This window comes from Neopsephotus bourkii, unplaced genomic scaffold (assembly GCF_033783945.1).
Source record: "Neopsephotus bourkii isolate Nb327-2 ecotype Australia unplaced genomic scaffold, CSIRO-AGI_Nbou_v1 NB_741, whole genome shotgun sequence".
NCBI classification, from domain to species: domain Eukaryota; kingdom Metazoa; phylum Chordata; class Aves; order Psittaciformes; family Psittacidae; genus Neopsephotus; species Neopsephotus bourkii.
The window spans coordinates 1,099,210-1,243,388 of record NW_026901239.1 but is presented as its reverse complement, the minus strand read 5'-3'; the positions used below and the strand labels follow the sequence as shown (position 1 = coordinate 1,243,388).

The window sequence follows — 144,179 nt, the reverse complement described above, 5'->3', positions numbered from 1 at the left end:
CAGACTGATGGCGCAAACAAGATAGCTAAAAAGTGCCTGCAGTTATCTTCAAATGAAGTTATATTAGAATTGTGTCCAATATTCTTTATTACAAGGTGAAGACACTCAGAGCAAATAGAAAGTGATGGGGTTTTTTTCATTCCTCATAGGTTTTGTTCAAGCTTTCCTTTATAATGTTATTTATACTTATTTTTTGTTTTATAAAAATTAACTTTTGAGAGTGACATTTTAATACTGCTTGCAACCTCTCATTTCCTAACAGAGTTAGTCCACATATTAAATATGCAGAGACTATGTGTGGTTCAGTTTTTCAGCTCTGAGTTCATGGCAGCAGCCAGCTGCATCATGACTACCACGATGTTTTTTGCTATCAGCAAATGACCTTGTGACCAGAGCCAGCCCTCACACTGCCTCCCCTTGTACATCGTCCACTCTGGTTTCCCGTGAATTTTTCCCTTGGATGATGATGTGGCTATTCTTGCTTCACAATGCAACAGTTTGAGAAGGTCAGGTCGGATTTACATTCACACACTTTCTCTAACAGTTGTTTGCAAGGAAGAATAATACCCAATAGGTCCCTACTTTTTTTCGTGGTCCCTATGGCAAGTCAAACTGTATTGCACATCATTCATGTCTTATAGGCTGTATCTATAATTAGGTGCTTGATTGTAATTTACAGGTTCCAAAGTTTCAGGTCAGCTGCTTATACTGTGTGCTCAGTTTCTTTTCCGTAAGGAACATGGGGCTTTTTATCTCTTAGGGTCTTTTTTATCTTGTTCTAAGGATATAATGACCAAGCCAAATAGTTGGTTTACAAAACAGAGATTAGTGAATTACTTTGACCACTGTTTATCTGGAATAACTATAATTTTAAACTTTATACTTTTAGAAACGTTATTGTATGTTTTTTATATATATTTTTTATGTAAGTATGTTATGTTTTTTCATATGTTTTTATGCGGTCCATGTAGGTGTCTTATTTTCCATACCGGATTTATTGGTTCTTTCAAAATATTTTACATTATCCCTTTCATTTTACTTTGTCATAAAAATTTGAAACACACTTGGAACCAGGTCTCATGGTTCGATTTCACACAACTGCTCCAATGAGTGAATCAGAAGCTTATCAAATATAAGCGTAAAATAAATTGAATATGAAATAGATTTAGAATGTCACCCTTTTCTACCTGAAAATAACAGAAAAGTTAATTAAAAGCAGGTTAGATGTATGTGTATCATACATACTGTGGTCTCTGTGCAAAATTATTTAAAAAAAAATGTGTAAATACATAGTATGTCTACATTAGGCAAAGGCAAAATAATTAGCTTTTCCTTGAAATTTTCAAGAACATGAGAGCATAGGAGCTCTCTCTGAAAGTTGATAATTCCTGTTAGGAAAAGAGTAATGATGACATGCCGCATAATGTGAAATAGGGATGGGCTTCCCCCTTTGGATGCTCAGATGAGAAATGCTGTCTTCAAGATGGCTGCACTTTTCGATCTTACTGGTAAAAGTGGCTTGGCATCATAAAGGACAAGGAAACAGAATAAAAGCTGTTTCAGTAGCTCCTGAACTATTTCTGTGAAAGTTAACCTGGCATCAGGGGCAGTGTTTCAATTTCTGGTAGCAATTACGTGACCAATCTGCAGTCTCAATGCTGCCTAGCATTCTGACTTCTGTGTATCTTGGCTTTTCGTTTCATAGTGTAATGTATGTTTGAGGAGGGTGAGAAAAAGAGGGCAAATGAGGAGGAAGTAATTGCTTGTATAAAGAAGCCTTGGTATATGAAAAAGAAAAATTAGTTATTTTCTATGTAATTCTATATGTTTCATCTGTTGAGGTATACAGCACTTAAATAGGTATAAGGTGAAATCATAACCTAAATACAGAAGTATAAACACATAATTTTATTGATTGATTCGCTGATTCCTATATTTTAAAGAAATAACAATGCTATCAGTAAAATCACGTCAGAAATATGCTAAAACCTCTGAATACCTTTAAGTACCAATGGAAGAAAGGAGGACAGAGGGAAACTCATGAAAGTGGAAAATATTTGTTATGAAGAAATAAATCTTATCCTTCAGGGGAAGGAAATGAAACCCGATATGATGTCCCTTCTTTTCCTTGTTACTACTTAGCTACAAAGTGTGCTGAAAATGAAATTAACTCTGACATACCCACCGCTTATCATCTAAATGTAGGTTGACATGAAATAGCCAATAGAATCAATTGAATCAATAGTCTTTGCATTTAAAATTCTATTTGGAAAAGCACTTGAAGAAAACTGAGAAACTGAATTATGAAAAGGAATATCAGCATTGGAGTATAAAGACTGTTTCTGACTGAAAGCTGAAAAGGCTTCATTATGTGTTTCATCTGGTTATTTTTCAGATGTTTATTCACAGTTATGTTTGCTATGAAGGAAAAATCCCATTTAATTACAATTAGTGTAGTACTTTCAAGACAGAGAAACTGTATTACAAGAAGTTGGAGGTCATGCTGAGATGCTGCCGTGATTGGCAGCAGCGTAATCCACAAATAGATGTAAGATGGCCATTCCTTCTCCTCTCCTAGCCTGTAATAGTCCTGTAAGCTATTTTGTCATCTCATCTTATTCTGCTGTTCACAAGGATGTTGTGTGAAGCAGCCATACCAAAATGAAAGGAGAAATGTAGGGTGTAAAATGTGTACATAACATTATGGTATTTTTCATATCTAGATCATCTGGCAGCAGAAAAACACCCTTGAACTGTCTAGAAAAAAAAAGGGATAGGTATAAAGAAGGATTAGATCAGAATTCAGTCACATTATAGCCAAAGTTACGTTTCACTACTTAAAAATACTTTCCTTTCTTTTTTCTTTTCCCCCCAAACAAAGATTTGAGAATGTCTTCACACTTTCGTGTATTGTGGTGGCTACATGCATTCTAAATTTTCATTGCTTCAAGTGTTCGAACATTCTATAAAGTTTCTGTTTAATCTTGATTCTTTTTCTTTGATCCATTTTTGCAAAGTTACTTTCTTTTAGATACGATCTTTCGCAATGTAGAGGAAAGTTACTGCTAAAGATTGATTGAAAATCATTATTCTTACTATGCTTATTATGTTTTTCTGTATTTTAGCAGTAAGTCTGTTCATGGCCTTTAAAAAAGCTTGATGTGTTTTAAAAAACTACATATTTTGGGAAAGGGGAAATGAACAGAAGCTCTTCATATTAATTCCTTTTTAAAGTCTGATCTTGTTAATTTTTGTGCATGGTCTCACTATGATGCTTTTTTGACTGTAAAACAAAGGATATTTGCATAGTTGTCTAAAGCATTTAATGATTCTTTCCTTCCCTGTGAAGTTAAGCTGAGCTGATTTTGGTTGAAGACAAGTTTGAGTATGTTGTTATTCTGAATGACAGTATTTGTCTTTTCATAGAGCCAGGCAAAGTGGTCAAAAGAGGAAGCAGGACCAGAGCCGCATGTGGCTGCTCTGAGCTTATGGGGTTTTTTGCTCGTTTATCCAGGCCACCTTGTTTCCTTTTAGAGTTTTTTGTACGTATTGTCAAAAACAAAGAAACAAACAAACAAAAAAAAAACCAACCCAAAACAACAAAAAAAAAAACCAAAACCAAAAGACGCATTTAAGGTTCAGGTAAATTAATAGGAAGCATTACCATTTTATTTTTGGGTTGAAAACAAGCAAAACACCCCAAACACCTAGTAATACTCATGGTTTGTTTTTTTCACATATGCTAAAGAATTGTTTAATTGTAACAGAAGATCCAAAGACAATGGCAACAAGCGCTTTTTTCCTGAACACTGTGACACAGATGACATCTGTTATTATTAAGATCTAGCCGTAACCTATCCATCTGTTCATCTTCTTGCATGTGCCATAGCAGGTTATTTGACACTAAAGGCTGAGTCAAAAAAAATGATTTTACGTCTTTATAATAATCTTCTATCAATACAGGATGGTCTGTTTATTATCTTTTCTTTTGAAAACAAGAGGTTTTGAACATTTATGTGACCTTTCATTTAGAGAAACAGTCTTGTACTTTCAATGGCTTGTTTCACTTACTGGTTCCTAGGAGAATTTAGTCAAAATGAAGCAGCATACTTAATGTTTGTAAGATGCATCCTTTAAAATTCATTTTTGTAACTTTAAATTAAATGCATCACAGGCATCTGAGGAGAGAAGAAAACAAGTCATGAGCAACAAGCCACAATCTTTCAACATATTTTGCATCCCATTCAGGCAGATGTCTGGCCTCAAGACATGTAAAGTGGATAGATCTGATTCTCTCTTGATCTCCTGAAACTTGAACAGGGGAGATGAGAGAAGCTCACAGGAAATTTGCTAAATAAAGTAACTAGATATGAAAAAGCAAAATGCTGGAGGATGTTGTGTTACATAAATCAAAGACTAAATATGTTTTTTTCCAATTGTATAAATTCTACTAAAACATGGGCATGCTAGTATGGTAGCAGCTTGTCTCTGAAAGGGTGTGATAACCCTATTAGGATATAATAATAATACTTCTACTGAAAGATGAGACTTTATTTGTTTATAAATCTAAGACTAGAGTCTAGTCTCAGACTGGTCTGAAGAACAAAAGTCCTTTCTTCCATGTTGTAGTGTACTGGATATGTTATTTGATTACAAAATGGTTTTTACTACTGTAATGAAGAGCAACTGTATTAAACATTCAGTTGAACCTGACAGCCAGTTTGCAGACCCAGGGCAAAATCTGGAGCATCTTAATTAATTCCCTCAACTGGACTGTTGCAATGCCTTAAGTCACACTATCTGCATTAGGCACCCACTGTGCCAGGACAGTGAAGATGGTCAAGTACCTCAGAACGATAATCCAAACGTCCTAGATGAGATGTGGAGCAAATCAGTTTGGAAGTAGCAGGCACAATTTTTGCCTGGCACAATTTTCACGCACATAATTTCTGACCCCTATGTAAATCTTAGATGTGCCCCGCAGCTGGTCGTTAACTATCTCAGCCATGTGAAAGCCAAAAACGAGGGCTGTGCACACCCTGTTCTCTCTGTAGCAGTGGCTAACCAAGCTTGGCTCCTCCTTACTAAAATACAGCCACAGGAAGAAAAACAAACTGTTAATTTTAAGTATAATCACAAAATGTTTAAATTATCTACTTGAAACACAGGAGATTTGAATTAATTTCTCACTGTTGGGGTAAGAACCAAAGTTTTTTTTTGTCTTTCTTCCAACTTTCAAATGATCAAATACAAAGGATCAAATAACAGTCTTTTTTCGGTCTTTCATATATATTTTAACAACTTTTTGTAACATAAAATTATCAACATATTTTTAATACAACTTTTGGGGTAAATTTTATTTAATAGCAGCAATAGAGAAACCTGGAAGACAAATTAAAAGCACTATACAAGGTGAGAAGGGAATTGCCTTTTTCTGGCACAACAGCCATGAATGGCACGCAGACCATGAAAGTTGCCAGCAGAGCCCATCTGTTAAGCAACAGAGTAAATCAGATGCAAGTTTCCAGTAATTTCAGCAACAGAAACACTGAGAAGAGATGAATACAGACAGGAAGGTAATTTCCACCTCAAAGGTCTAACAGGGCTTTTTCTCTCTATAATCTGTGCTTAGGTTGGTCCTTTCCTACACAGCGCTGTGGTTGGTCAGTCTGCTTCAAATGGACCTATCTTTTTGTCCCTGGCTACATCTGGTCAAGAGTACTGAAAGTCAAAGTGCAATATGGTCTAAGGTGCAAACGCACCACTCTTCACTGGCATGTGGTTCTTGAAAGATTTCAGTTCTGGGATCTTCTGAATGCTTCTCATTCACAAACACAGTGCTTCTCATTCACAAAGCACAAACACTACTTCGGGATTCTGAGGAGCTAAAAATGTCAGGTCTTTAGTTTGCTTATTTAGACAGAAATTGTAAGTCCTGAGGAAGTATTTCTTGCAGTGATTCTGTTTCTTTTATTAATCCAGGCTCTATCACTTTCACATGCTGCGCTTACAGTAAGTGTTTTATGTGAGTAATGGTTGAAGATTCAAACTCTTGTTGGGCTTTTCTGTCTTTGTTAGGTATGTTGTGTGTATTCAGTTGCTTTAGCAGGGAAAGACCTCTGTAAAATACTCATGTTCCATGGAACTAGGTCATTAGTTAAGGGATAATTAAAAACAGAGATTTAAACTGGTCTTGATAATTTCTCAGTAAGGCATTTGGCAAGGAGTCCTGTACATTTCCCCGATCTGACCACTGCTTGCTTTGGAAGATCTGACTGCAGCTTGGCCTCCAGGAGATTTTTCCACTCAGAGAGGAAACAGAGTGATATACGTGGATATTCTGTCACACCTTTTTTTTTTTTCTACAAATGTAACCAGTGCTTTATTTCAGGTTAGGACATATGCAGAAAGTGTTGAGTGGGAGATAGGCTACTGTATCCTACAGTGCTGCATTGCTTCTGGTACCTCTTTTTAACTTTGATATGACTCACACCATTTTGTACATTTTAAGACAATATCCCATGCTCTTTCTAATGTACAACTGCACACTGGAGTCTGTTATCAGGCCCACGATGGCAAGCCTTTTGGAGAATTTTATAGAAGCTTGTTTGTAACAGTGATAATTGCTACCTAGTTGTTTTATTCTGACACCACTTACCCAACACACACACATCCAGTGTCAAAAGAATGCAAGATTTTGCATTGTCAAGACTTTACTGTTGGACTTCATAAGCTTTTCCTGATATGCACTTTAGGCTATTAATTCTCATGAAGAACTGAAGACCAAAGTAGCTTTTTTATTAGGATTAAAAAAAAAAAAAATAAGAAAGAAACAAAAATCAGCCCTGCTTGCTTGAGGCACAGAAAAGAACCAAGCAGAAAATTTCAGTGCAAAAAAGAAAGTGAACTGAAACTAATTACACTAAATAAGTGTAATTCCCCCAGTGCAATGCATATCTGAGCTTCAAGAAATCTTAGAGTTAGAATTAGATTCCTTATCCTAATACCTACCAAATTTAAAAAGCTGCATTACTGTCTTTTGTATAAAAAAATATTAGCAAGGAAAAAATACGATGCATATGTCATCTCCCAAATGGAGAAAAAAGTAATAATACAGTAGAGCCCTTTTCTATTGAATTGTCTGACACTATAAATGTTCTAAATCCCTGGATACCTTTATTTAACTTCTTTTTCTGTCTTTCAACAGAAAAAAAGAAAAACCTATTGCATATTGTGAACAATAATGTTACAAAGCTTATTCTAAAGGACATACATTCTATGCACTCATAACCTTCTAATGCTCATTGCAGATGACCATAATTCACAACTGCATCAAGCAAAACATAGAAGTAAAAATGTGTGTCCTACATGTATATGTTATCTGTACAATAAAGCATGCATCTTCCATTTTCACTGCAAATGTGTACCATTTTTTTTTCTCCTATTACATGTCTTTCTCACTCCACCATGAACTATGCTGCCATGTACTTGTCCTGGACCAGGCTGTAAGAAAATGGTAACCAGAAAGAAGTGGTGCAGCTGGAATGTGGAAATGCTTATAAATTACTGTGGGTTTACTAATATAAAGCTGAGGAAAAAGAAAACATCACCAGCTTTTTACAGAAATAATGAAACTGTTGATTCATTCACTCAATTAAATTGAATTATTAGGATGAGTTATTTTCTGTGAATACTTTATGAAACCCAACTGTCTAGTTTCAGCCCTTCTGAAGGGACCACAGATGTGAAAGCTCAATTCAGCATCTCTCTGGCACATTTATTTTTATCTACGTTGAGAGCCCACAGCACAGACTACAATGTGGTTATCAAATGTCTGGCAGAATATTGACTGTCTTTACCTTGGTTTTGCTTTTTGGATAAAAATTAGAAGTTTTATTTAGCTCACAAAATGTGTATTGATCCCACACTGCTTGCGTACCTTGAGTATACTGGCATCAAATACTGAAGTAATATTAAGGGATGGTCATGATGCCACATGCACAATTTCTGCCTTAAGGACATGTTGGTTTGTGTGGCTTTTGTAATTCAGTAAATGTACAATATAAACATACAGTATCAACTGTCTTACAATTCAAAATTCGGTTTTGAAGAGAGAGTAGAAATTCAGTTACTAGCCACACTTGTCAAAGTTAGCCACTCTAGAAGTTTGCAGCTCACCTACCGTTTTTCTCTGTGCCTATGAAGTGTTACTTTCAGCTGTTTATCAGGAATGTGTACACAGTATACGTGTAGAAAATTGCTAATGGAGTGGGGTTCAAGCTCAAATAGTTTGACATTGAGCTTATAATTAAGGCGTTTGTAAGAAATTTAGAAATTGCCTTAGCCTAAAAGATCTGGAGCAGCTGCTTTTATGTGTCTGGTAGTAATGATAGTTAGAAATTGTGTAAGTTTATGAGGAAAAGTTTTGAGTAAATGAAAGGTGAAATTAAAAGAGAATTGTTTTGACTGTATCCACTATATTGAAGTGTGTAAGTCTGGATTAGCACTGTTTGTTACCAGTCTCTGTTCATATTATTTGACATTTTGCTAGAAAATGGGTTTTCAGTCTTAAATCACTTAAGTAATCATTTAATGGTGAGATACTGAAGGATATTGTATAAAAAAGATAAATATTTAAAATCTTTTCGGTAAGCAGATGGATTTATGAATTTTTCATAGAGCAGACAAAGTTTCTGTTAAACAATAAACTGATTTTAATTAAAATACACTGCAGTAAAACCAGAAAGGCTATATGCATATAACTTCATTAAAAATATGAATAAAAAATGTATGTCCTTTACAATGAACCTAGAAAAGGCAAATATTTACTCATATCATGTATATTTAGATTAATAAAAAATAACAACTCTGAAGTTTTAGGCTGCCTTCTTTTCATGGACAGCTGTTGGGCTTCAGCTGAACAATCAGTAAAAGCAGGAGGAAAAGTGAGCAGTGCAGCTGCACTGAAAGTATGGCTTTCATACCTTTTGTAGGTACATGCCTTTTGTTCCTCTGTAGCAATTTTCAACTTTTCTATGAGGTGCCAGTGGCTTGTATGGCAGAGACTTCTCCTGGAGCGAAAGGTATAGCTCTCATATCTCTACCTGGAAGATTCAAATAAAATTTCCTGATTAGCTGTCACTTTGCATCTCTCATTCACAAACACTGAGAATTCTTTGAGAAGATGGGACCACAGCATGTGTGGTTTTGAGGGAAACACTTTGTAATCTCTATGGTAGCAAACTGAGGTGGTTAAGTATAGCCATGCATAATGCTGTACTGTAAATAAACTTCTAATTGTCTGAAGTATCCAAGGCATGCATGTAGATCCTTGTACGGCAACAGGCATGACTCAGTGCTGTTACATATATTTACAAGTTCTTCCTCTTACTAAGGAATCTCACAGACAATCAGTTTGAATGCTGCTAGTTCTATGCCACGGTTTTTTATTAGAAATGGTTGGAAATTGGCTCTTGTGTGCATTCCCAGCCTCACCCCTCTGAACAGCACCTGTGTCACTACTGCTCTGTCCCATGAATTCAGACTGAACTGCAGAACTGGAGTGCCTAGCATGACATGCTCCCTACCTTGGCCTGGGTTCACACTTATGAACATGACACCAATAACAGCAGTCCTGTCAATGTGTCTACCCTTAGAAGCCCACACAAGTGAGAGTAAATAGTTTGCCGTTAAAACCAAAATTATGGGAGTTTAATAAAGGACCGACTGTGAGTAATTATAAAGGGACAAAAAAAACCCAAAACCAACAACAGACTGGGTGATAAAATGGCTGATGAAAATAATAGTATGTAATGCAAAGCAATAGAAGGAAAATATTTTACTTTATGTATGCAGTGATGAGTTCCGAGCTGACTATTATTATTTAGGGATGGGATTATGTGACTGCAGCAGATAAAGCTATCCACATCACAATAAATGTTTTCTGAGAAAGCAGCATTTCAATGAAAAGTGTTACAAAAAAGCAAACACTGTCAAAAAGGAGCAAGCAGAAATTAAACCACATTCTGCTCCTCTCTAAAAATGTGGTATCCCCTTCCTTTGAAAACCGCACAGTGCTCTGGTTCATCTTCTTAAAAGGGATAGAGAAGACCTGCATAGCAAGGTATGACAAGGATACAACAAGATTTAGGGCTTGATTGAGCATTTGGTCTTGCTAGTTGTGGCTTCTGAGAAACCTTCGAGGTCCTAGGGATTTGCATATTTTCATGGCTGATTCCCACATCTTGTTGGCCTGCAAAAAATTCCTTCCCTGAAGCAAGACTTATGTAGAGTGATGGCTTCACCATCTAGTAATTTTTGCATGTGTAACAATGAATCTTGAGGGAAAGCAGTGCATATGACTCAGAACCATAACACCTTTAAACATAAATATCCATGGAAAATAAAGCTAACAATTAAATCCCCATAGCACTTTCTCACTCTGAAATACACCTAGCAAATATATGTCCCTGTGGTTGATTAGCTGTCTGTGGCTTTTATTTCACTATTAAAATTAAAAGCAGGGTAGCTTTCAGTAGTAGTTAAGATTTTACAATACACTTAACTTTACATCAGCACACTTCTGCATTCTGAATAATCATCATGCTCCCTCAGTCCAAGCAGTTTTACTTGAGGGCATAAAGATGATCAGCTTGTGTCTTCCTAGTGCATAAGATTGATCAAAGTAAACCATTAATCAAATAGATATGCAAATTAGAAATAATAATATGAGGTGTTAGATAACACAATCTGCATGCAATAGCAGCTTGATCTCTCAGGAAATTAAAATAATTCAACAAAAAATGCCATATTTAACAGACTGCATGATGGAATTAAGAATGAAAATCTAGCCTATTAATCATGCAAGAAATTGCAATTAAATTGTATTTGTTAATTTCATAGTGAAGTTTTAAAATTAAATATTAACCATTTGCTTGAATCTTCTATGCAATCATAATTCAGATGTAACTAAAGTGTAGTTTTTAAGGGTTAAAAATGGTTTTCTATACAATTGAGTTAATTGCCTATAAAACAGGTTCTTTGAAAAAAAAAAAAAAAGAGCTACAGATCTCAAATTGTGTATCAGTTTGTCTCCCCAGTATTTGTCTCTTGGTTCCTTTGGTTCTTTGTATCTCATTTAGCCCAAGCAGCACAGTAGTTTTATCTTATTCAATATGCTTTTATTTCAAATACAGAAAAAATAAGCATTGTCCAGATTCTGACTCTTTTGCAGTTAAAGTATTTGAATAGTCTATGTGTATTTGGAAGCAAGTTTTTTAACATATGAATGAAAGACAGTGAAGAGTGCTGTATTTCTAAAGGCAAGTTGTCCTCTGTAGCTAGTCCCACGAGTTCCTCAGCATTTTTAAAGCATCAGTGTTTCTTTTGCACTCTACCACTACGGCCTGAACATGGCAAATGTAAACTGGAAAACTGCCCTAAATTACATCTCATCTTTGAATATAAAACTAAACAAAAATTGGAGAATAAGCATCTAATATCAATATTTCTGCTGAAATGTTCACTGTTATCACTATTGCTAACAAGTAAGTAGTCTTCAGACTTTAGGGAGAGCTGTGAAAGCCCATCCCTACTAACTGGAGATAAAAATTACACAGATGAGACCAGACAGATGTATATTTCTGATGAGGGATTAAGTTACTGTATGATCTCTAAAGAACCTTAAGATTAGCTCAGATTTTTTGACATCCACAAAAATCTGAAATCATTCTACAGCCTTTGGAAGGAATTAATGCAGAACCTCTATTTGTCCCCTTGTTTTCACAAAATATGTAGGAACTGATTATCTCTGAAACCTCAGTCTCACTAGTGTTTTGTTTGATTGACGTTGGATACTGCTTTTAAAAGTAATTTTGAGAGAGAAGGATGAAGAGACAGAAACTCAGTTGCGATTATATTTTCTCACTTAGGAAATAAAGCTTAAAATCCATATTCCAGGGACCACCAGTCCATTGTAAATTATACAGAATGTTCATATCTTTTGGTTGGTAGTAACTTAGGAGAAACATCTAGATATTCACAAAAGAAATAGAAGAGTCTGATGTTGTGCTGTAAAAAAATCACAATCACAACCACTCTCATCTGTGTGAGAAGTTTTTTCCCAGTAAAGTTGTGCAAATAGGGGCCCAGGAGACAACCACAGTTCGTGTCATCAGTATGTAATTCAGGCCAGAACAGACACCTGAGATGGGATGACAGATTGATTCATAAAACCTTTATCTACTTCGCAAAACAAAGGCTGCAGGGGGATGCATTTGTTTCATAAATACAGCCTTGTAATAAACATTTTCCCTCTCTGATCTCTTCCTATTCACAATAGGAAATTTTTATTTTCTAAACATACTTATTATATAGTGTACTTGTTATGAGTCAGTGTGAACTTAGTCTTTACTAACTTTAGCTGCTGTGAAATTGTGAGTCTGAATATCTGATTATATACTTTATCTGGATAATATCTTAAGAAACAGATTCTTCCCTACAGAGTGCTCTAACTTGTTACGTGTTTGGTTTTAGGGTGAAAGAGATTGTTTCTGAGGTGCTCATGTCTTACTTCTGTAAACAGAGAGCCTAGTAATTAAAAGAAGGTGCTTAAGGTTTTATTTAGAAGAAATTTCATGTGCTGTTTCTCTTAAGAAGCCTTTGAAAATGAAAAAAAAGAATTCTCAAGACCAGAATCTGACCCAACTTCCATATTAATTTATGGTTTACCTTGGATTGTCTCCAGTTTTGTCTGGATTAACTTCTGCCTTGGAAATACATGCATCTTCCACATAATAATGGAATCTGATGGGGGAAAAAAATCTCATTGAATTGCAATATTAAGATGATACTTCCCTAGAAAATGAATTTTAAAATAGTGTATGAAGTTTTATTCCTGTATAGTGAGTGTAACTTTGTGGCTGTTGTGAGGGTGTTCTTTGCCTTCCAAACCAGTTGCCAAATCTTCACAGTTCTTATCGGTCATAGTATTAGGAAGCCCAGTATTATTTCTGTAATAAAATATATTTGTTCCTTCCTATCAATCACGTCATTTTAAAACATGGTATTTTTTTTTTATTTGCTTGTTTCTAATGGCAAATGGTCTTATTGAAGAAATCTCAGAGCCCTGATTTCATGCTTAGAAAACAAAAGTAAGTTACAACAGGTATTTTTAAGGCAGACAGTTTCTAAAGATACACCTTACTTTCACAGAATCACAGAATCCCAAGGGTTGGAAGGAACCTCAAATATCATCTAGTCCAACCCCCCTGCAAGATCAGGGTAACCTAAAGTACATCACACAGGAACTTGTCCAGGCAGGCCTTGGATATCTCCAACGTAGGAGACCCCACAGCCCCCCTGGGCAACCTGTTCCAGTGCTCTGTCACTCTCACAGTAAAAGTTTTTCCTGATGTTCACATGGAACCTCCTATGCTCCAGTTTACACCCGTTGCCCCTTGTCCTATCACTGGACATCATTGAAAAAAACCTAGCTCCTTCATCCTGACACTCATCCTTTACATATTTGTAAACATTGATGAGGTCACCCCTCAGCCTCCTCTTCTCCAAGCTGAAGAGACCCTGCTCCCTCAGCCTCTCCTCATAAGGGAGGTGTTCCACTCCCTTAATCATCTTTGTGGCTCTGCGCTGGACTCTTTCAAGCAATTCCCTGTCCTTCTTGAACTGAGGGGCCCAGAACTGGACACAATATTCCAGATGTGGTCTCACCAAGGCAAAGTAGAGGGGGAGGAGAACCTCTCTTGACCTACTAACCACCCCCTTTCTAATACACCCTAGGATGCCATTGGCCTTCTTGGCCACAAGGGCACATTGCTGGCTCATGGTCACCCTCCTATCCACCAGGACCCCAGGTCCCTTTCCCCTTCGCTACTTTCCAGCAGGTCAGCCCCCAACCTGCACTGGTACATGGGGTTGTTCTTCCCCAGATGCAAAACTCTACACTTGCCCTTGTTGAATTTCATCAAGTTTCTCCCTGCCCAACTCTCCAGCCTGTCCAGGTCTCGCTGAATGGCAGCACAGCCTTCTGGGATGTCAGCCACTCCTCCCAGTTTAGTGTCATCAGCGAACTTGCTGAGGGTACACTCAGATCCCTCATCCAGGTCGTTGATGAAAATATTAAACAGCACTGGTCCCAGCACCAACCTCTGAGGCACTCCACTAGTCACAGACCTCCAGCTAGATTCTGCCCCATTGACCACAACTCTCTGCCTGAACTCCTTTCAACCAGCTCTTGATTCACCTCACTACTTGTTCATCAAGCCCACACTTCCTTAGCTTACCTATGAGGATGCTGTATTCTCCAATGAGTCTTGATTCAGATCAACTGTTTACAACTAAGTGATTTCTTGTTTTAGTACCGGAATGTGAAGATTAGGTTTCATAGCATTCTCAAATATCTTCTGTCTGGATTCTGTTTAAGGAGTATTATCAGTTTTCTCAGCACCAACATAATTTACACATTTTTGTCATGCTAATAAGATCGTAGCATTATGCATTGTGTCCTTTATCCCGGTGGATTTTGTTCCATCCATTTTGACTGTGTTTCTGATCTGATAACAGAATATATTAAAAACATCTGTCCTTGTGTTACAAGTATTTGTTATTTGTAGGAGATAGGAAATAGAAATATGAAATTAATTTTCATTATGAATTGTACTTGCCCTCAGAAGAAGTTGCTAGAGATTGCATATATTTCTGGTTTAGAGTAAGAAATGAGATTATATCATATTATGTTGATTAGAAATCCAGTGCTAATATGAAACCTGTACGTACTAGGAAAAAAAAAACCACACCCAACATTTGTTTTTCTGCATTGAAAGACTTTGGATTTCTGTCTCTCTGAAGGCAAGTACAGTCAGGATTTCAATCAATTTTAGCATATACAACAATTGAAGTGTGTCACGAGTTATATGAAACAGCTCAGACAGTAATTTGCTTTATTGGATTAAATTTATGCATCAATTATATTTGTATGTGTCTGGAATCTTTTAACATCAGAAGTTAAAGCAAGTTTAGGTAAGCCTGTATCAAAAGACTGGTTTTTTGTCTGTATGAAGAGGTCCTTCTTATTTGTGTTGTTTGCAAAGATTAATATCAGGTGAGTTTCTGTGACAAAATTTGGGAATTCAAGGCACAATCAAGCCTGGAAATACGTTTGCTAAAGGTTTTTATACTGGTCAAACTTTTCAGTTCTCCTCAACAAGCTGGTTGAAAGTGTTTCTGAGTTTGGGGGATTTTTAATTGTAAAGAAGTAACTAAAGATCAAAGACTCTTATGAGATTTGGAAGACTGTTTCAGTTTTCAAGTTTTCCTGTGGGTTTTGATTTTTCTTCTTTTTCAGTTCCTGAATTCTATAGCTTTTTTTGAGGAAAGAAACATTTCCACTATCCTGAGAAAGTTTGAGAAACCATCAGATCCTAATCGTAAACTGGCTGTACTTATCCTACGTGCTTTTTAGGCATTTGGGGTTTTATTGCTGTAGAAGGAAATATGTTAAGATCTATTAGCTCCAACATGGCATTCTTTAAATCATCACAGGCTTCCTGAAATGGCAGTTGTGGAGAGTGGGAAATAAATGAACATTTAACTCTTCTGTAGGAGAACATAAGATTCTTTTCCTAGCAAAAACAATTCCTTATTTCTCTCCCTCTGAAGACGCTTAATTTCCATATTGAATTTATATGTGGCAGCAGTGCCACATGAATAGTATTCTAATTCAAGAAGTCATGAAAGTCAAGCTGTTGATTTTTTGGTTGGTTTTTTTTTCCCCCAAGAATTCTGTTGTGCTCGAATAAATTGATATTCAAGATTTTTTCCATTGAAGGCTTCTTGTCTAAGAGTCAAAGTTTGTTAGTTTTATCTGACTGCAAAAGATAATTCAGAGTATACTAAATCCTAAAATACTGAAGTAGTAAAAATGGCAGCTATGCTGCCTGATCAATAGTGAAAATTCTAGCACAAAAATGTTTTTAAATGCTTTAAAATTCCAAATTACCCTAACCTCTATATCATTTGATTTAATAAAGTTTATTGCTTGGGATTTCACACTTAGGGATCACCCTTCATGCACACCATCATACAATAGGAATAATATCTTAGAAATCTTGTAATACAAATCTTTAATTCATATAAGTGATACTTGCAATGAGTTAGTGAGCTAGTGGGTGGGTAGGAACCAGGTTGAAGTTGAGAATATTTCTGAAGAGGAGGAGAATTTCATGCACAGAGAAGTATAGATGTCCAGACACATTTACCAAAAATATATGAGCTGGTGTTCTGAATGAAACTGCTGTAATTAAAAGCAAAATTTTATGGCTAAAAACATTTAATTGCATAATTAATTGGAAAAAAATCTGATTTAAAGTAATAGAAACTGTATAAGTAAATCTAAAGCACATTTCAAATATAAGATATTGCTTCCTTACTCTGGCATTTCCAGTTTACTGAATATTTCATAACAGCAATATTTTCATAATAAACTGTAGCCTGTTCTTATTGTCTCAGCTAAAGGTCAGATGTTTTACATGACTTGAGTATTTTAATAGTGTTGAAAGCATAAGAAAACATTCAATATATAAATAACAAAGTATCTTTATATAAACCCAAGTGAGTGCAGGAACAAAGGAAGATAAAGATACTGACAAGACTGCAAATGATGGATCTTAGCACATGGTAAAAAAATACATAGCTCAGTCCTGCGGTTTTAAGATAATAAAAATGTAGTTCTTTTAGAAATTGAAATATCAGAGAAAAATATTACAACAGTTGATCATTTATTAGCTGTTAACTGATGCAAATGGAAAATACCTAAGGGTTATTTTATTCTTCAAATATAAAATGAACTAATAATAAAAATACTCAACTTTCATTAAGAAATATGACAGTATATCAGCTTTTAGTTCAGTCTACATAATTTTTCTGGGGAATTACAAGTTTGAATGCTTATAATGATGTTAATTCCAATCCAGTGTGTGTACATTGTGAAGTATGCTTTGATCCATAACACAAGTGAGGGACCGAACAGCCAGCTCCCAGCTGTGGCTGATTGACCATTAATATTTGGGATATAAGGTTTCAGAAAAACACAGCTGCCAGGAAGACTGAGAGCTGCCCTGAGGGTGAGCATAAGCAGGAAACTGGCAGAAAGATGGCTGAGGCCAGAAACAGGACAGAAGAAAAGCTGCTTTCATAAGCTTTACACATCTCTCTAAAATGCATCTCATTTTAGATGCAACATCGGCTTGGGAGCCCTACTGAAGCTCTTCCCGTTAGGATGTTCCTTTTGTCCCAAAGACAGTTGGCTATGAGACACAGCCAAAAATATGCTACCAAAGAACAGCAGCAGGAATAACAGATGAAAACACTAATGCCGGATACCAAATCAGCCAAGTTAGGCAGACAGAAAATAGTGCAATGTGGACAAACCTTTTGTCCCATTACAAGAACAGTACTACAGAAAGTAGTGTGACGGCAATATAACCCCGAGCAATGAAATAGCTGTCAGTCTTGAAAGAAGAGTGTGACCTGTGGTCAGAAGGGCTGAGGACAGTTTGAAAACTTTGTTCTGAGGGATCTGTAGTATCCCAGCTGTAGCCCGTACTTTTCTTGGAGGCTTTCCTGGTTTTCCTTCATCACCAGTTCTATCCTTCATTATGGACTATTCATTTGATTGCAGAAGTGGAAACAAAGGTGTGAAAACACAGGCAGATGTTATTGATGTTTTCAAAGAAAAAAATGTAGGCTTACCAATAGTCTCAGGATAAAAAGAGGCATGTACAAATACTGTATATCCAAACTAATGAAATAACAACCTCTAATGGGTTCATTACTGTGCAGTTTCAAAAATTTTTAGACTCCAGTGCAGCTGTACTTAAATGTGGTCTTATTTAAGAACAGAAGTGATTCCTATTCTTTTAACAGAGCCCGAGGTTCCATATGAAAATTTAATCATGAATCAGTGGAGTTTGATTATGTCAAAGTGAGGTTGTTAATGTAGCTGTTTGCCCTTTTTTTCTTTTTCTTAAATCAACTCTATCTCTTAAAAAGTGTTGTTAAAAGCTACAAAAGTTCTTTTTGAGGGCTCTTTTGTTCCTATTAATAGAGTTCCATCCCTTTCCTTAGCTGAGTCTCAGGAGAAAAAGAGAGGGAGAAAAAAAATAGAGAAAAGCTAATGGATATCAAAATTATTATGGGTGACAGACACTTACAAAGCTGCTGTGAAATTCAGACTGCAGCATTCTTTTCCAGCATCTTGATTCTTCATCAAGATCATGTCAGCAATTCAAGGTAGAAGCAGAATACAGTAAAACAGCACAGCAACAGAATAAAGAATTTTGCCAATGAAAATAGTCTGATGATAAACAGCTTTCATGACTAGAGAAGTGGTCTTCTTCACTTTGCCCTGGAAATTTCCCTGCTTAAATTTAAGACAGAATTTCTTGTTAAACAGTTAAACCAACCTAGTTCCCAAACTTTGAAGGGTTTTTTTTGGAAGGAATTTGTGGCATTAGCTTATCAAACTTCTATGTCAGGTCATTTAAGGTTAGAAAACTTGCTTCCCTGTTTACTTTTTTCTAGCGTTTGGGAAAGTGATTAGTTTTTCTACTATCTTTGGGACATGCTGGGGAAGCTGTTGCTGGTATCTACAAGGATGTCTGTGATTTCTTTGTAAACAGGTGATAGAATAAAAGTCCTAATGGCTGCCTTCTTCCCACTTCCTATAATACAGAAAGCCCTATGCACAAGAGATCTGAAGTGTGAAAGTAGTGGGGTTTATTTTGACAGAATAAGGAACACCAGAGAATCAAAGATGTTTGCCTTATTCTGACACTGGAGAACATTACGATTTTATGGAAGATTCAGAGTTTTTAGTCTCTACCTTCTAATTCCCATAACAAGCTAACAGACTTAAATAAATTATTAACCTTTCCTAGTAGGTCTGACTGAGATGGTGTTAACTTTTTTCCAGAGCAGCCTGTATGGTTCTGTGATTTGTATTTGTGTCTAAAATAGTGTGATAAAACAGCAGTGTTTTGGGTATTAAACACAACTTGCACAGTGTCAACAAGGTGTTCTCTCCCTGCTCCCTGCACCCAGAGAATAGTCTGGGGGTGAGCAGAAGGTTGAGTGGGGACATAGCTGGGACAGCTGGTACAAATTGACTGAAGGGATATTCCATACCATATGATGATTTGCTCAGTAGTAAAATATCAAGGAAAGGAAGTGAAAGAGAGGATGTTTGTGGTTATGGTGTTTGTCTTCCCACGTAACCATTACATACACTGAGGTTGTGCTTTCCTGGATGTCGTAAACATCTGTCTGGCACTAGGAAGCATCAAATTAATTTCTCTGCTTTGCTTTGCTTGTATACACAGTATTTGTTTTCTGAATTAAATTGTCATTTTCTTGTTTTGTGGACTTTCTTGCCTGCCTTCTGTTTTCTCCCCCTCCCACAGGAGGTGCAAGTGAGAGAGAAGCTGGATGGGTGTTTGCTGTTGGCTGAGGTCACCAACCACACCTTTTGTTAGCATTGGAGGAGGAGGAAAGAGAAACCGAAACAAAGTTTCTGAAATGTAGAGCTTTAAGTGATATTTCCATTGTAATAGCAGTACTGGTTGCAGATGGTGTTCACTGTCATGCAGAGGTAAAAGTGGTGGAGCTGAAACAGCTAATGTGCTAGAGATGATGTTATTGCTGCTGTTGTTCAAGTCCAGTTTTTCTTTCTTGAAAATGTAACAAACCAAAGGGTTTGCATGTGGGTAGGAAGACTGATGGGTGACCTGGAGGATACACAGCTTCTGTGTCTGGACTCACGCTGATAGCCTGATACGATACTGAAACAGAAGCATAGGAGGTACTGTTACAAGACAGTCAAAGATCTGGCAAACTCACTGGAGCATCAAGGTGTTGCAGGTGTTGATTTTTAGCTTCAGTGACAGATTCACATCAGTAATGCAAAGAATCATTCTTTGCTGGCTAAACCTGATTGCCTTAAAAAAGAAGTCAGAGAAGGAGGAAGAAAATATAAAGAGTAAGTTTGGGTAATAGAAATGAGCAGAAATCCAATTCTGTCAGTATAGGCCCACAAACCTTGTGGAAATTTGGTAATCTTTCTCTCTGGACCAGTAAGATGAGGTTGCCCCTGAAGAATAGGAGGGCTGAGGTTCAATCACAGTGTATTGAAGAAAAATTAGTAATTCTTCATTTTTCTTACTGGTTTCCTAGGTTTGTCTTGAAATTAAGAATGCAAAATTGCATGCTGTTTTTTGACCAAGTAATTGTCATTTCAACTTCAGTGTTTCATTTCATTGCTTTTGTTTACAGTAGTCTTAAACTATCACTGAATGCTTCGTTACAGTTATGGCCTCAGTTTCAGTGTTTGGTCTGTTTGAATGCTTTCTTTTTCTGAATTTTACAGACAGTTGAAGGTAGCAGAGTGGATTTTGAACTGTTCTGCTTTGAACAACTTAAGGTGTACATTCCCTAACAGAAAGCTACACTGACAACTAATATTCCCTTGTTACCATCTATTTCTTGTCACCTTTGGCTACATTACAGGAATTAAAGTGGTAATCATTTTTCTGAGGCACAAGAGAGATGAAGAGTAGACCCTATTTGGATTTTATGTAAAACTGGGAGAACTGAGGAATTCTTTTGTTTCTTAGTCTGGGGAAAGCTTAATAAGATAAAGGCAGCCAATGAATGGAAAGTATCGCTTATTTAGGGATTACAAATGAAAACTTGTTAATGTGGGTAAACTACATGTTGCCAGATAATCTGGGGAGATGAGCTGAAATTGCCTGGAAACAGAGTCAGGCCAACAAGACTCTCAGTCTGCTATGTGTCTGGACACTGATCCACAAGCCAGAAGAATGTGCACTTGTTGCCTGTATGTGTACCTTAAAGCATAAATCTCAAACCGTTTTGGTGAGATAGGATGAAGGGCAAGTTATTTACTATTTCCTTACAGGGAAGTTTTGACATGTCTTTTCTGAAACATCTTGGGTTAGTAACTCTCAAAAAAATGGTCTTCAAGTAGAAGAATGAGGATGACAAATCCATTAATGTGTAATATATTATTGCATAAGTGGGATTCATCTCGTGTTATCACTTTAATATATTAATCATTATTAAAGATTTGAAATTATTTTCAGTCATTAAACAAAGGGGATGTCTTGTGAAAGTACAAAAAGTAACTATAAAAAAAAAGTCTTTCCTTCAGTTATGCTTTCATTTCACAGAGTGCCAGTTACTGCACAGTAGTTCTTTAATCAGCAGTGAAACCTAGTTACTGAATTTAAGCTTAATATGCCTAGGAAACAAGATAATTTTTTCTAGAATGAGTGACTGATCGTTATTTATCTATACGATCTTTAATCAGTCTGCAAAGAATTGTGAATGATGAAAGAGCTTAATATAATTTATATCAATGTTCCTTAATAGAATGAATCAAGTATTATACAATATAGAAGTTGTTTTCAAAATTCCTGTAAAGACACGGTAAGCACAAAACCATATTTATAAAACATAAATTGTAAAGGCAGTGTAGTAATATTATCAGGTTAATTTAGTCTGTGTGTAAATGTCCAAACATCAGTATTTAGCAATGGCTGCACATAGCCTTCTTACATGGAAATTGGATTCTTTCTAATATTGTTTATGTAGCTCCAGGGAATGCACAAATCTGAAATCATAGGCTACAATTTTACTCGATCTCCTAAACCAGAATAAGTTTAGAAGGTGCCTCACGTGGAAAACTCAATATTAATGCAATTGTGTGCTGTTGGTACAACCTTCTTGCTGGGTATAAACAATCAGTAGAAGTGATGTTTTTAATTTACTTCATGCATTTTGATATTCTTTAATGGAAGAACTTACTTCTGTGGTGCAGATTCCCTTCTTAGAAAAAATATTGTTCCATCAGGTTGAGAGAAGATGGTTCTTAATATCCAGGTAAAGTAGGATTGGAGTGCACAGTGTAGAAGCAGCTGGTAAAGAAAGATTATTAATAGGTAGTTCTGCTCTTCCTTGTTCATTCATCAGGAAAAGCCCTCACTTGGAGCCCTGACAAGTTTTTCATCTTCCTTTCTGCCATGCACTTTGGAGAATATTTGAAGTCTGGGGATCCGAATCTTTCTTGAAAACAGAAAAATTTCTTTCTGAGACAAATTTATCAGGGGCTGCCTTTTAGTATCTGAGAGATGGGATGTGTGATAAGGTAAGGTATAATGAGGCAACTTCACAAGATTTTAACTTAGCAAGTGGAGTCTGCAGTACAGATGTAATTCGCAAGTGATATCTAGTGCTGAAAAAAAATGACTCACAGGATAAACATTAAGTGGTAGTGCTGAGAAAGAACTACTAGATCATGTATGTCTTCAATGTGTGTATATATATCTATTTCCTTGCCTTCCATGTGGTTAGAGAATGAAGTAATCCAGCTTCAGAATAACTCCAGATCACTGTCTGAAGGAAACCCAATATCAGTATCATTAGTACACTGGAATAATCTATTCAACCCAAGAAATACTGAGGCCAGGGAAAGGATTTTAAAGTTGAATGTAATAAATTCTATCCCACATTAATGGATTACTGTATGATATTTTATTTTAATCTAAAGAACTCTGGCATTAAGGGCAAGACAATTTGTCTAGGGCTTAGACAAGGTGAGATGTAGTCTGATTTCAGGCAAGAATCTAAGACTGGAAAAGTCTTTTAATTGACTTAAAATAATTTAGAATAAATGAGTATATGACATGAGTCGACATGAGAAGTTTAGAGGTGAATGAGCACAGACTTGGAAATAACCTGAAAAACAATTAGGTTTCTTAATATGGCGAATAATAGCAATGTAATATCAGTGCACAAAACCTAAATGTAATAACAGTAGTCTTTAATGAGAAGATATGAGAAGGGATGATCTCAGGGCAATTTGTGTCCCTTGCATTTCTAAGTGCTCCTGTTACAAAGTGAATTTCGAAAGTGGGACTTTGGGTTGTGACCATTTCTTTTAGTGGAGCGTAGGACTTTATAATTCAATGTACTAAAAGAAAATCAGAGACAGTGGTGCTTTATGGCTTTCCTTCACAAGGAAGAAGCTGTGGAAGTGATCATGTTTAGGTCTTTAGATGTGTTTAATCTACTCATTACTGAAAAGAGAAAGGATATTATTTGCCTTTCATTGGATCTGAACATGTTGGCACTTTGCACGGGTAGTTTTGGTTTCTAAGTTCAGAAAAGTAATGTGATACAAGATATATGAAAATGAAGACCTTGGGCCCACTGTAGGAGAGGATCTGGTTCGAGACCATCTTAAAAACCTGAAACATGCACAAGTCCATGGGTCCTGATGAAATCCATCCGCAGATCCTGAAGGAGCTGGCGAATGAAGTTGCTAAGCCACTCTCCATCATATTTGAAAAATCATGGCAGTCAGGTGAAGTTCCCGACGATGGAAAAGGGGAAATATAACCCCCATTTTCAAGAAGGGGAAAATGGATGATGCAGGGAATTACAGACCAGTCAGTCTCATCTCTGTGCCTGGCAAAATCTTGGAGCAGATTCTCCTGGAAGGCATGCTAAGGCACATGAAAAACAACAAGGTGCTTGGTGACAGCCAGCATGACTTCACTAAGGGGTAATCCTGCCTGACCAATTTGGTGGCCGCCTATGGTGGGGCTACGGAACTGATGGCCAGGGGTAGAGCAGTTGTCATCTACCTGGACTTGTGCAAAGAGTTCGACACTGTCCCACACGACATTCTTGTCTCTAAATTGGAGAGACATCAATTTGATGGATGGACAACTTGGTGGATAAAGAACTGGCTGGATGGCCGCACGCAAAGAGTTGTGGTCAATGGCTCAATGTCCAGCTGGAGACCAGTAACAAGTGGTGTCCCTCAGGGATCAGTGTTGGGACCGGTCTTGTTTAACATCTGTGTCGGTGACATGGACAGTGGGATTGAGTGCGCCCTCAGCAAGTTTGCCAATGACACCAAGCTGTGTGGTTCGGTTGATTCACTGGAGGGAAAGAATGCCATCCGGAGGGACCTTGACACGCTTGTGAGGTGGGCTGATGCCAACCTTATGAAGTTTAACCATGAGAAGGGCAAGGTCCTACACCTGGGTTAGAGCAACCCCAGGCACAGCTACAGGTTGGGCAAAGAAGAGGTTCAGAGCAGCCCTGTGGAGAAGGACTTGGGGGTGCTGGTCGATGAGAAAATGAACATGAGCCGGCTTCAGTGTGCACCGGCAGCCCAGAAAGCCAACCATATCCTGGGCTGCATCAAAAGGAGTGTGACCAGCAGGTTGAAGGAGGTGATCCTGCCCCTCTACTATCCTCTTGTGAGACCTCACTTGGAGTACTGTGTATAGTTCTGGTGTCCTCAACATAAAAAGGACATGAAACTGTTGGAACAAGTCCAGAGGAGGGCCACGAGGATGATCAGGGGTCTGGAGCACCTCCCGTATGAAGATAGGCTGAGAAAGTTGGGACTGTTCAGCCTGGAGAAGAGAAGGCTGCGTGGAGACCTCATAGCAGCCTTCCAGTATCTGAAGGGGGCCTATAGGGATGCTGGGGAGGGACTCTTCATTAGGGACTGTAGTGATAGGACAAGGGGTAATGGGTTAAAACTTAAACAGGGGAAGTTTAGGTTAGATATAAGAAGGAAATTCTTTCCTGTAAGGGTGGTGAGGCACTGGAATAGGTTGTCCAGGGAGGTTGTCAATGCTCTATCCCTGACAGTGTTCAAGGCCGGTTTGGATGAAGGCTTGGGTGATATGGTTTAGTGTGAGGTGTCCTTGCCTATGGCAGGGGGGTTGGAACTAGATGATCTTAAGGTCCTTTCCAACCCTAACTATTCTATGATTCTATTTTTAAATCCATTATTGTAAATGTGTGCTTAACAGTTTTGATCACTAAATGGGGTCAGTTGTTTAGTCTTTTAGATTGATGTTTTTCATTTATTTTAATTGTTTTGGTATTCATATCGTGTGAGGTTTTTATTATTTTTGTGATCCGTTGGCCAGTTCATTTTGACTCTTTAAATGCAAATTCTGAATAAAAAGATAATTTCTCTGTATTCAATTTGATGTCTTAAGTCTTTACTGTGATTTTCATTTCATAGCAGTTTTGAGAAATGTTTTTTTTTGAGTGAGTGTTCATACTGGAAGATCATGAATCTGAACCTGGGGAAGTTATTGTTATTCATTTTGATAACTAATTACTTGTTATTCTGTTCTTGATAAATGATCTTAAAATAATTACTGAAAGATGAACTGTGGGTTTTTATCACTGTACTTCTATGCTAACTAGCATTTTTCATATGGAATGATGTTGAGTAACTAAGGATTAAAATTGCAGTTAAGAAGTCCATAAAAAGATTTTCCATCTGATTCATCTCTTTTCTTAGATTTCACTATATGAAGTGGCATGCAGATTTTTAAGCCTATGTTGCAAACATTTATATGAACAAAAGCCTTAATTTTTGTTATAGATTTTATTATGTGTTTTGCCTTTTGAGTTTTTTTGAAACCTTATTTTAACATAGTGATATAGCAGTGATTCAAATTTAAGAAGGATTTATTTGTAATGAGATATAACAAAACCATACTAAATTACTTATCATTTGTTGGTGCAGTCATTGGGAAGAAAAATATAGGAGGTGAAAAGGTGTTAATTGGAATTTTTGTACTGTACTTGATGCCATTGTAGTCCATCTTTGTGGAGAAAGAAAGGCTTGCATCTTTGCTGGACTAAAACCATGTTGTTGTGTCTGTCTTTATTACCCAAAAGTCATAGGGTGCATAACATACTTCTGCAAGAATTCATTACATAGGAAGTAAGGGTTGTAACCTTCATTTGCTCCCAATGAAACTGTGTTTAAGGACATAAGAATAAGACGCGAAGGAGTCCTTGTCCAGTGTGAATGTTCCCATTCTTATTTCAGTAGCTAACGTTTCACTGCCACTGCTAACATGTTAAATGTGATAGGAAACTGTATTTTTTCATTTTTGTAAAAAAAAAAATATAAAAAGGTCTCTTTGATTCTGACATACTTTACATGACATAGAGAGGGAGACAAGACGAATACTATATTTATGAAGACATCAAGCTCATTAAAATATGTTTTTCTTTACACACTGGCTAATGTAGAAATCTTCGCTTGTTTTCACGTGTGAAAACTGAGAAGGAGCAAAACAGTAAATCTGAATTCTCTTACAACCAAATACATACATAAATAAAATCCATCTCAGTTAAATGACACTGAGGTAACTCTATAGTATTTTAATTTCAAACACAAAGGAAACAAAAGCATTTGTTACAAGTGCATTTTGATAAGAAAACCATCTGGGCCCTGCTTTTTCTCTTGATAGCTAAAATCCTAATTATCTCTTAAGTATATCTAAATTATTAAGACCTGACCAGTAGGCAGTAGAAATAGCCTCATACCACTCAGATTTGTTTCAGATTCTAATTCCATATATGAGTTTTTAGGATTAATTTTATTGTAGCCTTGTACTATTGAACCATTTGCCTGTTTTTGTTTTCTGATGTGGATAGGTAGGATCGTAATTTGTGTGTGTGTGTGTTTAACCTGTAGGGCTTTCTCAGTTTCTCAAGAAAGAACAGAGTTAAAGAAGTCCAAGTGCAGTCTTCCATTAATCTCTGACTGGGAAAAGCACCAGCCCCTGCTTCCCTATTATTTTTCTAGGTTAAGATTTCTAAGCCTTCAATAAATCCCCAAGTGAAAGAACGAATATAAAATGTTTTATTGCACTCTCTGCCACTAGCCTTCCACACTTTTATCAATGTTTTAAGTCATATTGCTACCAATAAACATGCACTATTTTGTCACCCTTCTACTTACAAATTTGAAGAGGGGTTATTCAATAGAAATCTGTAATGCAGTATATTATTTGGAAATGTGATTTTGCTACTGTGGTCAACAGTATCATCTGAAAAGAAATGACATACTAAAAAGTGTTTTGGAGACAGTTAAAAAAAGCTTCATAATTTTCTTTTACACTCCTTGATTTTATAAACAACCTAGCTCAATGCTTGCAGGAATTAAGCAAATATTACTGAAGGCATTTTCCTTTTTTTTTTTTTTTAACTATGAGAACATGTTGCAGGAGAAGACATGATACTTCCCACTCATTTTAGAAGTGAAATGAATGGGAAGTATCAGGTGGTAATTTAGCAGTGTGGTATGGTGGTGTGCAGACACAGGCAACCCACTTCAACCTGATGGCGCATGAGACCTTCCCCTTCAGACTGGGGTAAGGCTTTATGTTTTATCTATAGCAGAGCATATACAACAGAAAACCTGGGAAATTGAGGCAATGAGAACAGTCATTCTGCTTTGTTATATTTCTATATGCTTCTATTAGCATAGGATAGACAGTTACAGCAAAGTAAACTGAAGATGATAAAACATTAACTGGCTCACTGTTCTTAAAGGCACATTGATGTAGGTACTGCTAGCTTGAACCAGACAATCCTCTTGAAGTTGTGGTTTCCTTTTTGTTTTATCCTTTGTACTTCAAGCATTTTGCTAATTAATTGCTAGACAGACTCCTACCTGCAAAATCTTATCAAGAGAACAAATGGCTCTACATTGTGTTGTTTACATTTTGTAATTAGTTAAAGATGTTATAACCTTCACTATTGGATTATAGGGCAATCTGTGACAGAGTGGTTATATCAAAAGTGAAGCTTTTTCTATTTTTATCTTGCCTCGTTTACCTGCTGTCTAATGTTAAATCAAGTGAAACTGGTACTACCCTTGTGATAAAGAAGGCATGGGTAGCATGCTTAAACACCTTATTTTGAAGAGATATATGTTATGTTATGGGGAGCAGCTTGTTCTCCAGCTGCGCAGAGAACAGATGACATGTTGGAAGGATACTATTTTCACTATTGTTTCTTCCCTCCTACACCACTTTACTTTCTACATAGTTAAAAAGAACCTTACACCATGTGAATAAGTATAGCTTATGCATTTATTCTTTCTGAGTATGTGATAATGAACACACATTATTTACTTTTTCAGTATTCCTTAACTGAGTTATGAGTGGAGTAAAAAATAATAATTTTGGCCCAATTACAAAATAATATAGATTGTTATAGAAAACCTTTATGTGTTACCCTGTGTCTGATAATAAAATGTTGGTTTTTTTTAACTGTTGAGTAGTCCAACAATGTAGGCCATCACATCCATGCAAAGATGCTTTGGGATGTTTTCTTGAAAGCTTTGTTGAAATGAAGGTAGCAGTAGATATCTACTCATACACAGATCTAGTCATTTTGTTATAAAAGGCAGGTTAGACAGAATGTTCAGAGACATTTTCTCTGAAGGAGTGATGGTGGTACCAAAGTTCAAGAACAGGATCGTTCTGAAACACTTCAGTTCTTAGTGTTAAAATCTCCCAGCCAAGTAAAATAATTTCTAGAAAATTGGAAGAGCTTCAACTCTTCATATGTAGTATAGAATGTTAATAAGACATTCTTATGGAAGATGAAAAATGCTACTTTGAAAAATGAAACATCTATCTTTTGTCTGATAAGTGCTGTGTGTAGTGGACTGTAATATTTAAGCAACCTTCCTCTGTTAAGTGTATATCCTTGTGAATCACCAAAGCAGATATTTCCAGTTGATTTTTAAGTCTAAAAAAAGATGGAATCCAAGTTTTCAAAATTCCCCTACTGATTGCCTTTCAAGTTTCCTTGGAAGTTCTCAAGTTCTCATGTTATGCAGGTTTCTATCTGTTTGCTTGACAAGTTGTGATCCAGGTATGACCCATTCTCCAGTTGCTGGGATTCTGATTTCCTCTCTGGGTGCTGGATGCTGGAAATATATATGTTGCAATAGCCAGCATTTTATGTCTAAGTCATATTTTGGAAAGAGGCCTATATTCCTGATATATGTAATAGCTGAAATGATTTTTTCAACATTCCTACCAGCCTTTCTGTATAGCTCAGATAAAAACCTGAAGGCATTTAAAAAAGAATAATCAGTTCTAAGTTTTTCATGACAACCTTGTGAAGCTATTAGTACCATGATTTGTTAAGCTTCGAGCTTACACACATATATAACTTGGAAAATGCAATCTGCGACTAGAGTTCGATAAATGATGTTTTATAGTGAATACAAAACCTGTATAAATCTTCAGTGGATTTGCTTGTACAGGCTTAAAAATTGCAAAGATACTTATTCAGACCTTCAGTGGTGTGATGCTTGTGATAGCGTAAAATATAAGAACCTCTTGATGATGCTACAGAGAGTAGCTGAATGTCAACTGCATGCATCTGCATGTGTGACAGCAACCCTGGGGTGAAATACGGTGGCATTTATTAAGCATTAGATACAATACTCAATATATTTGAGTATATATTTGGGCAGAGAAGAGATTCAGAGCAGCCCTGTGGAGAAGGACTTGGGGGTGCTGGTCGATGAGAAAATGAACATGAGCCGGCTTCAGTGTGTGCTTGCAGCCCAGAAAGCCAACTGTATCCTGGGTTGCATCAAAAGGAGCGTGACCAGCAGGTCCAAGGAGGTGGTCCTACCCCTTTACTCTGCTCATGTGAGACCTCACCTGGGAGTATTGTGTACATAAAAACATAACATAACTCAACATAAAAAGGAATGGAACTGCTGGAACCAGTCCAGGGGAAGGCCAAGAGGACAGTCAGGGGACTGGAGCACCTCCCGTATAAAGATAGGCTGAGAAAGTTGGGACTGTTCAGCCTGGAGAAGAGAAGGCTGCATGGAGACCTCATAGCAGCCTTCCAGTATCTGAAGGGGCCCTATAGGGATGCTGGGGAGGGACTCTTCATTAGGGACTGTAGTGATAGGACAAGGGGTAATGGGTTAAAACTTAAACAGGGGAGGTTTGGATATAAGGAGGAAATTCTTTCCTGTTAGGGTGGTGAGGCACTGGAATAGGTTGCGCAGGGAGGTTGTGAATGATCCATCCCTGGCAGCGTTCAAGGCCGGTTTGAACGAACCCTTGGGTGATATGGTTTAGAGCGAGGTGTCCCTGCCCATTGCAGGGGGGTTGGAACTTGATGATCTTAAGGTCCTTTCCAACCCTAACTATTCTATGATTCTATGATTTATATATTAAACATAGATTTTCAGCTAGTGCTTTGAAAATCACTGACAAAATTATAGTAGGCTCTTGTTCCATTCTTAAAGAATTTTTACAGTTTTTCTCAAGTAGGCTCTCAACATTCTGATTAAACACATGGAATGTCATATATGTGGAAGCAATGATGTTTTAACTTAAATATCTTAATTGCTTTTATATTCGTACAGAAGGACACAAATACTTGATAATGTTAAGAAAATGAAAGGGCATGAAGAAGACAGTTCGTTTGAGCTCTTGGGAATTAAAATGTGCAGATAACCAACACTGACCAATTTTTTAGGGGAGGAATTACAAGTAGACTGAGGTCTGTATGGTAAATCTCATCCTGAAAACCTCAGATGGATGAGTCATAAGCCTCTGAAAATGAGATTTCTAATGGAAACACCAAATCAACTTATACTATACTGTCAGGAATATGACATTATTATAAAGTACACTGATACATCTGTTTTTGCCTTTTGCAAATATAATGAAACTGACTTCAGCCTAGAAGCTGGCAGGGTATTCCATCCACATCTGCTATTTTACAGTATAATATAACAATATTCAGACATATAATGCTAGGTGTCATGTATTTGCACTAGTATGGAAGATGATCAATGGAATTTTTTTAATCATGACTCGAATAACAACTCTGCAAGTTGCTCTCTGGAATATGGCATCTAGTCTTGTCCACATGGTGACAAGTGGAAGTCATCAGGACTTTTCACAGCAAATATTAATGACCACATCAGAAGTACATATTGGGGCAGTGTTTGGCTCGTCTCCTGTCTGACCTAGCACAGGCACAGCATGAATTTATTCACCCACCATGCTGCTTTGTTGCTGGCATTTACTTTTGAATGTCTGTCACTGCTCTTGGCAGGACTTGGGATTTTTGTTGTCCCGTGTTCCCAGCTAGAGAGTGCAGTTTCAGGAACCTGAGTCCAGGATCTGGGTGAATTCATATGAACAGCCATGTTGGTCCCACTAATCTGGAACATGGGCAGAGGACAGGAACTAAAAAGCCATATTTGCCCAGTGCAGTCTTCTCATCTTCCATTGACCTGTGCCTCAAGAACTTCCAGTGACATCTTTCTGTTTGATAGCTTTTGATATTTTTTTTCTTCTGTCTAACCGTATTTTATTTGCTGATGGAAGGTTTTGGAGCTGTGCCCAGAAGGCATGGTGAGAGCCAGTGCCCCGTGAAGGGAGGGCACCAGAGAGGGTGTGTGGCTCCAGACTGGCTCCTTGGACTGCTCAGGGCCCTTCAAAACTCTCTGTAAGAAGAGCAGCCTCACTCCCGCTGCCCCACAGTGGGAGTCCCTTCATCAACACAGCCAGCAACGATCACGCAAAAGAAAAGGCACCACACAGGAATCAGCTGTTATGGTGGGAAGTACAGGAGTTGCTCTGCAGATGCCTTTTCCAGGCAAAGTGGGATGAATTTGTCAGGAGGGGCCTTCACTGCAAATTTGTCTCCTTGGGGCCAGTCCACTGGTGCACCCTCAGGAGATAGTTGAGTCTGTCCAAATTTGTTAGAAAAAGATGTTGGGATATTGGTTACTTTTGTTTTATTTATGAGTCAGTTCCTTAAACAGAATCCAATTACAGATTAGTAGACTAAGTCACTTCTTGCTGCTACCATCCCCATACTTCGGCTGTTCCTCCCTTTGAAATGTAACAAATTATAGGTTTAAATTGCATTCTCAATTTTCATTTTCTGTGATGAATTTTGGGTTTGCTTTGTGAGAAATGGGGGATTCCTATTACATGTCTGAAATGGTACTTTAGTACATAAAATCAACAAAAAATGGACTAAACAATAGCTAAAAACATCTGCAATTATGGATATCTGAAAAATTTGGAAATTAATTAATCTTGTAAAATAAGAAATAAGTAAAAACTTGACTAATTTTTTAACAAAGAGAATAATATACATACATTAATACACTGAAAATAAGTTTAGGCCAGGTGATGGTTTGCAACAGAAGGTGCTAGTCCATTACAATCCCAGTAAGAAAGGCACTTGAGCTCTGTGACGTATCATTGAAAATGCTGTTTATCAGAGCTAGTGTGCAAGTTTGGTAAAAGTCTGGTTTCCATTCATAACTCCATCTGTATAGTGGTTATAAGGGGCTTAATCCATTGCCTATTGATTGTATGGTTGTTGGATTGTGTCTTGAAGTGCTTGCACTTTTTTTGGTGTTTTTTTGCAATTAGCCTAATCTTTACACAGAAGTGATACAGATAAAAAAATCCTATTGGTTAAAATAAAGAAATCTTTTGAAAAGGGTTAAATATGTTAAAGATCCTTATCTGTGATGTTCCCTCCTATAAACAGAGAATTCTAAGAGCTGCCTCCTCATCTCCTTTTTGTTAATGTGTACTGAAAGAGTTTGCTTTTCAAAGAATTTATTTATATATGCATAAGCATAAAAATGCTACCAGAGAACAAAATGTCAAAAGAAATATTTTCCCTATGCACACAAACATGCAGAGCCATTTCTTGAATTCAGATCCACTTGAGATTCAATAAAAGGTATCTGGAAGGCAGCGAATGCAATTACTTCTTAACACCCCCTCCTCTGGCTCCAAATGTCAAAGATACATAGAGACAAATGTTTAAATTAACTGAGAAATATTTTCGCTTGTTCTGAAATATTAACTTTTAGACCTTTACTCATTCTCTTCTTATATTATTATTTTATTTGTTTGGAAGCTCTAGAAAAGACAATTTTATGATCAAAAGTTTCAGATGTTAAGTAATATACTCTAAGCAAGAGCTGTCACAATGTATTAGCCTGAGTAAGACAATGTTATTCAATTTGTGATCTGAAACATGATGTTATTCAACTTCTTTCCTATTAGTAAATTTAATTGTGCCCAAAATCATGAGGCATTTAGGTAATTCAGGCACTTTGATAATGCTGTAGAATAATTTGTATTTTATTCTAATTTTATGGCTTCACTTTGGATGTAATTGCCTTATACAGTTGTTCAAAGCATGGAATTTCTATTTTGCAGGAACTTTTTGATATTAAAACCAGAAATCCCTTTTACAAATATAAAAATAACATTTTTTTCCTTGAAGAAGCAAAACTGAGGAATTACTTAGGTATAAATTTAATAAAACAGCACATGTGCTGTTCTTCCATACTAAGATTTCATTTCCCATATGCAGCACTCATGCATCAATTCTGTTCCTCTGTAGTAGCTAGTTCCATGGATCAGTAGCAGTAGCTGTTTCCAGCGCACTGGGGGTAATTTACCATATATCTGCCACAGCTCTGGGGAGAAAGAATGCTTAGATGCAGAGGCAGCCTGTTGACTTACAATCCTCAGCTGCACATCAGTACATGTGGAAAAGTGGTAGAGGTGAAAGTGCAAAAATTAGCAATAAATTAGTTGCTTAGCTGTTTGAGCAGCCAGACATTAAGCTTTTGGTCACCTTCTGGATATGCTTTGGCATCATTAAAGAACTGTAAAAACCAGGTAACCTTCTCCATGACAGTAACCCCTGGCTCAAGGAATCATGTTATAGGGTTCTCTGTGATGCTTCTGCATGTGCTTCTTCACAGGTTCAACTGGAGTCTGTATTTGGGTGGAGGGACTTCTGGGGCCACCATCCTTTTAGCCTACAAACTGGATGGAAAGATGCAACGCTGCACATAGCTTTTATTTCCACAACCTGCAGAGCTCCTGAGGAGGGTAAGTTATAAGTATAGGCTGTTCTTATGAATAAACCAAGCTAAAGAAGTTATGCTTGTATAATTCTGCTGCCTCTGGATTGCTATCTTTTAAAGTTTTGAAACAGAGTTTGCAGAGTTTCAATTGTTCCTTCACAATTTAGGCTTAAGAAGAGTCTCAATAACTGTAGTTTTCATTTTATTACTGTGCCACATAATAATGAGGTTTATAATAACTTTTGTGCCCTGTGAATATAACTTACAAACATAAATTCCTTACTTCTATTCCATCCTCATGCCTTGATAAATTTGACATGCCTGTTCTTGCTAAAATAATGGAATTTCTACTTTTACTAGTAGAATGAACTTTAGAAAGTGTTTAATCATAGATGTTGTGCTCTGGAGGACCTTCAGAACTCAACTAATTTGGAAAGTTGATATTCTGAAGACAAAATAGCGTCTTAGTTATTAAAGGAAAGTATCTGAACAGGAGGAAAAAAGCTTTAAGTCTTTTTCTTCCAAATCTCAAGTGGTTAATGCATGACTCTGCATAAATCAGAAGGATTCATTTGATTCCCATGCTGACCTCTTCCAGAAAATTTAATTTCTCCATCTCAAACATATAATTTTTCTCTAATACAAAAGAGCATTAACCTGAACCATACTGTGCCCTTTTGCAATTAGTTACCCTTTTGTTGCCTTAATCTATTAGAGTAAATGGAAGGATTAGTGTTTGAACACAATACAAAGCAAAGTTTGAATACAAAATAATTGTGGACACTTTTTATTTTAGTTTGTATTATAGTGGGCTACTGATAAGTTTTTAACTTCATTTAATCTCTGATTTTGGTTTTGATCCCAAGGGTCAAGAATTAAAACAAGAATTCTGTTAATAGACTTAGTAGAGATCAGGGGTATATTGTAATTACTTCTGAGAATAGGAGATAAGCTTTTATCCTTAATAAGGCTGATTACTGAAAGGATGCATGGGGCTAATTCACTAATGATAATTCTGAAATACAAGTGTCAGCTTAAAGTGAAGATTGGGATACCTTCAGCTTTGGTTCCTTCCAGAAAGGTCCAAAGTAGCAGTTTACTTATATAAATCAGTCCAGAGGCAAACCGGTATAGTTGGTGTCAGAATCTGCTTCATTTGGCTCTTTAAAAAATTGATCTAAAGTGGAAATTTAGAAATTAAGATAGAAATATTTTAAAAACTGTAAATGCCCAGTCATGTCTCTGTACACCTTTGTGAAACAAATTCCAAACAACAACCTTTGTTAATTATGGATTTCTCTTTCGGGTATAACAAAGCGTCTGAAAATAATCTGTGTGATTTCAAAGTGTTTTACGATTTCAAACTGGGAAAGTGAGTACATATTTCACCAATTCCATTTCCACGAATTTAATAGATGTTAGCTGATGACATCTTAGAGGAAGCATAAAGAAACTATTAGAATTTTGAAAATCTGCTTTTTATACATTACAATTTATTTACAAGGTTTCAGTTTTCTGTATATAATACAACGGAGTACCTGCAAGAAACTGAGTGAAATTCAGCTGAAATTTCCATGAATATGGTGAGCAGATCTTTCAAGAATTTTAGCAGATCTTCAGTCTGATGAAGAGATGCTACAAAAATTTTAGTTTGTTTAAATTCAGCCTCAGACATTCCTGTAATATTTGAAAGCAAATTTACCTCATAAGGTTAATTAGGGTTGAATTTTGTCTGTTAAAGAGGTACCTTTCTGTTCCCTAGAGTGCTGGAGAAAACTTCTCCATTCAAACTAGTATCAGTAACACAGTTTATATTAGAATATCCATTTATAATAAAAGCTATAAATGTTAACTTATATGGGGACGCAATGAGCTGCTGAATCATGATCAAAGTAAAACTTTGGATTGTAAAAAAATAAAAAAAAGATCAGGAGAAATCAATACGATGAAATTTCTTTACTCAGATTAGTAGAATGATTGAGAATTGTGAACTAAAAGCTGTGTACCATTTATAGAAAATTAAGAAACTAAAAGAGTGTTCATCAAGCAAATCATTTGGCAAATCTGTTTCCAAAGAATGTGTATTGTTAGAAGAAATGAATGAATCCATGAATACAGTGCAGACATACAGAAATTATAAATAGTGACATGGGTTTATCATCTTAATGAACTGTATAGAATATATTTCTATAAGTTACACTGACTTAGCAGTAATAATACAGCAGAATATGGTTGTTATTGATACATGCAACTGAAAGACAGGGAAAAGATACCAAAACCAGTAGTCTTCACTGAAGTGTAGAAAGTACAGCTCCTGCCAGTCCAATTGGTGATAATGTCTGCCTGTTGAATAAATACATTATTTTTGTATTGGAGAACAACTTAATAGATCAAAGTTAGAGGCAAATTTTCAGAACTATTTTTAGGTAATAAGGGGCATTGAGTGTTGCAGTTAGTTGTGAACCTGCTAAGGTAAAGTTAAAAAACTAAAAGTACTGTGAATTCCAGTGTCACATTTATCACTATTAAGAATTAGCAAAGACCTTTTTCATTCATTTAGTCAGTTGAAATCTGGAGCAGATACTAAGAATGTTAATATCTATTTTATCTAGTTGTTTATCACTTTTATCAAATTGAACCTCACTTTGTGGAGCCTAGTCTCTCAAACCTGTTAAAAGGACTATGTAAATTTAAAAGAAATCTATGAATGTCTGAGTCACACAAATGTGCTTGAATTCATACCTGATTCTCTAGGCAATATTATTACTGGAAAGGCCACTCATATGAATGACGCAATTTTCTGTATTAATATATACTAAACTCTCTACAAGATAAGATGGTGTATGAAACGGTCAGTTCTCTGTTCCAAACCCAGCACTATCTGTAATAAATTATTATTTCTAAATAACTGTCCCTGAGTTCAGCTGTGGAGGAATAAACAATTCAAAGAAACACTAACTTGTTTCCAGGAACAGAGGGAATCGCTCTGTTACATTTAACTTGTCTAAATAAACAACCACTTCAGACATGTTCAAAGCAATTGGCTATCATGACTATAATCTCCCAAGAATGAGGGTGAGATCTGTGATCACTGCACACTCTTATTCACCTAGTCTACTCTGTCTCCTTTGGGTAATCATTATACTAGTTTCATCTCAGCTGGCCAGATCATTGCAAAAACTCCAGAAGGCAGTGCTAGGATAGCTGTTCTGTTGCCTTCCAAACTTGAGAGAAGTTTTAAAAATAAATAAATAAATAAATAAATGTAGTCAAAGTTTTCAGGAGAATCGATATATTTTTGATTCTGAAGGGAAAATTTAGGGTGGATTCCAGCTGTTCGGTGTAATAATCCTTAACACCGAAGGCCTGCAAGGAGAGTTGAGATGGTAGATTCATTTCTGGAGATGAGGAGTTTCAGGTTTGGAAGTGTTAATCTCTGTGTTGGGGCTCAAAGTCTCCTGGTAAAACTCTCAAAGAACCACTGCAAATATATATTTAATTTTGCTAAGGCTTTTCACAGTGGGCAAAAGAAAGGCCAGAAGCACTGACCTTCCTGATGAGATATTGCTTCTTCTTTTCATCACCCCCCAATCTCTGCTAGTGTTACACAATATGTAGAATTAGCAAGGCACACCAACCTCCCATCCCAGATTACCTGTTTGCATGTAAACCACTATCAAAAGGAATACCTTCTAATAGCAGATGCTCCCTCACTACTGCCAGAGGTGATCTGATAGTGAAGCATTTTCTTCTACAGCTGTCCAAAGAGTATTGTGTGGCAAAACCGGACAAGTTACAATTCAGACATGAGGAATTTGGCCTTAGTTTTCACTAAGGAAAAAGAAAACCCAAACAATTGAAGGAGATTTGATTCTGTAGCAGAAAGCATGTTCCCATTTCTCTTTGACTTATGAGTACCATATTCTGAACTTTCCCCAGTATGAGTTCTCTCTCCAAGTAAGAACTTTTCTGAGGACTGCTATTCCTGGGTCCTTCTATGAAAGGCAATATGTTAACTTTATAGCTCTACATTTCAGTAACTCACAGGAATGCCCCAAGAAAGTCTAAGATCTACTGAAACAAGCTGCTCTGATTATATTTGTCCCTTCACTTTACCATTACTAAGGATGTTTTATCATCATGATAACTTATAGAATAGAATGGTCAGTTGATAAAAATCCACTTTACATGAAATACTAAATAATTTGCATATAAATAGGGTTTTATATTTAAATGCCCTGTGGGTGAATGTGGTCCAATATCCCTCAGAAATCAAAATCCCAAACTGTCTCATTTAAAGTTTGCCTGCTAAAAATAAGGTGAAGTTGGGTAGCTTTTGATTAGCATGTCATTCCTTTCTGGAGAGTGCTTACAAGACCAACAAATCACAATTCAATTAAACTGTGCCCTGTATAGCACTTTTAATGTATTCTTTGTGGTTTCTTTTTCCGGTGTTCACACTTTCCCTATTTTTTTTCTTGATTCATTTGGCAAGACCTTGCATGTAAAGTCCCATAAGAGAGACAAATGAGAAACATTCTAAAAACCTGATTGAAGATCTTGCTGCTTAAGACACAGGCATTGCCCATATCTGCCATTGTGTCAGCTGGCTCTTTAACAACGAAATAAAGAAGTAACAATTAGGCTGTATTTACAATTCTCTAGTGATGTTGTTTGCTCCCCTATAATTAAAGAATCTGCCAGCTTTTCAATTATGAACTCCTATTTTTAGGGCGGTAAATCTTAACACACAAATCCACACCAGGGCTTTTCAGGCAGTGAAACCCATCCCACTTTATGCAGATGATAAACACCACTGCCCCATTCTTGCTGCAGCTTCAGGCTGTTCGTGGCTCAGACCCCCACTATGACATATCATGTAGGGTGTATCATTCTCAGTCTTCAGTACCTTATGCCTTCTTAACTTCAACTGTCCCTCATGTAGCTTCTACCTTTCCACATTAAACTGCAAACTCTTCAGTTTATTCTGTATAGGCATATGTGCACTCACCTGGGCACCCTGAACTATATATGATGTAATGCAGTCTCCTTAAAGAGGGACATTTGCAGCAGCTGCCCAATCCCCATCCAGAAGCACTGTAGACACGCCTCAGGAAGCCCCAGCATGCTGAGCTGCTGCATGTTCTCTGGGACCTTCTATTAAACATCTGAAGATAATTTGAGGAAAAATTACAATGAGAAAATTGGCTACTCTAGAGAAAGTAGTTTAGCATGGCATAGCAATTGCATTTAAATTTTATCACTAAACAAAGCTTTAGCAATTGGGTTAATACCCTGAACATTTTACAGTATCACAAAGTAAATCTAAATGGAAAACCAGCATCCAAGGAATGATCCTAGGATATTTCCACAGAGATGCTTTCTGAGAGGAACCATACTCAGTGTTTTGGTTGATTGCCTTGAGAATGCATACTTTTCCAGTGAGCAGGTGAGAAATGTATTTCTAATATGACTGTCCGTACATGGAGTGCAGGCAGCTGGGTCTCCCTGAAGCTCTGGTTTTGAGAGCTCTTCTCACTAGCTCCAGGGCACACTGATGTCCAGAAACAGTGTTAGTGCTCCCCACAGGGAAATAAACTGGGCAAGACTCAGCAGAAGGAAGCACCTTTTCTTCTGCTGACTAAATTGTCAAATATATTGGAAATTACCTTAGAGCAGATAAAGTGGAAAAAGACACAGGTGCAAGAACTGAGGGCTTGCTGCCATCTCTGTCAGTAGCCTAGCAAAAGTCAGCAGGACCAGGGGCAAGCATCTCCCCCAGTATGTGTTTGTCTCTGGGAGGAGTGCTTGCAGAAAGAAGGCAGTAATGTATATTCATTTGGAAATTAATGAGTTACATATAATCATTTTTTGTTCAACTCCATTATGCTGTTAGGTGCTAGGGTTTTGGGTGCAGCTTGCATGGACTCCTTTAAATGGATGCAAAGCGTGACATACATCTTTAATCTCTGAGTCTATATTAATGCTTTCTTTCATTAGGTATGTGCTGTGTATACTGGGAGCACTCAAGCTTTGATTAAACTAAATTCAATCCCCAAGTCTTTCTAATGAACTGTAAAATCTCACTCTAATTTACATTCAAACATCACTATGCTCTCCATACTGTAATTATATTAGCAATGATCTATCTGAAGGCTTCTTAAGTTTTATAAGACTTTTACTTGCAATTATAAAAGTACGGAAAAGAGATAAGGGAGGCAAAATAAGGGAATAAGAAAGGAAGGAAAGAAAAAGAAGAAAGCTAGGAGGGAAGAACAGGATTGAATCTGGAGGGACAGCAAGAGCAGAAGAAACTGGAATAGCGAGGCAGTGTAATTGTATAGCCATGTCAGAATCACTTTCTTGCATAAATAAATCAAAACATCAGAAGAAAAGCATGCTATTGTTTTATGAAAGTAGTAGCCTTTCCATTTAAAGTTCAGGTCATCAGAGAATAAATATATTTAGTGTTTTTTCTTCCTCTTTTGTGAGCAGTATGAAAGCTACTATTTGGGCTCTATAAAGAGTTAAATTCTAGCTGGCTATGAAATTACCTCAATCATAAGTCAAGCTCCTGGGACAGGTTTAAAATGCTAATCCTTTTTTTTTTTTTCTTATCCTTTCTCCTTATGAACAGTTTCTCAGGCTCATTTCAATGAGAAATAGTGTCAAAGTGTTCAAAAAACAAGCATTTCAATTATAAGCCTATCCCTGGAGATAGCACTGATATAAAAGTAATTTTTTATCCAGTTAGAATTTAAATTGTAACTCTTTGTGGTTTTTAAATCAAAAGTTGAAAACACATGGTGATAGTTATTGTGGTATCCTGGCAGACTAATGTAGTGTGTCATACCATATTTGTGTCCTGTGGTATGATATACAATACACACTGAATTTCATTGTTATTTAAAAATGTTCTGGTGCTGTGTGATGTGCATTACATTGAAGGAATGGGAGTTAACATTAATAGAATTCAAGAATATGACTTTTCTGACTCGTGGTAAAGCAATACAATAAAAATTCAAAACATAGTATTATTTTCTGACTTTTGGGTTGGTTGTTTTGTTGTTTTATTTTTTCTCAGTAGAATGTTCTCTTTCTTAATGTTTATTTAAACACACACAAAGATAGATTAGGCTTTAGTCTGAAATGGATTTCCTTCTTCTGCACATCCCTCCTTCTCTTTCTCAAGTAGGTGTTTGAAAATTCTGAGTTAAAATTCGGGGTTTGTTTGCCTGAAAGTACTTTGCAAGCATGACATGAATAGTGCCATGCCAAGGAGAAAAAATGGTGAAAGAAAGAAAATTATCTTGGTTTGATAACATTTCTTCTTTCTAAGGGATTATGCAAAGCTTTCATTATCATTGATATTATTGTGCTTCCAGTGATTTGCCCTGCCGTTTTAATTCCTGTTACCAGTTACTAAGAGACAAAGCAGCTCTTGAGGATCAACACAGCATACTTTCTGAAATTATTAGTCATATTTTCTTCTTTATTGCATTTTTGTTCTCCTAAACCTTGCAGTGAAAAGGGTTATTATTGTTGTGACAATAAGATGGGATAAGAAAAAAATATTCCAAGTAGCAGCAAGGATTTAAGGACAGGTTGTCACAATCAAAGGCACTGACAAGGGAAATTACATAGAGTGGTGGATGGATGGAAAGGTGAATGTAAGAAATGAGAAGACTACATAAATAATTACAATAATAACTTATGTAAATAATGTGTGACTGAAACATAAGACAGGTCTCTACCCTCAGGCACTTACAAGCTTTTACACATAGGACAGCAAATAATGGTAAATAACTTGCTGTTCAGGGAGAATTATTGTCACCATGTGATAACTAACAAGAGGCTGGCATGTTGAAAATATCCTGTATTGGTTTTAGCTGCATTTAAGAAATAAAAACTGAATAAAATGTGAATAAATGTGAAAAGATAGGAGGCAGATGGCAATGTTATAAGGCCAGCCATAAGTGTGTGCAGGAAAGAGAGTATCAGTGATAGCCAAAGAAGGTAGTTCCAGCTGAGGCTGCCCAAGAACTTTGTTCAGTTTAGGATTATTTTTTTCTTATTATGGAAAGAAGAAGTAGAATGTAAGAAAACTGCATGCATAGAAGAAAATTAGTTGGTGGTGTGTGTAGAAAAAAAAAAACAACAACAAAGCAAGAGCTCACTGAAGGGTTGATTTATCAAAAAGACTGTAAAAGTGTGTGTTGTAGCAAAGAAATGGTTAAGCTTCAGTTGAACAAGAATTGTTATGTGAACTAAGAGATGGCCAAGAATGGACAAGAGCAGCATTAGTATTTAGAAAGGGGGAATTTGAAAAGCAGTGGACCTTTTTCAGGTCTCTGTGCAAGTCCAGGATATCTTCAGTGTTACCGGGGAGGAAACTGAGATCAAATAAGCATTGCACATAGATAAGGGAATCTGATTCAAAATATTTGTACAGTGCTGCTTCTATGAATAATTAAGTGAAAAAAGAGAGAAAGAATAGTCATTCTGTTATGAGTATACATTTCTGTTTCATGGATAGTTTAAAAGTATATTGAAGTTATATTTAAATATAAAATATTATGATTAAAAAATCTAGTATTTTTTCAATGTTAGTTTAACTTATTGTTGGGATTTTACCTGTTAAATTGAGGTACATACAAGACTAAAGCAGTAGAGGCTTTAACTCTGCTGAATTTACAGCTGTCTCTGCAATTGGCTTCATTTCTTTAAGATGACAGAGTGTCCTTTTTATAACTGTTATCATACATCATTATGTAAATTTGCAATGCCATATAGAAAGCTAAATCACAGCATGCAGTTTCGTTTAAGCCAAATCAAATACTAGTTATTGGCAAATGCATTTTGTTCATTGCTGATCTCACCTCTGTGGGAATAAAGAAGAGAATACTTGTCTAAACAGTTAATAAATAATTTAAAAGCAGAGTAGCAAGAACATTATCCTAAAAGCCACATATAAATAGAAATCAAAATCATCTACAAATACAAATTAACTTCTGAGACACCCATATTTCATGAACAAATACCAGTATTTGTTTATACTGCCATGTAGTGATTTGTAGCTTGAATTATATGAGCAGAAAAATAATCTGCATTGTCAGTAACAAGTTCTGCCTTTAGCTTGGGTGGATTTAGTAAACCTCAATGTCAAGTTATGATTGTCTTCAGATCTTAGAGGCATTGCGTAAGACTCCCAAGAGCAGACATCAAGACTTAACACACTACTTGGTGGGCCAAGAATAGTTCAATGGAAAACAAAACCACACATTAAGTTGTTACGTTTTGTGGGGAGCAAAGCTGACATATGGCTCAGGAGAATGTGGTCCAGCACAGGCTGGATAACCTCAAATCTGGTCTTGACAGCAGCTTTCAGGGTGCTTGTTCTTGTCTGTGTGGGATTATGCACATAGAACAATGCCTGCTCAAGCAGTTCTTAAGTACTTCTGTGACAGTTACTTCTTTAGAAATGTATAATTTTCAGTAGTGCTGCAATTTCAAAACAGTGCTCTATGCATAACTGGCATGACTATGAGTTAAATAAAGACACTTAAGTCACTGCTGAGATCATAGCAATCACAATAAACAGTAATCTAATTTTTCATTTTCAAATCTAAGCATTTTTCTACTGTTTCCTTCTGTTTAATGGTGGCTGCCTGTGTATTTAAAACTGATGTTTTTCATGTTCAGTACTGGGAAATCTCAGGGAGACTGCTTCCCTTTATTCGGAAACTGAGCTAACAAAAATCTTCTTTTCAGTCCTTAGGCAGGTATCTTTCTGCCAAAATCTGAGAGTGGCCACACAGTGAAGCCAGAAAGACTTATTCCCCAGTAAGATACAATACTGCCACTGTGTTGTAACGGCATCTCAGAATTGCTGGTGGGACAAATGGATGATACTGTGGGTTTTATGCTTTCTTTTGTCGGTTTATGGATTTTTTTCTGCAGCAAAGCTACCCATACTATAAGTCAAATTATCAGTCTAACAGAGACCACCAAATAGCTCTGAAAGACAAGGTTTGAATAAGATTCTCATATAATCTAGATGTTGTAGTCTAGTTGCAACATATATTGCAAGGATCCTGCCTTTGAGGTTTGATTTTGTAGATTAAAGCTAAAGCAAATTCTGTGTAATAAAGTTGATTTGTAATAAATAGCATAATATTTGTGTACTTTTCACATCTTCAGCTTCAGATATTATGTGAATGCTTTGCCTTAGCTTAAATCTAATTACAAAACCCTGCAGAAGTGGTAGCAGGAATAGTTTAAAATCAAAAAGACATTCTATCTGTATCTGTGCAGCAGTGACTGAATAACAACACAGAAAGTATAAAATCAGAAAGACATTACATCTTTGCAGGTTAAATGTTACTAACATCTCTCTGTGACTAATTTGATGTGACTCAGACTCCTCATAAAAAGATTTGTCATTCTGTCAATTGCATTTCAGCTGCATTAAGTGACAAAGCTAGTAAGCTGTCTGTTAATGGTTGGAAAGAACGTTGTGATTGCATGATTGAATTCTGGAAATACTGACTAAACATTTTCTTGTATCTTCATAGCTGGTTAAATGGAGTGACAAATGTCTGTAATTTCCAAACTGCAGTTTCAGGAAGATTAACAACATAGCAATACTTCATCAGTTATTAATTATAGCATAAGCTGTATGCAGGATGACTTTGTGACCTGAAGCCTGGAAAACTGAATGCAGAATAATTTTAGGTACTATCTTCTTCAAATCAGAAGGCATGCAAAAGACAAGCAATTAGATGACAGCTACTTTAGTTGAGACTAATTTCAGATAATTTATTTTAAACCAAATTTCCACTGAAATAGTTCACGATGGAAATGATCTTTAAAATCAAAGCTTCGGTTTTATGCATCTTTTTCAATTCAAGTTAAAAACATTATAATGATACTACTGTTTTCTACAGTGATTGGTAGTTCCATAATGTTTAGCTGGAATCACTGAATAACTGAATTTTAATGTATGAAAAAAAAAGTTTTACAGTATGGGATAGGCGGGAGAAATCTAACCTAAGATGCAGAAAGACTGTGGCTTTGTAATGCATGAGTTAAATACTTCTTTAGAACCGTAATAATTATACAATACCAATAAAAATTATTCAAGCTAAAGATACCATAATACTGAAAATGAGGGTGTGATCAGGCAAAAATGAGGAAATGACTGAGTTCTCACAACTAATGTACCTGGTGTCTAAATCACCCGCCCTAACCCTGGGGGAATTAATTCTATGATTTCCTTCCATACTGTGAGTTAGACACTACTTTGGTCGTATGGCCTAATCAAGGCCAGTCCAGTGATTAAAATGATGCTTACGCATGAAGGGTTCATGATGACTTGTTCAGGAGGTAAGTCACTGTCTTTAGGAGCCATGGTAGAAGTCAATGTAATTTGAATTATAGCACAGCAAATTAAGCCTATGCCTTCATGTAAGCAGTTGGGAAATTCAGTAGGGAAAAGGAAAATGCAATACAAAATCAAGGCTTGGATGGGAAGGGGAACAGAGTTCTGAGATCTGGGGGGGCTACTTAGAGGATTAAAGAGTGATTTAAACCTCTGGGTTTGAGAAAAATACACTGTAGAGGAATAGTCTCCCCATTCATTTCCACAAATATGAGGAAGACCTATTTTTAGATATGATTCTGAGTTCAAACAGGATCCTGTGCTTTAAACATTCATTTATATATACCTAACAAGGATTTTGTCTTAGCTGCCAAATTCTGGTTCTTTGGAATAGATAGAAGAGAAAAAAGGACTAAGTCCTTAATGGTAAAAGCAACTAACTACCAGCGTAGCTTTACTTTCTTTAAAAGTAACTGTGAATTTTAAAAGCATGTGCGTTATTTTAGAATACATGATATGCAAAAATGCTTATTAACATTGAAAACAACGGAATTATTTAGTAAAAGAAATAAGAGTATTTTGTGCAATAAGGAGAAAGAACATTTTTCCTCTTGTTCATCTGAAATATATCTGTAGCAATTTTACCATGAGTAGCCATGCTTATGGTGGGATAGGACCTTGAGTCTAAATCTATACTGCTTTGCTCTAACATGACAAGAAAGTCTCTGCATTGTTAAATGGAAGATTTTCGTGGCTTTTGTCCATTAATGGGCTTTTTTGCCATCACTTCTTTATCTAGCAATGTTAAATATATTCCCTAATTTTATAGGGTTTTTTTATGTCTGTGAGTTGAGCTGTTATTCAAGACTTCTGCTTGTGCTCACTCACTAATTGCAGTACCCATAAAAAGCTCTTACTAACTGTAAATTACCTATCATTGTACTCAGTTGTTTGAAATTACTGAAACATTTATCAATTTATGAGATCTGCAAGGATATAAACTCTAATACTTTAAAGAAGTTATAACCAATCCAATAACATTCATCATAACTTGCTCATCAGTTGGCTTATTGCACCAGATGTTATATTTATTATATTTTAATGAATCTACATAAATAATTATCATGTCTTTATACTGTAGCAGGTACCATTTCAGAGCAGCTCATTTCTCTTGGAAAACCTAATAGTATCAGGCTTTAACATTTATGCTCTTCCAAGAGCATAAGTGCTATAGATCTGAATTTATGATTTGTAACTTCAGTCCTTTCAAACTCTGGCAGTGATGGCATTATGGTTCAGTTAAAAGTCACCTATCAAAACAAAATCTGGCATATTACATATTACAAAAGCTTGTCCTGACAACAGGAACTGCATGGCAAAATGATGAATTGCTGCTCTGTGAAGAGTTAGAGCCTAGAGTTCACTGTCCACAGTTTAATTAGGCAGACAGATATCCATCAGATTCACATTAAGCTGAAGGCAACTTATCTCAGGTCACTGGTAGGTGTGAGGGCTTGGTGGAGAGGGGAGGGTTGGTTTGTTCCCCTTCCCTGGGCAAAGGATTAATTCAGAAAGTTTGGAAGGGTTTATTACAGTGCACAGGAGAGAAATGGATAAAAAGGGTTGGGAGAAATTGTCCTTTACTGTCTTAATGACTGCATAAGAAAGATGAGATCTTCCCTGCTGTAAGACTTTGCATTAGGGAGACTAAAGTATTTGAATTTGTAAGAAACATGAAAACCAGTAAGTCAACAAATATATCAGAGACATGGAAACTGGACCTCTGAATTGTTACATGGTTAGTTTTAATGACAAGGGGATGATATATCATAAGGTGGGGTTAGCACAGGCTTGAAACTGCTGCTAATGACAGGCTTAAGGGGTTTCCAGTATAAAAATGCTTGAGTTTAAACAAGGCTTTGGACCTCTACCTTTAAGATATTTCAAAGTTCTTTCCAGAGTAATGGCTGAAGGAGGTGACAATCTGGATCTTAACAACATTGAACTCTGTTTCATCTAAAGGCCCTTTGCCTTTAATGCCACTGTAATGTGCAGTGTGGACAGAGAAAGAAAATACCACCAAAAGTTGTGAAAACTAAACGAGGATACTTCTTGCAGGGTGTATTTTAAGTAAGAATTGTAAAAGAATGCATTATTGTCCATTTGCTGAGATCTGAAAGCATGTTTACAGTTGTTGGTGATTATGTCTGCTGGTTGGTAGTGATCCATGTGGAAAGTTCCTCTACACTTGTCAGCTGAGCCAACTGAGCTGGGGAAGGCTTTTTAGTGGTGCTGAATCTTCGTTGCAAGTACAGAGATGTTTCTCCCTGCCAGCCCCTCTGGTTTGCTGCTGTTCATCTTAAGGCTCTTCCAAGTGTCTTATTTTTTGGTAACAAAGGAGGGGAGTGGGACACTGAAATGACAGGTGATGAGTGGAACACAGACAGTGGATGGGAAGCCTGGCTTGGCTGCAGTACTGCTGGCTGCTTGATGTAGCACACTACGGTGATGTGATTTGATAGCAATTCCTGTTAAATAGTTAGAAGATTTTCTCGCTTGTCGTTTTCAGTAGAGCTGGTGAGAATTTTTCTGATGGAGTACTTCTCAGTTAGAAAATACTGATTCATTTAAAGTGAAATCTTTCACAGAAACGTGACAACCTGAAGAGAATTTCGTTAAAAAATGGGAATAATTCATTTTCACTTTTCAGAAAGGAGCAGTAGAATTTTCCATAAAAAAAAAAACCCTGACTTTTTGCATTTTTTCTAAACTTTATAGGTATGTGTAAGGTTCTGTTGTTTGCAAATATAAAAACTGAAGCAGTATGAAATACGCTGTTGACCAAAATGAACTATTTTGAATAATCAGAATATTGCGAGCATTTTATTGAATTGAAAAAAAAAAAATCTGCTTTTTGGCATTTTGCTTTTTAAAACTGGTTTTGGTAGAATTGTATTAAAATCTAAGTCTCAGAATTACTCTTAGAACAGCAAATAAACTCACCATTCTTTTATTAAGCCTTGCATTTGATCCTTGAAAATATTACTTTTTGCTATTTATTACATGTTTCTTAGTGTGTACAACAAAACAGATGATTTTGCTCAAGAGATGCTTTCATGACTAATTTTGTATTTTTTTGCCTTTAATGGTTATCTGAAAAATGGTTTGTGGTTATTTTTATAATATCCAGGGGCAACCTCTTAAATGAAATGAGCTCATAGTAGTTTCACACCAGAAGTTACTTTTCAGTTTATTTTCATTTCCATGAATTTCTCCTCACAGGAGTTCTGTTGAAGCTCTAGCATGTCTCACCCTGGGTCTTACTGTATTTAGCAATATGCTTTTAGAGGTTAGAATCTCAATTAGACTTAGTGTGACTGCATGCTAAAAGTATTTTCTCCAGAAACAGCAAAATTAGGGGTGTATTTAGTGAAAACAGAAGGGAATGTTCAGCTTATTGAGCACACACTATGGTCTCAACTAAAAAGCTATAGCAAAGTCATTGCAAAGTCAGTGTTTGCTGGTTGTTACTGCATACCAGGCAGCTGCAGTAGCTGACTTTACGGTGAACAATGAATATAAACTAAATCATAGTCTTTCCTTGGTATAAAGATCTGAAAGGACAACATGAATATTCTTTCTTTCATGAGAAAAAAAGTTGCAGTTTAAGGTATTGATACTTCTCACTTCCCTCCCTTACAGTAGCATATTGCTCCAAGGACACTAGAGAGATGGGCTCTGTGAGCCATGATACCAAATGCCAGGCATGCTGTGGAGGAGTTGGGTGCATCATTTGCTTTCTTCTGGCACCTATTTGGATGCCTGTTGAGGAGCTGTGCTGTTTCCAGTTTTCTCAGGGGAACTGTAGATTTGTTACTCTCTGATCAGTACAGTGAAACACTGACTTTAACATATGAAAACTCTTTCTAAAAAATCAAAAATAATTAAAAGACTCTCATAATTGGAGATTATGCTAATCTCAAATACAGCTATTTCGCTTAATCCAAGAATTTTAAAAGGGAATTCTGGTTTTAGATATACATAAAAATTCTTGTCATCTCTTTTAACTTTGAGCAAAGTATAGATGAAACCAAGAAATATCCTTATTTAAATACCAGTGTTCAAGAAGGATTGGTGGACTTTTCAACATTTTCATTCGTGAGATAAATTTGACTGACAGTATTTCAGAATAGCATATCTAGCTTTTTCCACAAGAATCTATATAATCTACACTCTTACTTCCCACGGTATTTTGCTGAATGCAATAATAACTAGAACAGAACAGACATATTTAGCTAAAGTTTGCTTTTCAAATATAAGTTCTTAGTTTCTTTTCTTTACTTTCCCCTTTGCATATCCTACCTTCTCCTGATTTTTTTTAACAACTCTATGATACCATTGCTGTTCATTCTTCTCAAAAAACAATATCTTGATGGACTTTGCATTGGCAGGGTACTAAAAGGGAATACTTTAATTTTATCTTTAAATTTAGGGAGATACTTATTTCTTCTTATGTCTACGTAAAGAGTCAAACAAGTTAGTTGAAGGAATGGCTAAGCTAATGTAGCCATATTGACATAATGCTAAAGGCTGGAAATGTTCAATCAGAATGTGCAAAATACTTTTCGCAAATTTAGACTATGAGAATATGGTCTGTGGTTGTGTTTGTAAGTGGAAAAACTGAGCTTCTAGGTTCTTGGTGGCATTTTGATTTCTACTAAGAATTATAAGAACGCTTAATTCTATTTCTCTTACTACATTTCTGGAATATTTGTAAAATGTCATTTTGTGTTTGCTCCTGTTTAATACGGCTGGGGTTCATGAGGCTGGACCATGCAACGTAAGCATTTGCTTAGAATTGGAATATCATAGATGGGAGAGTGCGGGTTTTCTGTGGAGGTTTGAACCAAAGAAATTACATTTCCCTGCATCAAAGGATTAAATTGATTGCAAAGATAGTATCTTCTAAAGTGTCATTTATGATCTTATCCTTTTATTGCTTTAAAACATATTTGTGCCACTACCTTTTGTTGTATAGTTATAATCCATGCAATGGAACTGAATTAGGAATTTTATAAGGCCATTCCCCTTCAATTTGATCCGCAGTGGATCAAATTTATAATGAATTGTGTTTCGCAAGGTAGTGGTGTTTTAAAGTCTGCAGAAAATCAACTTAGCTGATGCTGCTCAATTCAAGATATGGGAGTTATAGGATACAATTTTTAATATCTTTATTTAATGAACTATTTCAGAGACCCTGGAAGACAATACATGAAATACATTTATTTAAATGTATTTGCTTATATATATATTCTGCATTGCTTAAATATGAATTAATAACTTTTCATGCTATACTACAGGGTTTGTTCTTTTAGATGAAGTGAAAGAAATTAGTTCCTTGAACTGGATGCAGAGCTTAAGTACAATTCAAATATACATGGATAAAGGTAAATCCCTTATTATAAGAAATACTAGAAATGCTGCCTTCAAAATAACTTTTACAGTGATATGAAGGAATAATGAAGTATATGAAATAAAATTAACAGTAAAATAATACATAAAATTTGTAAATATCAGAAAATATTTTTTAAGACTAACAAAGCTTGTAAATTGCTTTGTTTTCTTTGCATCAAGATATTTCTCATTTATTTGGGAGTCCATTTTATATCAATCGTGTTTGCTAGTAAAATTGAATATATACAATACTTATGTTCTTTAGCATGGCTACGAAATCCTTTCTTTAGTGGGAACTTACAGAATAAACTTAACATTACCCTTGGAATAAGTGAGTGTAAATCTGAGCAGCCCTGCCTTTCCTCTATATTTTTGTTTTGTTTTTCTGGAGGTAGACCAAAAAAGTAGTAAAAAAAACATGGAATCAGTCACAGGCAAGTGGAAGATACTAACCTGTCTGGAACACAGGCAAATCTGGGCAAGGTTTGTTTGTTAGTCCTTCTCTGGACATCTTCCTACCAATAGAAAAAAAATATTCCAGTAGTTTCTTCTGTATTAATGTCTGTTGTTTGATCACAATATGGGTGAGGAAGTGCTTTTTGCTCTGATACAGAAAGGTTAGAAATGGCATTACCTATATAACCTTACCAAATTCTGCAAGCACTTAGTCATGTGAAGACTATTGATAGTCTTCAGTTCATTGTAACGAAGCAATTGCATGCTTAAATTGTGTGTATTAACTTAGTGGATCCAAGTCTGCAAGCTTCAGGACAATTATCAGTTCCCTTGTTTATATTTTCTAAATCCTTATTGTAAAGCACAAAGAAAATACTTTAGTTACACTGAAAGTAGGAACTGAGTGGGGGTAGAGGTTGAGTATGGAGTACCTTCCCCAAAATTCACATTCAGCACTCCTCAACCTAGGCTCTGGGTAAAAATTATGCAAGGAAAGTGCTTTGCTTGATAAAAATAGATTAATTAATTAATTAAAAATTAAAAACTGTGCCAGTTCTCCCTTTCTTAAGTCTTTACTTGAGGAGATATTAAAGTTTTAATACTATTAAGGTTTTAATACTGCTAGTGTAAATGATATTGTGTAAACAATATGCTGTAGTCATTATTACAGTTGTTTGATAGGCATTTGTGTATCATTTATTGCTGTTATTTTTTTATTTTTTGCTTTATTCTCTGTGATGCTTTTGATTCTGATTCTACATAGATTCTGAATATTTTTTTCTCCAGTGTGTATTTTATGCAGCCTAGTTTATGAAGGCCCAAATATTACTGTCATAGCACATCTGGGTGATTAAAGCTGGGTATGTGCTTTAGTACCTTGTGAATCAGGATCCATGTAGATAAAATTTGACATAGAGCATGGCAGAAAAAATTGGACAGCTGAACTCTATGAACCTGGTGTGATTTAATCACAGTTCAGTTGCGAGAAAATTGTTCTTAGCAGATTACTGTGCTCATCAGTGGATCTGAATTTGTCTGTAAACTGGTACAGATGCTCTTGTTTTGGAAATCCAGATAGCAGTAAGCAGTTGTTCAGGCCCTACTGCAATTAACACCAAAACACACAGGACTTTATTGTTCTTTCAAGACTTCTCAGCTGGATGAATTTGTGCCATAAATTAATAACTGCAGGCATCCATGCTTGTACCGCAGTCACTGTGAATAATTGATAGTGCTTACAAGTTTTGATGATTTAGTATCTGGGCAGGCAAAATATGCAGAATGTCATATGGTTTTAGGCAAAGATTTATTTAAGGACTGAAATTTATCTGGATCTTCAAAATGATAAAATCAGTACCAAAATATTTTTACAAATCTTTGTCGATTGTCCTTCTCTGTATCAAGTGTAGTATCATATTCTAAAAACCCAGTCATTCCACTAGCAGAAAGCACTTTAAAGACTATAAAAATAATATCATCTGTAAGAGGATGTCTTGTGTATTAGCTCTAGGGTTCAATTTGGTATACTGGGGTTTAAGTTCCAAGCAGTTTGTGTTGCTTTCTAGTTGGCTTTCCACAAACCATATGCCATTTGATGTGCATTACTTCTACTTATTGGTTATCTTATCTGAAGAAATACATACTCAGGTAAAAATGCCATGCAGTTATTCTCGTAGGAAGGATAATTCCTTCAACGATTCAATAATCATAAACTCTTTGGAGCACACCCAGATGGCTGCTACTAATCTTAAGGGCTTTTATTCACAGTTTAAACATAAACTTGACCCATTGGTCAGAGATATCTGTTTAGTATTGGCCAATAACAGTGAGGTCAGTTTGGGGAATGATAGTATCTGTTAATAGTGTTAGGATTCACCTAAGCTGCATCTCCCACAATTTCCTCATGTGTCTTCTGTGCCAGGCTCCAGTGAAGTGGCTGCTTTTACCTACAAGAATGGTCTCTTTAAAAAGAACATTATTTATGTGCCTTGCACATAAATGTCTCTGGTGATGAATGGGGGTGGTTTTCTGCGTGTAGTTTTTGATGGTATGCAGAAAATACTTGGAGAGGTTACTTGGTCTGCTTCCTCCTATCTGAGCTAAATCCAGTTCAACCCATAAGTTTCCTGAGACAGAGTGAGTATTTGTTTTCCACTCTCAGCTTTTTATTCCCAGTCTTAGCCGTGATTCTACTAGCAGTAGTCTAAGACATTGAAAGCACCACATCACAAAAAACACACTGGGTAAAGTCCAAAGGTTAGTTGTACATTTATGCTTCAGTACTTTTTCTGATAAAAAAAAGCTAATGAAACATTAACTTTAAAATAGAACGTTTCCTGGTTAGACAAATGATAATATAGTTTTGGAGGGAAGAAAATACTTTTCTCTGTCAGCATTTCTACTTGGAAAAGGTTATAGCAATCAGTGTTTCTTGTATCCACCAGCCATCATGGTTCTGAGAATGTGAATATTCTGCAGCTAAGATGATTCCATGTAATGTTTACTTTGGTTTCCAGATACAATACAAAAGGCAGCTTGAAAAATGTCTTCCTTTTGAAGTTTGTTTTAATTTCTTTTGTTTATGTTTTATTAATAATACTAAATTTACAGTTCCTGGTTTTGTTGTTTTTTTTTTTTATTTTTTATTTTTTTAATGCTACTGCTTTCCAAAAAGAAAAATCTTGTGGTGGGGATGTGCTTTCAGCTCCGGTTTCTTAGAGAGCTGGAGAAAGAAAATGGCCTGTTTTGGTAATCAGAATGGTGCTTGCTTTGATGAAACAACAGAAACTACTTATGCAAAATGATTCAAACAGTTTTTAAAAGCAAACAAACAAAAGGAAAGCTGAAAAAAACAAAAAAATGTTCTTGTCATTCGGTACCCTGAGTTCAATTTGTTAAAATCCCTTCCAGCACAAGGAAAATGCAGAGAAACTGAGTTGATGCTCTAATTAAAGTCTTGTCAGCTGGGAAAAAGTATCTTTTACTTAAAAGGTAATTTCATGACCAGAAGCTACATCCAGGTTAAAAGCCATCTCGATTAATAGAACAGACACTTTGCTTCTACTTACAGGCTTGGTGCTGTTTGAGCAATTGATGAGATCAACGTTAATAAGCAATTCTTTTCACTGGAAACTGTACAGCAAGTTATTGAGGGCAAGTCGAGATCTGGTTTCTATGAAAGCATTGAAGAATAAGAATAATTTTTAAATGGTAGAAAAAAAAAAAAAGCCACCAAAATTTAACCCAAGTAATATGAGCGTCCTCCTGTGTCCTGGTTCTCATGAGTTGTTCTAATAATGTTTTTAGGAATCAATAGGTATCTCTGCCTACAGACAGCCAGAATTGAAAGGGAAAAGAGTATTTGCTTTTACTGCTATTTGGCCAGGACTTTGCTGTAGCACTTCAGGGCTGCATGTCTTCCTGTAACAGCCATCATTCGAGTGTGGGTGTATTGCAGAATCACATAGTGGTTTAGGTTGGAAAGAGCTTTAAAGATCAGCTAGTCCAACCGTGTGCCATGTGCAGGGACATCTCACCAGATAAGGTTGCTGAAAGCCCCATCTAACCTTACCTTTAACACTTGCAATGACTGGGGCATTCACAACTTCTCTGGGCAACCTGTTCCACCTGTATCTCACCATGCTCATAGAAAATAAATGTTTTCCTTATATCCAATCTAAATCTACCCTATGTCAAACAGTTGCTCCTTTACCTGTCACCTTGGTAAAAAATCTCTTGACCTGTCTTTACCAGAGAAGTGTTCCAGCCCTCTGTCCATTTTTGTGACCTGCCTCTAGAACTGCTCTAACGAGTCCATGCCTGTCTTACAGTGGGGGACCTAGAGCTGTACACAGCACTCCAGGGTGTAGTCTCAGGAGAGCAGAGCGGAGAGGGAGAATCACATATTTAGAGAAGTGTTAGAAGTAGAACTGAGATAGGATGTTAGTTGTAGCTTTATATATGTCACAGTTGAATACAGAGAGAAACAGATAGAAACAGAACAGAGAAATTGAGTAGGATTGGGGATTATCTGCAATAATGAAGAAATCTGGCTGTCTTGTCACACAGCTGTTACTCTCAGATATTCCTCAGAAACCTTAGAGAGCCAGTATGTTTGGAAGTGGTGGTACCAGACAACTCATTCTCCTGATCACCCACCTTTCCTCATCCTCTCAATGGTTATATTAGAGGCTTGATTAAAAAAGAAAAAAAAAAAGATGTACTGAAGAATGTTATAGTGAATATAAAGTAAATATGCTAATGCAGAGCTGTAATAGTACAAGACTTAAAACGGAAATAAAGGGTTTGGAGAAATGGTTTAAAAGAGCAACTTACACTGCGGCTACTTGGGCTGTGTCTCCACAGCTGAAAGTCAGCAAAAGCAGTGGAACAGTGTCTGGAGAAGGCAGTACATTTTTTAAATAAATCTACTTTGTGGATATCACAAAGTAAAGAGCTTGCTTATGTTTATAGACTGAAGAAAGGATCTCAGTTTGAACTGATCAAGAGCTAATCAGATCAATGAGCCAGTCCAGGAATAGTGTACTGAATTGAACTGGCTGCTCAAGCAAGCAGCTGTGTGCATTGTAGTACAAGAGCTACATGCTTCAGTAAAAGCCTTTCCAACATCATATAAAGATAGCTGAGTACCTGATTTCAAGAGAAGAGTCTGTATCTGCAATCCAGAGAGAGAAAAAAGTTAGCTCTGTTGCTTGCAGTGAATAGACTGCAACACTTAACATGGGCACCTGGCACAGACAGTGAATCATATTTTCTTATCAAAAGTGGGAAATAACCTTTTTCTGGACACAAACTGATATCCCAGTGTTCAGATACTCGTGTTTCATTGTTTGTTAAAGTACATAAAGCTCTCTGACTCAGTCAAACTAAGAGCCTTTATTAATCATCTATATACTCTTCTATTAATGTAAGAAAACACAATAAAATTACTGACAGTTTTGTACAGATGATTAAGTAAGTATGTGTCATCTGTAATAAAGTGTTGCAGAGGGTTATTCTCATGAGGTAATTTTTGCTATCTTTATTTCACTGGTTACTGAAAAGATTATACGATATGTTCTTTGGGTCAAGGTCTACAAACTGCAAGATTTCAAGGTACACGGGGCAACTCTCCAATACTTGTGAAATTCAAGGTAAAAACCCCTTACTTCTGGTGTTTACCTACTTAAACTTTCAGATGAAGGTGAAGGGTTATGGATGATAGATAATTCTTGATACATGAAGGTGTCATATTAGTGTTACTGGAAAAAAAGAAAAGTGTGTGGTTTGTGTGTATCTATGTGTGTAAAGATGCACATGCCTGTTGTGTGGATGTTTTGAAGAAATAATAGTTGCTGAAAGTAGAAGTCTGGTATGTGTCTAGTATATATTCCTAAAGAAAAGCAGACAGAAGCCAGATACCTGCATTGCATGTATATTAATATGATTTAGTTTGCAGTGACGCTCTGAAATTAACCTGGACTTCTTCCTTAGCAGGATGATATTCCTTAATATGATGAATATTGTGTTATCTGAATCTGTCATTTTTTTCCAGCAGGTGCAGCAGTGAATGGTTTATTCAGTGGGAATCCTAAGAAGGTGTTTATGAGGCAAACAGTATAGCTACAACCTTCTGCATTCCTCCCTGGTTAGGATATGATGCTCAAAGAAGTCTGGTATCCCAGTACCTCTCTCACTTTGGAAATAATCCACCAGACAGGTGAGGGAAATGAGCTATCTATTATTCTGGTGGAATACATGCCATGAGATGTAAAGCAGTGGATCCTGAGAAACGAAATGTAAAGCAGTGGATTTTGAAGCTGTGAAGATAACTGCTGCTGTCGCCTGAATTACCAGTTACAATCAAAGCTTTCAATATACTTAACCCAGTACCCTAAAAAAATCTTTCCTGCAAATGGGTGTCTGTGTCAAATAACACTTAAGATGCTGGGGTAACTCTGAGATTACCCCAAAATGATTTTCTTTCCTGCTTCACAGAGACTTAAGGAGTGACATCACTAATCATAGTAATAGTTTTCACAAACAGCCACATTTGGTAGCTCTATCTAGGAAATCTCTGCAACATGCAACTCTGTTCAGGTTGGTCATTCAACATTTTAAGACATCATCCATGTGCAAGGTTCATTTCAGCATTTTTTGTCACCTCATTCTCTGCTCCTGTCTGGACCCCTCCATGGCTGATTTCCCAGTGGTCTTGATACTTTTGGTGTCAGTATACAGTAAAGCTGTGTCCATAATCATCATCAAAGGAAATCCAAGAGATTGACCATTTAATTTAAAATATATTAATGTTCTATTGAATACATTTTTATTCATTGTTTCTTTTCTTAATTACTGTCTGAAAAAGGAAGAAAAAGGGTATCAAATGAATTATGACTAGAGATGCGTGTGTATGCTCCAGTTAAGATCTGTCAGGTCTGTTAAGATTCTGCTTTTTATTATCCAGTATGTGGATAATGAACATGTATTTGCACCAATGAAATAGTGCTGAAAGATTTAATCCTCTATTTAATATTTATTTCAAGATCTTTGCACATAGTCATATCCTACAGAATAGAAGAGTTTGATCTCTAACTCTGGTTTGCAATGTGGCATTAACGAAAGCTGGGTGGGGAACAGAAATTAAATGTTAGGAACTTCAATACAGGAATAGATCTTTTAAAAATTCTGAAATTCTACGCAAAAGCTACCTTGGAAGGGGGGAGTCCACGCAGTTCTCCATACAGTCTGCAAGAGAGAGGGTAGGCTGATTAAAAGTAAGTCAGGATGCATTGGGATCAGAGACATACCTGCTTTCCAAAAAATTTGCGGAGTCCAAATTGAATTTAACATCTGAAAGGGGCATCTCTTTAGAATGTATCTCTGCCAATGCTCTGGTTCAGTTTAGCTGTGCATTCTTACAGTGTATCTCAGTCACACCTGCTTAAGCATGCTTTGGTAAGTATCTAGGAGTGGCCTTTGAAAGCACAGCCTGTATTCTTGGCATATGGCAGAAAAGTAAAAGATGTGCTCCACAAGTGCACCTTGTAACTGTCAGCCCCTACCAGGCAGCCATTCTGCATAACCAGGCTGTCCAGAAGTAAAATCTGTTAAAAAGCTTGAAGCAAGGCCTTGCACAATGACTTTTTTGCTCTAGAGATCTACTTCTGTATGTGAACTGTGCAGATAGCCTCTTCCTTCACTGGACACTACTATGAGCCTGTGCCAGAGCAGACAGTGTCCTGCTAGTGAGGCTGCGTGATGCGGTACGACTGGAGTGTTTGCCACTGTTCCATTTACTCTGCCGTGGATGGAGCCACTAAACAAAGCAACCAGGGACACATTTGGCTCCATATACGGTTTTTACAGGCAAAGTCCACCACAATATTGAAATAAGTTCAAATAAATTCCTGTTCAGATTCCACTAATCAGACTGAAAAAAACTGACATATACCAATATAGCATACCAGGAAGAAGGATACTATTTATGTTTCATCTTCTTTAATGTCATGATATTGGAAAAAATAAGAGTACTTACTTTATTTAGGATATATCAAAAAATACATATCAAGAAGAAATTAATTTTTAAATGTGTTTGAGGTTTTTGATTAATTTTAATTAATTTTATAATGTTGGTTCAAGCTTGCTTTTTTTCCAGTTACCTTCTCATAACGCTCAGCAAGCTTGATCAAGCACACACATACAAATCTAGCTAGTTTTGTTAGAAATTTTCCTATGCAAGTAAACATTCTAAAAACCCTTTAAGAAAAAGTAGTTATGAAACTTCTGTGGTATACAAAGTGAAACTGTTTCATTCTTAATTAATGTATTGTAGTATGAATGAATAGAAAATCAGTTCAATTTTTAGAAATGGACAAAAACTCTGTAAAACTTCTGTTCTTAAGTGTAGTTTGCAAGTCTACATTTATAAAATTTTCTAATGAATTATCAGATTAGAATCATTTTGGGAAATACAGGTTTTCAAATGTTAAAACCCAGCAGAAGACATTTTTGACTAAGTCAATCTAAGTTGCAGTGCTGAAAAGAATAGGGGTAGTTAATATATTTCCACAAAGATATAGTACTTAGAAAGAATAATTACCTGAAGGAGAGGTCTCTAGGACAGTGTGTGTGAACCCTTCAAGATAAGCACTTCCTCCTTCAGGTACTTCAAATAAAATAATTAAATTAAAAATCCAGTTACAGAGAGAAGCTCTCTTCCTCTCAGAAAGCTCTTTAAAAGACCTACCAACTTTTCTCTCCTATCTGGATAGCTTTAAATCTTTTCCTTTGACTGAACAAAATCCCACCAAAAAACTCCAGCCTGTTCACGAGTGTTTAAAAGAGCCTTTGCTAAGCCAGAATATCTTACATGAGTCTTTTTTTATCGGCTCTGAATATTATTTAGATAGCCTCTCTTTTGGCTGCATTTTTCTCTAATGAAAGTTCACATTATGTTGGGTTAACTTGGATAGTTCATACTTGACAATGTTCACCCTGCCAATACTGCTGAGCTGGGAAGTTTTGGTTACTATGTGAAAGCAGCATTCTAGAATGAAATTATTATACTATTATGCCTTTTTTTGTAAAATAGTAAAATACCGGCAAAAATATCAGGGGCTTTGCAGAAAAAAGTAATGCTTGCACAAGTGTTAATGGAGACAATACTTTAATGGACAATTAAAAAAAAATAACCAAGAAAGCAATATAGCTGCACCGTTTGGGAAATATACTAGTACTTAGTTACAAAACCCTATCCTAAGGAAGAAATAAATCATTCTATTTGGGATAAAAAAATCTAGTAGTTTTCACATGCTTGGTTCAACTCAGGTTAATCTTTTTAGCAAGATGTGTTATTTTTCAGACACCAAGAGTATTGTAGCTATGTCATAAGCCATGTTACCTTAGCAATTATGTTACAGAATGGTAGGATGTACTTCCCTGAGGTTTTGAAGAAAACCTTCTCAGCAAGGCATCCACAATGGGGAAAAAATACTCAATACCGGAGTCACAGGTAGTGACACTCCAGTGTGAACTGTGGCTCATCTGTTTGCCTCAGCCTTTAAAGTAAGTACCCATCTTCAGAGCTAAATCAATTCCCTATGAAATGCATAAACACCTACTTCTGAAGTCCTGAATGCAAAGGCACAATATTTATGGCTCTGGTTTTGAGATCTCAAACCTACCATGGAGGCTGCAGGCAGCAGCACAGCAGGTCTCTGAGACATTTTCAGTGACAAGGCACTGCTCTGTGGCTCCGGCTCCCATTAGCTTTGTGAAAGGGAAGGAAAAGGCACTTGTTGCATTTACACCAATTTATATCAATACAAAGATGGCTTTTTAAGTGATCTCGGATACTGTATTGTGTCCCCTGAGGTACTGAAAACACAGCAATAGCTCTGACTGAAAGTGTGGATTTCTGAAGAAAAGTGTTTAGAGAAAGGAAGTAAAATTACTTCAAAACCAGCTTGATATTTGGGGTTTCTCATCTTTGTTTGCTCTGCTTTTGCATGTTCTGGAGCCCATACTCGAAGTTAATGCTTGTGTTAACAGTTTGAATCCCTTTACAGAAAAACTGAGTTTCCATCAATGTTCACTTCCTTCCAGTCTCACTGTTACATGGTCAAGGTCAGCCCTTGTCCTCGTCCCCATTTAGGTTTGTATTATCCAGTGAGTGTCATTTCATATTTTTCACTGTGCAGTGCAGTATCACATATCCTTACTGTCAACTTTTCTCTCTCATCATTGTTGGGCTTGGCTCCCACAGGTTATGTTTCTGAAATGAAGCCTTCAGCATTTCCCTGACTTTAAGCTGGGACTACTCAGAGGAGCTTTCTAAGGAGCTCTGAAGCTAATATTATGTCTGGGTAACTGTATGTATGCTTTCTGATCTGAATGTCCTCTAAATTTGGTTTGCCACTGCTTGATTCTGTCCCTCTGTAATTTCTAGTTAATTTTTAGTCCTAGTGCATGCACCAGCCATGAGGTGCACAAGGTTCTATAAGACCCAGAGGAGGGATGCTGGCTTTTGTTGCATACAGAAACTCTGATCTGGGTTTTTCCTGTTTGGCTTTGCAAAAACTGTCGTGGAAAACTTCATGATAGGAAACTAGGTCTGAATTACAGGCGTATACTCAAGTGAGCCTGATTCACTTTATTTTCACTATTTTAGGGTCATCCCCCCCATCTGCGTTTTGTGTTGAGGATAAGCAGTCTTCACTTTAAAGGCATGAAATAATGATTACTGAGCTGCTTAACAGAGGATGCCTTTCTGTAGGGTTTTTAGATCAAATATGAACAATTGCCAAAATGACACAACATTTCTAATAAATAATATTTAAGTTCCAAGTGCTGTGACTATTATTTTTGTTTTAATAATGGACTTTTAATCTGTTAGCAAATAAATCACAGATTCACTCTAGAATTCCTCTTTCACTCATTTTAACTGCAGGTTGCAGACATGTAAAAACAATTGGCAGTAAATTATAGGTAAAAGATGACTCACAACCAGTTTACATGTGCAAGGTAGAGTCAAACTCAGATTTTGTGTCAGAACATGGCAGATGTTATCCTAAGAAATCCTTTGCCAATCTTGGCATGCTTAGTATGCGTGTATATACTATGAGTCTATACTTATATACTCATACATAAGTATACAACCATATGGAAGGGTATATATGTGACTTGCACACCGGTAACAGAAATAGGCACATGTGCAGCTCCTTAGTAGTGTCAGGTAAGCTGGCAGCATAGTGTTCCCCATGAAAATACTGGTCAAGGTGAAAACACTGCCCAGAGACTGGCATGCTTGGGAGGTACCTTCTCATACTAGGGGATTTTGTTTATTGTATACGTGGGAATCAATAAGCATTTCAGAAGGCAAGGAGAATTGTTTTTTTCAAAGGACTGTGTTTTCTAAACAAAATAAACAAATGCAGGATCACTGCAGCTTGTTGACATGCAGTTGGACCTTGCAATGCACAGGTGTGCAAATGCATCTGCACGATTCCACCGATTCTCCAAGCCAGCTATGAGACAGCACCACTTCAGAAGCTGTGCAACTCTGGCAACATATACTTGATCTAGATGTACTCTGCATTTACTGTCAAGAGGAAAGGGAAACCTACTGATCATTTTTAAAGAGAATATACCCTGGTTTTTCTTTTCAAGGAAAACGTTGTATGAAAAAAAAAGCCACTGATTATTTTTGTTAGTCACATTGTAAGAGCAGCTCCTAACAGTGGATCTCTTGCTGCTGTCATTAAGGGAAGACAAATGTAAGTATGAACACTGTTATGCTATGACTCAGCAGCACCATTCAGGAAAAACTCACAAGACCTATGTAAATGTTCTAGTGTCATTTAGTTCATTTCATCAAATAGTGGAAATTCAGATACGTAACAGTACTCACAGCGAACATATTTGGTAAAACACAGCTACAGCCTGTTCAAAATGTTTTAAGAAGTTAAACACACAAAGGGTATATAAAAGGGCATATACTTAAATGGGTACATAATTTAGATCTAAGAACATGCAGCTGTACAGATTTTGGAATGCTTGTTAAACTGCTTCTTTCTCTGTTAATTAAAAGTTTATATTGCCAGTTGTGTCCCCATTTCATTAAAGTGCTTTAGCGATTGGAGCCTCTCCATGAACATGAACAAATAAATATAATGTTTATTGTTTGCATATAAAAATCTGTGCCTATATATATTGCACATATATATCTATTAAAAATATATTTTGGTAAGATAATTCTTTGCTTAGTAATCTGCCACCAAATACTAATCTATTGAAATACAGTTGTTTCTGGCATGTTTCTGCTCATAAACTGCTTTCTTATACAATCTCCATAGTATAGGTGGAGGATTATCTATACAGATATAAGGCTTCACAGGTATTTTAGAACTGAAATGTGTTCAAAACATTTTTGAAGTGTACATAATTTGTATATCACGATTATAAGTAATTTTCTTGTTTTCCTACAGAATATTGAAGAAAAAAGGTAGACTTACAATAACAAACCCCTGTGTTATACAAAAACTCTGTAGGCTTCAGGACGCATCTTTCCAGCTACGCTGCTAAAAGTATGATAGCTATGAGTCTGGTTTATGTTTAGCAAAACACACTAAGAGATCTAGACTTTTCTGCAGTGTGTGTGATTTGTGTTTCATATTCAAAAAAGTTGCTGAGCAGAGGTTTATGGTGCATTGTGCTTCACAGGTGATGAAAAAAGGTGATCAAAAGATGATATTTATTGTAACGTGATGTTGTTTATGAATACTAGACCTCTCATCTCATTTTGTGTGTGTGTGGTTTGTTGGTTTGTTTGTTTTTTTTCCCCCAGCTGTCTCAAATAGAAGATAAAGAGATGGGCTTGTGCTGGGAGTTAGTGGAGAAATCAGAACAGTGATACCATGGATATGTACTGAGGTATTAGATAAAAACATGCTGTATACTTAGGTCTGTCCTTGTAGTTAAGTTTCTCCAATGGTGCTAGACCAGCCTATGTAAACACTCTGACCCTGATGCCATGTTATCTGCTTTACAATTAGTATTTTTTTGAATGCTTTTAGAATTTATTAAAAAAAAAAAAAAAGGTATAATAACATCTTCCTGCACTTACAGAATTCATTACCAATGTGAGGGATTGTAGTTTCAGTGGTTACAACACTGTTTACAATTCAAAAGCTGAATTAAGGAGGTCTCTGTCAAAATATGTGGAATATGATCTGAACAGCACAGTGGCACCTCCTCAGACTTAATAGAAGACACTTTACATGGTTACCTTAAATACAATGACATAGAGGTTATCGAGGAAATTTTGTTTCTCTGGTGAAATTCACCTTCTGCATTTAAAACTTTAAACTGAGGATTTTGCCATTTCCAGGGAGTTCTTTGACCAAGTAAGTAATTTATTGCTTGGGTCTTCCAAAAACTGAAATCACCAGGATTTTTCATTAGTGGAATCCATAGAATCATAGAATAGTTAGGGTTGGAAAGGACCTTAAGATCATCAAGTTCCAACTCCCCCCGCCACGGGCAGGGACACCTCACAATAAACCATATCACCCAAGGCTTTGTCCAAATTACCATCTGATTTTCTTTCTCTCAAAATTTCTTCATAAAACCAACAGACTAATTTAAGGCAAAAGATCAATCTCAGTTTCACTTCAAGAAAAATGTTGCAATTTTGCTAGCTGAGTATAACAAAGTCTGGTTCTGTCCTAATATATTCAGACATGCATATAGAATTGTGATTCTGGGAGTTGGACATACGTAATCAAGACCAGAGCTTGCTTCCATATATTTTGAGATAGTTTCCAAAAGTAAGTCAGGGATTTTCCATCTGCTTGCTATTACTGAACACAGAATCCTGTCCCTCTAGGCTTTGGTCTATCAGCTGTGTTTGCATTTTATTTAATTGCATCCTGAAAGGCTCAGTTACCTTAACGTTGACTGAGGTGTGTCTGTATAGGTAAGTGGGAGATAAAAGACGTCCTTTGTTTTGCTGTTTTAGCCCTAATGTGCTCAGAACATTGTTGAACATGCTAAGTCAGATATTGTGGCATGGACAAAAGTAAAATTGCCTGAAAAATTCAGAAATCTTTAAACAGTAAAACATACATTTCCCCATATAAGAATTTGAGAAAATACTTCAAAATTGACAAAAAACATATCCATTTGTTGGAAAAGTTACAACCCACTCCTTTTAATTTCACGTTGTATTAAAAACAATTTTCCTCCCTTTTCCAGTGTCCATCAACAGTCTCCTATTGCATCCCAAGCCCTGTTCTCACACTTCAAGTAGAATCTTGCCCTATTCCCAACCACGAAGGTGGCACCTGGGCTGCAGGTATGTGGTAATAAGAGTGTCAGAAGACTGAAATAAAGGGCTTCCTGAAGGAACTAAAATACAGGTTTCGAAGTAGCTGTGGGAGTAATTTTAACAGGATGAGGAAATCGGTGGGAGAAAACCAAGAAATTTTCTATTGTGGAGGCATTTTTGCTCTCACACTGCTTTCTCAAATTTCCTCAAATCATACCTTTCATAAGAAAGAGTGGGGAGGTGTATTTTTACAAGGATTAGGTATTTAGAAAACTGAGTCCACTTAAAAATGTGATTAGGCAGTTCCAGTAGCATAGCTGTTTCAGATGGCTCTACAAATAATTCCTTTTCTTCGCATATGTTCCCCATGTTCTGTTTTCCTTTTTCACTGACTTTGATGTAAAAAGTTTTGATCAGCTCCACAGTTCTCATTACAATTAAACTTCCCATGATTTTTTTGTACAAAAAAAAAAAAAAACCAAACAAAAAATCAGAGATCATCACAAATTCAACGTAGAAATCATAAAAAAACCTCCACAAGCTAGCCCAAGTTTCCACAAGGGTTTTGGCTGAAGAAAGCACCGAAAAAAAAAAAGCTTTGTTTATGAGAAACTTATAATCTTCTGGGACCCGAGATTCCTTTTACATGTACTGTACCTTGGTTTACGCATTTCTTCACAATTAATGTTGAGAAATGTTTATGTAAAGTATTAACATAATTACTGTCTTCTTATAAAAATGGCGCTTTTTAATTATATAGTTTGTGAGACAGACTTTTAATAATAACTGGAAAGGCCTTGGAAAAGACTTTAATGACAATCTGGGCTGTCAGGAAGTATTGTCTATCTCTGACTGACTTGTGTCACATCTGTTTAGTTACACACTCTTTGAAGGGCTCCTTCAGGATGTCTAAGTCATGTTAAGATTTTGGGTTTAGTTTATCCTCCCAGAAAATAAGATTCACTAAATATTTTTAGTATTAAAATCTATTCTAAAAATGCAATTCCGTTGAAAATAGCTGTATGGTAAACTACATAGAGAAAATACCAGCTATGGTGTTTTATATGGTGGTCTACCATAAATAGTCTTCCTCTGCCAATAGAGGTATTTTAGTTTGCAGGTAAACCAGCTCCAATGAAACATTTATTTGCCAGCACATCTGCAGAAGAATTTTGGGGAAAAACAAATTCATTCACAAATTTTGAAGGGGAAAAAAATGCATCTAGCACTCATGGAAACGAGCCACAAAAATGACTTAGAAGTTTATTTCCAGGATCTTTCTGACCTCGCATTTTTCTTTGAAATTATACAACATTGTCCAAGACTTTAATTAGGCTCTTCCATAATTTTGTGTGGCTCCTATCATCTTTAGTGCAGTCTGTGTCCATGAAGACAATGGCATGATTTCATTTGAATTTAATCGGTATTTTTTAATATTTTATCTTTTCTCTGTAAATATGCCAGAGATAACCTCCTAGTAAATGGAATTTTTTAAATTAATTTCTGTTTGTCTCAGATTCATTGCTTGAATTCAGTTGCATGAGAAGTCATTGGCTAACACTGGTGAAGTATTAGTATATGAACTTGCAGCTACTGTAGGGTATACCTTAGGACCTCTGTGTGTATATTTAATAGCAGAAGGGTAGGCAATTTAACTGGTTCTAAGACAGAAAAGAGAACATTCCTAGAACAGAGGAAGACTGAACAGAAGTGGTATCCATTATCATTAATTTAATGTCAGACTTAAGTGACAGATTTTAATGACAAGATTTTAATGAATTTAATGACAAAGTAACTTCAGTAGATTGTGATGTCTCCTTCCAAATACTCCGGTCTCACTTATTTATTTTCAAAAAACTCACAGATCCACAACAGACTAATTCTTGAGATGAAGATAACTGGCTGGGTTCCCATACCTGCTTTTTGTTCACATCTGCTGTTCACTGTGTGGGTTTACGATTTTAGTTCCTTTGGGGTTCTAATTTGGGAAAACAGAACAGGGCCATGAACAAGGGTTACAGTCCTCCAGTACAGAGGAAAATAAGCTTTTTTTTTCTTTAAAACATATATGCAGTAGGTTTGTTCCAAACTTCCAGAGGCATTTATTTTTGAAGTCTAATAAACATGTACCCACAGGACACTGGGACTAAACTGGCTAAACACCTGAGCTTTTCTTATGCTTTGTAAGTGTCAAAAGCCCCTTTAATGTTCTTCTCCCTTCATTTAACTCCTGATTTGTTTCTGCCTTCGACCACTTTTACATCTGTTTCTCCATCTGCCATTGCTCTTTACAGCAGCAAAAGCTGTTGGATAACTTTAAATGCCGTGCAGAAATCTGACGAACTGAAAGCGGATCAAAACTTGGGTGCTAGCTGCTGTAGCATCTCAGCAAATATGATTGTTTCTGATTTCAGTAAAGGCCACATGCTGTGTATTAGCTCACCAGCGCTGGCCTCAGAACTTGCCTGGACTAGTCTTGGCCGAAGTTCATTTCAGCTTGTTTCCAGCTGCGATAGCAATTGTCTGTCTGTCAGAAGGCTGTTACCTACCTTGTTTAAGCTTATCTCTGTGCATACCTAATGTGGTTAAGGTCTAGCAAACCTGCACAGTCCCTGCATAACAAGCAAAACAACTTTTGTGATAACTGGGGCTGTGGGAGGTTGTGGTGTGTCTTTAGCAGCTAAGGGATGAGGATTGTGAAGCTGTAGCTGGGATCCAGTGGAGAAAAAAGTACAAATGAGCAGACTGCCTTAAGAAAACATGAAATAAAAGCCCTGGCCAGATCCAAGACTGAAGACAAAGAAAACCCCACCATGAATGCCACACTCCTCGAAGTGAAGCCCTCAGGATGGTACTAACAAGCTGACATACTACCTTCCCTTCCAAGTTGGTTGATGGGCACTGTGGACCCAGAGGGACACCCCCAAAGATAAGCGTACCACTGAATAAAAGGGGTAGATACTAGAAAGCAAATGCATTCCTACAGAATTTTAAAGATATTATTAATGAGGTATTCATTTGGCCTGTGAATGTTAGAAGCACTGTAGCTGAGTTAATAGAAAATGCTCATTGCTTTTTGACTTAATTGTCAAGACCTTAGGGTTGTGGTAAGTACTAGGCTCCACATAAAATTCATGTTCCCTTTCATCCATAATAAGATTTTTTAAGTGTAAAACAGACTTTGGAGGCATGATTGAATTGCCTGATCATAAGATGTCTAGTGCCATTTGAGATCACTTGCTGAATCTGAGACATCCACTGTAGAACACTGACATGATCCTCAAAGTGGATTCATGCACCACCAGAACTTGATGGGGAAGCCAGATGGGATACCCAATGGCATTAGGCACCTCTGTCTCAGGAGCTGCACTGCACTCTACGACATATTATGAAAAGGCACAATCAGGAAAGTAAAGAAGGGGCCTGGGTCTTGCAAAGAAAGATTTTACACAGATGTTTAACTTCCCATAGCCCTTGATGCAGTGCACATTTCGCTGGGGAGGTTTACAAAGTATGGCACCAGCCACCAGTTTTCTGGATCCAGCTCTCCAGAGCTGGCCGAAGATCAAGGGATTGTGCAAGGGAAAGTGGACTGGAGGAAAAAAACGCAGACCTGAGTTTCTCTCTCGTCAGGTCACTGAAATGCTTTCAGGGAAATACAAGAAACCCTTTTTTCTTTCTTTTCTTACTTTTCCTTTCCCTTTCCTTTACCCTTTCCTTTTCTCTTTCTTTTTTTCCTTTTCCTTTTGCTTTCCCTTTCCTTTTCCCTTTCCCTTTTCCTCTCCTTTTCCTTTTCCCTTTCCCATTCCCTCTCCCTTTCCCTATTCCTTCTTTGAATGATGAGAAATTATGGAATTTATGGGGCTGGGGGTGTGAACTGGTGCATCTGAGGCCAGTACAAATACCAGTAGTTGTAAATTTAAGAAAATTCATATTATCTGTCCTACAGTTGCAGTGGGGTGGCAAGGAAATCTTTAACAATGGTATCTCAGATTTAATGTGAATTATGCACCTCTGCTATGTTTTCTTTAGTTCCTATCATTATGGCTATTAAAGCATTCTGGAACTATTATATTCCAAATTAACTATGCACAACTCTATTTTAATATTAAGCAATATCTATGTTTAGCTGGGGAAATGTATTCCTAGATCATGCACAATCCCAGTGTTCACATTGCTGGTGTGTGTCTGTTTCAATACATGCTCCTCTGTCAGATGTTTTCCTTCCTTGCCCAGGATCCAGCCAGCACTGGTGTCAGCCAGTGCACTCAGCCTGCACAGCCAGCAGAGCGATGTACAAGGTACGTGCACAGGGGAGATGTCCCTCCTCAGCTCCTGCTCCTGCCAGCTTCCTTGCAGCAGATCAGCCGAAGGGCATAACTGTGTCTCCCTGCTTTGTTCCTGTCTGCACACAGGTAACAGGCTCTGGATCACAGGACTTTTAACAACTGTGGGTCAATAAATTTTATACAGTACATGCCATGACAGTTAGAGAGATACCGAGTGTGTCTATCTTCTCTAAGGGCTGCCTATACAATGCCCCTTGGTGATTAACAACCACTGTAATGTCCCCTGTCAGGGGTTTTACCGCTTTGACTTCGAGCACTTTGACCTTCAAACAATTCTGTACAAAAGGTTCAGAACAGAGTTAGCTCTTTCAAAGGGTGAATCATTGTCTGTTTTGTTTTGTTCTGGAGAAGAATTAGAGTGTCTTTTTCCCTCCTTAATGCCTTTCATTCCTGAAAGAAGATTGTGCAGCCATTTAAGCACTAGTTTATCAGTGCACAGATGGAACAAGGAGTTATATGCTCCTCAGAGGAAGCTTCAACATAAGGAAAACAACTTCAGTTGCTGGACACGTTTTTTTTCTGCATAGCAGCTGTATTTTTGTTTCTCTTCACATATTATTTATTTATTTATTCATTCATTCATTTATTAGAAACAGGGCTAATTCAAGGAGTCCTGGCAAAACTTTAAAGTAGCTCAGAAATGGGGAAAAAGAAAACAAAAAATCAAAGTTAGGAAAGAGATGAAAAAATTTCTGTTATTTTCCTATAGCCAGAATAAAATAACCAGAAAACCCTTTGGGCAATTCATCAAGAGAGGAAAGACAAAAAGCTTTGTCTTTTGAGAAGTATATTCATGACTCAACAATAAAAGTCATGCTGGGCTACAATATTGTATGAAGACACTAGGAAATCTCATCTTGGTCTTCTGCTGCCCTAGTCAGTCATATTATACTGCTGAGTGAAGGATATTTGTGATTTGCACCTTCAGGTTATATTTTCTTCCAGCATAAACATTGTTTTCCCTGAGAACTTTGAAATGCCTTTTTAAAACACTATATTCAGTTTAATCTCTCCCATCTATATAGCTGGAGATATATATATATTTTTCCATATCCATATCCATATCCATATATATAATCTCCCTGGAAGTATATATCTCTGAAATTTATACTCAAGCATTCTGTGAATTTTAATGTAGCAATTTAGAAAGCAGATTTCTGTAACTGAAAAAAAATATAAATCATATTCTTCCTAAAGTGGTTGAAAAGTCCATGAATAAAAAGTTTCTGTGGACAACTTGACACAGTTTGCAACCTACGGTTCAAAGAAAGTTAGTCCTTTGCTTCCACTATTTTACTTGAAGAACAATAAGTAGCTTAGGTAGATGGGAATATGGACAGTAGTTCACATACTTGCAAAAACAAAATTGAAGGTCAACAATTTTCCAGTCTCAAGTTGGGAGTGGTTCACTAGTAAGGGGCAGATGACAGAAGAGAAGCAACAGGCTTCTATTAATCCTTTCCCAATTTCATAGTTGCTACCAGACACTCTTCTTCATATATAAAATTAAGAAATTATAGTATTTCATGCTGATCATTTGCTTTTAACAAAACAAAGGCTGACATGTGTTGGCTGTTGTTAGCATCATATTATGCCCATGACAAGGGAAGGGAGTGACTTTGCATGTCAGAGTTAGCAATGCACTCAACTTAGATATACACTGTAAGTTGTCAGAGCACTAGTAGAACAGTAATGGCAATTTTCCAGTACAAAATGCAGTTGTTTTCAAGCATTTAATCTGCTCAAACAGTTTTGCATATATTCACAGAGAAAACTCTGCTTCTGTTTTATAATCTACCTGAAGTGATTTACCAAAAATGTATGCCAATATATTGTCATCCTATAAACAGCTCATACTGTGGTGAGGGTTTTGTAACATACACGAACCTGCTGATTTTTTAACACCTGTGTACAATAAATAATGAATGAAACATCTTACACTGAAATATAATGCAGAGAAGTCATTGAGTATAAAAATTAAATGTTAACCAGATGTTTTTAGGTTTTAAAGGGCTGCCAGACAACACCACTATAGTACAAAGACACTGTCAGGGCATCTGTTCTACACACAGGGTCCCAGCTGCACATGTGATATACCTTTCTGTAAGCAATTCAGAATTGCCATAAATTCTATGCTAATAAGTTTCTCTAAGGCTTCAGAAGGACTTCGGCAATGATTAGATTTCTGAAAAAAAACCAAGATTTACTTACTGACAAGGTCTAATATACAACATATGCAAGAAGTTAAATTTATAGTGAATGGTCACTCTTAAAAACATTTCATATTTCATTGCCTTGGTCACCAGGCTGTCACATTACTTGTACATAATTTATTTTTAGTAGAATAAGTACTGTAATAATTGTGTCTGCTGATGGAAGATGAGGCTAGACAGTAACCCCTTTGGTACAGAACATAGAGCAGGAAAATAATAAAAAAACAAAAATTGTTTAGCTTTTGAAACAGGATTTCTGTAACAGTGGACAAGTTGTCTGTGTGTCTTATTTTAAGCACCTCTGGCACTGCTTAAATATTATACTTGGTGGGACATAAAGTCTTAAAGTTGATAGATTGAAGCCAATACAAAATAATATAAAGCTGCTCATATTCCTCCTCCTATTTTTTGGGGTTTGTTTGGGGGTTCTTGTTTGGTTGGTTTTGATTTTTTTTTTTTTTTTTTTGTGTAAAAACTCTACTCCTGTTTGTTCTTTTAGCTTAAAGATTTATCTGTGGAATCTTCTGTGTTCTTCTAAATTATTCTGTTTAGGGACCTTTCAGGCATCAACCACTACAAAGAGAACCATCAGCAGGCAAGAAACATCAGTCCTTCATCTGAAACAAAAGATTCTGAATCTCTTGAAGAACAAGTTTTAAACTTACATTGTTTCATCAGGAAAACCATAACAAAAATAGATTGATTTTAAGAGTGTACCAAAGGGAATTTTAATTCAGAAAGTACACAGACCAATAGCAAATAAGGTTCTTTTTTTCCCCACAGGGCACTGCTTCATCTGCTGCATTGTTACGCTAGATAGCTTATTGCTCATGTGAACTGGAAAGGAAAAGAGCAGAAATAGTGCAACAGGGGACAATATGAATTAAGGATGAAGAACAAGACGGATTATTGTTGAAGCATGCTGGTCATCATGAGGGGTATCCTGGCTTAGGGCATTTCCAGAGCACATAGTTGAGGGTTTGTGTGAGTCATCAACCTTGTAACAAGCTGCTGAAGAAACTTCTTATTTAGGGGCCAGTATTTGTTGTGTATGCTTCCTTTGGATTATGTAGATTTTCTCTCTTCATTTTTCTACATCCTGCCAGCCCTTCAGCAGCAGCATTTAACTCATGGCAAAGAAAATGAGGTCCCCAGGAGGACTTTGGTAATTGTTAAGTGCCCGCGTGGCCTACATTTTGCACATAGACCTAATTCCCTAAGTCCCACCCACATTTCCCAGTTCCTAAACTTTTCATAGGAGTTGTCCTTACTGTTAAAGTTGTATAGCTCATCTTTCAGGAAAGAGGTTTTATTTCATTTGACCAAGTAGTAGAACATAGTGTCCCTTTGTGTAATGCCATAAAGTATAATAAAAAACTGTTTCTAACCAAACAAGAAAACCAACTATGCTTATTAGTAAACTTTGTTACTAGTTATAAAAAAAAGACAAAATAAATCTGATACCTTTACAGGGAAGGGGAATTTGTGAAAGCTAAAGCAAAAAGATTTGGTAACGACCTTTTAATGAGCAGCAGCCAATATCCTCAAATTGAAAAGGAAGCAAAAAGATAAAAAAGGGAAAGATGATACAGCCTAGTCACAGCCTACTGCTGGAATGACAATATCACTTTTTGAAATACTGTTAAAGGCAGAAAGAAAGACAACAAAGAGCAGTAATTAAATATTTACCATCTGAACCTTGTAAAGGGCTCGGCCAGACAACAGCTGTGACTGCCCTCATGTCTTGCTTCAGGAAGAGCCAGGTTCCTTGGAAGCACATCGTAATTCTGCTTTGTAAGGCTGCAGTGTTTAAGGGTCAAAAGAATAGGAGAGGCACAGAACTGCATTTATTGGTATTGTTGAAAGGTTAATGGGAAAAAGAAAGCCAGTCAGATATGCCATAGGGCCAAAAAAAAAGCATGGGCTGAACCCCCACCCCCCCCCAACCGTACATAACACCAAGACAGACCAAAACACTTAGAAGAAAATTTTAACAGTTAAACTCGTTATGAGCCTGATTACAGAGACACTTGTCCAGCGCTAATACGGAGGATCAGCCAACCATAACTATTCAGTAACCACCATCTTGTTGCAAACATTATTTTAATTAGGATTGCCAAGTGCTTTTAAAAAATCTTGTAAGTAGCGACCTTCTATGAATTTTTTTACATTAGCAGATTTCATGTACAGTGTGGAGCTCCATTCCACAAGATGCTAAGCATCTTTTATTTGTATGAAGCCCAAAAGACTAGAAATATTCACAAGTGGATGCTTAGATCTGTGAAAACCTAGTTGGTTTATTAGCTAGATAGGTAGATAGACAGACATATAATGCATGTAAGTATGTAAGATGGGCATAGACATCTTGATACAAAATTAATAACTGAAAATCCCATGTCTTTCTTGCCAGACCTATCAAGACATCCACTGTTTGTTGACACCCAGATACTTAAGAGTAATGTGTTGTAAGTATCTCAAGGTCTGTTTGCAGATATGCCAAAAATGCAAAAGCTTTTTAAAATGTTTACCAGCTTTGTGTCAGTTCTTAGGTCCAATACTTGGATATTCTCCATTTATATCTGCCATACTCATATATCAGTTATGTGAACTGTTACAGTTAATGCAGATTTCCACTCAGTTACTTCTGGGAACAACTGTAAACTGTTGGCATTTTGTTGGATTTTTCTTTAGGCTGTATCAACAAAGTGATGAGGTCTGCACCATGAAGACAATGTTCATTGTCACTCCAGCTGTGCCTGTTCTCCTCTGTATGGAGTAGGGACGTGCTCTTTGGATACAAACATCAATAAGGCCAAGCAGGACTGAGGTGGTAAGATTGTTCAGGTGAATCTTTGGTAAAGAACAAAGTTACAGTTTTCAGGTCTTTGAAAAACTCATTAATATAAACTACCAAAAAACGCTAACACATCCTGCTTTACCATAACACGTGCAAAGTGATGGACTAATGTTCAGAAGAAATTTTGAGTTTAAAATTCTGGCTGGAGGGGCATTACTCTTGCAGTACATTTGTCAAAACACGAACTTTCATGCCAGGTTTCTGGTATATTTCCTGCAAATAAAATCCCAAATTAATTATAACATCATTATGTTGATGGCAGAAATATATATGCTATTTCAAGAACTGGCTATAAAATTGATACTTAAAGACATATTAAGAAAAATAAAGGGGCCAATTGTTATTAATTCATAATGCTATGAACATATGAAATGTATGATGAAACAAACTTTGTCTCAGTTTTCATGTAATCCTATTATTTAAAACTAGATTATCAAGCTGAGACTAAGCACAAGCTGGCACGCAGCCTAACTGATTTCTTAGGGTCATTAAGGAGTATTCTTCTTAAGAAAAGGCTTGTTATTATTTGAAGATAATAATCAATTTGTGTGCATAAATGAGGCCAAAATATTGTTGAAATGTACTGAGAAGTTTTATCATATACTGAATCAGTAACTTTTCCTGTTTTTTTCAAGAGTCACTGGGATATTGTAGTAAATATGAAAGTATGAAGTGCAGACTATACATTGTGAAGATTTTTTGTTTATAAAGCAACACAACAATCTTCGTTAATGTAGTGAAAAACCAATTCCAGAAGTTCTCAAAGCAGTTTGTACCACTGCCATATGGAATTGCATGATTGGATGAAAACCAGATAAAAGCAGAGATCTAATTTTCCTTACCAGGGTTTTCAGGTTTGTCATGGGTTTGGGGGATCTTTGCAGGTGAATTTTTGTCTGTTCTTCTGCAGTATCTCAGCCTTTACACTCACAAGTAGGGAGTAACAGAAGAAATGTTATGGTTGTATATGAGTACCAGTATATTAAAATTCTGGATGAACACTGGGTAGTGTGCCAGGAGTCAACAAACACTGTTTTTTCCTATCTTTTATATTGATGTATTACATGATGCTTATAGAAAAAAAAACCTAACAAACAGAACAACAAGTGCTATATAAACATGGCACAAATAAGACTGAATGGGGAGGAAGGGGAAGGAAAAAGAAAGGGGAATTAAAGGGGAAAGGGAAAAGAAAGGGGCTTGGTTCCCAGTAGAACATTTCCATCTGGGAATATCGAGGTCAGGACAGGAACATAGCTGTAATTATTCCGTCCTACATGCAAATGCCATAGCTGCTGTAAAGTTCTCAGCTGTTTATAATTAGTTGATTACAGTTCCTTACCAAACATGCCACAGATATGCACCAAAACTTAGGATTTCTCTGCATCCTGAATGTATTGCAGTATTCTGTACACCACACTGGACAATAATCTGACAAAAGGTCACTTTGCTCTAATTTAGACCACCTCCTGAAATGCTGTCAAATGAAATTGTGAGAAGGATGATAAGTAACTGACACAAAAACATTTTACTTACAGTTATGAGATCTGGAAATAGAAACAAAAATTAATCCAATTTGTGACAAAGCTAAGATTTTAATCTTACGGAAGGACCTCCTTAGGGCCACATATAAATGCTATTACAATACTTTTGAAAGGAGCAGATGGCATTTTTTTTCTAGAGGGTGATCTGCATGTGGATGAAGTGCAGTGTTATTAATGGTCCTAAAACCATTTGCAAATAATTTAAACACAGGTATTAGCATATCTCAAACTTGGCAAATGCCCTCCTTTGCAGGAAATTGAATTCTGGAAATATGCTTTCCTTTGTACTAGGCATAATGCTGTAATTAATGAATTGCTTGGTCAGTTCAACTGAATGTTCAGGTAATGTCAAACTGCTGAAAAGTCAGCTAATGCAGAAAACTCATGATTTTAAGGGTATTGCACATTTCTACATTGCTCATTTTTGAGAGTTTCGTTTATTACATAAATAATGGATGCTAAATTACAAAGCTGATAATGAAAAACCGTAAAAATATAGCACTATGACCCTAACTTTGATATTTTTCATCCCTTTTTTATATAACTTTTATGTAACTTTGACACACTAATTGGGATGAAAATATCAATAACTGATATTTTTCATCCCAATTAGTATAAAGTTATTATCCAATAATTTTATACTGGATATTAATTGTAATGTTGGTACTATTTAAGGTGTCAGACAGTGATCAGCAATTAAAGTATAATTGACATTAAGAACTGGACATACTTACAACAAGTATTTGTTTTCCTTGCATTGAGAGTAGCTGTACACTATCATTGTTCCATTCCTGATGTTCCAGGTGAGCAGTAGAGGAGCAGAGTCAGTCCCTGAAATGTCATTCACAGAACTGTTAAAGGAGAAATACATACTTGAATTAAGCTTTTCATTTTCAAAAGGTATCTATTTATTTATTTTCTTAAAAGACTGACGCCACCTTACCATTGTTTGGGGGGGGGTTGTCCATGTGCAGGTCAAAACTGTCTAGATGAAGTTGCTTATAGGTATCTTTTTTCTTCTCCCCTGACTTTAATACTTAATCTCTAAACCTCCTGGAGGACTGGTAGAAATCAATTAAGTGGGTAACACTGGAACTTTACTCCTCCTTTTCCACCTAATTAACCGTTGTTTTTTTTCCTAACTCTTAGGAACTTTAACTGTCACAGTATGTCAGTTACTGATCTTCCTCTCTGGTATTTTTTGCCTCTCCCCATTTTATTTTTTAATATATAACTTATTTCTAGCAAAAAAAAATCTAATATTTTTATCTTCCTGTTACAGGCTATCACAGGAATCTATCAGTGAGAAATCTGATTGATCAGAACAGGAGGAGGAAAATCCCTGTAATTGTCTCGTGGTACAGTTTAGCCATTTGATGGGCTAGAAGCTTTTCGTCCATTGGCTGACCAAGTGGTTAGGCTCCCAAGGCTGACAACAGGCACTCCCAAAACCGTCTGTGTTAAGAGAGAACAGTACCTCTGAAGAGCTCGCCAAAACCAGAATTGGGATACTGAGACTTCTGGTCTTGGTTTTGTTTTTATTGCTAAGCTTTTTAACCATGGTCTGCTGGGTAACACAGTGACCTTTTGCCAGTGACATATAAAAGCTGCTAAATAAACAAGTATGGTGGGATGAGAAGCTGTAGTAACTTCAACAGTGCTAGCATTGCTAAATGTTAAGCATTTGCTTTGGGGCATTGAATGAGGATTTCACTGTGCCTGGTCCCTAAAAGAGAAAATATATACATATATATATATAGAAATAGCTGTGCACTAATGACGATATGGTGTAGTGAATTTATCTTTTGTTCTGCTCTGAAGAGAAACACAGCATCACAATGCTACCTACAGAAGCTGGCAGTGATTTCAAACTGGCTTCATGCTATTCATCATGAACTGTATGGGCATTTTTTATCTTTCACAGGTGCAGTTGGTACTAAAACCTAAGAAATGACATAGCCCTGGTCACAGTTGTGATGCTGCAGGACACAAGTAAGCATTTGTATGTACCAGATCCTTTGGTGTGGTAAACGTACAAAAGCCAAGATTAATTTTTCTGTTAAGAGACTAATTTACACAGAAATAGCATCAAGTTGTAAGATTAACACAGTGGGCTTACCCAGGAATGTATTTGTACCCATGGTCTTTTCTCTTTCTATGATTACCTGTAATCAAATTGCACATCACTTCTTTACTCTGACCTGGCTTCAGTTGCCACTCCAAAGTCATTGAACCCTCCAATACCACTGTCCGACTTGCACCCCTGGTAACCACTTTCAGCACATTGAATGACATCTGTGTTAATGACAAGTTTTACATCATGGAAGAGATAATTATTCATTGTACTTTAGTAATCCACAATTTTGTGGAAAAATAATCTGAAAATAAACTACTTTTTCTTTTACATACTTTTTATTCAAATGCATTGTAAGTAGACTTTTATCCTTTCCCGAATCAGGAACACTCGCCTGATATTTACCAAAACTGTCCCTGCCCATTTATGTGACATTTCTCAGGAAAAAAAAAAAAAGGACTACTAATTAGTAAAATAATTTTCCTGACTTTAACTCATAAACACTTGAAATCTAATTCAAATGCATTCAGCAAAATTCAGTTTATAATATTTGCGGAAATAAAATTCATTCATGAAAATTAAAATAAAGCAGCAGGAAGCAAGGTTGAGGTCAGAGTGCCAATGCTAAAGGTGGAAGCTTGTATTTAAGTACAAGAAAAAATACCAAGAGGCTTGAACAATTACAATTTTGAACAGTCATAAAAGCCTCTAAGTCTAAAGATTCATATGCCTTTGTGATGTGGCCAGTAACACTGCAGATGTTTGCATATAATTACAGCTGAATAATTCTCCCTCCCTTTTAGTTGCCATCAGCTTCACAAGCTGGCTTTATGGTGTTGGTGCAGATGTCTGAAAAACAGGGAAACACAGGATAGGAATCTATGCAAACTTTACAGAGTCTTACTGATGAAACATAGCAAATGAAGCATTTCCTGAAGAGGCAGCTATTAGCATTTCACTTATTAATGTTATTTAACCCTGACAGTTCTGGCTGACTTCATGTCATGGTATAACCAATGCCAGACAGCTTGTTCACCCACTTCCCCCCCTCTTCTTGCCCTCCCCCTACTCTTGGAGGGACGGAGAGGAGAATCAAAAAGAATGTAACTCCCACGGGTTGAGATAAGAACAGTTTAGTGTAACTAAGGTATAACACAAATCACTACTGCTACCACCAATAATAGTAATGATAAAGGAAATAACAAGGGAAGAGAATACAACACCCCATCACCAGGTGACCGATAACTTACCCCCCAGCCCGATCAAGCACCCACCGATACCTCCTCCAACCCTGCAGTCCACCTCTAGCCCTTCCGGGCAGTTCTCCCAGTTCCCTCCTGGGCATGATGTGCTGTGGTATGGAATACCTCTTTGGTCAGTTTGGGTCAGGTGTCCTGTCTCTGCTTCCTCCCGGCTTCCCCTCCTCCCTGGCAGAGCATGAGGCTCACAAAGTCCTTGGCCAAACCAAAACATCATTTTTATCATCTTTGTTCCCAGCCCGAAAGTCAAAACACAGCACTGCACCAGCTACCAAGAAGGAGAAAAAATGACTGCTACTGCTAAACCCAGGACACTTCAGTAGCTTCATATGGCTTATTAATAAGATTTTAAGTCATACTGTTATACTAAATGGTGATGCCATGGAATCAACATTAATTTCTACCTCTCTCATTAGCTGGCCATATGATGTCATCACATGAGGTTCCTGCCTAGACAGCCAAAGGCAGCCTGAGATGGCAGCAAATCCCTCCTGTGATATTTGGGCTCCCCTAGCAGAATCTTCTGACTGATTTCTCTATCATCATCAAGGACAGATGCTGCTGTGAGAACAGATTGATGAAGTGATAGAAAACTTCAGGAAGCTGCTTTTTGACTCTGTACAAAAAATTAGGATGCACAGTTTTGTTGTTTTTTTTTTTTTTCAGTCCTGATGCCTGTATCTGAACTTGAACTCGTTGCCATGCTGTGTCTATGTGAAGCAAATTTGGATTAAAGTATGGGCTTGGGTATCTCATAGATACTGCTGAGAATAACTCATTTAATATTCTAACATGGATATTATGGGGCATCTAAGGCAATTCTGGGCTAATTTGTATGTGGAGGCAACTGCATGGATAAAGATGATCATGCAGTTGATTTCACTTCCTCATCCATCTTTCTGAACCAGCCAATCAGGATACTTACCGAAACAGGAAATCTGGATTTGATTTACTATGGTAATATTTCCAAATAAACTATATTTTTAGGTATGCTTGTATATCAGCAAGTAGCTCAGTAGTAATTATGAGAAGAGAATAAAGCAGCACTGTTCTACTCTAATTGTTCCAACTCTTTATTCCACAGTTCATTCTAGTAATCATTTTATTCTGTACATATAAGTCTTGTTTCATAGACAATACGTAAACTGTCTCAACTCTAAAAGCAAAAGCCTGATGTATTTAAAAAATAATCAGTACTTTTCCTTTAAGACACAGTTTCAACAGCAGATTATTGTAAGGCAAATAACTGCCCATTTTCCCTCTCCTCTTTCTGAGCGAATAGCTACATTGTTTCATCACTGTTTCACCTAGCTTTCAATTTTCACTTATATCCCATAACTTAGTAAAAACTGTTTCACCAAAGAAATAAAATGAAAATAAAAAACAAATGAAAAATAAAATTCCCCCAGTGCCAACTTCATTGCCAATCCTTTATATGAGTTTCATCTAACTGCTTTCTACTGAGAATAAAACAAAACTTCAAGTGATGAGGTCAGTAATCTTATTTTGCCTGGAACAATCAGGTAAACACAACGCCAAAAGCAAGGTGAATATTCTGCAAAGATAATAGGGAGAAGATGGAATTCAGAAATTCAGGGCTGGAACTAGCTCAACCAGAGGCTTATTCAACTAGCTTTCAAATCCTTTACAGACTCTCCAGCTCTTGAAATATCAAAGTTTATACTAAATGCAACTATATAATTTTCTCCCATCCTTAATTTTTCAACCCAGTCTGGAATAATCATTGTAATGACATTTTCTGTGGAAAAAAAAAAAAAAATCAGAACTATCTCTCCAAAGACAATGAGGATTGATTAAACATCAGGAATCAGAATGAAACATCTGCATGTAACATATTCTCTTTAGCAGTGAACTTCAAAGGACTATAGATGAAAGATGTGCCTACTAATATGTCTGTGAATGAGTAAAATATGTCTGTGTTTAAATCTATGAGAAGAGTTAGGTGAAAGTTGTTTTCTATTTTTAGCATTGCTCTTCATGTATTCCTTTTTTTCTTATAACTTTGTCCAAATCAAGTAAATCCAAAGAGGGGATAGTGAGAATATTTCATTAGCTTAAGAGAATGTTAGGTAAAGAAAATAGCAAAAAGAATATTACTAATTCCTTATCGTTTGGTGATGAGTAGTTGTCATTTCAAGCAAAGAATATACATTCATAAATGCAATAGATAGAAGCCTAGATCCCATTTTTCAGACTTATAAACACATCACATACCTCCATCAGTGTCATCTACCTGACCTGTTTCAGGATCCAGGGCCAGACAGCCATTCAGCTAATTTTTCTTTAGAGTCAATGAGGATGGAAGCTTCCAGCACCTCATACACCACATTCATTGCCTCATTGTGGATATTGAGATCCCTTTGAACATGAAGCATCCCAGACAACCATTTTATGCCAGGCACACAATTTTTAAAGGAGTCCTGAGCCTGTCACATTCAGACTGATACCACTGGGTAGCTACACACCTATAAAAACAGCTTCATAGGCTACTAAATACTCAACAAAAATAGAAATGAGTTTCTCAGTTATTTGACTCATAATTCATCCTGGGTTTAGTGCACCAGTCATGATTTTGTATTCCCTTGTTATCAAAACTATACTAAAAACTCCAAAAGTTGATCCCTTACCTGTGGTTTATCATGACTAGTAGGATTTCTTTGCTTACACTAGAGTTTTTTAATAGCTACTGAAATGCTTATTTCTAGTAACTGAAGATCCTACTGGTGTGCTATGAATGCCTATGCTAAATGGATTTGGAAGGGTGATGCTCAGATAGCTAGTTATCAAGGCCGTACCATTTGTCATTTCTCACTTTGGTCCTGTGATGAGAATGTGGAAATCAGCCCTTCTCCAGATAACTGCCACTCTGGAATTCTAAAACACTAAATGAATAAAGCTACAGATAGTTTGAATTTATCACTGTGGTTTTCATATTGTTTCAGCTTATGTGAAGTGTTCCTTACAATTAATATCATTATAGGTTTAGGCTATGATACAGTTCACTAATTAGGCACTGATACCTCCTACTTATTGGAAGACACTTATGAAACACAATTTATGCCCTGTACTTTTTTTTTTCCTCTAGAAGGTACCTGAAGCAATTCTAAACAATTAAGAGAAAATTAAGCCAAGTCTCAGATTGCTGGATTTATCAGACTGAATTTATCATTCTACTACTGATTTATCAGTTACAACTCCTCTCCGTCCCCCTCCCCCCCCAAAAAAAAAAGTAAATCAAAACCAAACCAACCAACCAACCAAACCCACAGTCACACCACTGCAAACAGCAGTTTGTCCTCTGAAAGAAGGATCAGTAGCAGGAGCCCGTTAGGTCATTGCCAATCTGTTTGCAGAGAGGTTTAGTGCTGGGAACTAACCTGAGCTGACACGACAACAGCTGTGGGTCGTACCAAGTGAATGGCATGCACGGACTGTCTCAAGCATGGACAAATCCACAGGCTTTATGTATTCCTAATCAGATAGTGTGTGTAATTATGGTGTATATGTAAGATTAAAGAAAACAGTAGCAGTGCACGTGCTTGGCCTAGGTACAGAATGAAAGCATTATTAAAAGAGGGTAAAGCAGGAAATTAAGCCTGTCTGTCATTATGTTTAAAATCTAAACATAATGCTTCAAACCCGAAAAACAGTTATTTGAGCAGCATGCATTGTCGTCTGGTCACTGATTTACCAGTCCTTTATGAAATAACTCAATAATATTATCAGCTGAATGTTATTTTAATCTTTTATCTCCACCTTTTTGTCAGAATTAAACTTGTCTGATACTTGTATTTGTGCTTTATATCATGAATGATCATTGTGCATGTTGCTGATCTTGCCTCTGCCTCCTGTGCTGCTGAAACAGTAAATAAGTCACAAGAGGCAAAGGCAAGTAGTGAGAGGAGTCAGACAGGCATTGTTGCCACAGAAACTACGACTTGCATTCCACAGGTTCAGTGAGTTTCATTTCATTTCTTACTGACTGAAAAAGTTGGAATTCCTCTCCTGAAAAATGAAAACCCCTGAGCAATTGGAAAGTAACAAAGAAGGAAACAACCTAGACACCTGCCCTGCCTTTTCATTAGACACAGGACTGTCTAATTCCACGGGTGCTGAGACTGATGGTGTGGGATGTTTCCATTTTCACTGTGTGAATAAACCTCCTTTTTTTTTTTCTATCTGTTTCTTTTTTTTGTTAAGTATGTCATTAGGTAGCCTTTTTGCAGCTATAGTTTCAAAGCTGAACTCTTTTTCTAGTCCCAGTGATGTTGGAAAACAATCCTGATACCAAATCATTGCATCCACAAATCTTTCTAGAATCCACCACACAGCCATCATGCCATGTAGTAACTTTGGAAACCTAACTGTTTCATAATAATTCATTTAGTAAGAGCTTAAAGTAGCTCAAAGGAAAATGTCAGGCAAAAGAGCACTTACTGCACTGGAGGAAGACATGACAAACCGAAGCCATTGAAATAAAGAGGGCACTTGATTCTGGGGGCATAAGCAAAAGCAGAATTCAAAGTGTATATTGTGCTCTCTTTTGCAAAACAAGAATATCCAACTTCATACAGACTTGCACTGATACTTAGGGAAGCAGACCTGTTATACAGAAGAGAAAAAAATGAAGTGAATACAGAAGAAAAAGATTAAATAAGGAGAGAAAGATTTATTTTTCACTGTGTCTCATATTCTAAATGAAACTCATTTCATCTTTGTACTCTGCAAGGCTTTGCAGAATTTCTGTGCTATAAAATCTCCTGTGCAATCATAAAACATTCGAGTTAAACACATACCAGAGAAAATAGCAAAGCTAGTTATTAAATGATGCAAAGGCCTAAACTCATTTTTCTTCTTATGGCACAACTGTGCTTTCCACCTGTTGTTTCTTATGATGATGAATTTTACCGCTATCATTATGGACATTCTTTCAAGGGAGATGATTATTTTTAATGAAGAGGGTAAAAAAAACCTTTTTTTGCTATTTAAAATGCTAAAAAAAAGTCATGTAGCTTTAATAAGTGTCAAGTAACTTACAATGCACTTATCTTAATCTTCCTGCAATAACTAATGCTTATGGGACATACACACAATCCTTGTATGGATCTAAGTTGAAGTGTTGGTTCTTAAACCATATTTTTAAGCAAAGATGACATTGTTCTGTGCTTTGTGATTTATTGTTTTGCCAATAAAGATGCTAGAGAAGATCACATAAAAACTGAGTGGTTTCGTTAGTCTTCATGCTGGCGAAAACATAGGTTAAAAAATTTAGGTTTTGTGAGTGTGTGAGAAACCCAAACAAAACCATGAGTAGTCTTCACTGAGCTCCTAAAATGACAGCCTACCATTAACATTAGTAACAGGCAAGAAGCACTGATGATTTTTGGCATTCCCATTTTTCTGAACTGCCCTTGAGTGACAGGGAGATTAGGCTCTGTATTGGAGGACTGAAACACAGCTCTGAGGGTGCTACACTGTTGCATCTTAACTCCAAAGTGAGGCAAGATCTGTGCTTAAACCTGCTCTTACACCTGGCATGGAAGGAACTGTGCTGGCTGGGCCTGTCTGGATGGGTCTTCAGCTGGATGATTGGGAGATCAGGTACCATAGGGTACATGACAGAGTACATTTCCTTCTCAGTTTAGCCAACTGGCTACAGGAGCCAAGAAAATAATCAATTTGAGTGTTTCTATGTGTAATAACTGCAAGCGTCTTTTCCTTTCCCTTACTCCTTACTGTGGACTTTAAAAAGGAAGAAAGATTTGAGCTTTGTCACTTGGGGAAAATAACAATATACTACATTCTTTGTACAGTTTTTAAAACAGTATTTTGATTAATTTTACATTTCTCAGTCTACACAACCTTTAGGCATCCAATTAGATGACATTTTGTACAACTTGAAAAATAAGTGGTTCCTTTTGATTAGAGCATGTAAGAAACTCAGGGCTCCTATTGTAGCTTGCCTACTGTTCATTGCTGTTGATATTACCAGGTTATTAACTTTTAAAGTAAGGCTTCTCCAAAGCAGTAAGTTCAGAACTGGATTCATTAGACCTCCATCCACTGCTGGATTCAATGTACTTTCTAATGGATTTATAGTAACTTCACAACAAATACCAAAACCAGTAGTGGGAATAACTGTTAACAAAGCATGAAACAATATAAATACCCACTTTAGCTCTTCCCCGCTGTTCCTGAAATGTCAGACATACATTAGAGAGGGATATTAGGAAATGATAAATAAAAATCATAAACAAATTACAATAACATTATTAACCTCTTTTACTCCATTCCCTGAGCCATTTGTCTAGGCTAGGCCAATTTGTATACATGAAAAAAAAAAGTGGGCATGATCAAGTGGTGAAGGATTAACACTTAAAGAAACCAGTAACAGGTGGACGTGTTGAATTGTCTCCTGAAGGTTCCTATATCTTTTTACTGCCAATACAGGGTCCTAACTTATGTTTCTGACTTAGGCATAATTTTTATAGTTATATTAATTTAAAGTTAGAGGACCTTAAGCCTGCTTGACGGGCTTGGAGTTAATATTGGAAAACTGTAAAGAAAGAAATTTGAGGGAATTTCATTTGCAAAATGCATTCTTTTAAGCAGAAATCAAGCCATACCTATTCTATTCCTGCTGTCCTAAGCAAGTATTTAAAATCTGGCAATTACCCTAAACAGCATATTTCATTCAGCCATTGATTTAATAAATCATGAAAATAATTGACTTTCAAGGTCAAAATACATTCTTTAAGAATGGTAGATTTGCTAAGCTAACAAGGACTGGGTAGCTCCTATAAAATAAGACATATCCTTGATAACTTAAATTATATAATGAAAGACAAACTTTGGCATGGGCAGTATCCAAAACCTCCTTGAGATGTTGCATTAACTTAATTAAACTCTCTGCATCATCACATAGTTCAGTTAGAGAAAAAGAAGAAAAATAATGATCAATTATTTTTTTAGGTCTAGCTTCTGCCACTCATCCCTTCATTTTGCATCTCAGCAGGCACTTTCAAGTGTGTGTTGCTATTTGTTATCTATCTATCTATGTATCTATCTATCTATCTATCTGTCTGTCTGTCTATCTCACATGGCTATACACGAGGATTAATACACCATCCGTTAAGAAATACATAAAGCCTGTGTTTTTGTCCATGCCGACACAGTCTGTGCATGCCATCCATTTGTTAGGACCCACAGCTGTTGTGTCAGCTCCGGTTAGTTCCCAGCACTGAACCTCTCTGCAAACAGATTGGCGATGACCTAACCGGCTCCTGCTACTGATCCTTCTTTCACAGGACAAATCACAGACTTCACAGCACTGATTATCTAGCAAGAAGAAAAACACATTATTCAAATTCATTTGATTTTAGTAAGATAGGAACCTGAGCTGACCTGTTTCTGACTTAATTTCCTCATTTATTTACTATATCCACAGAAAGCTATCTTTTGTCTTCAGGAAATACAAAAAGTAGAACATCTCATACTTTCATTTATAGTTCTAGTAAATCTAGAATTTTTATTCTGAATAAACATGTAATCTCTAGCGCTTGATATTGTGATCCTGTATCTGCCCTAACACGTACCACTATGTTGTACGCATTTTCACCCTTTGCACACCTGTTTATTTGCCAAACTAACTTTTTAAAGTGTCGTTCTAATACAAATATATTTAACATCTCCTATATGAATCTATATTGATTCTTTTTTCTTATTACCATACTAATTAAGTGACACAATGAGGTAGAAATAAATTAAGCCCCGTTGTTTTCATATTGGCATCAATAGTAATAATTTTGCATTTGAAAGTCTAAGGGTATCAGATCAGATCAGTATTCTTTCATACATATCAAAGTGCTTGGAAAAGCCTATAGCTGTTCTCCCCTCACAAATAAGGAAACTGAGGTATACACAGGGTAGTATACACAGGGTATTGTTATGCATCTTGTGGGGGTGACACGCACACTGCAAAGTGCTACTTTGAATAGCTGGGTAGGCTTAATGTGTTCAGCCCAAAAGGGAAGGGCTGGAAGAAAAGGCTTTCATGACCACTGATGGAAAATAATACTAGGTTGGATGAACCAGCCCTTGTGCAGGAATCAACACTGGCTTTGTAGTGTTTGTGCCTGATAGTTAACCAAATGGTAATATTTTACAGATAAGAAAATAATTACATTGCAGGACAATGGAATTTCAAGTTCTAAGTAACTTTTTACCTGCAACTAAAATTAAATTCTATGTGTGTTGACAAATCACAAACCATGTGTACCAAATAAACTTATTCAAAGAAGCGTCACAAATTAATAAAACCAAATTCTCAAGATCATGCATTTTAAATACTGAATTATTGTTTAAATTGATTGCTGAGGTTTAATAAAAATACTGTAGATAAGAACAGCTGCTTGGTAATTATTCAAAAATGCATACACTATAAATTAATCATTCTTATTAGTTTATTAAACACGTAAGGTCTGTTCAAGCATTTAATTGGCTTTAAAGGAGACAGCTAAGAGGAAATTCATTATGTATTAGTTAATTACCAAACAAAGTAATTGACACTTAAACTACTTTGATTGATATCTTTGTTGGCCTAGTTCTAATCCACTATTCCATCAGTGTGTTTTCTATATAGGATTACAGCTGGATTTTAGAATACAGCTGTCTTCTAAGAAAGTTCAGTGATGTGTTATCACTGACCAGGAACAACAAAGGCATGAGGAGGTTTAACATATGTACAGAAGTGATGCTGTGAACGGGGATATATACGTCTCCAAATGGGAATATAACTGAAGCCACTGATGCTGGGGCTGCAGCCCAGCAACTGGGGCACTCGGATGGAGGCAGAGCTGATTGATTGATTATAAACCAAACATGGTGCAACCTTTGGCAGTCAGTCTGTAGCACAGGTATTACTTGCTAGGGAGTGCTCCTGCTCTGGGACTTAAAGGAAATCACTTACTCCTCTTAAAAAAAAAACACAAAACAACAACATAGCTTTCAGCTCTAGGAGCTGAGCGTAACACCTGAACTTATCTCACAGGAGGGAAGGTCAGCATCAGGAGGGATGGCAGATATTCCTGGATTTCCTGAGCCTAAAGGAAAGATTGATCCTTCATGACACTGCCTTGTCATACTGGTACATTTCTGGGCATGCACAGGGTCATGAAGTATCTATAGAATTAAGGACTAACACATTTTGTGAGGGATATTGAAGTTTAAACTTTAGGTCAGGTTACAGCCATCTCCATTCTGCCAAGACTCTGCCTTATGTTTCCTTTTCTAGAATTAGGTCTGTGTAACACATGAACATATCCTTCTTCTCAGAATAATTACAAAATTGCAAAGAACATAACCCCATATCAAAATTGACATACATTTTGCAAAGTCACTTCAAAGTACTTCTAAAAAACAAAAGCAGTGGCAAGTAAAGCAAGCGAGTAGCGTGTAACCACTTGGTGCATAAGCATCATATTCAAAACCAAAAAAAAGAATTGTATAGAAATTGTACCAGATTCATAATAACATTGCACCTTTCTATCTGCCGAAAGAGCTCTTCCAAATCTTGTCTGAATTTACTTTTGCCTGTAAAGAAACAAAATCATCTGCTTTTTAGACAATCTGTTCTGTTCAATAGCACACAGTGAAAAAAGATACAAACTACAGTGTTATCTATTAATACCACTATAAATCAGTGAAAAGCTTGCAGCTCAGAAAACATTTGAACCTTTATTGGCTGTTTGACATCAATGTCATTAGCATGACCATAACCCCAGCAAGTTTGAACAGAACCATTTCTCTTCCTTATTTTTATGTATCATATAGCATTTCAAAATGGCAACATGGCACTCAGACTGAAACATTGCAGAGAGGTTTTTGGAGTTCTTGTGTTATGATAGTAATTTGGCTTAGTGCTAGCTAACACCACCTGAGGTGTAGTATAATTGCCCAAAACTGCAATGCCTGTCATGTTTTATTTGTTAAGGCTCTATCAACATTATCACTATAAATCCTAATTAACAATGACAGAAAAGTGATACTCATATTAAAATGTATGAATATGTATAGATATATACATTTGCATAAAGGTGTGTATAATGTATATAGTATCTGTGGAGCTTATTTCTGTATGTAAAATGTATAGCACTCAAAATGCCACACATAAAACTATGTGTAAAATATATTGTAAAATACATATAGGTACAAAAAGATTTTTCATACATATATATACCTTTTCTTAATATCAAAAATATGTGAATATACATTATATTTATGTCTGTGTATAAACTGCAGCCTGTTTGATCTCTGACATAGGCATGTGCTAGCTGAGCTAGAGCAATAAGAATAGCAGTGTCTTAAGACTGGTCACTTTAAAAAAGTCTCTCTGAGCGCCATACAGGCCCACAAGTATCACTCTTGCTAGCCAGAGGATGCATAGTCCAGATGACGGTGAGTAACCTCAATTACTGTGAATAATCTGGCCCACTTGGATGGATGCAGTGCTAAGCTTTGCAAAACAGAAGGTGGTGTGGATCATGCAGTGGGAGGGTTTAAAAAATGTGCAATTGGTGAAGCAGTGTCCTGGAAAGTATGACAGGCACATTTGGATTGATGAATTTGGATTGGTGATACATCTTAAAAAGGATTCTTCTTTTTCCCTGTGTCTCTTTCAGGAAGAAGATTTTCAGGAAAACAATGATTTGAATAGGAAGCTGAGCCTTAATGATGTAAGAAAAAAACCTACATGAATGCATGTTACTATTTATCATGAAAATGTATTTTATTTTTACTAAGTAGAAGTACAGAAAACAAACTTTTCATCTGTTGCTTCAATGCTTTTTACACTTTACCTATCAGGTTATTTGTGCTGCCTCAGGAATGTCAAGCTGAAACATGACAGAAGGCTGTTCTATTTATTTGAATGTACCCTGTAAAGTCTGGAACCATGTTAAAGATTCTTGACAGCAGCAGTGCTGAGTATATCTGTGCTGTTTACAGCCTGAACTGTAATAGTTCAGTGTTAACAGGTATTAGCATGGGAAAAAAGGGAAGAGCTTGAATCAAAGATTTAGATGTTGGTTGATGAAAGAGCTGCAGGTAATAAAAAGACATATACAGAAAAATACACTGTTTTCAGGAAGCGCTATTACTCACATTTACAAACATTATTCATACCAGCTACGTGTATGGCTGTCTTCTGGGAGCCTCTGAAATTGTCTGACAGTATGCACTTGGTTAAAAAATTTTGAAACACACAGGCTGTGAAGTGTGTAATAGATTGTTTAATGTTTGAACCCTTTACTTTGGAAGAAGAAAAACCTCAAAACTGTGAAACCACACTTCACACTCCCCTTCTTCTACAGCCAAACTAAACCCCAAACCCTTTTCAGCTTCTAAGCAAGCAATTAACAAAAGACTTCATGTGACTGTGAAAATGCTGGTACCCAAGTCCATGAAGAATGAGTGTATGATACACTAGCATATGAGGTTCTCAAATTTTTTTTACGTTGTCAGAGCACAGATTAAGCCATCTTGATTTACACTAGCTAGGGGTATGGCAACATATTTACTTATTTATTTATTTTGACATATATATGCACTTACTCCCCCTTCTGCTCCATGGAGTTTTCTGTACCTCTGTAGAGGTGAGGGCCACCCCAGGAGCATTCACTGCCTTTTCCCCTGAAACACCTGCTGTGTTTCCACTGGAGAGGACTCTTGACAGCTGGTGTTTGATTTTTAAGAGGTTTTAAAAGGCATTTAAAATTACCATGTACAAAATGATGTTATATTTTGGTACGACTATCCTTCTAATGGTGGCTACTCAATACGGTACAATATTCTTACATGACAGCAAAAAGTATGTGATCAACAAGGTGGCCCCTAACTTACTGAGATTTATGGGTTCGGTACTAAGCTGTCTGGTTTAGAAAGTTCAACAAGGCAGCTGCCTCCTCCAGTAAATGATAAAGTTGCTCTAGCACTTTCTTCTAATTCACATTGACCACAGACAGTCACTGGGAGCCACTGGAGCAGATGCTGGGACATCACTCCTGGGAGAGATTTTCTTCTGTCAGTACCTATCGGTGCCCCGTGAAAGGAAAGAATTTTAGGCATGGTGAGTACATCCTTTACCTGGATGAGAAAACAAAGCAGGGCTATGTTTTGTTTTGCTTTGCTTTGTTTTGTTTTCTTCACATGAGGAAGAATACTTTGCTTCTACCACAGAAAAGCCATAAAATTTCTACCCTGTAAACCTGAGCAAATTCCTACTGTGCTTGAAAACTACCTCCATTAATAAGACTACCCTCTTTTTTAGTCTGTTGTGCTGTATTTTAAATTCATCTGGATGAGAAAAGCAAGAAATATCTACTAGGCTACATGCTATAAGGAATAGAATAAAATGATAGAGGGAGACCAGAGCACTAAATCTCAGGATGAAGAGTATTTTTGTGTCATTTCCATAAAAAGGATAATTTTGTGGCCATTTGAAGATCTATATCAGATTTATATATATCAGTCCTAATAATGGAAAGAGGATCATTTTAATAAAACCCACCTACATATAAGACGAAAATCAACTGCATGAAGTAGTTGTTATGTCTTAAAAACAAATGGATGGTTATAATGCAGCCAAGATAAATAAACTGTATCATGCTTTTACTGAAAATACAGAGTTGCAAACCATGTAAGTCTTTTCCCAAGTACAATGAAGTTTATAAATTAATCATATAGCATGTATGTATTTTTTGCACTGTAACTGAAGTACACACCTGGAAAAGAGCAAACCAAATAACAAATAAAAGGATAATACAGTATTATGATTGGAAGCCATTTGCCACGCACTGTATAATGCAACTCTGAGTATATCACAAATACCGAAGAGTGCCAGGAAACTGCTGTTACTACAGGAAGGCAGAGGGTGTCTGTCTTTGCATTTTTTTATCAGCTCTGCACTCCCATAAACATAACCCCCTCTGTATTATAGCACATATTATGCATGTCCCATAGGTGTCAAAACACTCCTTCAAGCAGAAGTGATCCTTTATTTAAGACAAGTGCCCCCTCAGTCCCCAGTTTAAGGCTAGCAATCAGATATGTGATCTTGGCATACTTAAACTAATTTTCCAATTACAAATCTCCCAAAAGTTTGGGTGGCATTCTTTGCCATCCTTAACCACACTGAGTATTTCAGTACATTTTGAATAGGCCGACTCAGTTAATACATGATCAAAGGGTGAGCTGTTTGCTAGAAAGGTATCAGCAGTTGACCACAGATGAGCAGAATAAAAATATCCCACTATATTATTTTTCCACACTTTTTCGAGTTTGCTAAAGCTTTCTATTTTTCTTTTCAAGAAAGAAGAAAATCCAGAAAGTGGATTTTTTTTTCCTAAATATATCAGTTTCATGAATGCTTTTTTTTCATAAATAAGGTCTTAAATTTTTAAAGCTACACAGGCTGAAAATATCTTAAGGTAATACACAATGGATGTGTGAAGCAGAGAAGATGAATAAAGAAATATGAATGGCTATAAATATAAAAGCCCGAGAGGCGAAGAATGGTTTTCATTCAGTATGATCAACCAAGCACAAAGCCTGATTCCATATGAATGGGCATGAGTGAAGTAGTGTAAATGGAAGTCAATATGACTATCAACAGAAGATTAGGAATGTGCAAGGTGGAGTGTGACAGGGTATTTGTAAGCATGTCAGATTACAGATTACAATGGGAAAGGAATTTTAACTTTCCTAATACAAAAAGTGAACACATTCCACTTCCTCAGAATGTAAAACTCCATTTTCTAAACAGCCTTTTGTCCCAAGTCAGAAGTGTGCAGGAAAAATGAAGAGTATTTGTAGTTATGTGTCACTGTCTAACACACACTTGTTTCAAACATGCAAATGTTATGTAAATTTTTGTAAGAGCTAATTTAATGTGAACAGTGGTTGTATGTGAACAATATGGTCTATGAAATGACAAGTAAATTTCATGGATAAAATTTCAATCATTTTTTAAACAGAAGTAAAAACAGAGGGCAAATGCACACATTAGGAAAAATGCAATTACAGTTTTGTTTTTTTTTTCACTGTTAAAGAGTTTAATATTAGTTTCTAACACCCAGTACAGATTTTACTAATTTTGGTCTTACCTGGACAAAAAATGAGACATACTAAGTGTGTGCCCAGGCCCCTGGAAGAGTGCTCCTATATTAAACTGGTAGTTTTTGGAGATGTCTTTGACAACAAAATCTGAAACTGTGAAGCTTGCTTACCCCAGAGGACTAAGGGGCTCCTCACTTGCAACAACACGCATATCTTGACATTTTGGGTAGTAAATCAAACATAGATGTGGTCTTCCAGCCTTTAAAGAGAAAAGATTATTTAAAAATCATTTTAAATAAACATATCCTCAGTGAAGATGCTTCTGATATTATATATGTGTTTTTAGTCATATAAATAGAATCATTTAACATCTGGAGATTAATTAAACAGTTTTTTTTCACTCCTAGGCTTTTGCAAATAATTGCTAGGTGAGGCTACACAGACTTAGGATCAGCAAACGTTTATATGATATCTTTTGCTAAGGTATTTTAATTACTTTATTACCAGTAACACAAGAGAATCAAATTTGTTCAGAACAAATGCTATTCCTAGCAAATGTAGGGTCTTACAATGTCAGACACACTTTATTTCATTGCTATTCATCTACAATACAGGGAGTATACCTGAAGAGGAAAAAACTTTACTGAAATTCACATATTTATATGTATAATTTAATTTTATACATGCATACATATATGTATGTGTGTGTGCATACTTGCCTTGTGATAATTCATTTTAGCAGTTAACAGTTAGAGGATACAATTATTATCCTATATTTTTTCTTATTTGGCTGTGGTAGGTTTTTTGTTTCTACCCATATGCACCATACCATAACACTGGATTTCTCCTTCTGTCTTCTCTATGTACACAGAACTTTTGACAGAAAGTTTGTTTTGACACTATTACCCCCTCTATTTGAAGTAGAAATAGAATTTAGAGGAAACATGATATGGTTTAATCACATATTGATTATTATGAATTATAGAAGCTTCTACCTATGTTTGGGAAGGATGAGGAAAATGAGGTTGCTTTTCTTCCTTCTAAAAAAATTTTTAGCACACCCACCTTCCTATGAAACATCTTTCTGAAAAACAGCCTATCTTATTTACAAAGACAGAAAACCTAAAAAAATAAATTAAGATTTAGATTTTTAACTTGTGATCAATTTGGGAAACTTGATGCCAGCTGAATTTCTATTTGATATTCACATTACATTCAAGGTGCAAAGAAATAGAAGTCACAACATCAATAACACAAAGGTAATGTATATGTCAACTTCAATATTATACCTTTACCACTGGAATTCTTGGTTCAATAAAATCTCTATGTTTAACCATGATATAAGCTTTAATGTGACAGCTAACTTTTCACAGAATATGTGAAAACTGCTGCATCATTTATCTAAATCACCTGGATGGGCTCCATGCTGTATATTGAGATTAAGCATTCTAAGGCAAGAAGGGCTTGTTCTAGAGCTGTCATTCTTTACTATAAGTAATCTCCATGTTCGTGTCCCAGATCCCCAAACTGATATGAAGACCTACTAGATATGGAAGATGAGTTTCCCCTGTGACTGCAGCCTATATTCCTCCTTTGTGACCTTTAAAACTTACAGATGGTTATGCGTTTAACACTAAAGAACATTGCTGTTCAAGAGGAAAAAAAAGCCAGTGGCATAGCATCTACCTCACCCACAGTAACTGTGAAAATACACAGCCATAGGTATTTAAAATTTTATTGTTATCATTTTCTACAAATGGAGAAATACCCTTTTCTCCAGTATTTCTTTAGCAAAATATATATCCTTGACCAAAGAGCTAAAAGCTCAATGTGAGTTTTTCCCTGTGTGCACTTCAACTCTTTGGGATGGAAATGGATGAGAGTGGGTCAGGAATTTCTTTCTATATTTCTCTCTCTTTCTCTCTTTCTCCTTCCTGCTTTTCTCTCTCTCTCTCCCCCTTTCTCTCTTTCTTTCATCCAGAGATAAATTCTAAGGCAGATTTTTCCATTTTTTTCTTGCATGTTAAGTTTGCAAGTGAACTCAGTGTTATGAGGTTTGAAAATGAATTGCCTGTCGAAAATAATTGCTCTGGTTCCTACTTCTGTGATAGTCAATGGTTATTCCCTTGTCTCACAAAAGCCAACAGAGGCCATAAATATTTATTGTTTAACTGCCTGGTAACAACTTTGATAGAATTAAGAAGCCCTTATGTCCTGGGTTTAGCACTAGCAGTCATTTTTTTCTTTCTTGGTAGCTGGTGCAGTGCTGTGCTTTGACTTTTGGGCTGGGAACAAAGCTGATAACACTGATGTTTTGGTTTGGCCAAGGACTTTGTGAGCCTCATGCTCTGCCAGGGAGGAGGGGAAGCCGGGAGGAAGCAGAGACAGGACACCTGACCCAAACTGACCAAAGAGGTATTCAATACCACATCACGTCATGCCCAGGAGGTAACTGGGAGTTACCCTGAAGGACAGGGGGTCTGCCCGTTCGGTGGGTGGTATTGTACTCTTTTCCCTTGCTATTATCTTATCATTGCTGTTAGTGGTGGTAGCGGTGGTGATTTGTGTTGTACACTGGTCGATGGACTGTTCTTATTTCAGCCCATGGGAGTTGCATTCTTTCGATTCTCCTCCCCATCCCTCTGGGAGCAGGGAAGGGGGGGAGCCCCTGGGGAGGCGGGGGGGGATGTGGGCCTCGATTGCTTCCAGCCCAGCACCACTCACTGGGAGTGAGTGAACAAGCTGTCTGGCTGGGGTTAAACAACAACAACTTAAATTAATGTAAGAGTGAGAGAGAGGAGAATCATGTATAAAGTACCAAAAGTACAATCTCACAAGTAGCCCATTTGCTTTCTTCATTTCCACATTCGAATTTACAAAGTGTTTAATTTTATTTGGTGGTTTCATACTGTAAAAATAAGTTACAGTATGTGTGTGCATGTACTTGTGTCTGAGCATCTGTGTGTAAACCAGAAACTATCAATAATAACGTACTTTCTTTTTATGTGAGCATACTGTAATTTATGTCCTTCCCTTTTGACACTGTAATCCTTTCACAGCAATGTCACACACAGTTGAATTCTTCTCCTCCTCTGTATTTTTGATTTAATTGCTATAATCAGTGCATATACTTCCTCATTTACATGCATTTTCCTCTGTGCAAGCTTATGCATACAGATCTACAGAAAATAGTTTCTCTAAATGCATTTAAAATCACCACAGTGAAATACCTAATATCAAGTGACATAACTGAAGTAAAAATAAATTAGAAAACCCCAAACCAAAGTCCTACGTTGTCAAGGCAGACATAAAGCAGTATGGAATGAACTGCACAGTAACATTTTGAGTTTTCCGGAACAAAATGAGACAGGAACTTCCGGATGCATGAATGGTTTTTCAATTGTATTTTATTATTATCTGTTTCCTCATAGTGTTCAGCCAGGAAATAGCTGAGCACATTTAGCAGCTTTAATGTTCCTTCTCATTTCAGTTTACCTCTCAGGTAGAAATTTATGTTAATTCTGTGGGTGGAGAATTGCCTCTATTTGAAAAGCATCTATCTTATGTGAACTTAACTAGATTGCGTGGTCCTATGAAACATCCCGTGTTAAAATATGCCTGTTTCCCTCAATGTTTTCATTACAATGCTGGGTTTCTCAGTGATGAGTTCAGTACAATGTCTATTTTTACAAAGATTTAATAACAAAAAATTTGAAGTATAAAAGTACAATTTGTATTGACATGACAGCTCACTTGGCCCCTGAGTTCAGTTACAGAAAGAAAACCCTTTGCTCTGAGATTTCCTAATCTCAGAAATTGCTGGACAAATGGTTTTATTTTTGGATTCTGTCCTGGTGTCATAGTTTAACCCCAGCCAGACAGTTTTCAATCACTCCCCCCCGCTCCCCTTCCTTCTTGCCCTCCTCCTACTCCTAGAGGGACGGAGAGGAGAATCAGAAAGAATGCAACTCCCACGGGTTGAGATAAGAACAGTTTAGTAACTAAGGTATAACACAAATCACTACTGCTACCACCAATAAGAATAATGATAAAGGAAATAACAAGGGAAGAGAATACAACACCCCATCACCAGGTGACCGATAACTTGCCCCCCCAGCCCGACCAAGCACCGACCGATACCTCCTCCAACCCTGCAGTCCACTCTAGCCCCTTCTGGGTCACTCCCAGTTACCTCCTGGGCATGACGTGCTGTGGTATGGAATACCTCTTTGGTCAGTTTGGGTCAGGTGTCCTGTCTCTGCTTCCTCCCGGCTTCCCCTCCTCCCTGGCAGAGCATGAGGCTCACAAAGTCCTTGGCCAAACCAAAACATCATTTTTATCAGCTTTGTTCCCAGCCTGAAAGTCAAAACACAGCACTGCACCAGCTACCAAGAAGGAGAAAAATGACTGCTACTGCTAAACCCAGGACATTATCCACCCCTTATTCCATACCATTCACGTCATGCTCAGATCCCACATTTTCAATATACCATCACTCTTATCTAAGTGCACTCTCATCGTAGTGCATGGACCAGTCCCTATAAAGCTGATGAGTCCATCTGGTCTATAATGTCAGGCTCCATCTCTACGTAGAGTCTTTCAGAGCACAAGAGGCTGTGTGCAGTGTTCACACTTGTGAATAACCTCGGCCATAGTGTCCATTGCTAAGTCCACCCCTTGATCATGAGTCCATCTCAATGTTGCATCTCTGCTCTGATGGCCTTAAGGGTCATGGGTCCACCAGGCTCAAAATAATTTACTGTCCCCTCCAGCAGTTTCTGCAGCTTGTTGCTGGGGTCTCCATACAGCTGCCTTCCATCTCCAATGCTTCCAAAGCACTGGAGGGGCCCAGTGGACTAGATACTTGCCCATACTGTCCCACATGCCCTGCCACTCATGGCTGTCCAGCCTTGGGGAAAACCTCTTGGTCCTCCCATATCGTCGTCTAACCCCAGACAAGACCCAAACCCGACTCTGCTTAACTTTTGAGATCAGACAAAATGGTGGTGGGTAAAACACACTCTGTGTGTGTGCCAACATGCTGATCCCCATCACAATCAGCAGGCAGGTCCCAAGGATACCCAAAGGCCATTCAAAACCTTCAGAACTCTCAAACGATGCTGCTGTACTTGTCACTGGGGCTGGTGTAGCTGCTGTGCTTGCCGGCTCTCCCACCACCAGCTTCTCTTTTCCTGAGTCCAGATCTTCCTCCTCTGCCTTGCTGGGAAATGCTGCGGGGTCTCCTGCGTCCTCCTGGGGCTCGGCGGGCGGCTTCCGGGGAATGCTCTCGGCCGTCGCGGGGCTGGGCTCTTCCGCGGGGCTCGGCTCCTCCGCCGCCTTCTCCCACTGCTCGGCAGCCGCCTCCTCCTTCGGCTCCTCGACCACCCCGACCTCCTCCACCGGCAGCCGTCCCCTTGCGGCCTCCGGTCCCGCTCCCGCTTGGTCCCCGGGGCCGCTCTCCCGGGCCGCTTCAGCAGCCGCCGGCTCCCGGGGCCGCTCCCCCTCGGCTCCCCAGGGCCTCACGCAGACGGAGGCGAGGGCGAGGGCCAGGACGGTGAGGAGCAGCCGGACGGCCAGGGACCAGTCCACGGCCACGTCCGTCCCACCCTGCTGCTGGAGCCCGCCCGTATTACAAGTCATTGCCATAAAGTACAGTGAGACAGGAACCTTAGCCCAAGCCCCACACTTGATAAACACTAACACAGCAAATACCGGCTCTAAGTAAGTTACAACATTCTGAAGCTGTGAGATCAAGAGGAACAACTCTGAGACCCAATAAATCGGCATTGTGACGAGTGACTATTAATTTGGTCAGATCTGTCGTTATCTCAACCCCTTCAAGCCCCATGTTGGGCGCCAAAAAGAACTGTCGTAGTTTAACCCCACCCAGACAGCTTGTCACTCACTCCCCCCCCTTCTTGCCCTCCCCCTACTCCTGGAGGGACGGAGAGGAGAATCAAAAGAATGCAACTCCCACGGGTTGAGATAAGAACAGTTTAGTAACTAAGGTATAACACAAATCACTACTGCTACCACCAATAATAGTAATGATAAAGGAAATAACAAGGGAAGAGAATACAACACCCCATCACCAGGTGACCGATAACTTGCCCCCCCAGCCTGATCAAGCACTAACCGATACCTCCTCCAACCCTGCCGTCCACTCTAGCCCCTTCTGGGTCATTCCCAGTTCCCCCCTGGGCATGACGTGCTGTGGTATGGAATACCTCTTTGGTCAGTTTGGGTCAGGTGTCCTGTCTCTGCTTCCTCCCAGCTTCCCCTCCTCCCTGGCAGAGCATGAGGCTCACAAAGTCCTTGGCCAAACCAAAACATCATTTTTATCAGCTTTGTTCCCACCCTGAAAGTCAAAGCACAGCACTGCACCAGCTACCAAGAAGGAGAAAAATGACTGCCACTGCTAAACCCAGGACACCTGGGTTCAGCTGTAACAGTTAGTTGTCTGCTTTTTTAGTAGTTGGTACAGTGCTGTGTTTTGGCTTCAGCCTGAGAATAATGTTGATAACACACCAGTGTTTTTGTTTGTTGCTAAGTAATGCTTACCTCAATCAAGGACTTTTCAGTCTCATGCTCTGCCAGTGAGGAGGGGAAGCTGGGAGGATGCAGAGTCAGGACACCTGACCCAAACTAGCCAAAGAGGTATTCTATACCACAGCACATCATGACCAGTATATAAACTGGGGGCAGTTACCCAGAAGGCCCAGATTGATGCTTGGGTCAGGCTGGATATCGATCAGCAGGTGGTGAGCAGTTTTATTCTCTTCTCTTGTTATTCCCCTTATCATTATTATTATTGGTGGTAGCAGTAGTGGGTTTGTGTTAGACCTTAGTAACTCTTATCTGAACCCATGAAAATTACATTCTTTTGATTCTCCTCTCCAGCTGTCTGGAAGTGGGAGGAGGAAGAAGGAGGGGAATGCTGACTGTTTCTGGGTTGTTGACTGGGCTTAAACCATGATGCTGTGACACTTATCTGTCTTTTTGCAGATAGCAGACTGTGTGGGACCTTGAGAATGAAGACCTTAGGCCCACTGCAGGAGAGGATCTGGTTCAAGACCATCTTAAGAACCTGAATGTGCACAAGTCCATGGGACTTGATGAAATCCACCCACAGATCCTGATGGAGCTGGCAAATGAAGTTGCAAAATATGAAAAGAACAATCAGATTTATTGCCGCCTTACAGACTTAGCTGTCTTTTCATTCTTATAAATGAAAAATAATAGAAGGAACAAGTAAAAAGAAGGGAAGCGCTTCTTATATATACTTGTTTGTATATACTTGCTTGCATGTAAACACTTCTGTTGATATGCTAATACATTCATACTTATATAAATACTCCTTACCTAAACATTTATCTTAACAAAAAGCAGCTTCTCCAAAGCACAGGAAAAAGCAAAGGAAGACTGGTACAAACATGGCTGAATCAATTTTCAGGATTGAGCGATCATGTTTGTGAATGCATTATTCCACTTATTGCTCAGCAGTAACCAAAAGTGAAATAAAGTATACCTGCCTTACAGTGTAGCTGTGGAGAAATCTTCTTCCAGATTGCCATGTGGAAATAGAGATGAGAAAAAATAAATCAGAACTCCTTCTTTAAGGAAAAAAAGAAAAAAAGAGCAAAACTATTTTGGCAGGCTCCTTTTCTATGTATTTTGAATAGAAGGTCAAATATCAGCTACTGAATTACTCATAGAAATCTTATCCCTTAATTTGTCTTGAGATTGTAGTCATGGTTTTCAGAACCATACAATTCCACATTATGTCTCAAAATATTACTATTTTGACTAGGGAAAATTGCACTATTTTCCTGGAAAAACATTACTGACTTGGACTTCTCTGGACCTCTCTTTTAATTGTAGAACTTAGCCCTGTTTTGAGGACTTGAAGAAACTGGATCGTTTAGAGAGACCCTTTCACACAGTTGCGATACATGCTGATGGCATGAATTGGGAGGCTTCATCTGTGTTTGCTTTTATTTAGGGCTACACAGGGCAGGAAAAAGCTGTGCATACTTTTTTTTTTTTTTTATGTGTGTACAGTCCCTAATGTATAATGATGAATATCTGGCACTCTTAGGAAAAAAAAAAAAAAAAAGCTAGCATCACTTCAAATATTTTATCTTTTAAAATATGGTCAAATTATTAGTCTCAAGTCAAAATTTAACTGCAAAGGTTGGAAAATGACACCTAATCCAAACTGAACATTTTAAAAGCTTTCCTCAACACAAACTGATAAGCAAGAATCAGAAAAGTTAATACATTCATTTTAGAAGTGTGCCAAATACATACTATAACATTACAGTGGGCATGACCAGGTGGCACTATTAAACATTTTTGATTTATTTTAGCAATTGGTAACAACTGGGTGACAAGAGTCACCCACCCACTGAGTGGTTGCGTATCAGCATTACTCTTCTGGCATCCTGTTCTGATGATGAACATAGTTGTAGAGGGTTTGGGGTCAGGTGACAGGGAGGAGGGAGATACAAATAACCACATGTGCAATTTAAATGTATAATCTAATGGTACTGCTAGAGAAGATAAAAACTGGCTGTGTATGGCACCCTGTTGCTGTGCAACCTCTTTAGACAACCAGTTCTTGGTAGATACTGCTGCAGTATTATGTCAATAGTATTATGGCGATGGCATCAACATAGGATGAATTACAGACAGCAGGTGTTATTTAACCAGCCCGAGGGTGCTGTATCTGGGATTGATAGGAAGAAATGATGAATTCATGGTCTTAACTCAGAGGCAACCCTTTGAATCAGGCTTCCAACACTCTTTCAACAACTGCATCTTAATATGGACCACAACCACTTTCACTCTGGTCTGTGAAGACTATGTTTTTTTAACAGCCTTACAGTGATAACATCTGTGCCATTTACATCTGTTACTGTTGGGGAAGAAGATAACGGGTCTTTCTTATTGTCTTAAACAAATGTACAACTTAAAATGAGTAAGTAGAGGCAGAGTGAGCAGATATGTCATACACCAGACTCTGGGAAACATTCTCACAAATACTTTAAAATTGAAAAAGCTATAAATTGAAATTAATTAATCAAGCTGTCATACAAAACCCAGCCTGATATTCTAATGGTGATAAGTAACCTAAGTATATCTAAGAAAACTTCTGGATCCATTGGTAAGGTACTAATTCCAGGGTTTTGTTTTGTTTTCTCTCATTATTTGATAAAGGTTTTTCTTTGGTTTATGTGTTTGAAGTGGTGCTATCATAGAAGGCAAGTGTGTGTTTTTATGTGTACCTGTTTTGTCTTTCCAGCCTCAACCATTATATGTCAATTTTTCTTTTAGTGATTTGCTGCAATACTGAAGTACTGAGAAAAAAAACAGCAGCAAGAAATCCAACACAATCTTACAAGGTTATTTCACAGAAACATGCTTACATTTATTTATGGATTTTTCCTGCTTATGACAATCCTGTTAATAGCTGACCAAGTAAACTTCAGCTCTGTGTAACATCACTAGATGTAGATTTACTCTACCAAATCATTCCTAATCTAAAGCAAGTTAATTTCCAGTAGGTGCTTATGCCTGCTTTAAGCATCAGAGACAGGGTTATTCTTTGAGGTGTTGCCTGTAGGTCAAGGAGGATTAGCTTTTTATGCTGATATGGTCTCTCCAGGTGTGCTTAGGTATAATCCCCAGTGAGGTTATACTGTCTCTCTCCTGAGTTTGATAGCAGCTGAAGAGCTGCATAGCTAAGGCCTCTGCAAGAGCCATTCTTATTACCCTTAGTTCAGGCTTTATATTAATGATACTGATGTCGGTGGCAGGTCAGGGAGCAGCTCTGTTTTGTTTCTTTCTAGGACAGTAAATGCAAATAACCTAAAATAACCTAAAAAAACAGACCAAGGAAAAGGTACAGAGTGGCAGGAGTGATAAGTTGCTTCCTCTTCCACGCATCCCATTGAACAGGTTTGCCAAGAACTAAAGAGATATGCAAAAATTCCAAGAAGCATGTAAATAAGATAGGACTTGAAAATGGCTATTTTCACAGTATCACAGTATCACAGTATGTTAGAGATTGGAAGGGACCTCAAAAGATCATCTAGTCCAATCCCCCTGCCGGAGCAGGAACACCTAAATAAGGTTACACAGGAACGTGTCCAGGCAGGTTTTGAATGTCTCCAAAGAAGGAGACTCCACAACCTCCCTGGGCAGCCTGTTCCAGTGTTCTGTCACCCTCACTGAGAAGAAGTTTCTTCTCAAGTTTAAGTGGAACCTCTTGTGTTCCAGTTTGTACCCATTGCCCCTTGTCCTATCATTGTTTGCCACTGAGAAGAGCCTGGCTCCATCCTCGTGACACTCCCCCTTTATATATTTATATACACTAATAAGGTCACCCCTCAGTCTCCTCTTCTCCAAACTATAGAGACCCAGCTCCCTCAGTCTTTCCTCATAAGGGAGATGCTCCACTCCCTTAATCATCCTAGTTGCCCTGCGCTGGACTCTCTCCAGCAGGTCCCTGTCCTTCTTAAACTGAGGGGCCCAGAACTGGACACAATATTCCAGATGAGGTCTCACCAGGGCTGAGTAGAGGGGAAGGAGGACCTCTCTCGACCTACTAACCACCCCCCTTCTAATACACCCCAGGATGCCATTGGCCTTCTTGGCCACAAGGGCACAGTGTCGGCTCATGGTCACCCTGTCGTCCACCAGGACCCCCAGGTCCCTCTCCCCTACACTGCTCTCTAACAGGTCGTTCCCCAGTCTATACTGGAACCTGGGGTTGTTCCTGCCCAGATGCAGGACTCTACACTTTCCCTTGTTATATTTCATCAAGTTATTCCCCGCCCAACTCTCCAGCCTGTCCAGGTCTCGCTGGATGGCAGCACAGCCTTCTGGCGTGTCGGCCACTCCTCCCAGCTTAGTGTCATCAGCAAACTTGCTGATAGTACACTCAATTCCCTCATCTAAATCATTGATGAATATATTAAATAATACTGGTCCCAGTACCGACCCTTGAGGCACTCCACTAGATACAGGCCTCCAACTAGACTCCGCCCCATAGACTACAACTCTCTGGCTTCTCTCCTTCAGCCAGTTCACAGTCCACCTCACTACCCGATCATCCAGACCACACTTCCTCAATTTAGCTGCGAGGATGCTGTGGGAGACCGTGTCAAACGCTTTGCTGAAGTCAAGGTAGACCACATCCACTGCTCTGCCATCATCCATCCACCGTGTTATTTCCTCATAAAAGGCTATGAGATTGGTCAAGCATGACTTCCCCTTGGTGAAGCCATGTTGACTGCCCCTCATAACCCTCTTATCCTTGATATGCCTTAAGATGGCACCAAGGATAAGGTGTTCCACTACTTTCCCAGGAATGGAGGTGAGGCTGACCGGTCTATAGTTACCCGGGTCCTCCTTCTTGCCCTTTTTGAAGACAGGAGTGACATTTGCTTTCCTCCAGTCCTCAGGCACCTCTCCCGTTTCCCAAGACTTGGTAAAGATGATGGAGAGAGGTCTAGCAATGACCTCCGCCAGTTCCCTCAGCACCCGCGGGTGCATCCCATCTGGACCCATGGATTTATGGATGTCCAGATTGCTCAACTGGTCTTTAACCCATTCCTCATCGACTAAGGCAGACCGCTCCGTTGACCTATCCTCATCTGAGGTCTCAGGGGTACAGGGCTCTTCAGAACTGCCTCCGGCAGAGTAGACAGAGACAAAGAAGGCATTCAGTAACTCTGCCATCTCTGTATCTTCTGTCACCAGAGCTATTTTTCCTGGATTTACTAGGTCAGGAGATTCTGGGATTTACAACACATTATCAAAGCAACAAACTGAAAACATCTCCAGTCCAGAAGGGACCTTAACAATGCTTTAGAAATAGGGTGATCCATGAAGCAGAAAAACACCAACAAACAAACAAAAATCAAAAAAATGCCAACTGATATCAGCTCTGGTCTGACCAGTACCAAGAGGAACAGCACATGGAAAAGCATGTAACAGAGCTGAAGCAAAAGGCATGAAATTGGTAGTCAGAAAATATTGAGAATGACATACTTAGAGATAAAACTGTGCAAAATGTCACTGATAAATCACTCAGGTAAAGGCATCTGTACACAGCCGATTTGGGAGTGCAGAAAGATAATTTACAGACCAACAGTGCCACCCAAACTGCAATCAGGGCTGCAGTGCATTTTGAAATTGGCACCGTGCCCATGCTACCTACCCTGCAAAACCATGTGGGAGGACCAGCCGCCCATGAGCCCGAGCAGAAACCCCTCCACACCATGCCTCACACTGGGCAGAGGCACTACCATCAACCTGTGCACATTTTCTGTCACAAATGCAGAATGTGTAACCACTGTACTTGTTTTTCAAAACAACAAACTTCTACCCTAGGGAAAAATAAATACAAATCCCTGGATGAACTTGGATGTGACTAATCTCTTCTTGTGGATGTAGTATCGGAAAATAGGACAACCCCCACAGCACATGCAGAATGCATTCCAAGAAATGTACTCAGAGGGTTCAAGTTAAGCACAGGAGCTGAGGTTCATATTTTAAAAGAGACCCCATGCCCCAGTTAAAAGAGTTGAATCAAGAGCTGAACAAGTTAAACAGATTGAATCAACCACCTGTGCTGGAATGTTGTCAAGGGAAACACTCTGAAGTCACCTTTTCCTGAGTGATAGCTGAAGAAAAGCTAGTCTTTGACCATTTGCCATGGAAGTACCACAAAAGCCAGTGGAACTGAAACACAATTAAAGATTTAACGCAAAACAGACATGTCTATGTGTGAAGCATTACTGAATACTGATTGAAAATTCAAAGAAGTTCTCAAGGAGTTAGCAGAATCCCTTAAGAAGTATACATATGTATTCATCGATCATCCCTGTCATGCACAGCTGTGAAATTTATGGTTGCAGTGACAGAAAGCAGCAAAGAAAACAAGCAGCAGCTAAAGAAACAAGTCAAGGCAAAACAAATAAAACAAATATATTCACTCTGTGAGTTCATAGCATGAGATTTAGCCAAAAAGGAAATGGTGGAATTTGGCTGTAGCCAAATGCTAGTAACCTCAAAAGGGCTAAGTTGTGGTAGCAGTCAAAGCCAACAGGTCTGCTATAAGTAATTCTAGTAGGAGCGATGGATACTGACAAGTCAGATGAGATGAAGAATGATATTAACTGTGCATTTTCAGTTCACCCTGGGGCAGGAACAACTTCCATTGCCTACCTTTTGGAATAAGGTCAGCTAGTGAAGTGTTGCAACAAAAGGGCAAAGACCACTTTGAAACCTTACAGGCATTCAGAACTGATGACATAGTAATAATGACATGAATTCCAGCGAAACACCGGTGCTGAAGGAAGAGCTGACAAAGACACATGTAGAAAATACTGAGTTTGAGGCAGATAAGACCCATTTACACTGGAAGCAAAATTTCCTATGAAAACAAACAAGAAGACAGCAAATCTTTAACCATACCATAAATGAAATTTTCATAAGACAAAACACAAGCCAAAACATTGCATAAGGTCCTTTCTTAGATATTTCACACCATAGAAGTATTTCTGGAGGAGCTCTACTTGCAGATGATATACCTCTGATTGCTCCCTTGCAGTAGGAGTCAACAGGTGGTCATAGGCATAGGGAGTGATGAGACGCTGCAATAATCTCTCTACTATCTTGTGTCAAAATCCAGCAGCCCAGCAAGTAAGACATTAATCACACAGGTGCGTAAAAACTTAGTCAAAGGGTTTCTCCACTAAAAAATCCTCATACATTGCACTGAGAAAACTACCCTGCAGTGTAACACAGAAGCAGTTGATCAGCTCAAAGCCAAATTTTAAGAAGCAATTTGCTAAACAACTTGAAAGGAAAAATATCTGTTAATATAGGCATTACACAAGCTGTTAGTAGGAGCTGATGGAAATCAATTCTTTAAAAATTAAACAAAAAATTTAAAAATTATACAAAAAAAATAATTTCAGACCAAATGATCACAATCTAATCAAATTCTTTCTGTGACAGTTTTGATCTTTCTTCTGTGCTGGGTGGTTTATATTTAGCCGCGTAGTTTTAAGGATGAGCTTCCTCTTCTTATGGCTCCTCCATGAAGTTTTTACATGGAAATGTGCCTTTTTGACATTCATCTGAGAATTTAATAGAGAAACAGGTGAGCCCAACATTAAGGATCAATCAGCAAGTTGCCAGAATTTCTGTGGTAATCTGCTCATGCTGCAGGCCTCAGGGTTAAAAGCTGAAAGACTGCTCAGGTGCAGGATTTTGAGTGAAGAAAGGACAACGACATAGTGACAGATTCATCTACAAAATTAGTCACTTGTTGTTACCAGTGTGGTGATGGCTCTCTTCAAAAGAAGCAAAATGTGCCTCAGACTTTTTAAGGAGTACGTATAAAAGCTTTTCCTTTTCTTCCCAGTTTCTAACATGGTTTATATGGTTTAAACTTTATTGTCTCACTCATTCCAGGTTCCTGATGAAAAGACTATGAAGCATTTAAGAATGATTAACAGAAATAGTAGAAAATTTTAGCCACCACCTGTACCTGGGGTTGTTCACCAGGGGAAGGTGCATAGAGAAATGATGGAGATGCTGTGCTGCAGCAGCACTGGCAGAAGCCAGACACGAGTCACGGCTTCTGAGGCAGATGTCACAAACATTTAAACAGCTGTCTGAACCCTCTCAGGCTGTCGTCAGGCCTGACCTTAAACCCACTTTAGTTTTTAAATGTTAGGGGAAAATAAAAAAAAAGTGGAAAAAATAGAGAAAATGCCCCAGTAAAGTTACACAGCTGCCTGAAATATTAAATGAAAGGACTGAACATCTGTTCACTTGCTTTTCAAACTTTAATGGGTTGGAGAGATAGTCTGTTGTCTTAGATCTTTAAGAACATCTGAGACCCGTGCAGCTTCAGCACCTGTGAAAAATCCTCTCTGAAAACATGCATACACTTCAAAGCTTATTACTCCTGTTCCTTGCCAAACATATGTTGCCAAATACCACAACAAATTATTAATAATACTTAGGTCATACTTGACTTTTTATAGTGAATTTCCTGAATGAGCACCAAAACACTACTTGAGCATCAACAAGCTTGTAATGCACGAAATCAGACAGGATCACGTGCAAAGAAATACCTGGAGAATTTTCTAATAGGAAATAAGTGAAGTATTAGATTGATCTATTTTTGATTTGCATTTGTTTTAGGTTTTTTTTTAGTTGCTTCTCCTTTTTAATTTCTAAACTTAAACTCATTATTTGCCAGGATCAGGCATAGTGCAGAACGAACTTGTAAGCTTCTTGCCACAGGATACTACTGACACAGTTAAAGAACTTATGAGTGGGTATTGGGGGGAAGCATTAGGCATTTATATGAATAAGAACAGCTTCTGCAGATAAACTATATGGTTTATATTTATATCAGCCGTCGAACCCTGTGTTCCAGGATATAGGATGTAAAATAGAGAGTAGGCAAATTAGTATAGACATCATTGTAATTTTAGAACCAGATTCTTGCAGTGTGCTTTTGGGACCGGATATATATCAAAAAGTTATGCTTTGCATATTTTTGCAATACCAGACTAGCAAACTGGTCAGCAAGATTTGCTGTTTATGTTTCTTATTTTCATTTCTAATGGGTTTTCACTGAAGGTATTTATCAGTCCACAGGGTTTCCTTTGGTTACCACAACTCACAGCTTCCATGTTGAAATTTCAGCATCCAGTATAAGATTACAAACTTTAATTCCACATCTGCAATATCAGCTTTCATTTAAAGAAGATTTAAATCGTAGGTGATATTTCTTTGTACATGTAACTTTAAAAAGAGAGAGCTTAAGGCCCTAAAGATACATGTATCTTAAGGCCCTAAAGATACAGGTATTATTAATAATAGTGATAAAAACAGCATTAATAATGCAAAACCCATACATGTGTCTTCAAATTCTGATAAAATGCCATTTCTAACCCCCCCAAAACTGTTACTATATCTTCATTAAAAACTAAAACCATAGAATGCAAAAGAGTGAAGGAGTAAAAAGCAAGAAAACGTTTATAAAAAGTAATTAATCAGACCAAAGAGGAAGTATTTTCAAAATAAATACAAACTGTGAAGAAAGTTCAGGATTTAGAGCCAGGGAGCTGTTAAAGATGAGAGAAATTATATGGACAAAATGCAGAGCAGGAAATTTTACACATTAGTTGGAATTTGTTGTTTTCTACTGAAGGAAAGAAATTAATTCTTGTATATGTATAGAAAGGAAGTGTCATCATTAGATTCTGTTTTATAAACTGAAAATTTAATAGGGAATCGAAGGCAAATTCTATCACCTTGCATTATTTTCTAATTGTGGTGCCATGCCTGCTCTTACACTGTCACACATACACTTACCCATTTACAGAATACTCATAGAAAATTAAAATTGTTTTAACTCTCATTTCCTACATGAAACTAACTCAAAACAAACCAAAAAAAAAAAAAAAAAAAGAAACAACAAACCCGGAAAGTACGGTTTATTAATAGACTATTAGATACACAGTGTGAAATAATCCAACAAAGGTAAGAATAAAATTGATTTAGGAAGACATCCAATTTGAAATAAACCATTGGTGTTTGAAAGCTGAGGCTTAGGTGAAGCAAATTTCAGATATTAGAAATATTTTGCCCTCATACATGTACACAGCTATAAGACTAAATATAGGGTACCCTGATTATAGGTATAGTCTGTATAATGGCCATTTATTGAGCTGTGCAGTTTTTGATACCATTCCACATTTAACAGCTGTGATGGAAAACCTCTGTGATACTCATTCCAACACTGACACCCTCAAGTCATATTTCTTTTGTCACAAAGTATTTATTTTTATCAGCAGCTTGTCATTCAAATGTATTAAAAAAAAAAAAAGGAGGAATGGACAGTGTGGACCCTCTGTGTCAACCATGAAGATAATGTCTCTCAATTTAGTGATACTATTTGGTTATTATATGTTCATGAGTAATCAAATACCAGTTCAAATACTCCGGGCATCAGAACTGAGAGGGAGGCTGGAAAGCATAGGTAGTAGTGAGTTTTTCTCTTACTCTCACAAAACTGTTAATAATCTGGCTCTCATCCCAGCCAGACATAACACATTTTGAAGTTGTCTTTCTCCTTGGCTGTGTCAGAATTGGCAGCTGTATTCACAACTAGAAAGTTTCCAAATGGTCAGACAGGTCTGTTTTGTTTTCTTGCCCTCATGCTAAACAGTTTTCCAGTGCTGGTGAACAGAAAAGAACAAAAGCAAGTGACATATCTGCAGTTGCACATTAGCTTGGCATGACATGGGTATGAACAGAAAGAAATCTGCTGAAACAAGGTGGACAGTCTTAATGACACAAGATACCTCAAAGTCTGAAGCCTGAACTAATAAAGCTAAAGCCATGCTAAATTTGTTCCTCCTCTGATTTGTATAAACACTGAGGCAAGAAACAGAAGCTGCTAGCTGTTTGTAAGACAGGAAAAGGACATTTGTTATAGGAAAAAAATAAAAATTAAAAAAATAGATATAACCATACAGATTGGCAGGTAATCACTCTGTAATGTAACCTACATATCTACATTACACACAGAAATACAGATCCATCGTACACCTAATGTAACCATTAATTTTAGCTTGCTCCTGTGATTAGGCAGCTCTAGGGTGTAATCCAGCAGTGCTGGGCACCATAGTTTCTTAACATCTTTAGCAAAGGCAACACACTGTAGCTCCTTCTGTCTACAACTACATTTACCTGTGTCCTTGTTTAGAAATTTTAAACTTGCTTAGGAAATATGGCTTTCCATAGCTACACCTATGGTCAGATATCCCACGGTTCACTTCAATTTGCATATATGTTTATATGCCAAACTACGTCAGTTGTTCAGGCATGTCTAAAAGGAAGGTTACCAGTGTAATCCAGAGCTCACTGTTCAATATTACAGAGAACTGGAACTCAAACACCAGGCACTTCACTGTGCTTTATGCAGTTTCTTCATATTATTTAGCTGAAGTCAAAATTTTATATTAGCAGCATCACACTTTTCCTTAGGAGGCTGAAACCAAAGGCTTGTCTGAAAAGGAATATGCCATCTACAAATAACAAATGTACCATAAATATGTAAGATCAGCAAGTACATCCCAAATTGTGGTATATCAATTCATTATGCATTGTAACTCTTGTTGTATTCAATGAAAAACAAATAAATCTGTTTAAGTATACTCTCTGTTTAACATGGCTGTGTTGTGCACACTGAGTACAGGAACCTTTTTCACGTCTTGGAAGTGACAATCTATTTTTTTAAAGCTTTAATCTTTCTTCATAAAATGTATGACATGGTATTCTCTATAGTTAGAGGGTGCTTGACTTGATAGGTCATGTAGTGATTTAAGCCAAAACCTGCTGGTTTTAAGCCCTCTAGTGAACTGCTGTCCAGTTTTCCAGCTGAAGTTGGACAATGCTGTATTGCTAAATTGAGAGACATTATCTGACAAGAACATGGTGAAGGAGTCTGCTTCTGCTGTGCCTGAGCCATGCCCACTGTCTTGCCTGGGAGCCTGCAAACCAGTCACTGCTCCACCTTTCTTCACTTGAAAGCCCCAGATCAAGGGCTGGGAAAGCAGGCCCATGAAGAATCCCATGGTGGTAGCTGGCAGCCTTCAAAGCAGAGGCTGGGATGGCCTGGATGCTGCCTTCATCACGCAGATGATTAATGGAGTGGAACATCTCCCTTATGAGGAAAGACTGAGGGAGCTGGGTCTCTATAGTTTGGAGAAGAGGAAACTGAGGGGTGACCTTATTAGTGTATATAAATATATAAAGGGGGAGTGTCACGAGGATGGAGCCAAGCTCTTCTCAGTGGCAAACAATGATAGGACAAGGGGCAATGGGTACAAACTGGAACACAAGAGGTTCCACTTAAACTTGAGAAGAAACTTCTTCTCAGTGAGGGTGACAGAACACTGGAACAGGCTGCCCAGGGAGGTTGTGGAATCTCCTTCTTTGGAGTCATTCAAAACCCACCTGGACACGTTCCTGTGTAACCTTATCTAGGTGTTCCTGCTCCGGCAGGGGGATTGGACTAGATGATCTTTTGAGGTCCCTTCCAATCTCTAACATACTGTGATACTGTGATACTGTGATTTCTGCTATCCCCAAAGCAGGGGCTGTTCTGGGTAGAAGCATTTGCATACAATTTTATAGCAATTTGCAAGAACCTCCCAGTTAAGAAATTCTGGTCAGCCTGCCTTTATAATCCCCCCTACCTGAGGCTATCTCCTCTGGCACCCTCCAAATATGCCCTGCCTGTAATTTTTTTCCATAGGAAATCGTGAAGCATCCTGCAGTATTCTGATATATAGGATGACACCCGTATTTGTTCAGCAGACCTCCCTACCAGTACAGTACAATAGACATCCACAGTGCTGTAAAATCCAGCTAATGAGTTTAGCAAATCTGTTTCTAGAAAGGTTACAGGATGTGCTGCTTTTATCACTACAGGTGAAGCATGGCTTCTATGCATCTGACATCTTGGAGTGTGTTTTCATAGACCCTAAAAGGTCTTTTTGTCATATAATTATCTAAAACTTGTTCCCATAGGAGACCTGAAAATGAGCAACTTCTCTTTTCATATGCATCAATTTGCTCACATAGAATATTGATCCTCATGAATCTTTTCTTGCTCTTCTCCCACTAGAAGGGCTCATATATTTTGTAATTCATATATATATGTGTGTGTATGAACTTTTCCCACCTTGCAAAGGTGATGAGAAGGATTGTAAATTACTTTATTTCAATTTACTCTGAAATGTAAACTTTTGTGAATGCATTTGTATTTCTGCTCTTTCCCAATGCATCATAAAGTTGTAAGGGTTTCACAGCTACCATTTATATTTTACTTGTGTCTTTCTGGAAATGTCAGGGGCAAGTAATATCACACGTTGCAATCTGAGCATGTATCTACATGTGCTATTTTGTATTTGTGTTTAAATAACGTAATATACATCACTATTTTGAGAAACAAGCTTTGATAATTATTGCTGCTAACAATATTAATACTAATACATAGTACTGTTAACAAAGCACATCATGGGTCATTTTGCAATTCAAATACAATTAAAAAGCAACACTGAATAAATGTTTGATTCTGATTTAAAATATGAGTGACTCATCTCTCTAAATATGCACCAAATTAAGAATATTAGAAAATAATTTCTTAGGGCTGCCTTCAATGTCCTGTCAGAGAGCAAGGATTTCTGCAGCCTACAGATGACGGGGGTTTTTCCTGCTCTGTGAAAGGAGGATGGAGTTCAGCCCCAGGTTGGAGTTCACCAACCCCAAGGCTGCCAACACATGTTGACACTCTCAGGACCACCCCACTTACCTTCACAGAACCCATCAGCTTCATTCTGTGACTTCTCAATCAAAACATAGTTTTCCATGTTCCACTGTCTCCACCTTGAAGAAGACGGATGATGGCAGAGTGTCTGCCCTAGAAGTAAGGTTTTTATCTGATGGTGGAGAATGTCCAGGTGTGACTGAAGATCACTGAATATTCTCTTTAAAAAGTCTCAGTGCTGTTGCTTGAAAAATACCACAGCCTGTACGAAAAACTGTTAGGACAAAAAAGTTAACATTTATTTACAAACTGAGCAAATTTATGTAGAAACTCACTGCGAGGCAATCACTGAAATGCATAACAGCATTGTCTTCTGAGTATCATTATAATTTGAAAATTCACATTGCCTTTCCAGTGTTTACAATATTTTTCTCGCTTCCTTAATTCACACATGCGTGCAGAAATCCACTCTCCTTAAGCTCATTATTTGACTCTGCTTTAACAGAAGGTCTGTCTGAAGTCTGTGCACCTTAGACATCTATTTTTCTTCTTAAAATGAACTCCATTCTTTAGAAATGAAACAAAGGCTTCAGAGTATTATATATACCAGATGAAAAATTTAGAGCAGACTGTACTGCTTCATCCTAGTTGATAAATTACACATTATGATATGCTGTAACCCTTCCCAGTAGTACTTCAAATATTACATATTGGTTTTGCATATCATCTTCTCTTGGGAAGGATGCTTCACTTGTGAATTTAGTCACTGCCTCCAGCAAAAGTTATATGACATTAAAAGAATACCAGAAAGGGAGAAAAAAAATTCTCAAGACTGGTTGCATGCCAGAAGAAATGAATGTAATAAACTTACCCGTGAACATGAATTTGCCCAGCAGACTCATACAAGCATTTTCACTGTTTTGCTCCAGGTATTGGCATTGCACTGGTGCATGCAGTCCATTGGCAAGCAGGAGAGGTTATGCTCGGAGCAGCATTGCTTCTCTGGAGGAGAGACAGTGTTTTTTCAAACTGTCACAGGCACCTTTGTGGAGTGAGTCCTGCCTGAGTGTGGGTCTGCCGCAATGAAGTTGCCCAGCTCTGCTGCTCCAAGCAAACCACACTCACAGTTTCATCTGCAGACAGCACAAGCATTAAGATTATTGATAGAGAGCACTTCCAGGCACGGGGAGGCCATTGTGGCTAAATAACAAAACATTAAATGTCTTTGAACATATATCATGTATCACAGACTACCGGTTCCTGCTTTCTAGCTACTGCTTCTGGGAAAGACTACTATTTGGCAAACTATCGGGCTTTACAACGTGAGTGAAATTTTATTGTTTAAAATAAGAAATCTTATGTCTGGTGATTATATGAAAGCATTAAATTTGTTGCAACCCCAGCCATGCCCATTCATGTAATGGAAATAACTCTGGTTTTGGTTGTTGGTTTTGGTTGTTGGGTTTGGTTTGTTTTTTTTTTTTGCATCCCCTACATCATTTTTCAAAGTGGTTGAATGCCTGAAGATACTGAGTTTTCAGGATTGCATAGAACGCTTAAGATTACTTGCATGTGAGGAGTTTTGAGACCCAGCAATGTGGTTCTGCTTACTGCACATTATTCATAGAATCATAGAGCAATTGGGTTGGAAGGGACCTAAAAGATCATCTAGTTCCAACCTCCCTGCCATTGGCAGGAACAATTTGATGAAGGGAATTACGCCTCTTTTAGAAGAATGTTAAAAGTCGTTTTTACCTAAGTCATACAAAAAATATTGGTAAAATAATATGGACTGTTTTCTTTCTTTTGGGTGCTATGTGTGGGCAGGAGGCAAACTGTTAGCTAAAGTAAGTGAAAAGTAAAATTTCAACCTCTCAATAGTTGGCACTACTTAGAAAAGTCTTAATAGGTTTTTGCAGGGGATTCAATCGTATTTTATCTGGACTGTCTTACTAGTATAAAGCTGCTACATTTAGTGAGAATAGTAACTAAAAAACTACAAGTACAGGTAGAGAAAGTAATTCCAAAGACACAGAAAATGCTTTAAGAATGCATCTTTTGTACAATTAGCTTATTGAACATCCATGACGTTGTATCAATGGTTAATCAAGGAGCTGGCTCCTGTAAAGAATTGACCAACAGTGGCATCCCTGTTTAGTTTTAAAGGAGAAAGGAAAACATTTGCATAATCTCTGTCATGACCAATGACTTAATACTTTGAGACAAACAGTAACTCTTGGTTCACAAAACCAGTGGTAGAGAAGAAAGATTTCTGTTGTGACAATTTTAATAAATTGTGATATGTGTAGATTATATTTGATGCTACTAAAGCACACAGTATGTGCATGAATACCAGAACATTCTCCACTGTATTTGAATGATTTGGGGCAACTTGCTATTTCTGACCACTTTGGAACAACTTGAACTGAATTACTTACCTTCAAGATTAGTTCATTTTATAAATTGCAAACAATAGAAAGTGTAAGCAATAAGACAGTGTGTATGTAGACAATAAATACTGAAAAACAGTTTTCTAATTTTTCTGATGTGTTCCCAAAAGACACATTTTTTACATGTCAAGGAACAGGTCTTTTGCTTGTTCATAATTTCTATATAATTTTCCAAATATTCTATTCAGATATCTCCTAGATTTTTTTTTCCCTGAAATTGTGTTTGGTTTTCACTACTCTTCTTTTAATTCACAAAATGAATAGCTAAAATGGACAATGGTATAATGATTATTATAGAAAATACTGTTGACTCATCCATTAGCAAAACAAAAACAGATTTCTGCAGCTGTATCCGAACACCAATTTTACAACCTAATGGAGTACTTTCTTCCCACTCTCCCGTTTACTTAAAAGAGTTGAGCAGTAGGAAAACAGCTGTAAGGACTGTTAGGTAAGGACCTTATCCCTCTCAGAGTGTTTCCTTGCTTTATATTGGTACATTATTTTTCCATTATAATAAACATGGGTTGACACTTGCCAATGGTCAACAAGATAATTTTTTTTCCAGAATATTTCTTATTTGTGTCTTTAACACACAGCATGCCCAGGCAAGGTTGGGAAAGAAAAAAAAAAGGAGATAAGAATCTTGTATTACATCTCCAGGGGGTCGATACATTTTGAGCATCACAGCTGTAAATAATACCAATTGCTGGTTGAGGTAGTATCAAACCATATTCGCCTTAAGATGATTCTAGCAACAGTGGAATTAGCATTCTGGAATGAAATGGCAGAGGGGAGAGGCAAATCTGGCATAATTTGGGCTGTCAATTGGACAAAAGCTGATGTAATTATGTTAACTTCAAAAAATGTCTCTAGAGAGCCATAAAGCACATAGATAACTTGATTAAGATCAAAACAGATAGGAAATGTTGCCTGTCAGTGCTGTGGGCTTCAACACTACTACCAATATATATCTTGATCAGTTATTTACTGGCTTAGTCTAGTTGTACAGTCCCAAAGGTCTTTAGAAGATACGTTTATACAGCAGAATCACCACATCCGTATTAAATCATGGGTGAGAATCTATTTCAATTTCTTTTTCACTTTCAGCTCTTTGACCACAGACCATAAACACATGGTTTAGAAATCTATCGGCTACTCCTTCTATCACAAGGGTCGGAATAGTCTCTAGCTGGCATAAATAATAGAGACTTCAAAACTACTTTAATTTTGCTCATTAACACATTATGCTATCCCTGCTCCATTTCATGTTCCATTTTACATATATAAAAATGTTACAAATATAACACACAAGTAAATTTTCTTTGCATCATAAAGGGATTTTTTTTCCCTTCCAAAATCAATTTATTCATTAAAAGAGATGAAAAACTGTATTAAAAAATGTCCCCACCCCCACCACCAAACAAAAATAAAACATTTGCTTCTAGCAGTGTTAAATGATGTTTGATTCTCCAGAGAGCCTTCAACATTCGTTACAGAGCCAATCAGAGCTTCATTAAATATCAGTCTAGCATGTGTATATGTGGTACTGAGTGCTGGCCTCAGGAGCTCCCTTAGGCAATGTTCTATAGGTTTCTTTCATCTGTCATTTTGCTTTGACTTGGGACGATTATCACTTTTATCATTAACAATAGAAAAACTCATTCCTTGGTGCATTTCATTTTCATTATTCCTTGCCCTGTGAGTATGACTGACACACACACATTCTTTTTCATCTTTTAAAGCATTGTAATTAATCATTTTAAATTCTTGCCTTGGAGTGTTCTTTTATTAGCACTGGTGGATGATATAAAATTGAGACTGTGTATTGGCACTAAGAAAACTTGCTGGGCTATCCTGGCTTAGTAGCAAAAGACTAGCTCTCATATATTTTATACTGGTTTAACTTAGCTGCCCTCCATATAGTCTATCCTGATATTCATTAGCATAAGCAGAGTGTGAATTTAGCCTAGGGAGTGCCTAATGTTTTGAAACATCAAACACAAAAAGCTGAAAAAAACATCCTTTTTTCTCCATCAAGCATCACTGGAGGTTTTTACATCTGAAAATTAGTGCAGGCAGCAATGAAACAATTTTGACAATGAGGAAGAAAGATCAGTACTGGTCGGAGACTGAGGAGGCCTGGGTTACTCCCACTGCTGTGGGCTTCATGAGTTATCTTAAGCAAATGACAAGTTTTCTTCTTGTTTTCCACCTGCAAAATTAAGATATGAGTGCTCCTTCTTCCCTCTTTGCTTCATTTGTTTAGGTTATGGACTCTTCTGTACAGAAACAGCCTCTTATGATTGCCAACGATTGCATTTACTGCAATCTCACTTAAGCACTAATGTCAAACACATGATAATTGTGTGCCATTGTTGTAACAGTTACTGCCTGTGCGTTAAATTATCTGAGAGAGACAGCACTGACAGGAGCTCAGAAGCCTTACTCATGCAGGAGCAGAGCTGTTCCCCTCCTCTCTGAACATCAGGATAAATTACCATAGGAACCACTGCCAGCACCGAACCAGTGACAGACCCTCACTGGAACTGGGAGGCAGAAGCAAAGTGAATGTAGCAGCAGCACTGCTTTCTTTCTCTTCAATTTCTGTTTGCCTCAGATGTTTAAAGCATAATTAAAAAAAGAAAAAGAAAAAAGAGAGAAAGAAACCCCAAAACCAAACAAAAAACCCAAACAAAACAAAAAAACAGAATACAGAAAATTCATGTTAGCCCGAAGCTTCAGTAGTAATATTTGTCACTCTTTTAAGATACATTGAAAATGAAGAAGATGCTGTATTTGCTATAAGTCTTTTAAACTATGCCTGTTCCAGAGCATTTGTTTATTTTAATGCCTATTTTTTAAGGAAATGTATAAAACATAAATAATGGATATTTTACTACAAGAACCTGCAACACAATCCTGGTTTAGGATTAAACCAGTTTTCTTTTATTCCCTTTGTAATTCCTGAGGTGATGTGGAGATGTTAAACTTATTAGTATATGGAAGTTTATCTTACATTTTTATGAATCTTCTGATTTCACATCTTCTCTAGATAATATTCACTTTGGCTATCTCCTCTGCATGAGGAGAAGCCCTGAAAACACAAAATGCTACTCTGTTTGCCAGATGCCAATCTGGGAAGACTCCCTTGAGGGAGCTTTCTGGCTTCTCTTGCATTTGCAGCAAGGATGAGTGAAGTTCAGATGTTCCAGAGGTTCCATTTTTATAGTATTTCAGTGCTATTTTTGTGTCATGGTCTCAATCAGAAGCGAATGCTTTGCTGTGGATAAAATAATAAATTTCACATCGTTTTCCTTCACGTTATTCACAATATTAAAATATATTTTCAAAGTTGGCACTGATTATCAGAATGTACAAGATATTATGTATAATGACAGCATATCACTTTGACCTCTATTCTTTTTACTTTAAAAAGCAAAACTTTCATCCTTAAGAAAAGCCAGCAACAGCCACCCTGCCATCTATTCACACAATAAATAGCAAACTGTTTTAATGTGTGCAACCAGATTCCTGATAGTAAATCTGAACCTATGCAAAGAAAAGTTTGGGCCCTTTATTCTACTGTATTCTTTACTATGCTGAGAATAAAATTGCACTGAAATATTATGTCACCTTTATTCTAGTATCTTCTGTTGCAACTCCAGAACCTTTATTATAAATTAATAAGAGATTTCTGAGCTGTGTCTTAAAATGTAAAGATCGCAATTTAAGACTATTTCATTCAGTTACCCAACTTAAATAGAGATGCCTTAGATTCTAGACTCCCTGAGAAAGTATATACTTTCATAAAAATATACATTTCATAGAAAAGAAAATATATTCATTTGGGTTGCAGAAATTTGATTTCTTAAACCTACGTTGTAGCCAAAAGGTCAGGGGGAGTTGAAAGAAATCCTTCAATAAAAGCAAAACATTAAAAAAAAGTTATTTGCATTTGAAATTATTTCCTTGAAAGAAACAGAGGCTAAAGCTGTAAAACAGCCTGCTTAACCATGCAGTGAAATAAAGAACCACATCTTTTTAGTGTGAAAAGATTCTGCAGTTTGCACCCAGGCTCACCTAGACAACCGAGGAACACTGAATGACTGAATGTGATAATGAAGGATTTTTTACATTGCGCAGTTTTCATAGAGGTTGATTGGATAAATTTTATTTAAGGAAAAGCTCACTTCTGAAGGTTTGTGAAGCCAGATGGTGCCCCATGAAGCTGCCTTGGAGCAAAGTATTTCTCTTATAATTTGAGAAATGTCCAATTTTTGTAGTTCCATATGGAATTCTTTTTGCTTTAAGGATAGCATTTGGCAAACATGGTGCTCTGTGTCTATTTGGTGATCCCCACTGCTGCAATTATTTCTGTGAGTCATCAGAAGAACCAGAATCCAGTAAAGAAAGTGCCAAAGAAAAATAATCAATTTTTTAAAAAAACCAGCCTGTTAATTACATTTTCCACAAGAATCAGATTTCATTTTAAATTCTAGAAAATGTAACCCATACACTGAGTGGCCCATGTCGTATTTCAGTGGCCATATGCCATTTAATGTTACTTATTAAAAGTTATTTACCCACAAATGTGTGATATCTACTAACCACATGAACTGACACTCAATGTGTTATTAGTTTACGGTACAAACAGATTAGTTGAGGTATATATATCATGAGATACCAATTCACTGGAGACCTCCTATCAGTGGCACTTCTGTGGGAAAATTCTTCAAGAGTCAGGGGGAACTTATGACAGCTTGTAATTTGGCCCAGTGCCTTGAAAAGACAACCTGTTGCATTTAAATAAGTCAGCACTGACAGACTTACAGTGTAATTAATGTTGATTAAATCCATGTAGGACCAGGCAAATATGAAGGTAGAACTGGTTTAGAAATATTTTGCATATAAGTAATCACGAGCCACAGAAATCTAAATGTCTTTTGGATGGTGTGCTGGTTTTGGCTGGGATTAAGTTAATTTTCTTCAACAACTGGAATGGGGCTATGGTTTGGATTTGTGCTGGAAACAGCATTGATAACACAGGGATGTTTTCATTACTGCAGAGCAGTACTCTCACAGAGTCAAGGCCTTCTCTGCTCCTCACTCCACTCCACAAGGGTGGCTCAAACCTGACCCAAATTGACCCAAGGGATATCCCACACCATATAACATCATGGTTGGTGTATAAATATGGAGAAGGAGGAAGGGAAGAATGTTTGGAGTGATGGCATTTGTCTTTCCAAGTCACCGTTGTGCATGTGGAGACCTGCTTTTCTTTGGATGGGTGAATACCTACTTGCCCACGGGAAGTGGTGAATGAATTCCTTGTTTTGCTTTGCTTGCATGTGCAACTTTTGCTTTACCTATTCAACTGTCTTTATCTCAACCCAAGGGTTTTCTCACTTTTACCCTTCCAATTCTCTTTCGCATCCTACCTTGGAGGGAAATGAGAATGCCTGTGTGTGGCTTAGTTGCTAACCAGGGTTAAACCATAATGGATAGCCAGGTTATGATTCAATCCTGAGTGAATTTCATTGAATTGTGTGAATATTTAAATATTTTCATTACAGGGTTTTAGTTGGTAGGTTTGCTGTTTGGGGGTTTGGTGGTTGTGTTTGGTTTTTTTTTGTTTGTTAGGGTTCTTTTTTTGTTTTGTTTTGGTTTGTGTTGGGGTTTTTTGTTTTTTGTTTTGTTTTGTTTTGTTAAATTAAGCAAGATTTATAATGGTAACCATCATTAACTGAGGAGTAACTGTTCTACAAATAAAATATGTTAAATGAATATGAGAGAAGGTTCCCCAAACCAAGTACAAACTGATAAATAGGATAAATACTTGGAATATATTTTAGGATAAAATCTAGTCAAACAGAATATTAATACAACAGGAACAATTTTATGCGGACAGTTCTACACAACAAACACTCTTGCAGTAGCTGATTTTCAACACAGTTAGGGTTGGTCTAAGTCAGGAACTTTGAGCATGGGAAACACTTATATTCCAGAAGAACAGCTAATAAAATTATTTTCTTCCCTTGCACGTTCCATTGTCTCTTGTTATACCAACACTCAAAATGCATAAAACTGTCAATCTGCATCTCAAAATTTTCAAGGATCAGGAGTTATTTTTTTTGTTAACTGTCTTCCAGGAGCTTTTATCTCTGCCTACATATATCTATTCCCTTAATTTTTTCTATTGTCACTGAATAGAGATAGGATCTATTAATCTTCCTATTTTGCCCTGTATGCATTATTATGATCTAGAAGAAATGCATAAAGTTGCAAGCTTTCCCACTGAAGAGACTATTGGCAGAGGTCAGCAGGAAGTCCTGTCCAGCTGTATCATTACAAAGGGGAAAAAGGACCTTCTGCTACAACAACCTGTTCTTCAGGTCTTCCACAAAATAGAATTAAGGTGTCCAAAGACTTGGAGAAAATTCTGAGCTAAGATGATTCAGGTAGAGTAATACACCCTGAAAGCAGCAGAATCATGACTTAACATATCCCCTCCAAATCTGTGAAAGGTGGCTGGCAAGTGCCTGACATACCACAAATTATATTCAAAATGTGACTTCTTTGTTCACTTTTGCTTAAAAAAACTCTCTGCAAGTCATTATGGCTAAATATCATGGGGTGATTTGAAGGCAAGTTCATTTCATTTGCAGTCCAAAGAGCAGATACTTATTCGATGTATTTTCCATTATTTACAATGGAAATGAGCTCATCACTATTCCATTTTACATTTCATATTAATAAATTCCTTTTTCTAGCTTGCAATCAGTTTATTAGTTTCAATAAGGGCTTCATGAATAGTTAATGATAACATAAACCAACAAAATCCAGAATCTGGTTAAAAATAAAACCTTTTGAAAATTTTGGTCTGCTGCCACTGTTATGTGTGATTTGTATGAGATGGAATGCACATCACTTTTAGCAATTTTTTTGTGAGGGTCAACTTGGCACCATGGATTTCAGCTTCAGCATATGACTATAATAAATACCACATGAGAAAACATCCATAACCTTTTGAAGAGTACTAATGCTATAATTTTCTAGATGTGTGTAGCAAACCATAGATTTTCTTAGATCCACCTATTAGCACTGCTAAGGGGAGCTGTCAGTTGTTCTTAAGGTCTTAACCAAGGCCTTAAACTGCAAAGATTAATTTTTCAACTAAACTCACACACAAAATGTAATGAAAATATATTTTAAATATTGTCAGAGGAAAAAAAAACAGTTATATGGATTAATGTGTAATCTAAATGCTTTTCAATAATATAAAAAACTTAATTCAATTTTCCAAATATATTATGTATTTGTATATAATAAAAAGATATTAATGTCTCTCAAATTGCCATTTGCATGCGAACATAAATATTGTCTAGCAACCAAAACACCTATTTCAGAATGAGTTCTGGAGTTGTCCTTCGTAAAGCTGACCGAAAGATAGTATCACTGTATTTCTCTTGAATTTATTCCAAAATCCCAACACTCCTGAGGATTTTAATGTTGATTTAGATAAAAAGAAGTGCATCTTAAAGAAAATACTCTCTACACTGGGAACCACTGTTATCATAGATATGCAAATAGTTTATGATACTACCGAAGACAAAAAACTTTAAAGTATATCTCAAAAACCTCTCTTTCAACCTTTGTTCCTCTGTATAAAATATAACATTTTCAAGTCATTACACTGGCAACAGACTCCAAAACCAAATAGTTGAACACCATGACTTTAAGAGAAATTGGTAAGAAAATTATTCAAATTATATTTATTATCTTTTGTTGTTTAAAAGAAGCAAAAAAGCATAATGCAATAAAGTCCTCTGAGATCGTGCAGGTGTTTCCTTCACAGTTACTAAATCATTGACAAACAGATAAACTCAACCAAGATTAGTTATACTGAATAGAAGCCAGGCAAACAACATGAGAAACATGGTTAATGTACACATGGGAAGGAAAAATGACCATATATTTGGCTTGTCAACCAATAAATCTCACCAGTTACCTCTCAATCACTGTGGGATTTTTGTTTCAAACAAACAATCAAACCCCCAAACCAAACTAAATCAATACGACCTTTTAATACCTATAAAGCTATTTGTTGTTTATGTTTACCATTTAAACACATACCATTTATTTCTATTTATTTCTTTAATATGAAAGCTAGGAAAACTATAAAAAAGCAATACCTGACCAGACATGAAAAATATGTGGTATCTTCTCACAGGAAAATGCGAAAATACGTCACAAATATTATGTTTATGAGACCTATGCAAAACAATGCTTAGTATAAAAAAATGCTTGTAGTCTACAATGAAACAAAAAAGTCAAACCTATAGTTATGACAACATGATAAATTAGTAATTTGTTGGTGACAACTACTGCATGTCTATAACCTGGTTTGTATTTTTTTTCCAATTACAAAAGCAGAGTGAAACCTGAGGTTTAGAATTGACTGTACGGGGGGAGAGTTTCATTCTAACTCAGCAGACCTTGCAGTTACCATGAAAACTATCGATTTTAAAGGCCCTAACCATACTTACTTTAGATGCAAACAGAACCAATGAGCTGTAATGCTCACTTTTTTCCAGGGAAGAGTGTTATATCGTGAATTACCATAAGACGCCAACCACCATCCTTCTCAACTAAAGCATATGGAAAAAATGCCATCCTCCCACAAAGGTGTAAGATCAGACCTGTAGTTTCTGGGTGAGCTCTTATCATCACATGTGCCTTGCAGTCATAGCTTCCTCCACTTCAGGCTAACCAAGCTGGTGCCCTGAGACAATGGAAGGAACAGAAACCAACAGCTGAGGAAGAAATTATTTTTAGGCTCCTGAGTTTAAGTTACTTTTTAGAGCTGACAGGTGGAAATTGGAAATAGTGATTATAAGGGGCATAAGCAAATAATTTTTATTTGATGTCCTGGGTTTAGCAGTGGCAGTCATTTTTCTTGGTAGCTGGTGCAGTGCTGTGTTTTGACTTTCAGCTGGGAACAGAGCTGAAAAACAATGATGTTTTGGTTTGGCCAAGGACTTTGTGAGCCTCATGCTCTGCCAGGGAGGAGGGGAAGCCGGGAGGAAGCAGAGACAGGACACCTGACCCAAACTGACCAAAGAGGTATTCCATACCACAGCACGTCATGCCCAGGGGGGAATTGGGAATGACCCAGAAGGGGCTAGAGTGGACGGCAGGGTTGGAGGAGGTATCGGTCAGTGCTTGATCAGGCTGGGGGGGCAAGTTATCGGTCACCTGGTGATGGGGTGTTGTATTCTCTTCCCTTGTTATTTCCTTTATCATTACTATTATTGGTGGTAGCAGTAGTGATTTGTGTTATACCTTAGTTACTAAACTGTTCTTATCTCAACCCGTGGGAGTTGCATTCTTTCTGATTCTCCTCTCCGTCCCTCCAGGAGTAGGGGGAGGGCAAGAAGGGGGGGGAGTGAGTTAACAAGCTGGTTGGTTGGGTTAAACCACCAGTTCTTTTTGGCGCCCAACGTGGGGCACGAGGGGTTGAGATAACGACAGATCCGACCGTCACAATGCTGATTTATTGGCTCTCAGAGTTGTTCCTCTTGATCTCACAGCTTCAGAATGTTGTAACTTACTTAGAGCCGGTATTTGCTGTGTTAGTGTTTATCAAGTGTGGGGCTTGGGCTAAGGTTCCTGTCTCACTGTACTTTATGGCAATGACTTGTAATACGGGCGGGCTCCAGCAGCAGGGCGGGACGGACGTGGCCGTGGACTGGTCCCTGGCCGTCCGGCTGCTCCTCACCGTCCTGGCCCTCGCCCTCGCCTCCGTCTGCGTGAGGCTCTGGGAAGCCGAGGGGGAGCGGCCCCGGGAGCCGGCGGCTGCTGAAGCGGCCCGGGAGAGCGGCCCCGGGGACCAAGCGGGAGCGGGACCGGAGGCCGCAAGGGGACGGCTGCCGGTGGAGGAGGTCGGGGCGGTCGAGGAGCGGAAGGAGGCGGCGGAGGAGCCGAGCCCCGCAGAGGAGCCGAGCCCCGCGGCCGAGCTCAGCCCCGCGACGGCCGAGAGCATTCCCCGGAAGCCGCCCGCCGAGCCCCAGGAGGACGCAGGAGACCCCGCAGCATTTCCCAGCAAGGCAGAGGAGGAAGAGCTGGACTCAGGAAAAGAGAAGCTGGTGGTGGGAGAGCCGGCAAGCACAGCAGCTACACCAGCCCCAGTGACAAGTACAGCAGCATCGTTTGAGAGTTCTGAAGGTTTTGAATGGCCTTTGGGTATCCTTGGGACCTGCCTGCTGATTGTGATGGGGATCAGCATGTTGGCACACACACAGAGTGTGTTTTACCCACCACCATTTTGTCTGATCTCAAAATTTAAGCAGAGTCAGGTTTGGGTCTTGTCTGGGGTTAGACAACAATATGGGAGGACCAAGAGGTTTTCCCCAAGGCTGGACAGCCATGAGTGGCAGGGCATGTGGGACAGTATGGGCAAGTATCTAGTCCACTGGGCCCCTCCAGTGCTTTGGAAGCATTGGAGATGGAAGGCAGCTGTATGGAGTCCCCAGCAACAAGCTGCAGAAACTGCTGAAGGGGACAGTGAATTATTTTGAGCCTGGTGGGCCCATGACCCTTAAGGCCATCAGAGCAGAGATGCAACATAGAGATGGACTCATGATCGAGGGGTGGACTTAGCAATGGACACTATTGCCCAGGTTATTCACAAGTGTGAACACTGCACACAGCCTCTCCTGCTCTGAAAGACTGTTACAAGAGATGGAGCCTGACATCATGGACCAGATGGACTCAGCAGCTTTATAGGGACTGGTCCATGCACTACGATGAGAGTGCACTTAGATAAGAGTGATGGTATATTGAAAATGTGGGATCTGAGCATGACGTGAATGGTATGGAATAAGGGGTGGATAATGTCCTGGGTTTAGCAGTGGCAGTCATTTTTCTCTTTCTTGGTAGCTGGTGCAGGGCTGTGTTTTGACTTTCAGCTGGGAACAGAGCTGAAAAACAATGATGTTTTGGTTTGGCCAAGGACTTTGTGAGCCTCATGCTCTGCCAGGGAGGAGGGGAGCCGGGAGGAAGCAGAGACAGGACACCTGACCCAAACTGACCAAAGAGGTATTCCATACCACAGCACGTCATGCCCAGGATGTAACTGGGAGAGTGACCCGGAAGGGCTAGAGAGTGGACTGCAGGGTTGGAGGAGGTATCGGTCGGTGCTTGGTCGGGCTGGGGGGGCGAGTTATCGGTCGCCTGGTGATGGGGTGTTGTATTCTCTTCCCTTGTTATTTCCTTTATCATTACTATTATTGGTGGTAGCAGTAGTGATTTGTGTTATACCTTAGTTACTAAACTGTTCTTATCTCAACCCGTGGGAGTTGCATTCTTTCTGATTCTCCTCTCCGTCCCTCCGAGAGTAGGGGGAGGGCAAGAAGGGGGGGGGTGAGTTAACAAGCTGGTTGGTTGGGTTAAACCACGGCATTTCAAAGGAAGAGGAAGGTCCCAGTTTCTTCTCTCTGTCACTCAAAAAGAAGGGGGTAACATATTGTCATACAGTAGCCAAAATAACTTCTATTTTTTTCAATTAACAGGATTGCATTAAAAGTTCAGATTCTCCTCATAAGAAATACTGAACTTAGTTTCACAGATGCAAATCATATTCACTCTTTATCTGAATGAATTTCAGATTTGCAACAGTATAATTACAGAAATTGCACCTACATTTCTTATACTGTTTTACCTTACACATTGCCAGTTATAAAGTTTATTTCATGTGAAAAGCTCATTGCACAGTGTACAGCTACCACACTTCTAACATCTGAAGTGCTGCAAAAATTATCCTTCACATTAAATGAATATGGGGGTGGGTTATGTTTTATTAAAAATAGCTTTCAAAAAGCTCCTTTGCACAGAGCCTTTACACCATAGTGCTTTTATTTGTTTGTTTCATTTTTTCTCTGGAAGCTTTAGCCTCCTAAACTCGATAGCAAAAAGTCTTGCAAATAAGCCATTCCCTCCCTGCCTCCCCGCTGCCCCCTTCTTTTTTTTCTTTTTTTTCAGAACCATTTTCTTAAATTTTCTGGTCTTCATTCTTGATTAGTTATGTTGACACTCAGACTGTGTGCCAGAATGGGTGCACTTGGGAGACATCGGGGTAGTACATTCTGCTTGAAGAGCCTTAAAAAAAATTATTTTACTAATTTTTGTATTTGGTCAGAAAGTTTTCAAGTAAAAAATCAGTTTTTTAAAAGTCATTGACCTTTCAAACAAAATAAGGTGATATAATTGCTTTGTGCAGTTAAGCACTAAAATTATCTTGAAAACTATACTATTATTAAATAAATAGTGTTACCCCTCTTTTTTAATCTGAAATTAATGCAAACTCAATAGTTGACTAGCAGTATAAGCATACAGAGATAGTAATAATCAGGTCTAGACAGACCTGAAAGCATAAGAATAGTTGGTCCTTATTTTGGGTAGGAGAACAAAAAAGATGCCAGGTTTGCAAGGGCTGTACAAAAAAAGTTGGCAAATGGGTGGAGGAGCAGTATGTTTTCTGAGGGACCTCTTTCTCCTCATTGTAGTGTCTTCAGCATTTGGTGCTGCCACTGAGAGGATGCTCATGCCTGGAGGTAGGGCTGGGGCATCCTCCCCAGTTTGGCAGCAAGAGTCCAAGCCCCTGGTCTTTGTCAGTCTCCCTTCCCTATCAATAATCAGAGCAATTTTCATACTACCCCTGTCTTTGCAGGAAGGTGCTGTCTCCAAAATAACCCTAGCTGCTAGACATAGGCCTTAAGGGTGCTGGCGCACCAGTGCACCACTCTCTTCCTTTATTGCAAAATGGACTCTGAGAAACAATTCTTGCCTTTCATTTACATAGGAATTTAAAAAGGAATTAAGTTTTTTAAGAGGCCATATGCATTCAGTTCTTCTCAAGGTGTTTCTTTTACATCAAAGTGAAAAATATTAAGCTTCCTTTGATAAATACTGGATTTCATAAAGATTGGGCAGTCAAATAATATTTCTAGAATATTAGTAAAGAATCTTTAAAAAGATGGAGAGAGAGCATTGAGACTTAATATCAGATATTAACAGTGCTTACCTTTGTAATAGCCTGGGAAGTAATACTAATGTCAACACCCACATGAAACATGCATCCTCTCAACCATAAAACATTCTTCTCTGAACAGTCTCTTGTCTGTAGCGTAGATGAATTTTGCATAAATCTAGCCATTGACCACAAAAACGATATGGCACAAAACCTGTGCTTACAATGATTATCACACATATAGCTGAGGCCAAATGAGAGCCAGTTGGTAGCTGCTCATAAAATTTGGCAGTTAAAATACATACTTTAGGCCTTATGGCTGCATTCATTGCCATATGTTGAGAGCTGTCCCTCTCTATTTATCTGCAGTTATTGCATGTTTGGAACTGTCCACCTCTATTTATTTGCAATCCCTTGATTAGGCATAATGGCTCAGCTACTGAAAGATATTAACATATTGCTGCAGATTGAAGGAAGGATAACAGATATAATTAGATGCTGAGAGGAGACTGAACCTTGTCAAAAGATCAGCTTTGATTTAGTCACACAATGACAAAAAGGGCGATAAGCACCGTACAGCCCTCATTCTATAAAGATGCATGTTGTGTGCCAAGGTCCATTTCAGCCTGCATTCTATATTTTCGCTCAAAAATAACCATACACTGAAATAACAGTTAGAAAAGACTTACAGATTCAAACTATGAAAGTCTGATCTAAACTTGCCCTAGTGTTCTGACTGCTCTGTTAACCAGCAAGACTACATCCAGCTCTGTAAAAAGGTGGGTGATACATTGGATACTGAAATAGCAGAGAATCCCTCTTGAGAGGCTGATGTTTTGGAAAGAGGCTGTTGCTGCCTTTTGGAGATGGCAAATCAAAGATTCCTGTATGGCAAACAGGAGAAATGAATTTCACCACAATGACTAGATCTGCTGCACACAAAACCCCACCACAGTGCCATGTTAGCCTGATTGAGAAATGCATCCCAGCAGACTGAATGCAGAGGCAGAAATTAAGCATCATCTCTCCCTCCTCTGGCTCTGACTAGTTCTGACAATACTTGGCATGACCCTTTGATTCTAGCTATTGTTACTTCCCCGGTGTGTTATTTTTCTCCTGATTCTTTCTCTTTCTTGCGCTTCTTTTGCTGACTTCTGTCTAATATGTGCTGGGTTTAGCCAAGCAAAGATAAATCCACCCTTTTTGCAACACTGCCATGAGACTTCAACCCGAAAGCTATGCTTTAAACAACATAAGGCTGCTAAAAGCTTGCTGGGTTTCAGAGTGGCTGATAAGACATTGTGCTGTGCCTGTAACTTCCTAGCAGCAAAGCTGCAGGGGAAGGAAATTCAAGTAACAAAAGCTGACAGACAGAAGCAGCATTTTCTTTTTTTTTTCTTTTTTTTTTTGCTTGTTTTTGGGTTTTTTTTTTTGCCTCTTTTCATTTGTCTCCTGTTGTGTGAGTTTGTTTTGGTTTTGTTTGTTTTTTTGTTCTTTTTTTTTCATTTTTTTAAACAAACAGAATGGAATATTACCAGCAGAAAAAATAATACTTCAAAACTATATATATTGACTCCATCTTTTCTCAAAAGAGTTGTTAATTCATACTCTAAAAGTCTCTTAAAACCACAATTTCACCTTGTAAAATGCTTCAAAGCTTAAGGAAAAGGCATGATGGAAACTCTCTAAATTAAAAAACTTACATAATTATATGCAAGTTATACTATTGTTTTCTGGCTCATTTTAATGTCAGAATATTTTCCATGCTGGTTGTTACCAGGAGAGGAAGCTGAAAATAACCAGGTACAAAGCTCTTTTGAGGTAAGCCACTCATGTAACAGCCAAAACACCTGCTTCAGATGGCTAGCTGGCCCCTTGTATCAGAGGTTCATGGCAGTTTGTGCTTTTTCTAAATGTATTGATCCCTATAAAGCTCCCACAAGCAAGGGAAGAGCTCTTATAATCATTTAGTTGAAGGATTTAGGCACCCTAAGGGCAAAAACAAAGAAGGATTTAGGTGCTGAATCCAGGACACTTCCCAAATATCCCCCTGCTTATTTAAATACATGGGCACTTCGCAGGTAGCAGACTTTCCCATTTTCAGCTCCAATATAAGCCTTTCTTTTCAATCAGCACTGAAAAATTCAGCATTTCAAATTTTTAATTGGGATCTTCAAAGCAAGCCCCTACTAGGTGCTGCAGGAAAGATGGGAGCACATCTAAAGAAAGTCAATAACTACCACATATGCTGAGAGGAAGAGTTACTCCCTTTTAGTGATAGGGCAAAGACCAAGTCAGGTTCAGCTTTGCAGCACTTTCATATTCATGAAATAGCCATTGGTCAAGATTTTTTTGTCTGGAAGTTCCAGCTAGAAATGTACACCTGACTCAGGGGACCAGTCTGATCTTTCTTGGTAGATTTGATCCACCTACTCTTCTCTGCCTGTGAAGAAAGCAACAAGCTTTCCCACAGAACTTTATGTTATGCAGTTATCTTCTTTTTCCGCCTTCCATCCTGCTTTCCCGATGGCATAACAGGTTCACGTAATACCCTGTAAATACTAACTCTTCTGGGTAAGACTTAAGGGAAAACATTTCAACATTTGCAGCATAATGAATTAGACACTGGCAGACAAGCTTGTCTTTTTTGAAGTTCCTAGACTAAATCTATCTCTCTGTCTTTTATTCTCAAACAAAAGCCTTTTCTAAACCTTTTCAAAGATGTATCCATCACAAGTCCTCCTGATAGAAGTACTCATTTACCCACCTCTGATCAGCAGGATTGTGAAGTGAGGGTCTCCCATACAGCTTCTGGCAAGGATTAGGAAGAAATCAAATAAAATCTGAGATTTGCTGTTAATTATGAATGTCTGAAAGGAAGTGTGGAAATTGAAGAGAAGGCAAGAGAAAGTTTCACACAGCTTTTAAATAGGACTGTTATGACCAGACTAGAGATTCATGGTCAGGAATACTGTAAAGCAACTCACAGAAAAATTTCCTATGAAGCAATATATTTTATACCTTACATCGTACATTTTCAGTTTCTTGAAGACATAAGGAGGGGAAGTAGCTTATTGATGCATCTCAGGAGAAAGCATTTTAAAGGAATGTTAAAATTTAAAACCAAACAGGAGTATTTCTGCATAACCTAAAATATTTCACCTGTTAGAAAAGCATAGTTTCTTCTCCCTGCACAGAAGGAATTGAAAGATTCCAAAGGAAAGCTATGAACAATATTAATGGTGAAATATTGTCTTCTTCTATAGTGTTGAAATATAAATTATTAAAGAACTCCATAAAGTTTGCATGGGATTGCTCATTTGGCTGTTGCTTTTGGAATATGCAAATATGTATACTGAATATATAGAGCAATGGAGAAAACAGCAAGGCTCAACCATGTCAGCTGATGTGTTCAGCACGTTTTCACTGGCACATGGAGCAAAGGACAATTTTGCTACTTGCAAGGATTAGACTAAATTCATTAGTCTGTGAATACCCAAGAGTTTTCCTGGTGTAAGGTCCTGTTCTGAAGCAGTATCTTTGCTGGACCTGAACTTTCAGAGTAACAAGGGATGTGTCAGAGATAAGGAGTAAATGGAGAGTGGTGAAAACCAATTTTAGTTAATAATCTGCCACCAGGGTACCCACAAACACCCTGTACCAATGACACAACTGAAAGCAATGCTGAAAAGTGCTCTTTGGAAGGACTGCGGCTGGCTCCTTGATATGTATTAATAGGAGGTATAAGATTTAGGAGATCCAGAAATATAAATCATTTTCTAAACTGGCATTATAAATAGTCTTGTGTTTTCCTTCAAAACTTAGGCAAGTGCAATTACACACAACTCTGGACTTGTTTTTTCTCATTCCTTCCAGAAAAAAAAACATGTATCATAATTAAGTCTTCATATGTAAATACGCTGCAGGACATTTATTGTTAAGGCAATTATACAATTACACGTATTTGTTTATTTAGAAAATAAGCATATCTGTCCCTTACTCTAGATGAGTATGATCATGATAATTGTTATGCCCTGAGCTCTTGATACTTTGCAAAGCAGGTTCTTCGAGTCTAATTTAAATATAACAAGCGTGTCACCTCCTGTATTTTAAATTTACACTTGACGCTGACTTTCAAGACAGCCTACTTGGCAGCTTTTTCTAATATAGTTGCATGTTTCTCACCTACAGAGATATCTTCTCTTTCCAGAGTAGATCTTATGCAAAGGTCTGCAAGAAAACCTGAGTTTCTGTGAAAATAGAAGCCATGGAATTAATTAGATTCTTGATTCCACTTGGCATTTCAGGCCTTAATTTGAGCCTTGAAATATATTGATTTATAAATCACAAATAGAGTTATAGAACTGAAACAATGAATATACATTATGCTGAACCTTTTCTTGGAACACTAAAGATAGCTGAGGGTAGTGAATACATCCAGGGTGGATATATTCAGATTAGCAATGCAATAACGATTGCATGGAGATACCTCTCAAGTATAAGAAACAAAACGAGATTAAGAGAGGTGACAGTAACTGTTTTATGGATTGTGTCTGGATTGGAAATATAACATATTCTTACAGAAAATGCAAGAAATACATGTGTTGCTGTGGCAGATTATCATTTAAAGTAAATGTATAGTAAGTATATAAATTAAACCATGTTTTTGCAGTGACTGCACTTTGTAAAATGTGTCAGACATGAAATTTTTTCAGTACAGTTTATTAGAAAGATGCTAAAAATGTTTTAAATTTAATTAAATTAAAATAAATGTTTCTTAGTTAAATAACATCTAGTGGAGGGGTTAGCAATCATGACTAATTTTTGATATGCCACTAATACAGAGAAATTTCTCTGCAGTGTATATTGAGTTACTTCTGTTATGAATATTCAGGAAACTTAAGATATTAATGATACAGGGTTTTTTTAAAGATATTAGGCTTAGATACTAACATGGTTTAGATATTTCACTGCCCTCTTTTTCCTACTCAGGGGAAAAAAAGAGTTGAATTTCTGACCTTTAGATTTACAGCTTATTGCATAACATCTTTTCTAACTTTTGCATATGGCGAATACAACAGCTGGAATAAAGAAACATTCTGGCTGTTGTTACATCTACTAACATTCACCCTTGTCATATTTTGCACAGTACATTAAGTAAAAACATAGCAGGCAGTTATTACTGAACCAGCTTTCTATTGCAGTGAATCTTTGTTAGGCAGGGACAGAGGAGCAGAAAAAATGAGCAGAGGTGGAAAAACAGCCAAAGAAACAAAACCCCCAAAACAGAAAGAATAATTGCATTGTGCCATGTTAGGAGTGGTGATGAGGCTTTCAGAACCACAATGTACTTGTTATGAAAGAGACATTAAATGCAACATTAAAGCAAAGCAAAAGAGAAATACTCTAAGAAAACAAATATAAAATGTTGCTATCAAACCAGCAATCTAATCATAGGAATAGAACAACAGAGGGTAGAGATTTCATATGCCAAGATGCATGGAAACTTTATATTACTGCAGTGGGAGCACAATGGAGTATAATAAGGCATAAGGTGATGTACTTACATCTCCCATGTGCAATTTTATGTACATACTTGTAGTCATCTGTAATGTGTTCACTTTTTTTTTTTTTTTTTGTGCTTAGAACATAGTGAGCAAGTTTGCCTCACTAGCAACAGAGGTCGTAAAAGCTTTGCTGAACCATTGGGTCCTCAGTGGGCCATCCTGCAGGATGTGCTGGAGGATGGGAATCCCTCTGTGCCTGGCCACAGGTACCACCACAGCCAGACACAGCCATTCAGCTTCTGTCTCACAGAAGGGGAATATAACTGCCATTCCTGCAAAGCCTTTCTTTCCCTGCTCCTTTTCCTTTCTTTTTCCCTTCTTCTTTTCCCCCTAATCCCCTTCTCCAGTCTGTGAATAATATTTGGCAAATTCTGGCTATATTTGTAAATAGTTTAGGGATGATAGAACTTGCTTTTTTGGAGATACGTTGGCTGAAAAACTAAAATTCACTCAGCCTCATGTTACCTACATCCAATTGGCCTTCATGATATTCAGCATTTTTGAAATTGGTGCCAGTCTGGAAATTTAAGACATGGGCTATTATCATCATAGCAACATGAGTTACAAAGAGGTTTAAAATCCAGTGAAATGGATTTGAGAAGGCAGGAGTAAACCAACATATCCTTTCATATAAGAGATAAGTGACATTGTTAAAGGGCTACTCCCACGTAAGCAGATGACTGAGAAGCAGTATCTCATTGCCCAATAGCCCATGCAAATATTTTCTTAATTCTTAATGACATAAAATGACTTTCAGTCATGCTTTCCAAATTAAGTATTACTATTAATTTCCAGCAATTAAATCTTAATGCAGATCTTCTGAAAGATATAACTTCACTAAAAAAGAAGCACACTTAGTTGGCATGAGGAAGTGGAAAAAGCAGTCCAAACCCCACTGAAAATACCAGGAATATGTGACTTCTTTTGTTTTTAGACCAAGCCTTTGAATTCCTACTAGTATAAGAAAAACAACCGAAAGTTTTAAAATACACACACATATATATATCTGTATATATTTTCTATATTTGCTGACATGAGAAAAAAAAGCACATTTAAAACTAGGAATCGTGGTTGCTTTCAAAGTACACAAGAGATAACAAAAGAAATCAATGGTCCTTATCTCAGCAGACTATTGAAAACTTCAGAAACACAAAGAATTTTTTTGGCATCTCTTTTATTGAGAAATCTAATATGAATATTTTTCATATTTCCACAAAAGTGAACAATTATAACATGCTCTTTCGCCATATCTTTCTTGCCAGTAAGAGTGTGGATGGGGAGCCAGAGACATCTCTGTCTTTCTAGGTATAAAACAAAATGTCCAGAAAAGACTGTTCTCCTTCATTACAGAAAATGCTGGCAAATAATCAGGAACATCATACTGTCAGTCTACTTTTATTCCAGTTAACAAAAACATATAGGTAATTATACAGGTAAATGCATAAACAAAATTAGCTCCTGATCTCTTCTGTCATAAATGGGGTTTACTGCTACAGAAAATATAAGCTTAACATTTAATCTGGGGAGAGCAATATAGCTGAAAACATTGGAACATATATCACAGTATCACAGTATCACAGTATGTTAGAGATTGGAAGGGACCTCAGAAGATCATCTAGTCCAATCCCCCTGCCGGAGCAGGAACACCCAGATAAGGTTACATAGGAATGTGTCCAGGCGGGTTTTGAATGTCTCCAGAGAAGGAGACTCCACAACCTCCCTGGGCAACCTATTCCAGTGTTCCGTCACCCTCACTGAGAAGAAGTTTCTTCTCAAGTTGAAGTGGAACCTCTTGTGTTCCAGTTTGTACCCATTGCCCCTTGTCCTATCATTGTTTGCCACTGAGAAGAGCCTGGCTCCATCCTCGTGACACTCCCCCTTTATATATTTATATACACTAATAAGGTCACCCCTCAGTCTCCTCTTCTCCAAACTATAGAGACCCAGCTCCCTCAGTCTTTCCTCATAAGGGAGATGCTCCACTCCCTTAATCATCCTAGTTGCCCTGCGCTGGACTCTCTCCAGCAGGTCCCTGTCCTTCTTAAACTGAGGGGCCCAGAACTGGACACAATATTCCAGATGAGGTCTCACCAGGGCAGAGTAGAGGGGAAGGAGGACCTCTCTCGACCTACTAACCACCCCCCTTCTAATACACCCCAGGATGCCATTGGCCTTCTTGGCCACAAGGGCACAGTGTCGGCTCATGGTCACCCTGTCGTCCACTAGGACCCCCAGGTCCCTCTCCCCTACACTGCTCTCTAACAGGTCATTCCCCAACCTATACTGGAACCTGGGGTTGTTCCTGCCCAGATGCAGGACTCTACACTTTCCCTTGTTATATTTCATCAAGTTATTCCCCGCCCAACTCTCCAGCCTGTCCAGGTCTCGCTGGATGGCAGCACAGCCTTCTGGCGTGTCAGCCACTCCTCCCAGCTTAGTGTCATCAGCAAACTTGCTGATAGTACACTCAATTCCCTCATCTAAATCATTGATGAATATATTAAATAATACTGGTCCCAGTACTGACCCTTGAGGCACCCCACTAGATACAGGCCACCAACTAGACTCCCCCCCACAGACTACAACTCTCTGGCTTCTCTCCTTCAGCCAATTCACAGTCCACCTCACTACCCGATCATCCAGACCTCACCTCCTCAATTTAGCTGCGAGGATGCTGTGCAAGACCGTGTCAAACGCTTTGCTGAAGTCAAGGTAGACCACATCCACCGCTCTGCCATCATCCATCCACTGTGTTATTTCCTCATAAAAGGCTATGAGATTGGTCAAGCATGATTTCCCCTTGGTGAAGCCATGTTGACTGCCCCTCATAACCCTCTTATCCTTGATATGCCTTAAGATGGCACCAAGGAGAAGGTGTTCCATCACTTTCCCAGGAATGGAGGTGAGGCTGACTGGTCTATAGTTACCTGGGTCCTCCTTCTTGCCCTTTTTGAAGACTGGAGTTATATATATATACCTTAATCAACTTCACTGAAAGGGTCCCTGAGCAAAAGGACAGAGCACATATATACTATGCAATTTTTCCTCTCGTCTGGCACTGAAACTTATGTAGGAATTTCTTCTGTGATGGGGATTTAAAAAAAAAAAAAAAAAATTTAGGTTTGTAATGCCATTCATATTAATTTCATGGAGATTAGTGATCCTTGGTTAAGCTTATGTTATTTTTTTTTTAAAAGAATTTTTCCCTTAGCCAAAAGCAAAGCAGAACTGAACTGCTACAATAATAGAACTTATTTTCGTCTTACATCATTATTTTTGCCGAATTACAACAAATTAAAAATACATCTCAATTATAGCATCCTTAAAACACATCTTAGTAACCAGCTCATCAAAGCTCTGTACCCACATATTATATAGTTCCATAAGTAAAGAAAATAAAGTACTTTTTTAGTTCTTTGAATTCAATGCAGATATTATACTATCATGCAGACCTGATGTTGATCACTGAAGTGACATGGTGGAGTCCAAAGAACATCTCCCGTAACTAACATCAAAACTACTTAGATCCTTGGATACACGTACCTGAAACTCTGCTCTCCAGTTAGATGATATCAGAGTAAAATTTGCCACCTTGAAAGTCAGTTATTTCCCTGTTATTACCTTGCTGTTTTAATAGTCACACTTCAGAATTTTCTTCAAATGGAATCTAAAACCAGTTGCAAAATCGGGTAGCAATGGGAAGATTTAAACAGCAATGTCTCTATATTACAAAGACATGCATGGGGCTCTCCCTGAATACAAGTTTGCCAGTGTAGCAAAATCTTTTGCCTAATCCTGAGTAAAACGTGTAGATCACCCAGATTTCTGAGGAAAAACTGGTATTTAATAATGGAAAAGAGGGGTAGTTGTTCCTATCAGTTCTTTTTAGTTGTTTGCATTTTTCCACAGCCTTTGCCTCTGTTGATTTCTGAATGAGGCCTATCAAAGGGACAATCTGATTACAATTGTATTAGAGGAAATCAATAAATAATGTTGAGAAATGTCACTTTCTGGAAACAAATAATACTGCTTCTTTGGGGTCTGTTACATAAAAGTCTTCAGTACTATAAATTCATTATTTAAAAGTCAATGTAGTTTTTGCTCCCAAGGATAAGATTTCAGATTTGCTTTAACTGTATTGTCAAGGGAAGCTTGAATTACAAACATCAAGAAGTATAGCTTCAATATTTAAAAGATTAGAAAATTCAGTTAGACTGGAAACATAGAGGGAATTTCTAATATATATTTTCCATTTGCTTGGAAAAGCATTCTGAATTAAAAATCTCCCTTTGCTGTCAATCCCCACAAGTGAATAAATTTACAAGTGAAGCTAATTTCATGTGACCACAACAAGTGGTCCTACACTGGCAGAGGTTGACATACAGTATGACTAACACAGAAACAACATGGAGTTTCTTGTCAGTTGCAAAGTAGGTGTTTTTATTTGAAGTCAGTACCTGCTACCATGCCAGAGAGCCAGCAGCCAGCTCTGAGCACATTTACTGCAGATTCTTTTGAGAGTGTCACATCACTAAAGCAAAGTTGCTTAGTGGTTGCCGAATGGTAGCTCTTTGAGCTGAAGGAATTACTAAGTAGAATCAGAAAAAAAAAAAGAAAGCTCAGAGAGAATAAATGAATAAGACAGTATCTGCTGTCTTACTTAAATGAAGTGTGGTACTTCTGCAGTTGTTCCATTTGCTCTGTCATGGACAACATCTTCATGTTTAGAGTATTCAAGAAAGCCTGGGATACTGTTTTCGTACCTACTGCTGATCCTTCGACAAGCAAGGGCTTGCAACACTGACAAGGTAGGATTTTTCCTAGAACCAAGAAGTGAAGAGTGGCTAATCAAATGTGCTACAGGAAACATGTATCCACATGTGAAAATTGAGTTTCCAATAATCAGTGTGCCTAGGGTAGCCTTTTAGTGTAGTCTGACCAAAAAAGAAGCAATTTCAGGTGCAATACCTAAAACTACCACATTAATATATTCCCTTGGGGAAGTCTAATTAACCTTTTTTCCTGATTTATCATTCAGTAAGAATGATACAATATATTTTTGAAAATCACAAAAAAAGTGGGTCTATTACTGACTCAGATTAGGAACCCCAGGAAGGCAGAGGACACAGGCAGTGAAAGGAGTGAGGAATAAATGAGTCAATGAAAGTATATAATATGCATCTGCTCTCAGCTGTTCTTTTCTTAAACAACCTTCTGGAGGAGAGAAAAAAAAAAAAAAAAAAAAGGTTGTTTATCTGCTAATACTGAATTGTATGAATTTATTCCATGGAGTGAACAAGTTCTCACCATTAAGCACATTTATGGGTTTGAAAATCATTTACTGTGTGTCTGTGTGGAAATTTCTCTCTTCTGGATAGAACTGCACTTCAACTACACAAGGATTATATAAGGGAACTGCTATATAGGAACCATTTGACACATGCTCTGCTTTTAGACTTCACAAGTGAAATCACATGAGATGGTACTGCAGCTATAATTTAAATCAGCTCTTGGCCTAACACTCTCTTCTGAAACCAGCTGAAGTATGTTATAGCAATGGGGAAACACCACCTGACATTTCAAATGTTAGGACATAAATCTGGGATATCAGCTTAGTGGAAATCGGTTTCTCTGGACTGAGCTGAAGAGAGCAGAGTGCAGTCGCTGGGTCTGTACAACTTTGTGAAAGCGGGGGGTGGAAGTTCCCATGGAAAGTGCTAGAAAAGAAGGGAGCACGGGAATTCATTTTTGAAAGCCTGCTTATGAATCATGGGTGCAGTTAAAAGTTAATTTGGCTTCAGTGTGGCTTATTTCCAGTGCATCCAGAAGAAACTGTGTAGTTTTGGCTCTTATGTAATTGGCTCTATAATCAGTGGACTTGGAATAAGACGGTAATTGACCACATTTGATCACTACACTTTTAGAAATAAAAAACAACAACCCACTTTTATTAGGCACGGTCTTGTCTTTAAAGTTTGTCTTCAGAAATGTCTTAATGAAGAGCAGATATAATTTTTCCAGTTTGACCAATGTCAGTCTAAATAAACCTGCAAAGATGACCCAAGGAGCAGGCTCTTTTCAGCTTTTCTAGACATAATGCAACTAGGATTTGTAGGTTCATTGCAGGAAGGTTTGCAGGAAGATGGTTCCATCTTCAGAGGCAAATGTGGTCACAGCTGCACTATAGCTCAGAATGAAGGTTGCAATGCCAAGTGGCCTCAGCCAGTCTCTATAATCTGCATGACCTGGTGTCACTTCAGGGATCGGCCAGAGCAAGCTTTCCCATGTGCCTGCCTAGGCATTTTGGGCTTAAGTGTATGTCGTGAGATTGTGTGTCAGCCTATTTTTACATATCAGATCTGTGTGCAACCATATCCTCAGAAACAAGGTGGCAAAGGTTGTCCTGGTTTATCCAGAATGGAACTATAATCTGAACCTTACAGAAAATGTTTTCTAAGTCCTGTTATGGAATGAATCAAAGATGTTTAAACATATCCATGTGCCACCTTTTCATTTCCTTTGTTTAACCCCTGAAGTTCATTTCCTTAATATTTGGGATACTTCAGAAATAGCCAGTCACACTGAATTTATGAACCATCAGACCAGCCAAACTGACAGGAGCAAACAACACGTGTGGTAACTAACTGGGGGGAAGCTAAATCATTGAAGACACTGACACTTGCTAGCCTAGAAACGCAGCATGCATCATCTCAATGAGTAACCTATCACATGTCAATCTGTGAAAAGTCCTTTATAAACATCTCAGTCATCTGCAGAATGTCTTTCCAGAAGTCTAAATTTTTGTGTGTGCTTGTAGATTGCTGTTAGTTCAAATAAACTCTGATAACTAACCCAGCTGAGCTCCTCCTTTCTGAGAACTTAGATACCTTCATCTGAAAGTAAAACATGCATTTCTTACAGGACACATTTTTTTTACCTGAGCTTCCCTTCAATACATGCAGATTATCCACTTATTTATCCCATGGAAGGTGACATGCCACCTTGTTGTCTGAAGCTGCGCATAGAGTAGACTTGGCTGAAGTTAAACAGGAAGAATTTGGTGTGTGATGTTTGGTTCTCACACTGACAAATTTATCTTGGACTCAGTAGAAATGAACTTTGCCTAAGATAACTTCCAACATGTCTTAATTGTTTCTCATTAAGTTCTGGCAGAAGTGTCTTCATCAAAGAAAAGATTTCAAAACCTTTTTACAATCAATTTTGAAATATTCTTTAATTATGGTTTTTAAAAGTGAATATATATATATATATATATATATATTAAAAAAGTCTTACTAACATTTCTGGCTGTGAAGTCCTTCTGCAGAGTAACAATCAGTTCTCCCCTCCTGACAGGAAGCACTCTATCCCTGGGCTGTTAAATGTGCTAAATTACTGTTCAGTTTTGATTAATTTAGAGTAGAGTTTGAGTCAATCATTATAGTGTATCCAAACAAATGTCAATAGCAACTGTTGAATCGATGACTCACCACATTTGTTATTTTCAGATTTATGGTGAGGTGAACCTGGAAATAATACACTTTCAGTAGTGATGTTTGCTTCTACAAAGTGGGTAGACACACTTTCTCAAGGCATTCAAAAATATTTACTTTGAAAATGTCTATACCAGCTACATATTTGCATTCAAGTTAGTTTAGTAGCAGAAATATTTGCTGAAATTAAAGAATTTAGTGTGGAAAGTTAGTTACAGAGAGATCATTTAAAATAGACGGTTATGAATGTCAACGCGAGCACACTGATTCCAACAGCAATGTTCATCTATACACTCCTGAACAGAAAACTTGTGGTCAAAAAACCTAGAACATAAATATTCTCAGTGAATGCCTTGAAAGTTTGTTACTTATCAATAGGTTCCTACAATACTTGAATTTTAAACTGAGAAAATCAGAGAGTACAAGTGGCTTTGTGCACAAAAAAGACAATGCACACAGAATACTGAAGCATTTACCTATTTTCTTTGAAATAATAGTTTTCTGGTATTCCCATCCATCAATTTTTAGACAACCTATTCTGGATACACAAATTAACACTGTTTTCATTCTCTCCTAATGAATTACACAGTATTCATATCATATTCTAGATTTCCTGGGAAGCACATGGTGATTTTGTACTTACCAGGAAGAGAAACAGAGACTGTCTTTAGTTTATAATGATAAGTCATTTTAGCAATTGGATGAAACTTTGCAGGACCCATAAAAGTAGCCCAATGTTATTGGATGGTGATAATTTTCTTTTCAGAGATTGATTCTTTTTCATTATATTTCTGTCTGAGTGCAGGTGTAGGGAATAATAGCCCATGGCAGTGAAAAGGAAGAAGAAAGTCAATAAAAACTGGGGATGAGAAAGAAACTTCAGTTTCTGTTCACTGCTGCTACTGTGAACACAATGACATGCTTTTATTTCATAAGAGCAAAGAAAGTCAACGTGTAATGCTTGCTTGTTAACCCACTCTTTATGCCATTAGGGAAGAGTAATGTCTTCTAATATATCTATATGTATTTGGTTGTGTGTGAATCTTCCTGCCTGAAAAGCAATGGAAGAACACTGTTTTGCACCACGAATGCAGATAATTTCAGCAGAACAGATTTTCTGAAGGTCTGGGTATAGACTGGAACTATATTTAAACATGTTGACCTTCCTTGTTACAGATTTTATGATCTGTGCCCATGTGGGAGTCAAGAATTAAAAAAAAAAAAAAACAGAAAAAACCCCAAACAAACCTGTAAATTTAAAGGCTTCCTAGAATCTTTTCTGCCTTGCACACTCTTTTTATAATCAAAGAAAAAAGAAAAATCTCCCTACCTCCAGCACATTGATAGCGTACCCGAAACTCCCCCCTTCTTATTGTGATGTCAATAGGCAATACATGTAAACTTTAAAAAAGCTGAGACAGTATTTGATTTCCTCTGGAAGGGAATTACATAATAACTATTTCATGGAGGTTATGACAAGATTTTTTTTTAATTTCCTCTTACAATAACATATTATAACCTTATAGTAGCTATACTAGTAGTCGTAGTGGACCAGTAACATACAATGTACATATTAACATATTAGTAGAATTAATTACATTTTTTTATATTGCAAACTGAAGTATTGTACTCCTACCTGCATGCTTTCTTACTCTGCTAAGAATTTCAGTACACAAATATAACAAAGGCTCATGATTTTTCCACAAGAAATAGAATTTACTTTGGTTACAAATTTTTCAATTTTTTCATGTTCATTTTCCACATATTTAAATAGTAACCAGTCTTGCCCAAACTTTATTATTTCTCACAGAAAGGAATAACCCCAGGCACAGCTACAGGTTGGGCAAAGAAGTGATTCAGAGCAGCCCAGTGGAGAAGGACTT

The 144,179-nt window shown here is 37.5% G+C and overlaps 2 long non-coding RNA genes across 4 annotated transcripts; one reads left to right on the top strand and one right to left on the bottom strand.

The window, feature by feature from the left end:
- The first annotated feature begins 27,218 nt into the window (after window positions 1-27,218).
- Window positions 27,219-72,567, top strand: LOC133212844 (uncharacterized). Of its 2 annotated transcripts, none has more exons than XR_009725626.1 (4): window positions 27,219-27,299; window positions 33,731-33,860; window positions 69,190-69,254; window positions 72,299-72,567. It is a non-coding gene; the product is annotated as an uncharacterized LOC133212844 (long non-coding RNA). The 2 variants fall into 2 exon arrangements; XR_009725627.1 differs by having other exon boundaries at window positions 69,169-69,254.
- Window positions 72,568-74,252: 1,685 nt separating this feature from the next.
- Window positions 74,253-76,769, bottom strand: LOC133212843 (uncharacterized). 2 transcript variants are annotated; one of them, XR_009725625.1, is made up of 4 exons: window positions 76,651-76,769; window positions 75,215-75,442; window positions 74,455-74,585; window positions 74,253-74,365 (listed from the first exon to the last, which is right to left on the bottom strand). It is a non-coding gene; the product is annotated as an uncharacterized LOC133212843 (long non-coding RNA). The 2 variants fall into 2 exon arrangements; XR_009725624.1 differs by having other exon boundaries at window positions 74,359-74,585.
- Between the last annotated feature and the right edge of the window lie 67,410 nt (window positions 76,770-144,179).